This window comes from Leptonychotes weddellii, chromosome 1 (assembly GCF_054177405.1).
Source record: "Leptonychotes weddellii isolate Sample4059 chromosome 1, ASM5417740v2, whole genome shotgun sequence".
NCBI lineage: Eukaryota > Metazoa > Chordata > Mammalia > Carnivora > Phocidae > Leptonychotes > Leptonychotes weddellii.
In genome coordinates, this window is record NC_138369.1 from 183,920,192 (window position 1) to 184,031,448 (window position 111,257).

The 111,257-nt window shown below is 46.6% G+C and overlaps 1 protein-coding gene across 1 annotated transcript; it reads left to right on the forward strand.

Moving 5' to 3' along the window:
* Nucleotides 1-29,145: 29,145 nt before the first annotated feature.
* CLIC6 (chloride intracellular channel 6) lies at nucleotides 29,146-72,406 on the forward strand. Its single transcript, XM_006751367.3, has 6 exons — nucleotides 29,146-30,639; nucleotides 64,033-64,142; nucleotides 64,742-64,867; nucleotides 65,490-65,596; nucleotides 66,150-66,331; nucleotides 70,082-72,406. Exons 1-6 carry the CDS (start codon nucleotides 29,515-29,517, stop codon nucleotides 70,241-70,243), a joined length of 1,812 nt encoding a protein of 603 aa, XP_006751430.2. The 5' UTR covers nucleotides 29,146-29,514; the 3' UTR covers nucleotides 70,244-72,406.
* The last annotated feature ends 38,851 nt before the right edge of the window (nucleotides 72,407-111,257 follow it).

The following is a 111,257-nucleotide window of genomic DNA, read 5'->3' on the forward strand; positions in this document are numbered from 1 at the left end:
CCCGGGTTTTTCTTCCTTCTGGAACTTTCCATGTATTGTTCCCTCAGATTCCCCACTGCCTTTGTTGACCCCGCAAGGCTTATCAAGATGCCCCCTCCTCTGTGCTCTCAGAGTCCTTGGCGCTTGCCCCCTGGTACCCACCGTGCTGTGTTATACTTGCCTGTTCTCTTGACCAAACCCCTGCTGGACTGTCTTAGCTTGCTTGGGGCATCTGTAAGGAAATACAATAGACTGAGCTGCTTAAACAGCAGAAATGTATCTTCTCACGGCTCTGGAGGCTGAAAGTCTGAGCTCAAGGTGTCAGCATGGGTTCGGTTCCCAGTGAGGGCTCTTTCCCTGGCTTGAAGATGGCTACCTTCTTGCTGTGTCCCCACATGCCCTTTCCTCTGTGTGTCTCCATGGAGAGAGAGAGAGAGATCTACCTCTTCCTTTTTATAGAAGATCACCAGTCCTATCAGGTTAGGACTCTACTCTTATGATTGCTTTTTTCTTTAAGTATCTTCTAGAAGCTCTGTCTGCAAACACAGTCACCTTAAGGGGAAAGGCTTCAACATGTGAATTTGGGTGGGGGTGGGGGCACAATTTAGTCTGGAGAATAGACTGCAAGCTCTTTGGGGGCAGGGACTGTGTTTCATTCCCCACTGAGCTCCTGGTACAATAAGTGGCAATAAATCTTTCCTGAGTAAACAAATGCATGAACGAATGATAAGGATAGCAGAGGCCTTAGCTGTATTCCCCCCAACACCTCTGTGAGGGTGCATGCCAGTTATGATCCAGCTCATTCGTTCATTCCAACCTCCTTCTACTGGGTTTTCCTTTTCTGCAGAAGCTGGAGAAGTGGAAACTGCATTTCCCAGCCTGCGTTGCCAACAGGGCTCCACACAGGATTTGGGAGCTGCAGATTGGATGTGGCCAAGAAAGCGTAGAATTTGCAGGATTAAGTGCACAGAGAGGCAGCAGTTGGGGGCATTTTTTTTTCCCCCTCTCATGCAGATTTAGCAGGTTTGAGGAGCCACTGAAGGTGTCCTGTCACCGGAAGCAAAGGCAAAGCTTCTGTCACTGAGACTCCAGGGCTGTGCAGCTTCCTGGTTCCAGAACATTCCATGGAGTTAGTTAGAAGTGGCAGCTCCCCTGGCAGGTTCATTCTGAGGTATTGGCCTGTGAGTCATTTCTGAAAGCCTCCTCTGCAGCCTGCCTTTTCAGCCCTTCTGAAGATTTTAGAAGCACATAAATGTTATTAAATGCATTTCTGCTTAAAATAGCTAGACTGGTTTCTGGAACCACAGGCGGACCCCGCCTGGTTATACAGATGGCAATTCTCACACCCAGTGAGACCTTAGAAGACAAACAGCTACCCAAGTTTGGAGAGGTCCTAAGTGCTTCCACTGGTGCAGGGCCCAGTGAAGACGAGGCAGGATGGCGTCGGGGAGTGTGTTTGCAAAGTGGTGTGGCTCCCGCAGACACGGTCGACCGAGGGCAAGAGTAGCAAGACCACTCAGTGAAGGGACAACAAGAGTACAGGATGAGAAGACTTCCAGGGAATACATAACTACAGGTGCCCCTTAGCAAGCTGGCCTAGGAGGGGTGGAATGAGAGGCATGGCAGTGTCCCAGGCATGAGGGCTCAGAAGGAAGCTTGGGGTGTAGGTACATCCCACTGGCCAGGCAGGCGCCTCAGGTTTCAGTGGGAAGCCTGGTGCCATTGGCTCTGGGACTCAGGTGGAATGTTGATGCATTCCAGAACCAACCAAAAATTGGTTGTTCTTCTGTTTCTGAAGTCCCCAGAAGCTGGTGGATAGGGATGTGGAGACTCCTCTGGAATCTGGTCTTTCAGACACACAGCTTAGAAATGTCCAGAGTCCTGCCTTTGTGCTGGAGAGCACCAAACCCTCCCCAGATTTTGGAAGAATTCACAGAGCTCACTGCACAGGTTCAAGGACACGGAGAATGGAGTCTGAAGCAGAACATTCAAATCCACCAGCATCAACTAGGAGCTGATGTAGTAAGTCACAACACCTGAGAACAGTTGGATTTGACTGTTTCCCTGACGGTGAAGCTCAGGAGTTTTGTCACCCTCCGATGGTTCCAGGCCAGGTATCTCACTTGCATCTGCAGCAAGACTAAAATGGCCCTGAGTGTAAGACAGAAGAGAATTCCATGGTGTATTGATAATTGGAGAAAGTAACCTCCTACAACACTGTATTTTGTTATGTGGCCATTTGCCACAGTGGTTGAGGCCACCAGGAGATTTCCAAGACTATAGTAATCATAGTGTTGATGTTGATAAAACCGATGTTGTGATACAAACTTGAAAAAATGAACTAATAGCTTTTGACAAAGCAAAATTTCTTTCCATCAGGAAATTGGTGTCTCACGCAGGATTTATTGTGATGGACCCAATGACCACATACTTCTGATTTCCTGGGCTCCTGGGCTAAACATTCTGATATCTGGGCCCAGTCTATACTTGCTGAATTGGAATTTCTGGGAATGGTGCATTTATAAAAGTCTCCGATTTATAAAAGTCTCAGATGATTAAAATCTGGAAGTCACTGGTCTTAGGCACTCTTGTCGTCAGAATAATCTGACGACCAGATCTTTTAATACCTGTCCCAAGATATTTTCCAAGGAATCTGAGGAGCGAAAGAATGAGCTTCTGAGCAGAGAAGCTTTGAGCTGTTGTTCTGCATGCTTGGCTCAGTGTTGGAGGAGAAGGGGGACAGGCTCAACTGGCTCTTTCCTCCAGGGCGTCTGATGGCTCAGCTGCCTGGGGTAGAGGCCACCCCAGGTCTCACACCACACACCTGTCCACAAGCTTGAAAGAATATTCATCCATCTTATGCCATCCCGGATCTCGGAGTAAGTACATATGCATGTATTTATCATCCACCTTATTCTAAAGCAACTTAAGATGTTTGGTTGATCAGAGTAGATTGTGCAAACTTCACTAAAAAATCTAAACTCCGGTCCTCTTTTCTTTTTCCCCCAAAACCTTGATTTTGGACTTTAGGCCTTCAGAATTCTGAGAGAATAAATTTCTATTTTTTTTTACTTGTGGTATAATAATACGTAATGGAATATTTATCATTTTAACCGTTTGTAAGTATACAATTCAGTGGCATTAAATACTTTCACAGTGTTATATAACCATCACCACTGTCTTCACCTAAAACATTATCAGCCCCCAAATAAATCCTGTGTCCGTTACACAACAGATCTCTCTCTGCCCCTGTCCCCAGCCCCTGATAACCTCTATTTTGCCTCGTCTCTATGACTGGACTGTTCTAGGTGCCCCCTATAAGTGGAATCATACAGTGTTTGTCCTTCCCTGTCTGGCTTGTTTCACTGAACGCAAAGTTTCCCAAGACCCATCCACGTTGTATCATGTGGCAGAACGTCATCCCTCATTATGGCTGAACAAGGGTCCATTGTAGGTATAGACCCCATCTGGGTTTTCTTTTCATCTGTTGATGGGCACTGGGGTTGTTTTGCCTTTTGACTATTGTGAACAGCGTGGCAATGAACACATGCACAAATACGCGTTCAAGTCCCTGCTTTCGATTCTTCAGGGTTTTACACCGAGAAGTGGAATTGCTGGGTCATGTGATAACTCTGTGTTTAATTTTTTGAGGTTTTCCACAGTGGCTGCGCCATTTTGCATTTTCTCTCTCTTTGTTTAATCAATAAAAAGGATTTGTTTGGCTTTGTAACAGAAAAGTTTGAGGTGGAGCCCACATGGGGGCTCACTCGATTCTCTGTTGGTCTCGCTCCATCTGTCCTGCCTGCCCACCTCCACCTGCACGTCTTCCTCAGGCTCTACGTGATGGTAAGACGCCTGCAGCAGCCCCCACAGCCAGCCATGTTTGAGTTCGTCTCATGGACTCTGAGTTTGTTGGAGACACTTTAGGGTTCTGACTTACTAGACGGTGACCGGCTTCTGGAAGGCAAAGACAGCAGCCTTTCCCATTTGGTAAATGTCTCCCCACCTTGGGGCAAAATCAGCCTCTCCTCCCCCAGCACTAGGTTTGTGAGTGGAGTTCACCGATCATCTGGTGTGCAGGGACTGTATCCCTCAGGGCTCTTCAGAGAAACAGAACCAGTAGGACATAGAGAAAGGGGGATTTGTTATGGTAAATTAGCTCACAGGATTATGGAGGCTGAGGAGTCCTCTTGCTGTCTGTGGGCTGGAGGCTCAGGAAAGCTGGTGGTGAAATTCAGTCTGAGTAGAGCCCAGGGCGGGAGAAGATTGATGTCTCCACTGAAGCAATTGGCTGGATCGCCCCTCCCTCTGCCTTTTGTTCTATTTAGGCACTCAGTGGATTAGATGAGCCTCATTGGGGAGCGGATTCTACTTTACTGAGTCCCCTGATTCAAATGCTAATCTCTAGAAACCCCCCCCCAGACACACCCAGAAAGAACTTGGGTACCCCATGGCAAATCAACCTGACATAAAATGAACGGTCACAGGCACTCAAGTTCTCCATCACTTTTGATCCTTCTTTCTTCCTTGACCTGCACATCCAGTTCCTTGCTCTGCCTACCTAACTCCACCCAGCAGAGAGTTTTCCTTCTGTCTGATTCACCCCCACTGAGAGCACTCGTTATTTCAGCCTGTGTAAGGTGGTTACCTCAGGCAGCCCAGACGTGGAAGGTGCTAATGTGCTCTTGGAGGTCTACTTGGTAAACTCACCACAGAACGGAGAAGACGGGGCTGTCTGTAGGACCTCGAAGGGAACAGGATCACTTCCCCCTTGTGACCAAGGTAACCTTGGCGCTCAGAAGGCAGTCTTGGGAGACCCATTGAATGTAATAGAAAGGTACGGTTGGCCAGGAATATTTAAACAATGTGACCAGCGAGGAGTCTAGAGACAAAAAAAGGGGGGGGGGAGAAGGTCAGAAAGTCGCAGTTACAAGCATCCTGGTACACACAGGGGTGCAGTCAATGCTGTGTCGTCAGATGTTTCTCACAACCCATGATAAATGCTTCTCTGTCCTGAGTCCATGTTCAACAAGCAACCTACTGATTACCAGTTGATGTCCCAAATACTTGCACGGCAGAAAAGCAGTGCCTTGGATGGTAGCCCGGAGTGCCCCAGGACGTTGTGACAAAAGTCCATTGCTGGGTCACTGTTAGAGATAAAAGGCACTCCGAGGGGCCAGAGGGCAGATATAGGGCTCACAAGACAGCACAGTCTGCCCACAATGGGCAGAGCTCTTGATGGGAACCCAAAGTCATCAGCTACCTGTCTGCTCAGCCAGTATCACCTGCAATGGTGATGCCATTCAGGGAAGGCTTCCTTCCCTCGATACACAGACTTGAGTCCCACTTGCCCTGTTTTGGGTCATCTTTTGATTCCTCCCAATGTCCACGGGTCTCAAAACCTTGGCCTGAATCCAGACTGAATCCAAAGACTCACAAAACTGAGCTTCCCATTAGAGCCACAGAGTCAAAAATGTGTCTCCGCTGTAAGTCCTAGGGGCCCAGGGTGGTCACTAGAGCCACAGCGTGGGCAGGACACTGGCTTTGGATCTTGCCCTGTTCTCACTCCCTCACTGCCCAGCCATGGCTGCCTGCTTGCTGTGCATGGGAGTGTAGGGTCCTTGGCAAACCAGAAAGGCTTCTCAAACATACTGCCTCCCAGGTTGATCCCCAGCTGGGGGACAGGGAGAGCTCCAGGGGAGAGACCTGCCTGGTGCTCGGTGCTGGCACCCAGTGGGACATGAGGATGGTTGTGGCCTCTGGGAACGCACATCGTGCAATGACATCCCAACCAAAGTTCAGAGGATAGGAAGGCAGATAGAGAGCACAGGCCTCTCACAACCATTCTGGGCTGGGACTTGCAGTGTTGGGGGGCTAAAGGAGTTTCAGGAAAAGCACCAGCAACAGAAGAAGTCCTGGAAGGGTCAGTGGGTTGGACAACAAGAGGCTGAAGCTGAGGACTTTGGGATTTGTTCTGTGGGCTGAGGAGCTGTACACCATCCCTGAGGGGGCAGGACGGAGTGCGATTCATCCATCTGTGAACCACAGCATTCTGCTGTGGTTGTTTTAAGAAGGGCGAGCTACCACTTTCTCCCCACCTTATCCCCCAGCTGCTTCTTAAATTCTTTTTGTTGTGAAATACATATTAGATCTAAGAGAGTATAAAATATATCCCTATAAGTTCATGAGCAATAAAATAAATATCAATGTATTCACTACCCAAATTAAGAAACAGATCGTTCCAGTAACTTCGAAGCTCCAGTGTGCCTTCCCTGCTCACACCCACTTCCCCATCCCAGAGTGAATCACTGTTCGGATGGCATAGAGAAGGGGAAGGGGGTCAGACAACATGGTGGAAGTTGGCAGCAAATATAGATGAAGAACTTCCCAGGAAAAAAAAATAAATAGAGCCTTCCTTTTGGGCTTTTTTCACTGCAATATAGCTGCATGGACCAAACCTGCAGTCCATGGACACACTCACTTATTCGGGGTGAAGGGTATTAGAGGGGTGCTCCATGCCTGCTGCATGCGGGTTAGCGGAGAAGAGCCACCAATGGTGAGATATGAATGAGTTCAAGACCTCAGGGGGAAAAGGAATATGAAGCAGAGGTCTCTGTATCAGGACACAGTTGGCCATAAATAAGAGAACCTAACTCAGACTGGCTCAAACAAGTGGCTTATTTACTGACTCACCTAACTGTAAGTCTTGGGGCAGGTCAGACTTCAGCTCCACGTCCCATGGTTCTCTTCTTTCTGCCCTTTAATGAGATGGGTGCAGTGTTCTAGGTCTCACCTCAAGGCAGGACAAAATCCTAAGGAAGAGAAGAATGTTTCCTTCTGCGATTTTCTCTAAAAAGCAAAGTTTTTTTTTTTTTTTTTCCCAGAACTACCCCTCCTCCCCAACCTCCTTTCACACCCATCACCCAATGGGTCCACTGTTGAACTAATCTCTGGTGGGAAAATGCCATCTGTTGATTGACTCAGGTTTGAGTTCTGGAATCCAGCCTGACTGGGTGTGGGGAGATGGGACTAAACCAGTTTGGATGAATGAGACTCAGACTGGGGGTGGGAGTCACAATAACCATAGGAATGACTGTTACCCCTGGAAATTTACTGAAATATCAGTGAGCACACTGCATTTCTTTCCAGATGCAAGGTAAGGGGTTCAGATTGATTTTAGGTTGCAAATGTTATAACCAAAGAATTGTACATATATTCATTTATTTCATCCTCCTAGCCCATTACCATTTAGGGTCTTATAAAATGCCTCAAGTGAACAAGCCTGGATAATAAGACACCATGAATCTCTATATAACCTTTCCTCTGAAGAGTGCCTTTGGATAGTTCAATAATACTCAAAAGAAAGCGTCACATCACCACAATAATAATTAGATGGTTGCCCTAGGGGCCAGAACCTGGAGATGGTGGTCAGAGTAGACTACCACTGAGGGACTCAGGGGTTTAGGAATAGCCTAGAAAAAGAGGAACCTTTCAGGGAATCCTAGAACTCCTCACCTGCAAGTCCTACCCCAATGTGGGGAACAGGTATCGTGAAAATTAATGAAGGGAAACCTCACTACAATGGAGTTGTGGGCCAGCAGAGGGAGCTCTCACGCTCTACCACTTGCATTTAACTGACTCCACCAGGAAGAGAGGTGCCTTGCTTAGGGATACTACTTTACGACCCCAGCAGGAGGAAGGAAGGTTTTCTCCTCCCCCGGCAACAGCCCAGCCAATGAGAGACAGTCACAGCTCAGCCAATGAGAAGCCACTACAAACTCCCAGTTTGCTCCTATGGACTTTCTGCTGATAACAGCCCCTCCCCCCAGTCTCTTTTCGTTTATAAAAGAGCGTATTTTCTCCCTTGTTCTGTAGAATTGCCAATGGTTTTGCCGTAGGCTTCCTGTCCTGAATTGTCTTTGTATTCCAGAATAAACACATTTTTTTTTTCTTGCTGGTAAAATAACTAACAGTTTTAAGCTTAACGTTATTAATATGTATGTGTTTTACTGTTTTCTGTATCTTGCTTTTTTTTGGTTAATGCTATTTCCTGGAAATCACTACTCTGGAGTGGAACTATTCCTCATTCACGTCTACATTCTACTGTGTACCTATGCCTGAGTTTATTCAATCAGTTTCTAATTTATTAAGCCCTTCCCTGCTGATGGACATATGGATGGTTTCCTGCCTTTTGCTATTAAAAACAGAGTTTCTGTGACTAGCCCTGTGTGTATAGCTCCATCGCATTTTGCCTGTATATCTTTGGGAGAGATTTCTCGAAGTGGGATTGCTGGGTCAGAGGGCAAATACATAGATAAATTTGCTAGATAATGTCAAATCCTCCTCTATAGTATTATACCATTCGCATCACAAGTTTGTTTTTTTTTTTTTAAAGATTTTATTTTTTTGACAGAGAGAGACATAGCGAGAGCAGGAACACAAGCAGGGGGAGTGGGAGAGGGAGAAGCAGGCTTCCTGCAGAGCGGGGAGCCCGATTTGGGACTCGATCCCAGAACCCTGGGATCATGACCTGAGCCGAAGGCAGCCGCTTAACCGACTGAGCCACCCAGGCGCCCTCGCATCACAAGTTTTTACGTCTATCTGTCTTATGCTGTTAAACCAAAGCTTATGTTTAACTTATTTAAAGTGTCCCATTAAGTCAGAAAACAGAAACAGACCATTTCCCCCCACTGTGTGTTTACTTTACTTTCACTCAGAAAACTTCAATTCTGACACTTCTAGTCACCAAATCTCTGGGGGTTTTCCCCATACCAAGCAATTCTGCAACACCAGCTGGGGGTCCTACAATTTAACCCAATTCTGACCCCGGCTACCCTACCTGGAAATAGCATCTAAGGGCTCAGTCCCATGAGATTGCTCCTCACTCCAGATGCCAATTTCAAGTCTGGGTGGTCACCTGGGCTTCTGATCCATAAGCTATAAATCAGAGGTTCCCATAACCTCCTCTTTAGGTTTGATTAATTTACTAGAGTGGCTCACAGAAAAGAAAACAGTTTACTTATGCATACCAGTTTATCATAAAGGGGTATGCTAAAAGACACAGATGAACATCCAGACAGAAGTGATGCACAGGGCAAGGTATGTTGGAAAGGGGCCGAGTTTCCACGCTCTCTTCGGGTACATTACACGGTCACCAACCCAGAAGCTCTCTGAACCCCATACAATTGGGATTTTTCTGGAGGCTTCCTCACGTAAGTATGGCCAATCATTAATTCCATTTTCAGCCCTTCTCCTTTCTCAAGAGAGTGAGGGGTGGGCTGGAAATTCCAAGCTTCTAATCATGACTTGTTCTTTCTGGTGACCAGCCCCCATGCAGGAGCCCAGGCAGGAGCCCACCCAGAGTCACCTCATTAGAACAAAAGATACTCTGATCATCCAGGAAATTACAAGTTTCAGGAGCCCTGTGTCAGGAATTGGAGTCAAAGACCAAATCTCAGAACAAAAGATGCTCCTAGTGCCCTTATCACTTAGGGAGTTACAAGGAGATTTCATCTCCGTACCGGGAACCGTGGGTAGGGGCCAACCTATATTTTTCTTTTATCATATTTTAAAAGATTTTATTTATTCATTTGAGAGAGAGAAAGACAGAGAGCACAAGCAGGGGGAGAGGCAGAGGGAGAGGGAGAAGCAGGCTCCCGGCAGAGCAGGGAGCCCGATGCGGGGCTCGATCCCAGGACCCTGGGATCATGACCTGAGCTGAAGGCAGACGCTTGACAGACGGAGCCACCCAGGCACCGCCAACATATTTTTTTCTATAATCTCACACCCACTCAAGAGAAAAGCATGTTGATAGACTAAAATTTTGGTTCCCATCACAAGTTTATTCAATGTGTCCATAAGACAATCTTTATTCGTGCATGAATAAAAGCCAATTTGGCTTCTTCATTATAGGCACTTACAAAGGTGCCCTCATGCCGTTATTTCCAGTGCTAATGGCTGGCTGCTTCAACATCGGTAAAACTATTGCATTTTGAAATTATTTCAATGAAAAAATTACATGCTGTCCCCAGGGGGAAGACTTCTGGTGCTAGCGTGTCCCTTGATGACATTACATGTCACTCAAGTCCTATAGAGAAGGGAAGCTCCCTCCTGCACAGGACGTTGAATTTCCTTCTGCACTGAGTCCCCTCTTCACTCACTCCCATGGATCCAGCCAAGACTCTGGATCTTCTTTGCCTCACATTACCTCCCAAGCGAGCCGGCTGAGGGCCAGCCCCTGGAATTACAGGGAGGGTTTTGATTCCATTTATCTGGGCCCAGTAGAAGCATGCCAGGCTTCCTGATACAGCTAGGTGCATCATAAATTCCATGGGCTGACCCCAAGACTGGGGAGTTTGGGCCCCATGATCGAGGTAGCAAATTCCTGGAAGTTGGTGACCTGCCAAAAACCCCTTTACAGGTGGACATGTCCTGAAAGGAGGGCTTACACACCTTGGATATATGATCCTCTCTCCTAATGAGCCAGCCAGCCTTCAAAAAGACTTCTGAAGGGAGAGTGGCCACAGTGGAAGAAAACAGGATTCTGACCTTCTCAGAGCCTATGGATACCAGGGAGGGATCAGGTGGTGGGTCCATTCAAAAGCTTCCCTGTAGAATAAATGCATCGCACAGGTGAGTCTTGGAACAAAACAAGGTTCACTGAAACCAGATCACTCCTGGCTTCAGGAAAGATTAAAGGGGTAAGTTGAGCCTTTTTAAAGAAATAAGGTGCACATCAACTGTGTAAATTTCACAGGAAGGGAATACCAGCCAGTATGGTGTTGTGATAAAGATGCCACTGATTTATTAAGAAGAAAGGTCATCAGAAAAATCCAGAGTTTACAAATAAAGTTCAGAAGGGACAGAGATTTGAAAATCTGAATTGCTAACCTCTTTAAAAAAATTAATTATTATTTTTGTATTGGCAAAATAATTTTTAAATTTTAATATTTAAAAAATTTTAATGTAATGAATGTATAGGATCCAAAAGTCAAAGCTATACTAAAAAGGCATTCACGGGGATGACTCACTCCCACCCTCACCCACTCCCCTGTAACTGTGTATTGTTATTATTTCTGTGTGGAACCATCCAGAGACCCTGGTGAGCAGTATCTGCCACCTCTTTGGGAATATGGGAACGGGGAGAGAAGGGGTTGATGAACACAACATTCCTTTCCAGCTCTGGCCAGGAGGCAGCACCTTTAATCTGGGGCCCCTTTCCACCTGATCGGAAGGGTCACCCACCTTGCAGTGAAGGGCGGAGCCTCTCTTCTAAGAAACGGGAGTGAGGCCCTAGGATTGTGCTAGAAATGGACCAGGCCTAGTGTTGAAAATCCAAATCATCTGCATGATTATTTCAAGTTTCATTTGCCAGAAGCTGAAAAAGTTCCTTAAGAGGAGTTGAATTTTGGAAGGGTAGAAACCTTTGGTCTCAAAACACTTTTTAAGACATTGGGATAAATAGAACAATCCCCCAGACCCATCCCTCCCCGAATCACCCTAATCTAGAGCCCGTGTTAATGGTCTACCGTCAATGCCAACAGTTTTTGACTGAGCACCCCATGAGCAAAAAAATTTTTTGAATGTATATTTCCAATATCCCAATATATGTAAATATATTAATTAATAAATGTTAACCCCATATTTATTTATATAAGTATTTTATTCAGGGGTGCCCAGCTGGCTCAGTGGGTGGAGCACCTGACTTTTGATCTTGGGGTTGTAAGTTTGAGCCCCACGTTGGGTGTAGAGATTACTTAAAAATAAATCTTTAAAACAGTATATATAGGGCGCCTGGGTGGCTCAGTTGTTAAGCGTCTGCCTTCGGCTCAGGTCATGGTCCCAGGGTCCTGGGATCGAGTCCCACGTCGGGCTTCCTGCTCGGCGGGAAGCCTGCTTCTCCCTCTCCCACTCCCCCTGCTTGTGTTCCTGCTCTCGCTCTCTCTCTCTCTGTCAAATAAATAAATAAAATCTTTAAAAAAAAAAACAGTGTATATAAATATTTTATTCATAGATTTCATATATTAGTAAGAGAATGTTATGCTATATAACATATGCAAAAATATGTATTAAAGAGTGTTGATGATAAAAAATGTCTCAATATGTGCTTATTTTTACTTCCTTCACCCCTCGGGTGTGGACACCTTACTCTTTTGGGGACCACTGTCCCACTCTCCCCAGATCCCAGAAGTGAGTTCTAGATTGGCTGAAAGTTCACCTTCCTAGACACTCCTTCATCTCGTGTTCCAGACCTACAGGGAGGAGATGGAGTGGAAAGGAGACGGATGTTTCTTGAGTGTCTGTGATAGACCAGCATGCCACCAACTCACTTTGTCCCTGTTGCATGTGTCAGGTGAGGCGGCTGAGGCTCGCAGCGGGGAGCAGGAGGGAACCTCCATGGTTGGCCTGCTGCAGGAAGTCAGGAAGCTGAAGACTGGACTTGGGGTCCAGCACAGGGGTAGGCTCATTTATTTTGCGGTGTTTATTTCTCTGCTTGGAATATTTTTAGAGAATTGTATTACTTGTTTTGACTTTTTGAATTTAGCCTCTTGGGAGGGTGCTGTTCCTCCCTCATTGTCCCATGGGAAGCTTGTTCTGAATTGTTTACAAGTTGCTTTGTTTCGGTCATCTGTGCAGTAGTGCAGACTTTCTCAACGTGGGCACTACTGGCATTTTGGGCTGGGTCATTCTTTGTGCGGGGGCTGTGTTGGGCCCGTAGCACGCAACCCGGGTCTCTATCTGGTATACTCCCCCAAGCTCTGACAACCAAAAATGCCTCCAGATTTTGCCAAATGTCCCCTGTGGGACACAATTGCCCCCATTGGGAACTAGTGGTGGAAAATCACAGCCCTACAGTTGGGTGAGCCCTTTACAAATATCGCCAATTCGGTCACCCTTTGATGTTGAGCCCAGAACCACACTCAGGGCCCAGACTTCCAGGTTGGAGCTCTCCACGTACCAGGAAGCAGTTACATTAGACCTGCGGAGAGTGGACCCTATCCTGGACCATGGCCACCTCCTTCCAACCCGTTCCTGCAAGTGCTCTCTCTAGATGCATGTCAGTTCATATTGCCCCCAGCGAACAACACTTTGGGATGCTGCAATGCTCTTTGGATAAAGCCCAGACTTTCTGATGGGGCTCACAGGGCCCTTCAATGCCTGATCCTTGCCTACCTCTGCACAGCTCTCTGCCCTTCACTTGACTGGCCCATCCATGCTTAGCTCCATCCTCACTGTACTTCCTGCTCTGGGTTTTCCATGCTCACTCCTTTGCCTGGAATGTTGTCTCCTACCTTTTTTTTTGACCAGCTAAATTTCTATTCCTCTTTCAGGTGTACCCTAGACTGACCAAGCTTCACTCCACACCTTCCCAGTCTCAGGTCAGGGTTGGGCACCCCTCCTGCATGGTCCTAACAGAACATTTATTTCCTCTGTGTTGTAATGGCTTGGCTAATTGTCTGAGGCCGTCCAGGAGTGTGGCTCCACTTGGGCATGGGCCATGTGGCCTGTCTACCCCTGTGTCCCCAGCACTAGCACAGTGACTGGTACAGCCCAGGTCTCAGGGCATATCTCAGGGCTAAACACACGCCCACACTGTACAGTGCCTGGCACTAGGCACATGCTTCCCAAATTTTAGGAAGGGTTAAGTTCACAGACTCTGGAGCCAGGCTGTCTGGGTATGTTTCTGGGCTCTGCTGGTTTGTAACTGGGTGCCCTTGGGCAAATCACTTACCCTCTCTGTTCCAGTCTCTCCATCTTTAGCATGGAAGGGTCATAACAGCATTTCCCTGGAAGATTATTGTAAGAATCACATGAGTTAATATATGTTACGTACTTAAAACAGTGCTCGGCATTCCAGCACTATATGAGTTTGCTGTTGGTGCTTCCTAATGCTTTTTTTTTTTTTTTTAAGATTTTATTTATTTATTTGACAGAGAGAGAGACAGCGAGAGAGGGAACACAAGCAGGGGGAGTGGGAGAGGGAGAAGCAGGCTTCCCGCTGAGCGGGGAGCTTGATGCTGGGCTCCATCCCAGGACCCTGGAATCATGACCTGAGCCGAAGGCAGACGCTTAACGACTGAGCCAGCCAGGCGTCCTGGTGCTTCCTAATGCTTGATAGAACTTACCTACACTAAGAGGTAAGAGTTGAGGTTTGAGGGCGATGGTAGGTGGTTGGGATCAAGAGGGAAAGGGAGACAGGGTGGGCTGGGAGTCCTCATGGTGTAGGAGAAAACCAAGAGCCTGGACTTCCCAAGGATAATGTTGGGACCTTGGAGAAGAGAGCAGGAGACGTGGGAAGATTCTAGAAACTCATTCGTTTTATCAGAATTTGTGGTAGGTTAATTCTGATCTGGGAAAGGAGAATGGAACTTCCTTTCTTCCTTCCCCCCTTCTTTGGCTCTCTCCCCAGGACTCATGTGAGGAAGCTTCTCTGGACACTGACTCTCAATTTATCACATCATTTCCGTGGAAACATACATTTCACATTCTTACCTACTGGCGGTCAACACAATCACTAGAAAAGAGGGGACTGCCTGTTACATAAAACCATGATGGTTTCTTCCTATTCTCAAGCATCTGGAAAAAATAGAAAAATTTAAAACCTGCCTTGGAGGCATTTCTAACTCTCCAACCTATGCCCACTGGATAGAAAATGAAAACCTAAATTTTTCCATCCACCGTTTTCAGTTTGCATTCACAGGTCTGGAGTTACAGAGAAATAACCTGGTGTGGTGTCAAGACTGAATTTTAAAATCTAGAAGGGAAATGACTTTGGACTTCAGAGCAAGGTCATCACGACTCGAGAACCAAGAACAAGAACGTTTTCTTGATTCCTGAGCCTGGGTTCATGAGCTCAGACCGACCTTTACTGATTATTTAAGCTCCTGAGGTTTGAATGCAATGGAAATCATCAGGTTATTTGTCAGCTGCTGAGTTAGTTTGGTTGTTTAAACAATTAAATCAAGCAAGAAGGTAGGCAGACACACGCAAACACGTGCCTGACATTGGCACTAGGTGCCCTTGGGTGAGGCAAGCTTAACTATGGCCGGATGTAGGAGTTTGCACATTACCCGTGCTGCCCGAGAGACCTGGTTTGGACTCCTGGCTCTGCCACTTACCAAGGTTATTTGACACCTCTGAATCTCAACCTGCTCATCTTTCAAATGGGGCTAGTCATTTCAGGTACCTCATGGAGGTCTCAAAGGTTGAAACGAGATGGTCCACTCTCATGGTGTGTTAGTTAGTAGTGTGACTGCCTCTGTTTTGGAGCTCAGGAGCAGAGAGACGGCTCCTATCAGGAGAAAGAGCTGATTTGCAGAAGCCTGTTGCTGGGCATTTTTGGGACGAGTGTGAGCAAGCTAAGGGGGAGCATTCAGGGCGAGGTGGAGAGAGAGAGTGTTAGTTCTGTTATAAACAGCAGATGTACCCAGTGACACCTTCTGGGGCCAGGAATGACCTAACGCCCTTAAGAATCCACATGTCAATTTTTTGACATTTTTTTGGACCTGTTTGTCTCTGATGTCACCTACCTACTCACCCAGTGCCCATCGTTAGCCCTGATTCTGAAGTAAACGTCTGCTGTGCTGTGAAGCTCTGGGTCCTCGTTTGCTGGGTCAGTCTTGTGGTTTACACCCGTAGCCCAAGCATAATCACCTTCACTTTTAAAAGTGCACAAGTTTGGGCTATAAATTACGTCCTAACTACTCCATTTACCTTCTGTGCAGTGGTGTGTTTGGAAAATGAAGGAAAAGAGGTGGAGATGAGGAGGAGAGGAGATGCAGCGGTGGAGACGGGCTGGGGGTGGGGCAGACATAGGAGCTGGGGGCCAGAGGGGACCAGGGGAGCCAGCCACAGAGGGAGAAACGGGAGAGATGCAGGGGTGCCCTCCATGCTCAGGATGGGGCTGCCAGCCACTTGCATCTTTAGGGAGAGCTGAAAGATAGGGGATATTAGGCAACTAGCAAATGGGTCGTATTTATAGCATTTTAAGGTAAATCTACATACACCAAAATACAAAAATTCCATCTCCAGAAATCCCCTTGCTCCTGTGCCAGGAACACCCCCACTCCCTGCCCCCAGCCAACACTGATTTGTTTTCTGTCTGTATGGTTTGGGCTTGGAAAGAGTGTCAGATAAGTGGAATGATATGTTATGGAGCTTTTTGAGTCTAGCTTCCTCCATTTTTCGTAATGCATTTGAGATTGATCTATGTGGTTGCATGTATTAATAGCTGGACCTTTTCATTACTGAGGTGTATTCCTTCGTACGGATATAACACAGTTTGTCTATCCATGTCTTGGTGCGAGGACATTTAGATGGTTTTCATTAACAATTTTGACAAATCAATATACCTGTGTAACTGGTACCCCTCTTCAGTTACACGTATAGGTTTCATTTAAAATACCGCTGAGAAACAAATTCTACTTCAAGGCTTCTTGAGCTTTTCTGAGCTATGGATCCCTTTGCTAGCTTGGTGAGCCCTCTCTGAACGCTTTCAATGCCTAAGATAAAATGCGTAGGATCTCAAAGGAAGCCAATTATACCGAAATGCAATTAGCAGACAATAAGAAGAAATGTGTGATTAAGAAGAAATACAAGAAGAAATGAAGGAACAATATATGTATTTCTTTATGAACCCATTACATAAACTCCAGAGGCAGGTCTGATAACTACTGAAATTTCCAAGTAGTGATGAACGGAAATGACACTTGAAGATAACTCGCTTCTGGAAGTGGATAAAAAATGTCTCTGATTTTTGTTGGGGATAAAGCCCCAGCTACAATTACTGGAATAGTTTGTTCCTTACATTCATCCCTGGAAGAATTGCCAAATTTGAGTTTCATGAATATAAAATACGATTTTTCCCCAGGAACCTCCAGAATTCTATCCAAGCGCCTTTTGGGGACTTGGATTATGGTGCCTTGTTGTAATTAGAACATCCAGCTAGCTCATTTTGTTGCTACAACCCTAAAAGGGAGATGGCGGGTCAACTTTTTTTTTTTTTTTTTTGCAGACTTCCATATTCCCAGAGACAGAGCCTGGGTCTTTCTCTCTGCTGACTCCCAGCTGTTGACTGGTGCATAAACGCCTATTTCAGGCAGGTGCCTGGTCGCGACTTGCTTCTGTGACTTTAGAAACTGCTCAGCTTACAGCAGCGTAACCATTATGCCTTTAAATCCCATGAAAGAAAACTGGAACAAAGCCCTCAAAGTCCTCGGGGAGGTGAAACATCTTTTTATCTCGACCTAGGAGACCTGCCACCTGAATTTATAGCAGAGTATACACACAGTTAAAGCAGAAGCAAAAAACAAAGGAACAAACAAAAAGGCAAGAATCGGTTAGCCAGGAGTAGAAAAATACAACCCGTAACCCACATTTTGTGAGCTCTGAGTTTTTATTGAAACATGAGCCAGTATGATTCTGGGAGAATTCAACTTCCTGGTGTAAAGACAGGCTTCGAAAACAGCTTTCAAGTTTGGTGTATATCGAATGCTCCGGGACTCACCCAGCTGGATTTTTTCAGATGTAATGCACATAAGTGCACCAGAGACATGGAGACCGGTAATGTCTTATAAACCACCGAGATTTACAAGGAAGAATAATTATATCCAAAAAATACAAAATCTTCTCCAAATAAGGTTGCTTTGAAATCTAGCTGTTTACCCTTTTTCTCACTCCTTCAAACAATCTAGAATTCCCTCCCCCTTTGACTGCCGTATGTCTACATTGCTTTCACACCCACCAAGTCCCTTATTCACTCCTTCACTATAAACATCCATATGACCAACATATACCTTCCTTTTATTCTTTCATCGAAGGTCCCAGGTGGGTTAACTTCAGGGAACTGTCAAAGGCTCTCTACCTGAAAAATAGTTTCTCACTTGCTCTTAACATGTTCATGGGTGCAAAGCTTTTATTTCCCAAATAGAGGTAGGGACTTAAAGTGTAGATGCTCTTTGGTGTGGTAGCTCATTGACCCAAGTTCACACGAAGGAGTAGATGTGTGATCCTCAAGGCGGTCTTCCCAAACCTGGAAGAACGTGAGACATTCCTGCAGAAGGAATGGAACAGACACCAGGGCCTCCAGTCCGACCAGTTGGATAAATCATTTCTGGAGACAGGGCCAGGGGACCTTTCATTCTGACGCACGCCCCGGGCACCCCTCCTATTGTGATGCACAGCTGGGGTTGGGCACCACTGCCTTTGAGCCCTGACGGTCTGCTGTCAATGCTTTACCTTGGTTATGTCCACAGTTTCTGGGTTTTGTTCACACAAACTTCTTGTTTGGTCCCAAATAACCTTGTAAGGGCAGGGCAGGGACCACTTCCCAATAGTAAGGTTGGGAAACTTGTCCAAAGACACCCAGAAACCAAGCACAAGTAAAAGAGGAAGAAAGTAGAGCTGGTCTGCCCTTGGCTTATTCTGAAATTTTGTTTAAAGACAATCTTGTATGTTAATAAATGCCATGAGTGTCATCTGTGAAACCAGGGACTTAAATATGAAATGGGCTTTTAAGAAAAGCCTGCTTCCATTTGCAAATGGAGTCGGGAGCCCTCCAGAGGGAATCTTTCAGCTGGATGGTAAGGATGTATTTCTTTTTCTTTCTTTCTTTCTTTTTTTTTTCTTGGCGAGAAAGTTGCCATCCTTGTCTCAGTAGAGAAAGGGCCGGTCAATTATCTTGGACTCTCTTGATTTTTGGGTTACAAATATTGACAAGTATAAATGGGGTTGCGAATATATGCAAATAAAGAAAAAAGTTTCACGAAGTATTTGAATCCTCAGATAATGAGGATCGGCTATACTTTGTACAGATTGACTCATAACACCCCTAGGAGAAGGACCCATTCTCTTGCCCCAAGTCAGACAGCTAGGAAGAAGGAAGCCAGGGCTCCCCAGAGCCCCACCTGCTGCTTTCGGATATATGAAAAGTGCCAGGTGCCACGGAGACCCTCCACTCCGCCAAGAACACCTTGGGCACTGGGATCTTTCCAGAATATTTTATGGGTTTGGGGGCTACGGTACAGAGTCTGAGGAAGGCACTTGTGCCTCTCATCACTGCTTCTAGTGGGGCAATTGTTTACAAGCTAAAGAACAGGAAGGACCTCACATTTCCGGGCGCTAATTGGCCCTATTTTCAAGAAGAAATAAACAAGAGAACAGAGAACAAGATTTAGCAGCAGTGTTGGGAAGGCTGGTAGGAATAGGGGTGGGATTTGGGCAGCAACCTTCATGGCGAGCCTACAAGAAGGAGGCTGTGGCCTGAAGCCAGCCACCTGCATGGAGAGGGAAGCAGGTTCCCAAAATAGAGTTCCACATTAAGGAGGAGCACAACCTGACTGATACATAGAATCTACAAAAGCTGAACTCATAGAGACAGAGAAGACATTGGTGCTTCCCAGGGGCTGGGGGTGGGGAAATGGGGAGATACTGATCATAGGGTATAAACTTACAGTGATGAGATCAGTAAGTTCTGCCGAGCTAACGTATAGCTGGGCGATTACAGTTAACAAGACTGAAATATACTTGAAAGTTGCTAAGAGAGTAGATCCTAAATGTTGCTCACCACACCAAAAAATGTTAATTAAGTGAAGTGGTGGAGGTATTAAGTATCCTTGTTGTGGTCATCATCTTGCCATATATATGTATGTGCATCAAATCATCCTGTTGTACATCTTAAATCTTACACAATGCGATATGTCACTTAGATCTCAATAAAGCTGGCAAAAAAAGTGGAACACAATGTCTTATTTCACGACTGCCAAGGATGATTATTATGATTATATTTTTTATACAAGGGCCTGAAAGTGATCAAGCTATCCTCAGGGGAAATATTTCAGAAAAAAAAATCATTTTAAAGAGTCAAATTCACAACTCATAATTTAATCCAGTTCAATCCCATGTCATTTCACTCTGTGGCATCCCCTATTTATACTCCGGGACAGTGACCACTTCTCAGGGTTGATGAGATTATTAAGTGATTTAAAATAATGTATCGTGTATAAAGAATGCTCTGTATAGCGGCAGAATGCATAACAATCTATTTAGAAGAGGGAACTAGACAGAACAATCTTTAAGGTCTTTGATCTTGCTCTCAGTAACCATACTTGCAATAGAATTATGGAAGAATTTTAAACCTAATTTAGACAGTCATAAAGGAAGTATAAAGGGCAGAAATTACCGTGCCATGTAAATTTCTAGTTAAATTTCTAATTGGTACTATAATGCTTTATTTGCAAGATGGATAATTATATAATAAGTAGTTATATATAATGTATGTATATTAAATCACTGTACCTAAAATATTTAAATATGGGGCTTTTTTCCAATAATACTGTGCCATTTCATAAATAAATATAATAAAATAGAACCAAATATCTATATTGTTTTTCCCCAACACACGCAACCACCCAGTCTGCTTTTGAGATTTTGGTTCATTATTCTGTACTATGTGCTAGGCATATAGGGCTCTTCCTTCCTTTCTTTCCTTCCTTTTCTCCCTCCCTCTCTCTTCCCTCCCCGTCCCCTTCCTTGGGTTCTTCCTTTCTTTCTTTCAATCAATAAGTCATTTTCTTGGTTCATTTGAAATAAGGAAGTAAACCTCATTGCTAACTAAGACTTAAAACTGTAAGCACTTTTTTGCTTTTAATTTAAGCATTTTGTTTTCATGAAGATGACTGCTTCAGCCTTCCTATTTTGCTGTTTGTGATGTGTTCTGGATCAAGACACCAGAAAATAGGTTAGATTGAATTTAGGATAGAATCATGGGCTTGGAATGAGAGCTCAGTTGCTCATCCTTGGGGAAACACTCACACTTTAAGAGGCAAACTCAGTTATATTGTTTTTGGCTCGGGGAGACCTTTTCTGCTCACTTCTTGATTCTCAGCTTTGTTCTGCTCTGATTAGTGATTTCCAAGTATGTGAGATGTTAGATCATAGATTACAGATTACAGAATTGGAGTACTGAAGTAACCCCACAATCATCTGATTCAAGGTTCTCATTCAGGATGATGTCCCATCAAGTGAAAGGGGCTTCCCAAGGTCACTGAATTCACCACTCTCCTGATCACACCCATACACCTCTAGGGAGAGTGTGCCCACAGAGCTGAGGCTCAAGTAGACCCTCCTTCACAGGCTTTATCTCTTTCTGGTCCAATCAGATTAAACTCAACCAAATTAAAAAGGAAAGCTCAAATCTTGGTAAGATTTGGGGGGTGTAACAGTCATGAGCTAAATGATCTCATTCTAAGTGTGCTGAATAAATGAACAAAAATACATTTCAAACATTTGACTCCAAGTTTTTAAGAAATGTGTTTCAAAATATGAGCAGCAAAAATATTTTTACAAAGCATGGCCTTGGCATATTTGAGTTTATAGAGTGTGGTTAAAGATCTTCAAAATAAACAAATGCGTAATCAAAGTTATTGAGGAAGCATGGCATGAAACACCAGCAATGAGCCAGCATGAACATCAGCAGGTTTATACTGTAGTAAGGTTTTTCCACAGCGGGGTGGGACACTTGTTCCATTTGTGTTTATTTCTCCAACACTAGCTGAGTCTGTGCCACAGAAAGGTCCTCAGAAAAAAACTGTGGTGTGGTGGATGATGGATGGATGGATTGATGGATGGGTGGATTGGGTGGATTGGATGATGGATGGATGGGTAGGGCTTCTCAAAGCTCCCTGTGAGTAGAATGGAAATGGTTTTTCTAAAGGACAATTTCATGACTATATTATACAGAGATGATAACTTAATTTTGTGATGTGGTGCTCACTTTTTTTTTTAAAGATTTATTTATTTATTTGAGAGAGCGAGAATGAGAGAGATAGAGAGAGTACATGAGAGGGGGGAGGGTTAGAGGGAGAAGCAGTCTCCTCGCTGAGCAGGGAGCCCGATGCGGGACTTGATCCAGGGACTCCAGGATCATGACCTGAGCTGAAGGCAGTCGCTTAACCAACTGAGCCACCCAGGCGCCCCCCCCTTTTTTTGTTTAAAGATTTATTTATTTATTCGAGAGAGCGAGAATGAGAGAGAGAGAGAGAGTACATGAGGGGGGAAGGTTAGAGGGAGAAGATGTGGTGCTCACTTTTTCATGAACCTGTAGTTAGGTAAAATGGTAAAAACAAAAGATTTGAAAGTCTCACAATGGCCAGCTTGTGCTTTACCTGGCCACTCAGAGCTTACCTGGTTCCTGGCAGATGAGAGGTATTTTTTGGATATGTGGGAACAAGGCTTGCTTTAGTATTATCTTTTCTCTATACCTCCATCTTTTTTCACTCTGACAGATAACTTTTCCCCCCAATGTTTCCTGTAAGGAATGGAAATTTAAGAAACTGAATTTTCTAAGCCCTTATGTGTCAATGGATGCCCAGGGCCATGAAAGCTGGCTTTTTGACAAGTGTCAAGGGATTAATATTTTAGATAAATGTCCTGTGTTATAGAAGAAGTCCATTCCAATATCTGGACAGTGAAAAACAATCGGACCAGCCATTGGACCACCACCTGAAGGCAAATCAGTATCACTTGGCGATTGTGCAGAAACATCCAGGTTTACAAAACACTTTACACATTATCACTTTCAATGCTCAGAGGAACCCAGGGTGGTAAGTTTATCACCAAGAAGTGGCTCGCACAATACAACACAGCCAGTTTGCAGCAGAATTAAGAGTTGAGCCTAGACTTCTAGATGCAAATCTCATAATCTCTCTATCCTTTCAAAGAGCTTCTCATCAGGATTCATTAGTAATCATCTGTGAGGAGATGTTTTGAGGAGTGAACACCCCCCCTGACACAACACAGCACCCCCTCATCTACTGCCCCCAAGCTCCTGGTAGAGTCAATATAAGAGATGAAGTAATTTTCTATGGAAAATCCTGTAATTAGGGGGCCGGAGGGAGGCTGGTCTGCCTCTCACCCAACAATTGAGGTTATGAACTGGTTAATTCCTGGTGGTTGGGGGGCCGTCCTGTGCGTGGGATGAGGTTTAGCAGCATCCCTGGCCTCTGTTCCCTAGATGCCAGGAGCAGCCTCCAATCAGGACAACCCAAAAGTGTGTCCAGACATTACCAGATGTCCCACGAGGGGCATGATTGCTGCTATTTGAACCCAGTGTCCACACACACCTCCATCCATTGCCGTAGATTCCAGGGTTCTGGAGGACTGGAGGGAGGAGAGAGAAAACTTGGGAGTTTAGAGTTAAAAGAAAAGTGAGTTTCTACAACATGTAGAGAGCAATACAGAAGATTGGACAGTTCGAGGAAAATGCGAAAATGCTTAGGAAAAAAAAACTTCAGAGATAGAAGTGGCAGGTTTAAAACTGGCTGTCAGTCTTGAGTTTTAGTGTTGTTTTTATCTGCAGTGGGATTGTTACTGCTACTCCTGGGCTCAGAAGGGAAGGTGCTGTGAGAATAAGAGGTTCTGCTCCCAGGAGCCAGGTTGGCACAGGGGTCTGCACCCCTCCACCCCTATCCTTCTCCCCAGACTTACCATGAGGCCTGCAACACGGCTTTGTCTTTTCCCTCCCAGACTGTAGGCTGCCTTTCCAGAAGGGCTTTCAGAAAGTGGTTTGTAATACAATTTTGGAGGCTTCTCCCCTACTTTCCCTCCCCCTCCTTCTACCCTTCCTTCCCCCCCCTCTTTTTTGTCAAAAATCTCTTCTCTCATCCAACAGGTATTTGTTCCAAATCTCGTTTGTTTTGAGAACAGTGCAAGATCATGTGGAAAGAAAACAGAAAAAATCCTCCCTAGCTAGGTGAGTTCATGGTAGGGTGACCATATGATTCATTGTCCAAACTGAGATGCGTTTGTGAGTGACAGGAGGTGCTTTTGTGATTATGCTCCTCAGTCAACAGGATAACCCAGGACTGTCATGGGCTAAGTGGGATGAAGTGTCGTGGTTTTTCCAACACTTTAATACACTGTTCTATCACGATGTGTCCTCTGAGACGATACTAACAGCGAGGTCACAGTGTCAACAACAATGCTGTGCTCAGTACGATACGAACATTGTCTGACTTATAATGGCCATGGTCCTATTACAACGTCTTCTGTTCTAGATAATATCTGTGCTCCAATCCTTGCCTTCTAGTTTAGGCTGATTTTCAGCAATAGCTGTCTTCTTTCTCTTCTTCTTTCTCTTCTTCTTCTCCTTCTCCTCCTCCTCCTCCTTCTCCTTCTTCCTTGTCTTCTAGATTTTATTCCTTTAAGTAACCCCTCACCCAACATGGGGCTTGAACTCACAACCCCGAGATCAAGGGTCGCATGCTCCACCGACTGAGCCAGCCAGGCACCCCAGTGATAGCCTTCTTTTAACTGAAATATACCTTTACAATTAACTGGGTAAATCCAGGGAAATTAAGGCAGGTTTGGGGCCACTCTAAGGTGAGGAGGAACAGTTGTTTGAAGAGAAATCAGCGCAAGGGGGACTTTCGCTCAGTCATAATGCATCCTGTGATCTGAATGTTATGCATACATTGAAATCCCAAGGATCCTTCTGAATGGAACAGACACCTGCTAGAGAAAGAGGAGATCTCTTGGACGTGAGCCCATTCGTTCTGGAAAAACAGCAAAAGGACAAATCTTCACATTGTTTAGTTATAAGCCCTTGAGTTTTCCCTCGTTAATCCCTGAGTTATCCTACTTCGTGATTCCTAGTAATATATGGTAGGCAAGCTCTGTAATTACTAAGAACTACTTAATTACCTGTACATTTGTCTCTTGCATCCCAGCCTCGAATCTGTCACCTCTGTCTAACCCTCCTTGGTATTTAAATAGCTAATCTGGTGCAGACTGCTGAGTTAACGATGTGCAAACCTCTAAGCACCTTCACCTTGACCTTCACAATTGTGTTTCTTTAGTATTTCCTTTTGTGTTTCTGTGCATGAACTGACTTGGCCTTTGCTAATAATTAAAAGTATTCGCTGAAGTATTCACCAAAGTCAGTAGATAAGAATTTCTGTGGACAGTGTGTCTGTGACATTAGCTTGTCCCCCAAAGTATAAAACCAACTGAGGTGAGTATTTTTGAAAACTGGTTGGAGTCGATACATATGTATTTGAAAGCATCCATGTATTCATTACTCAGTAGGTATTAGGCTTCTGCTATGACGTGCTCAGTCCTGTCCTAGGCACTGACGACAAAAACCCCTGGCTTCATGCACCAGCATCCTAGTGGGGTGGGACGGGGGAGACAGATAATAAAGAAGCAAAATACATTATAAGTCACGGGGAGATAACAACTATGGGAAAAATAAGGCCGAAAAGGCTGACAGGGAGAAGGAATTGAGCTTTAAAATAGGATGCTTATCCATTACTCACAATAGTCAGGATATGGAAACAATGTGTATATCTTTTGATGGATGAACCGAGAAAGAAAACATGCTATATACACATGATGGAATATTATTCAGTTTTTAAAAAGAAGGGGAACCTGCCTTTTGTGACACCTATGGGACATTCTGTTAAGTGAAATAAGCCAGATACAGAAAGACAATACTGCATGACCTCACTTATATGTGGAATCTAAAGGGTCAAACTCATATAAACAGAGAGTAGAATGGTGGTTAGCAAAGGCTGGGGAGGGGAGGGTGAAGTAGGTAGATGTTGGTCAATGGCACAAAGTTTCAGTGATGCAAGATGAATACGTTCTGGAGATCTAAGGTACCACAATGTCACCATGGTTAATATCGTATTGTATATTGCTAAAAGGGTAGATCCTAAATGTTATCACCACAAAAATAAGATAATAAAGTGAAATAGGGTGCTTAGAGGAAATAGCTTATGAAAATCTCAACAAGGTAAGGCGTGAGCTACACAGATGTAGGGAGCAACCAGGCAGACAAATGCCCAGCAAATTCTGGCAACAGCAGAAAGGCTGATGTGTAAGAAGCCAGTGAGACCAGAAAGAGATTGGGGTGCCTGATTTTATAGGATACATACTTGATGGATAAGGACTTGACTTTTTCTTGGTGTGAGACAGGAAACCTTTGAAAGGTTTCAAGCATAGGGATGCCCAGCTGGCTCAGTCGGTAGATCATGTGACTCTTGATCTCAGGGTTGTGGGTTCAAGCCCCATGTTGGGTGTAGAGATTACTTAAAAACAAAATCTTTAAAAAAAGAAATAAAAAAAGAAAGGATTCCAGCATAAAAGTGGCCTGGTGGACTCGTGATTTCGAGGGGGGTCATCTGATTGTGAGGTGGAGAACAGACAAGAAAAGCAAGGGGAAACCAGGACCAGATGGGAGGTAATGGTGGCTTGGTCCAGTGGGGAGCAGTGGGCGTAGAGAGAAGAGGTTAGAGTCTGGATATGTTTTAAAAAGCAGAGATAATAGGATTTATTGGCAGGTTGGATGAAGGGTGTGAGTGAAAGGAGTTAAGGTGTTCAGAATATGCATGTGTGAGTATAAGAGTGTAAGTCTATATAAAGCTGAACATTATCCAAAGGTGTCTGGCTTAATTGCTTGCTTATTTACTTTTGCTCCATCCCAAAGCCCTGCAAGGCTTTGTTCGTTGCTGTATGCCCAGTGTCTAGAATAGTCTCTCTCTCTCAAAAATGAAGAAAGTATTTATTATGAGTAATGGAATTACAGAAAAATTGTAAAGAGCTCTGTTATTCTCTGTCTTTCCAATTTTTAGCTTGGAATATTTAATGTATTTAAAAATAATACATTTTTTTAATTATAGAAAATAAATTTGCAGAATTATGTGATGTAAACATTTAACAATTGTTTATTAAGATTATGATTAAAATGTGAAAGAGTCTACATTCTACAGATGGCCTGGTGTTATTTTGAAAGCCAATGTCAATGTGAGTAAATGAATCTAAACAGTATACAGGAATAAATCCTAATCCTATAGAATAAAACAGCTTTGTTGGATGTGCAGGATCAGTTGCTAGGACAGAATAGACTTTTTTATTGCTGTTTTTTGACAAGGACACTACCTGGGGCTAGCCTTCAGCCAGCCAGTCAACTGTACTGAGTTTGCATCCATGAGTTAATCGTCTCTTGATTATCACTTGATTCAAAAGGAGGTTTTTTGTTTTTTTTTTTTAATTTTTATTTATTTATTTGACAGAGAGAAAGACAGCGAGGGAGGGAACACAAGCAGGGGGAGCGGGAGAGGGAGAAGCAGGCTCCCGGCCGAGCAGGGAGCCCGATGTGGGGCCCGATCCCAGTACCCTAGGACCACGACCTGAGCCGAAGGCAGACATTTAATGACTGAGCCACCCAGGCGCCCCAAAAGGAGGTTTTTTAGAGATGCCAACCTTCCCATAACCAGGACATTTCTATAAACCTTGCTTGAGTTAAGGCTCATGGAGTATTGTTACTCACATACGTAAGTGCCTTTAATTTGGTTCTTTGTGAAAACAGAGCACTGGAGACAGTTGGTTTCTTATTAAGAAGCAATGTATAGATGTAACTAATCTTGGATGTTTCCAAGTAGAACAAATACACCTAGAGCCCTGCAGTGGGTCACAGGACCACACTGCATGTTTACATTCTGAAATCCAAAAAACTCTTGAAAACTGCCAGCTTTTGGGGGGACCTCATCTGGAAGCAAAGCCAGACTGACCAGAACTCATTTGGTGGTGAACTTGAACTGCGGTCCCTGAAGCTATGTATGGTTTTTACATATTGCATCTAATGTGAATTGTGCCACTGCAGAAATAATAACGTGTCTGATCACAGGGTTGTGTACCGCGTTACATAATATACACTGGAAAGTATAATATACACTCTGCCATCCTTCTATTTCGAAGAATTCTGTTTTCTGAAACACATCTGGCCTCACAGGCTTTGCATCGTCCTGGACTGTGTTTGCTGTCTGGGGCTGATGGCGCTGACTTTGTCCTTCCTTAAGAAATAAGGCTGTCTCGCTTTGCAAATGCTGCAGGATTTTCCCGGCGACTGGAGCATTTGCAAAGCAGGGTCTGTTTCTGACAGTTCTGTCTAGTTTCTATGTGTGCGTGCCGTGCTTTGTGGTGACGAAGCTGCCGGCCCCTTCCTTTCCCGATAGGGCACAACCTTGGAGAAAGGTAGCACAAATCTAGGTGACACTGGGCTCCTGTCTTGTCACCTGTCAGTGATGGAAAATGAGTATTAGAAGGAGGCATCCTGGTGGTTGGCTAAATGGGTGACTCCAAACCATATCAAAAGATACCATCTGATCTTTTAGTGATGACAGAGCCCTCTGTGGACGTGATAGACTAACGTGTCTCAGGGCAGTGTCAAAGCCATTAAAAGCCTGACAACTCAAATCAGTCTTGAGTTGGGCTCCCTGCTCCATCACATTTAGACTGGGTTTTCCCGGGGCAGTGGGGTCCTCTCTGTAACCCATGTGATTCAGCCTAACTCATAATAAACTTACTACATAATTTTCATCATAACTTCCTTTTCTTGGGGAAAAGGTGTCCAGTCTGGGATTCCGGGAGGTTCCTAACCCAGTAAATTCCACAGCTCCCCTCTTTAAATCTTGTATTTTCACCTCCCTATCCCCACCTCCCCAAGCCCTTAACACACAACTCAGGCTAAAACACTAGCCATGGGTTTAGAATACCTAGAATCTGAAAGATAGACTCTTAGAGTAAAGGATCTAACCTTTCCCCAGTATAAGGACCCCATACTTGTCATACCTTGAGGAGAGGGCCCCTCATGCACAACAGAGCCCATCTTTAGTCAGAGCAGCTCAACCGAAACCGACTCCTCTTGCTTCTATATGGGGGCCTCAGGAACTTGCAGGAAGGGCCTGCAAAAATTGGAAGGTGGTTTCCCTTTCTCCTTTCTTCCAGGATTTACCCCACTTGCTCTTGGACATTGAGGGAGCACATGGGCATCTGCATTGGGTACCAGCTGAGAAGCTTAACGCTTGGGTCCCTGGGGGAGAGTGGTGATTAGGTCTTTGGGTGTCCAGTGTGGGGTGTTGGGGGGGGTGATTTAAATGGCTCTGGAACTTGATGCTGTTACAGAAAACACCCAAGCTGCCAGTAGAACCAGGATCTTTTCACTGAAATCCAAAGGGCCATGAGAAAGGCTGTCATTGGCCAGGCTCCCAGGCCACTCGAACAGGGAGAGAGGAGGGGGTGCAAACCCCGCCCAAGCCCCAGGGGGATGGCATTGGCACGGATGACTTCTGGTCAGCCCCAGGACGGCAGGCCAGGCATTTCAAAGGGTGCGGGAGCTAAGAGGCCTTCCCCAGCCACACTCTGCTCCTCCGTGGCCCGCGCCACCAGGGAACCCGGGTCAGAATTAGAGTCCGGGTGGGAAGCAGACGTGTAACCGGGGAGACGCAGTTACGGTGGAGGAAGATACCAGAAAGCTTAAACCGGGCGAACGGGCGCAGTGTCTTGGGGTCGAGCCCATTTTGCCCCCAGGTCCAGCGCTCCGCCCCGCCGGGCGGCCCCCTTCCCCCGAGCCCAGAGCGGGGCGTCCTCCTGGAGCGGGCGCAGGGGGCCCCTGGCACCGAGCTCCTCGCCCAGGGCCACTGGCTCTATCAGCAGTGTCAAGGAAGGGTCTCCAGTGGAGGACAGGGATCTGCGGCCATGGCCGAGGCCGCGGAGCTGGAGGGGGCCTCCCCAGATCCCCAGGGGCCGCCTGAGGGCCCCGCGCCTCGGGCGGAGAAACCTGGCGAGCTGGGGGCCGCGGGCCAGGAGGCGGAGCGGGAGGAGGCCAGCGAGGGCGCCGCGGAGGCGCCGAGGAGCGAGGGGGCGGGCGCAGCCGCGACGGCCGCGGTGAACCAGGCGGAAGGCACCGATCCCGACGGAGGGTGCGCGGGCGAGCCGGAGCCGGGCGCGGACAGTGGCCCGGGGGCCGAGACGCAAGGCGCGAGGGCAGCGCAGGGCGAGGCGGAGGCCGAGGAGGGCGCCCCAGGGTGCGCCGAGGTCCCCCAGGGAGAGGAGGCGAGCGGCGCCGAACAGGTGGAGGAGGCGAGCCCCGGCTGCGGCACGCAGGGCGAAGCCTCGAGGGAGGTTCAGGGGGAGCCCGGGGAGCCCGAGGCCCCCGGGGAGAAGGAGAAAGCGGAGCAAGGGCCGGAGGAACCCGGAGGCGGCACGCCGGGGGCCAGCATGGAAGCCGCGGGGCAGGCGGGAGGGGCGCACGGTGCCGAGGGTGAACCCCGGGACGGAGGGGACCCCAGCCCCCAGCTCCAGGCCGAGGCCACGGAGGCCGCAGCGGCGGAGATTGGGGGGTGCGGCCCCGGGGAGCTTGCAGGGGAGCCTCGGGGTGCAGCGGCGGGCGCCGCCGCCGACGAGACGGGGGCCCCGGGGACAGAAGAGTCGGAGGAAGTGGCCCCGGGGGACGCGAGGGCGGAAGCTGTCGAGGACGGGGACCAGGGTGGACCCCAGGAGGAGATGGAGGAGGCAGAGGAGGAGAGGCAAGAGCGCGGCCCGGAGGGGCCAGGCGAGCAGGCCGCAGCCGGGGGCGAGGAGGAGCCCCCAGACAGCAGCAGCGCGCCGGCGGAGGCGGCCGCGCCAAGCGGGGCCGCGGAGCCGGAGGCCGAGCAGCCGGAGGCCGAGCAGCCGGAGGCCGAAATCAGCAACCACCTGGCGGAGGAGGGCAGCGTCGAGGGCGGGGACGAGACCGCGCGGGTGAACGGCCGCCGGGAGGACGGCGAGGCGTCGGAGGAGGGGGCCCCGCGGCAGGAGCACGACATCACCCTCTTCGTGAAGGTAAATTGAGCCGTCCCGGCAACTCGTAGCGCTTTTTGAGCCTTGGTCTTCCAGGTGTCCTGATTGTCGCTTCTATTCACAGCCTGGGGGTCATGGGGGAGTTTCAGGAGCGTTTTGGGAGACAGGATGGTTTGGAAACAAAGAGGTCGGGTAAGGGTCGTAGGGGAAGTGGGGTGCGGGTCCAGCATCCCACTGTCCTTTGTTCTGAAAATCCTAACTGGCCCTTCTAGTCCGGAGATTACTGAAGAATCAATGAAAAAAAAAAAAAAAAAGAAAAGAAAAAGTGACACGCCCTCTTGATGTTCAAAGCAATTCATGCCAAAGGAAGCTCTAATACTTGAAGTGGGGAAAAAAAAATGCGAACAGGTTGTAATGTGAGAAGTCTCCCCAGGACTCAAATTTCAGAGGCCCACAGTTGGCCAATGTTTTCAGCTCCAAAAAAGTATCCCTCCTTAGTATTTGGAAGGAAAGTGGAAATTTATTTAAATATTATAATATTTGTTGAGCATTTTAACATTGGTTTTGGAAGAACACGAGATGCTGGGTGACTTGAACATCATCTGCCTTTATGTCATATTTCAACCTCGCTTCAAATGGGAAGAAAGCAATGATTTTGTTAAAGAATCTGTAGGACACGACTGAGGAAGTTTGGAGTTTAAAGAGGCCTTTCTACAAGGCATCAAAAATAAGGGGCAAGGTCCAGCTGTAGCTCACACACACGGGGATCTTTGTTTAAAAAAAAAAAAAGCTCTTTCTGAGGACCTTTGGCCAGACCAGGAGAGCAGCAGATAATAAGGTCAAGAATGTGCATTGCATGTTCAATCATAATCCTTTCAAAATACTTTCAGGCTTATAGAAGCCAGTTAGGACCTAAAGCTCCTTGACGGGAATGTAAGCAAATTCTAATAAGCAAAAAGAGAAAAGTTTCCAAAGTGATTAACACCAGAATTTCAAGAATCCTTTGGGGGGCAAGGGAGTTAGGGAAGAGAGGGCATGCATTTGTTTCTTCACTAGTGGGAAGGCGTTGTTCTGAGCATTTTTGAAGCCCCTGGAGCATATTAAGGTTAAGTGTTGGGATATAATCTAAGGGCACAGCCTCTAGGAAGGCCCCTGGGAGTTGGACGTCTGCAGGAAAGGCCAAGGGGAGTGGGAGGGGAGGAGGAAGGGGAGAGCTGAACACAGTGCTGCCTGTATGTACCCCAGATCTGCTCTTGATTTAAGCAATTCCCCGTTGCTTCGTCTCATGGCCACTTGCTTCCAGCACATCTTTGCAGTTTCTTGTTACGGTTTTTGAAATACAGTAACATTTTCCTACCCTGTCTTCTTGCTTCCATTTCCCAGCTCTCCTGGCTAGGCCCTCGGTGATAGCCAGTGAGCTAGGAAATGAGATCCGATCACTTTGTTTCTGAAAGTAAAATTGCACCAGTTGCTTATTGTAGACTTTCAAATGAGTCCACCCTCCTTAGCCAGGCCACAGGCCACTCATGATGGCATTTGTGCCTCTGCGGTATTGCCTGGGTGTCCCCCCCGACTTTGTCACCCATGGTACCACCAGGCCAGCCATGTTGAAGTAGTTATCATTCCTTGAGAGAACCATATTCTTGCATGCCTGGAAATTGTGCAGGTGCTGTGCCCTCTGCCCGACTCGAGTTTCTTCCCCCCTCGCCCCCCTCCCGGCCTCCTGCCTGGTTATCTCCTGTGTGTCTAGACTCAGCACAGGCCTCATCTCCTCTGGGGGGCCTTTGCCAACCCCAGGCCGGGTTGGGTGTCCCTCTGTTGAAGGTCCACTCACACATTGCGTGTTTTATCTCTTCCCTTGACTGTGTGAAGTTCGTCTTCCATCCTCCATGTGGAGCCCAGGCTTGGAACATGATGGAGGTTTGAATGGGTGGCTGCTGGAACGAGGTGTATATACCGCGGTAATCAATAGTAGGGACCTTAGAACCAGCGGGATCAAATCCTGGCTCTGCTACTTTCTTGCAGTGTGACCTTGGGCAAGCTACGTGACCTTTCTGTGCCTTTGTTGCTTATGGATAAAATGGGGATAATCATAGTACCTACCCCCCGAGGTTGTTGTGGGGATTCAAAAATTAGATTCCATAAAGCACTTAGAATAGTACCTGGCTTGAAATTAAGCATAGTGTAAATGCGCATTCTTGTCATTTTATCTGCTCAGCTCCCACAAACGTCCATTGATTTTGCACAGAAACACTCCCCTGCCCATTCCATCCCTGCCTCTTTTTTTTTTTTTTTAAAGATTTTATTTATTTATTTGTGAGAGAGGAGAGAGAGAGAGAGGGCACAAGCAGGCGGAGTGGGAGAGGGAGAAGCAGGCTTCCCACTGAGCAGGGAGCCCGATGCGGGGCTCGATCCCAGGACCCTGGGATCTTGACCTGAGCTGAAGGCAGACGCTTAACCGACTGAGCCACCCAGGTGCCCACCCCCCTTTTTTCTTAAGAGAAAATCTCTCTAGGTAGCTAATTGCCTCCATTCTCTGGGGATAGGAATGTTATGAAACGTAAAAATAAATTTTTTTCCTCAGATCCTGCTCAGGAGAAGTTTGTGTGGGCAGAGGCAAGGGGCTTGTCATGGACAGCTTATCCAGATTGTTCTTTTCTGACGTGATCCGCTTGGTGCTCAGTTGCCTGCTTCCACCCCGCCTTTTTTTTTTTTTTTTTTTCCTTTAAGAAAACAGATCTCCAAACAGGGAGACTGGTCTTTAAGCAACTGCTACTTGATATAAGGTCTGAGGGTCACTTAAGATGTGCCTCGTCGGCTTGTTAAGGCACCTCACTTTCACTTTCTTTTTCTCCTACAAATCATTCCCCTTAAAATCAAAAAGACCCCAATGCCAAAATCAGGCAAAAACCCTTTAGACCCTTCTATCTTTTGCGTTTGTCATACTTGATTTAAAATCCTTAAATTAGTTTAAAATAGGATTTCTTTGCCAAATTTAGCTTTCTTGAGATTCCTTCTTTGGGCTCCACTTTATTTGGACCACACTCCAGAGTAGACATCTGACCTCCTGGGTTTTGTAAACATGTTGAATTTTTCTGTGCCATCTCTGGAGTGCAGAATTCACAGATTTGTTCTGTAAGGAGAAGTACTGCAAACATTCCAAACGTTCCCTTCGCCTTCATCTGACAGCCTAGTAAACACAGTTGTAACTAATTAGCCCCTATTTTATTTGTCAATTTTTAACTTTTACATTTCCCCCCTATTTTTTTTAAATAAATACATCGGCTACAAATATACCACACAGTGATAACCTATGACCCAGCAACAGGTGCAAATCAAATCTGCTTCTACTTTTAGCCACCTGGTGGTTTATAGTCTCCATCTTTGTGGAAATTGTCATTTTACTAATTTGTCATTTTGTTTTATTCTGTAAGTATGCAAGAATGTATTCTTGTAAAAAAGCCAAGAACATACAGAATGCGCCGAGGAGAGCTTCCCTGGATTATTGTATGGGGAAATTAATTGCTAATCATGCTAATTCTTACTTTTGTTTTTTTACAAAGATGTATTAATTATTTGTCATCAAATTATAGGGTAACCCTGCAGTATGTTTAGTAAGAAAGATTCTTTTCTTCTTTACTCATAATAGGGGGTAACAACATAATAACATACCAACATAACAATAACAAACGACAAAATACTGACAACAAAGAATAAGGTAGGGACTTCACCAGCTGTGGGGATTCAGTCACTAAGGAAGTCTTGCTTACAGATTTGGTGCTTCTAGTCCAAGAGTACCTGGTGATTGTGTATACTCTGAGGCAAGGTCTAGGGGTGGGACAGTCTAAGATACGGATTTCCTGGCAAGTTTCACATGACCTAAAAAACTTCAGTGTGACCAATGAATAATCCTGGGCCAGAGTCTAAGAGTTTCTTAAACTAGGTTTTGGACACATTTAACTGTTAACATGCAGCTACTGTGGAGCTCAAAAACTTGCATTTACCATCACATTTGGGTCTCTAGACAGGTGGAATTGGTGATGAAATGAAGTCCAACTCAGGAAAGACGTGACCTCTGAATAGGCATTGTCACTGAGAACTGCCCCCCAACGTAAATGAGTACATAAATGGAGCCAGCCAAGTAGTGCCACACCACGTGGCCACGGGAGGATGGGAGGGGTAGGTGTGTGTCCAGGAGCGGCAGCTGAGTGAATCCTGGTAGACCAGTTGGCTGCAGCAGTCCATGCACCATTCTCCAGGAGAGAGCATGCTGAGACCATTCTGTGGGGGCTTGGTGTCCGAGGAGCTTGTAAGGGAGGTGGTATTTTCATAACTATGTGTGGACTATGACCATGTGCTCTGAAGGGAAATGAGCAAAGATGCATTTCTATGACTTTTCCTCTCCCTGCAAAATAACATTTTTTGTTATTTGTTTTCTGAGTGTCTTATACAACTTGCTTACAAACACATTTTTTAAATTTAAATTCGATTAGCCAACATATACTACATCATTAGTTTCAGATGTAGTGTTCAATAATTCATCAGTTGCGAATAACACCCAGTGCTCATCACATTACATGCCCTCCTTAATGCCCATCACCCAATTACTCCATCCCCCACCCACCTCCCTCCACCAACCCTCAGTTTATTTCCTAGAGTTAAGAGTCTCTCATGGTTTTCTCCCTCTCTGATGACTTCCCATTCAGTTTTCTCTCCCTTCCTCTATGATCCTCCGCACAGTTTCTTATATTCCACATATGAATGAAACCATATGATAGTTGTCTTTCTCTGCTTGACTGATTTCGCTTAGCATAATCCCCTCCAGTTCCATCTAGGTCGATGTAAATCGTAAGTATTCATCCTTTCTGATGGCTGATCTTACAAACACATTTATGAAATCAGTAGAGTTAGTCGGGGTGGAAACTGAGGTCGAACACCATGTTCTGCTAACCTCTGACACACATGCCTACGCACATGCACACTGAGGGTCATGGTCCCTCTCTCCACAATGAGAGAGATCCACGTCGTAATTGCTTCTCCACATCGTGTCCTCCTTCTTTAGCATGGCGGTGGGTTTGTTCTAAGCTCTCAGTCAGTGCTTTTTGGTAATGATAGGTAAATAGCCAAATGGATGCATAGTCCAAGGTGACTCAGCTAGTGAGAAGCTGGACACAAACCTGTTTCCCACTGTCCCAGTCCAGCATCCCTTCTGAAAGGGCCTGAGCCATTCTCCATGAAGATGTCTTGGCAGCAGGGCTGCAAGATGCTGGAATTCCCTCTGGGCTGTGGGAATTTTTGGCTCTGCTTTGCTGGGTACAGATATGCCACAGCTTCTGCCCCTCACTGGGCTGATGGGCCGTGTGCTCTGGACTCCTGGAAGTAAGTGAGCGATCATGCTTCACCCCCAGCATGAGCTCCTCCTCCTCATGGGCGGTCTCCTTTATAGCCTTGGTTTCTCAAGGTCAGCTGTTCTCCAGGAGGCCGCCTCTCAGATATCCTACCTCCCTGACTAGCTGGAGATCTGTAAGATACCTTCAGAAACACCACACTGGATTCTTTAAGCAGGTAAATTTACCCTTTAGTTTCATATATATAGAAAAATAAAACCTAGACTTTGAAGGAACGTATAAAGTACAAAGCTCTGAGCCATGGTTTAGGTTCAAGTGGTTCACAGGGCTGTAGATGAGTCTGTTAACTTAGCCCATGTGGATTTATCACCTCCTATGTGTTAGGCGCTGTGCTAGAGTTTGGGGACCCAATGTGAAGCAAGACAGACAGGGTCCCGGCCCTTACAGAGTTTACCATCTAGCGCAGAGGACGGAGACCGAGCACTGAAAGCGTGTGGTAGCAGGGACTGCAAAGATTTGCCCACCATTGTCCTCCCAACCCCCAGCCAGGGTCTGGCACATAGTAGGCACCTGCTTAATGCTGGCAGGAAGGGGAGGAGGGAGCGAAGGTGAGTAGGAGGCTGTAGGAGTATATAGCAGAAGGACCCGCAGATACAGTGGTGGTCACTAAATTGTTATCAATTTGATTGTATTTGGGGAGACACAGAGAGTGGGACCCTCTGAGAGTCCCTAGTACATATTCTTCAAGATTTTTGAAAATAGGTTTCCTTTGCTCTAGCCACTCTCTGAGATCCTGTGAGGTTCAGCAAAGAAAAGTTTTCTCTGAGAGTTGGGGAGGTGGATGTTTAAATCTCCTAAACTCCTTTTCCATCATTAACGTCTGCTTTTTTTTTTTCCTGACAGAATGCTGATTCATAAACTAGGTTTTGTATTTGGGCATAGTTGGGGGTGGGGGAAGATTCTTTCTTCACAATATAGACAACTTCTAAAGACGTCAACATGTCTTCTGGCAACCCATTCTCCTCCCCATAGGGAGACAATACCCAATTCCATTTTCAGCTGGAGTCTGCAAACCTAAAATATTTATTGTTGGGCCCTTTAAGACAAGGTTTGCTGACCCATGGCTTAAACCTCCTTTGATTCATGACCTGGGACTAGATACATTGCCGCTGGCACAAAATTGGAGTTTTATTTAGCAAGGAAGAAGGGGAATGACTATTGAGGAAAGAATCAGCAGTGTCTATCACAGTGAAAAATATTTAAGACACTACACATCTTATACATGTTGTTGGAAATGTTATTTTTCTGTGCAGTCCCTGATCTTGATTTAGGTGAGATTGAAGTAAAATAGAGATTATAAATATAAAAAGATACAATGCAGTGCAATGTAATGCAATGCAATGCAATGAAAAGGAAGTCTTTTTCTGCCCCTGAGGTCCATCCAGCCTCTCAGTTTTTCTTCGTGGAGACAGCCACTGCATATCTTTCCAGAGATATTCTGTGCATATGCAAGCTTACATGTAAATATTGTCACTGTATTAGTTATCTAACACTGTGTAATAAATTACTCTAAGACTTAGCACTCTAAAACAACAAACATTTGTTATTCACAGTTTCTCTGTGTTAGGAATTTGGGATCAGCTTGGTTGGGTAGTTCTGTCTCAAGAGGTTGCAATCGAGATGTTGGCAGGGCTGTGGTCTCATCTGAAGGACTGGTTAGGGTGGTGGTGGGGGTCCACTTTTAACGTGGCTGACTCACACGTCTGTTGGCAAGAGGTTCAGTTCTTTACCACTTGGGGCTCTCTCCCTGGGCTGCTTTGGTGTGCTCACAACATGACATCTGGCTTTCCCCAGAGCACAGATCCAAGAGAGAAGAAACCACACACTGTCACTTCTGTCTTATTCACTAAGTCCAATACTCAAGGAGATCGAAATTAAACTCCACCTTTTAAAGGGAAAGTCAAAGGATTTGTGGACATATTTTTTTAAAATACCACACCCACCTTTTTTTTTTTTTTTCATATAAAGTAGTACACTGGAAATACACTGGGTTACATCTTGCTTTCTTTATTTAATAGTATATCTTAGAAATCATTCCCTATTGGTACCTGTAGCTCTATCAAATTCTTGTTAAAAATTTCACAGTTTTCTAGTGATGGGTATACTCTATAGTCAGTCTCCTACAGGTGGATGTTTAGGTGGTTTCCTCTTTTGGGTGTTAAACCATGCTGTAGTGAATATCCCTCAAACAGATGTGTAATCACATATGGAAGCTCAGTTCTTAGAAATGACATTGCTATGGGAAAGGATATGCCTGTTTAGGATTTTGATAACCTTTACCAAATTTCCTCTTCAGAGGTTCCACCACATAATGTCCCCCTGACACAGTATGGAGGCCATGTTGATTTCCCCAACCTTCCCCACTCAGAGTTTTCTCAGACTTTTTGAAGCTGAGAGGTGAAAAATGATGCCCCTTGTCATTTAATTCACATCTCTTTTGGTGTGTGTGAGACTGAGTTTACTTTTATAGATCTAACAACTTTTGGTATCTTTTTTCCATGAGCAACTTGCTTATGTCCTTTGCCCATTTTTCAAATCTACGTTTGGCCTTATTCTCCCTGATTTTTATATTAAGGAAATTAGGCCAGTGTCTGTCATGTGGGTTGCATATATTTTTAATGGACTATTTTGACTATTTGTACTGGAGTAATTTATCCTTTTAGTCTTAGTAACTTCTTGGAATTGATGCACGGGAAAACAAAACATAGGCTGTGACAGAGCTCTTAGAATCTCAAGCTTCGTTTACTAGAATCTTAAATGCTCTGTTTTACTTTATATTCTATAACTTCTTGAGTCCTGAGGGATTAGGTATTTCAAGTCTTGCCTTTCTCCTTTCCTTTTTAATTAGCAGGTAACATTTTTATCAAGCGCGTGCCCTTGGAGAGTTACATTCTTTCTTACATCGTAAGAATTCCTACTCAAAACAAGGTTTAAAATATATAGATAGCAGGATCATTTCATGCCACTCTGCTCCATCTGAACAGGTAAGATATATCACTTTGATCTTGGTGTGCCATCTATTGGGATGAACTTGAGTCCCACAAATTAAAACTATGGTGAAAAGTAACCATAAGTGGTGCAGTGATATCAAAATATTGCTTCTGAGGTTGTCTCTTAGCCAGATGTTCTACTTGTGCCCTCATCTGGTGAAAGAATCGACCAAAATTTATAGAGAATGATGACAAATCCTATTGTAGACATCCAGTGAATTGTGGAAGACTACCCAGAGTTTATATTTAATTAGTAGGAGGGTAACTGAAATACTCAAATACCAAAGATCATTTGGAGAGATACTTCGGCAGCTTCTCAGGGGATAGTTCTATGGGCAACAGTTGATATATACTTATTCAGTCTGCAAGGGTGAGTCTAATATGATATGTGTGTGTAAGAAATCATCAGATTAGAAATAGTCTCTAATTCCAGATTTTTACTAGGTTTATGGACTCTACCCTCAACTCACTGTTTCTTCTCCCTTTTGGGCTTGGTTGGCCACATGAACGTTGAGTCTTTTGCTGTGGGGAGAAGTAAAAGCTGCATTTCAGTCTTCCAAACTCCTGAGCGATGTTTTGAACCCAAGTGGCTGCCAAGTATCAGACATTGTGCTTGGGGCTGGGGTACAACAGTGACAAACAGTGATGAACACAGCCCCTGCTTTCCTAGAGCTTTCAGCCTACAGAGTGATCCAGAAGGAAATGGCTAGAGTGCATGGGGAGCACGGGGGTGGGGGTGCTAGAATAGATGGGGGGTGCACGATGGCAGGCTGTGCAGTGAGCCTTAAAGGGGGGAGGGGATTTGGCCTCTAGATCTCTGATAGCCTGGGCTCTGGCCTTCTGCTGCAGTCCCTTCCCTTTGGAAGATTGTGCCATATACGATGGATGGGAAAGTGAATGAGCAATGTACAAGCATGCCTACCGCATCAGGTAAAAAGAATTGGGTGGTCAGTTTTTAATGATGTATTTTGCAGAATGTAAATTTTATAATCTCATAAATTCTTTCCATCTAAGTTAGCAATGCCTCACGCGTCATCACATTGCATTCACAGACCTTGGCTTGTGTCTGAGCACAGTAACTGAACAGCTGTTAAAGGTCTGAGCATGTTGCAAATCGTCTTTGGTTTTCTGTTTCTATGGCAGAGACTGTAGCAAGGAATATAGTAGAAGAATAAAAAATGGGGGAGAGAGACAGAGGTCACTGAGTGGTGTTCAGCTGATGGATGGGCCCATCTGAGGGGTCCAAGGCAACTTCACGCACTTGTCTAGGGTCTCGGCAGCATGGCTGCAAGGCTGGGCTTGTCAGATGGAGCACCTACACGTGGCCCCTCCAGCTGGTGGCCTCAAGAGGGTCAGTGAACAAGGCAGAGCTGCATAGCTTTTTTTTTTTTTTTTTAGATTTTATTTATTTGCGAGACAGAGAATGAGAGACAGAGAGCATGAGAGGGAGGAGGGTCAGAGGGAGAAGCAGACTCCCTGCTGAGCAGGGAGCCCGATGCGGGACTCGATCCCGGGACTCCAGGACCATGACCTGAGCCGAAGGCAGTCGCTTAACCAGCTGAGCCACCCAGGCGCCCCTGCATAGCTTTTTATAGTGAAAACCACACAGCATCACTCCCACCATATTCTACTGGTGACCAGGCAGTCATGCGGGGTCTGGCCAGATTCGGAGGGAAGAGGGAGACTCAGACCCCATTTCTCAATGGGAGGAGGGTCAAAGAACTTGCAGCCACCTTTAACCCACCACATGATGATGGGATGTCAGGGTGTGCCGAAATGCTCCAATCGTCTGTTTATAGATCCAGTTCTTTACTAACTTGAGCTGGTTTAAGAAAATTTTAGCAGTGCCTCAAAGCAGTGGAGTTATGTTTTTTATCCAGTGATGGGCAGAGCGGCATCTCTGCTGCATTTACCACAGCAAATGTCAATACCATATAATTACCGTAATTACAACACACGGGCAAGGAGGACCTCGAGCTGAGATCTGGGCCACTCCATGTACCCTTTCTAGAGTCATTTCTCTGTCATCTCTACGAAGCAGCCATTTCTTCTTCTTCTTCTTCTTCTTTTTTAAAGATATTATTTATTTATTTGAGAGAGAGAGTGAGAGAGAGAGCACAAGAGGGGGTAGGGCCAGAGAGAGAAGCAGACTCCCCGCCGATCAGCGAGCCCAATGCGGGACGCGATGCGGGACTCGATCCCGGGACTCCGGGATCATGACCTGAGCCGAAGGCAGTCTCTTAACCAGCTGAGCCACCCAGGCACCCAGCAGCCATTTTTTCTTATGAAGGAGAAGAGACACTGTGCCAATTAAGTAGAGACTCGCCCCGGCGCCCCCTTTTGTTTCCGAGTGTGGGGGTCCAGAGCGGTCCCAGAGTCACAAGAGACTTGGGTCCCCTTTCACAAAGCTGTGTGATTCTGCTTTCTGGCCAGGAGGGCTCTCCCCTGGAGAGGTGGCCAGCCACTGTGCGAGGAGAAAACCCGGACCCATTCTGCCCAAGGCTTTATCTTTGTGTTTTTCTAACCTTCCTGGGGGGCTTAGGATGCTGCGGTCCAGTAGGAAGAGCCTCCTTATGCACCCCCAGCAGTGCTCCCTGAGTGCCCCCAGCCCGGCCCCAGTGGGTGGGGGGAAGAGGACTCAGGGCAGGAGCTCATTGTGGGGGTTCTGATGGGGCCCTTCGGACAACAGCCACAGGCATGTCTGACGCACTCCGCACATCACAGACCTCACGTGCTTTAAAGGCCATGCAGAATAAAAGTGTTATTGGTTTGGAGATCCAGGGACACGGGGCTTTCTTCCTAAATGAGGGAAATTAACACTTTTTTTGGGTGCCTTGGGGTCAAGGAGGCAATGAGTTCGAAGACTCTTGGACCGACTTATTCTCCACCCCAACTTTGTTCCCTTTGTTTGAGCTCCAGGCGGGGATGCCTTTGACTCTGTTCCCATACATGGTCAGACTGGATGAAGTTTTGGGTTGCAACTCAATGGCTTCTTTGTGTCATTTAACTCTGCAGAGAATTCGATGCTTAAGAAAACTCAGAAGTATTAACACATCAGATATGAGCGGCACATTTTTTTGTTAACTGCCACTTTAAGCAATATATTATGACTCTGCGTCCTAAACATCAGCAATAAAGTAAGATTGCTCTGTCACTCTCCAGATATTGATATTTGCTGTAGAAAATGCTGCGGAGATATCGCTCTGCCCATCACTGGATATAAAAAACATAACTCCACTGCTTTGAGGCACTGCTAAAATTTTCTTAAACCAGCTCAAGTTAGTAAAGAACTGGATCTATAAACAGACGATTGGAGCATTTCGGCATACCCTGACATCCCATCATCATGTGGTGGGTTAAAGGTGGCTGCAAGTTCTTTGACTCTCCTCCCATTGAGAAATGGGGTCTGAGTCTCTCTCTTCCCTCCGAATCTGGCCAGACCCCCCGTGACTGCCTGGTCACCAGTAGAATATGGTAAGAGTGAGTGATGCTGTGTGGTTTTCACTATAAAAAGCTATGCAGCTCTGCCTTGTTCACTGACCCTCTTGAGGCCACCAGCTGGAGGGGCTACGTGTAGGTGCTCCATCTGATGAGTCTAGCTGAGCCCAGCCTTCTAGCCATGCTGCCGAGACCCTAGACAAGTGCGTGAAGTTGCCTTGGACCCCTCAGATGGGCCCATTCACCAGCTGAACACCACTGAGGGACCTTTGTCAATGCCACGTGGAACAGAAGGGTCACCTAGTGGAAGGCCTTGTCCTGATTCCTGACTGATGAAATCACGAGACATAAAAAAGCAGCACCCCCTACTACATTTGGGGTAATTTGTTACTTGGCAGTAGGTAACTGGGAGGTATGGCTTATGTCTCTTCTAATCTGGGTGGGTCAAAAGACAGGGCATGGTGAGAGGGACGGAAGGGTTTAAGGCCAGTCCAGGAGTGGGCAATACAAATGAAAGGAAGGCTCCCTGTGGCTGGTTCGTCTGTTTGCTGCATACATTTTTCCCCTTTGCGGTCACTATAGGGACTGGAATATTCTCAGCCTTTCAAGAACGCAAACCACCAGGGTATATAAAAACAGGCTGCATTATTAAGCAGGCTTTCCAGAACAAGATGTTCCTTTGTTGTAATAATTCCTTTTGAGAATTTTACAAGGAAATAAGCTTTTCATGTCCGTGTAAAAGCTTCAGTTGGTATCAGGCCATATTATTAAATAAGGATTAAAATAGCCCTGGAGTTTTTAAAGCATAATTCATATATGAGGATAAGTAGTAAGTTCCATTTTGTTCGTCTGTGTACTTCTTATGACTTGATTTCACCTACTGTGACGATGAATACTAACACAACTAAGCCTTTGGCCAGAATTTAAAGCTAAGAGCAGTTTGATTCGGTGATTAAGCTATGTGGGTCGGGGGGTGGTCAACCACCTAATCCATCTAATAATACATTGATTGTCATGACGGTTGGAAAGAATAAATACTATACATACTTGGGAATGTATTCAGGATGAATATTTTTTTGAAAAGTTCAGATCTATGTTTCAAAGTTTTAAGATCTAAAGTATATTTCTTAGGATGTAGTAGGTATAACGATGACTTAAATTGTTCTTAAGTTCAAATTATATGGAAGAGTGAGAAGCATGTTTCAAAATAGAGCATATATATATATATATATATATAGTGTGTGTGTGTGTGTGTGTGTGTGTGTGGCCTGGAGTGAGGGACTTCATAAACACAATATATTAATAAAGTACAGACAACAGGCCCATTTCTCCACTCCACTGGGGACGGACAGCCTAAACCATTGGATGGGCAAAGTCAATCTTGAAAGCGTTATCAATAGTGCAGGTTTGTATTTATTTAAGAAAAAAAAACACTCAATTTTTCTTTTCTAAACTAGGCTTTGCTGCACTTATGATACCTTTTTCCTTGAAAGGCTTACAAGAAGCGGGACACATAATCTTTGTGTCATATGCTAGTATAAAAATAAACTACCAACAAAGATCTGAAAACGGGGGGCATAACGGTCTTTCTCTTCAGTCCTCAGAGGTGTGGGGAAAGAGAGTATCTCTCCGTTTGACTCCTGTTCTCCAAGGAACCTTACTTCTGTCCTAGGGTTTGTGGATTGTCGCTGTCCTCGCTGATCATCTTGCTGCTCCGCTAGATGGCAGAAGAGGGAAGGCACGAGACAAGACAATGGGCTGGAGGGCTGGTTTCCCGTCCAGTTAGCGTTCCCTCGGCCTTGGGAAAAGTTAAAGACCAGAAGCCTTGCAGATGGTCTCTACTACGCAGCAGTCATGGCAATGATACAGCTGGGATCATCGCAGTCATTGGCCTCTTGCCTGAAAGCTGCCGATACAGCCCTTTCTATTGACCTTGGCAGTTACCTTGGCACTGTAATCAGTGGTGATAACAGGATTCCAGCAAGGCACGGTCCGGCTTTCTGCTCCACTCCCCGTGGGCCCTCCTCCCTCCCATCTGCAGGTGGCCTGCTCCCCCGCCCCACGCTGCATGGCTCCATCCTGCACCAAGAGGTGGGGGAAGGACCAGTGCGGATTCTCCTTTGCTGGCACACGCCGTACAGGAAGACGGGAGGTGGTGATGCTGAGCTGAGAAAAGCTTGCACGGAATGTGCAGGCAACAAAATCATCGGGCCTCCATAAAGGGCTTGTCTTGTGACTGAGATGCAGTAAGACTGGTTTCCCTTAGTTGAAGGGAGGCTCGAAAATAGGAATTCCAGCATTGGAGTTGGGGTATCAGATTTCTGATGGCTGCAGGGTCAGAATCTCCCCCAACGAAAGCAGCGTTCCTACTTCCCTTGCACCTTACAGAAATGGGGAAATGAGGCAAGAGCTTAGTGCATTAGGGACTGGTACTCTCTCTGTCGCATTTCTGTTGGTTTTCCCTCATGTCATCTCCGTCGACCACTGAAGGGGTTTATATATCTTTTAGAATACTTTACCTTTCCTAGGATACTCCTTCCCCAATTTTGTGGTTGGTTGGGCATTTCTGTAGAAGTTGTTCCATTAGTTCTTGGCAAAGAAAATAATCTGTTGTATCATTGTTTCCATGGGAAAATCAGTCAATATATCAATTCAACTCACATCATCTTTCCCAGGAATGAAGTTTCCTTTTTAAGAATGTCCTTCCCCCTAAAAGGAATTGGTGACTCCTATTTCAGTAATGAATTTTTTTTTTTAAACGTGTAATCCAGATTTTCAGAACTACAAGCCTGTGGCATTCCTTATTCTGACAAATTAGGTTGATGAGCTATTCAAGGTTTGTTGAGTATTATTAAGTTGTGACTTCCTGCGCCATAGCATCTGAATAAAAATGGAAAGAGTTAAAAATCCCCCTGAAATTATTCAACTCATTCCTCGAGAATAATGTGTGAAATGAGGTTAGAGCTCTGAATTTCTCACACACTAGCCATTGTAGGTGGAATTCCAGAATGTTCTCTCCACAATGGGTATCCAGAACTAGGTCAGGAGTAGGAGTCAAGCAAGCAACACTCCAGAAGCTGACCCTACCCTGTTGGGCCTCTCTTCTCGCCCCATTGTCACTGTCCCCTAGACCTTGAGGATGTGTTGACAAGTTAAAGACACCGAATGCTTCTGTTCGCACTGTGGTGGGGTGCTAACTGTCAGTGTGTTTGGGAGATCACTGATCTATGGATCGACTCCTGTGTTCATTCATTGGCTCAGCAAGCATTAAGCATCCCAAATTCCATAAAAGAAAATCTTCCTCTATTTTTTTTTTCCGCAACTTTACCTTTTGGAAGGGGGTTTTGTGTTTTCTAGCTGAGGGCACACAGTGTTTGGTGCCATTTTTACCATTGAGCCTTACTTTGTCGAGTAGATCTTTCCTTTACTGAACAGACTGACAGGCAAGCCAGTGTGACATCAATCCCCTTGCGGGTCCCTCTTCTTCTGGCAAGAGTTGGAGGGTTGCTATGCCCGGGGTCCTGGGCAGTTAGTGTGGACTGGGAGAGAAATGGAGTCCAGGGAACCAGAGCAGGTCCAGTTTAGATGGTGCTCAAGGGTGAGCTGGGCAAGCTGGGGCATGTAGCCCACTTTGGGTCCCAGACCTAAGACCCAGCAAATCCTTCCCCACCTTTAATCCCCCGAATGCTCTTCTGTTTCTGTGTAGATTATTTCAGCAACAAGTGAGAGCCTACCCAGGGGCCTGAAAATAAGGCATCGGCTTTTATTGCCATAGGACCTTTCTTTCTGATAACTTGGGGCACTTTTATGTATTTATGTATTTATTTTAATTTTTGTTTTTTAATTTAAATTCAATTAACATATAGTGTATTATTAGTTTCAGAGGTAGAGTTCAGTAATTCATCAGTTGTATATAACACCCAATGCTCATTCCATCATGTGCCCCCCTTAATGCGCATCGCCCAGTTACCCCAGCCCCCCACCCCTGCCCCTCCAGCAACCCTCAGTTTGTTTACTAGAGTTAAAGAGTCTTTTATGGTTTGTCTCCCTCTCTGATTTCATCTTGTTTTATTTTTCCCTCCCTTCTCCTATGCTCCTCTGTTTTGTTTCCTAAATTCCACATGAGTGAAATCATATGATAATTGTCTTTCTCTGATTGACTTACTTTGCTCAGCATAATACCCTCAAGTTCTATCCATGTCATTGCAAATGGCAGGATTTCATTCTTTTGATGGCTGCGTAATATTTCATTTATATATATATGACATCTTCTTTATCTATTCATCTGTCGATGGACATCTCGGCTCTTTCCATAGTTTGGCTATTGTGGACATTGCTGCTATAAACATTGGGGTGCAGGTGCCCCTTCGGATCACTACATTTGTATCTTTGGGGTAAATACCTAGTAGTACAATTGCTGGGTCATAGGGTAGCTCTATTTTTAACTTTTTTGAGGAACCTTCATACTGTTTTCCAGAGAGGCCGCCCAGCTTGCATTCCCACCAACAGTGTAGGAGGGTTCCCCTTTCCCCGCATCCTCAACCAACATCTGTCACTTCCTGACTTGTTAATTTTAGCCATTCTGACTGGTGTGAGGTGGTATCTCATTGTGGTCTTGATTTGTATTTCCCTGATGCTGAGTGATGTGGAGCATTTTTTCATGTGTCTGTTGGCCATTTGTATGTCTTCTTTGATGAAATGTCTGTTCACGTGTTCTGCCCATTTCTTGATTGGATTATTTGTTCTTTGGGTGTGGAGTTTGATAAGTGCTTTATAGATTTTGGATACTAGCCTTTTATCTGATAAGACATTTGCAAATATCTTTTCCCATTCTGTCGGTTGTCTTTTGGTTTTGTTGACTCTTCCCTTTGCTGTGCAGAAGCGTTTTATCTTGATGAAGTCCCAATAGTTCATTTTTGCCTTTGTTTCGCTTGCCTTTGGAGATGTGTCCATTTCTGGATTCTCCACCTCCACTTTGGTTTCCCGCCCCTCTAGTGGTCACGGTCAGACACACTCTTGGGAAGAAGTTGTCAGTACTCAGCACACAACCCAACACAGGTGTGTTGCAAGGAAGGCGGCTATCTGCAGGGAAGGCCAAATTAATTGGTGTTAGCAAGGATTTCACTGAAGAGGAATGGTTTTCCTTTGGGGATTGGGAGGTGGATGCAAAATAAAACCAGAGAGCGATTCCGAGGTCTTTATGTTTCAAAGCCCATGCCTTGCATTGCACCATCCATTCTGAGTGTCGTTTTGTATGATCTTTTTCTGCCAATCCTCATTTCTGGCTCATTTTCTTCTATGGAAGGTGCACTTGCAAGCTTCTCATTTGGTGCATTGAGGGGTCTGAAGTTCTGCTACCTTTTTCTGAGAACTGTCTGGGGAGGGGATTGATGTTGGTGTCCCCTAGAGTTGGTTGGCACCACTCCAGGGGCACTAAATCCCCAGCATAGAGTATGGAGTGTGAATGTGTCCATAACTGCTGTGCTATGTGGCCGTCCACGGCCTTCTCTGGGGGTTGTGGCTACTAGAGATTTTTCTTTTGGGTTCACTTCCCTGGGTTTGGCAAAAGCTTTTAGACCAGTCCATTTGTTGGCTGCGGTGTTTCCCTGGTGCTTTTTGATTTTTGATTCACCTGCAGTGCAGCGTAAAATGATGCTCCTTGGTCTCCCCCCACCCTCTGAACAGATGCCCATATCCTCTTTGAGCAGCCACCCTGATTCTGGCTCTGTGGTCATGGGGTGAGAAAAGCTTCTGCGTCCTTCTTCCTACAGAAGACTGTCCCCTTCTTTCCTATAAATGGATCATGGGCGCTTGTTTGGGGTTCCAGCGGGGGCATCTGGACCCTTGTTTGCTCCCAAAGGACAGACCTGGGGGCTGGAGCAGGGCGAGGGGCTACTCTGATCCTGCTCAAGCTTATGATGGGTGAGGGTGGAACATGCCTGGATATCCAGGGGCCCAGGATCGACTTCTGGTTGATGGGTGGCATCCGCCATATCACAGCCAGATCATCTTCCCACTCCGTATTCTTCCTGAAAGGGAGGGCACCTGTCTTCTTCTGTGTAGTTAATGAGCTACAGACACCCTAGAGTGCAATATTTGCAAGTTATTCTATGCAAATAGGAGTATTTTGTTGCCTCCCTTTCTGAAGTCCAGTTTCCCAAGCCTTACTTTGGCCCTCAACATAAAACCGAAATACAGCAATTCTTTTTTTTGTTTTTTTAAGATTTTATTTGTTTATTTGAGAGAGAGAGATTGAGAGGGCGTGAACTGGTGGAGAGGGGAGAAGGAGAAGCAGACTCCCCGCCGAGCAGGGAGCCCGATGAGGGGCTCGATCCCAGGACCCTGGGATCATGACCTGAGCCAAAGGCAGACGCTTAACCGACTGAGTTACCCAGGTGCCCCGAAATACAGCAATTCTTAAGGAACTGGACTTGTCTAGTTTGGATTTAGGACAATAAGCGAACATCTTTAGAAAACCCCAGCCTCTCCTCTTGTGTCTGTCTCCATTGGGCCGATGAAGTGACTCATCACCCCGACACTGGGTTTCGGAGGCCACAGTATGATTTGCAACAAATTAGGGACATCGGTTTCCTGGCCGCTTACTGTAACTGCCCCTTTTAAAACAGGAGCCTTGGAAGGGTTTGCTCCTTGACTGGTTTGTGGACAGCTCTGGGAAGCTGATCTCTGGCTCACTGTCTTTTTTGAGCTGAAGAGTCAGGGTTAGGGAATCCTGAAATAGAATAGGCCCCTCCTTCTCTTTTCCCAGGGGTGAGGGTGGGGAGGGAGTTACAATATTTGCCAAAAAAAGCATGTGGCACAGAAAAGACTTCCTTACAATAAAGCCAGGGCGTTAGCCTCAGCCGTGGCCAGCCCGTTGGTATTTCTCCTTGTCTGGAGAGCAGCTGATCCCCCTGGCCTTAGGCCACCTGCCTTCCCTGTTGTGTGGGTCAGGCCAGGGCATAGAATATAGTCCTAGGGACTAATAAAGCCTCCAGATAATTCTGTAATGTCTGGAGCCCCCAAGTCTCCCCATTTAAATTATGAACATCTGTAGATCGGTACTGTGTGTCTCTGCTCACTGACAAAGAACTTCAAAGTTCAACACATTTATTATCCATGACCTAGGAACCCCTGGACTTGTATGGAGCTCATCAGAGCCTGCCAGGAAATGCAAAATAAAATCTAATTGTTACAACTGGAGCTGTTACCTTCCCAAGCATAGTTCCTGTAGCATTTTGTCATTTTACTAAATGCACTTTTTTTTTTTTTATTCTGACTCTGATTTTCTTGCTTTTGAAGCTTAATGCCAACCCTTCCTAACTTATACCTGATAGGATTTTGTGACCTCCTGGTTGATTCTTCTGTCTCCTTTAACCGGTGCAAAATGATAGGCTGGTTTGAGTCCAAAGCTTGTGAAGCCTGGGATTTCTGTTCAGTAATGCAGGCTTACCTTCAGATCTCAGTGGGAAAACAGGGTGAGTCAGGGAAAATTAGCAAGTTGATGTGGCTCAGGTTTCTTATTAACCAGGAAGATACAGGACAAAGTTTACTAAATTTGCATTTAAGTAAAAATACCATCCCATTATACCATTGATCTGGTCTGGGGTCCCATAGTGAGTTATGTAATCACCTCTCTCCTTCACCGAGAAGTTGTGTTTTGTGCTGGGAGCTGTTCATTTGTTTGCTATTCTTGTTGAAGTGCAAAAGCCATTCAGGGATAATCCATTATTCCATTAGGCAAGACAACTGCAGGAGACACTGATTAACTAATGCCTAGAAATGGCTCTGGTCTGTTTGTCCTACTTGGTACCCTCGGTTGCTGTTTTTCAGTATACCAGATTTTTTTTTTTTAATTATTTAAGTATAATTGATGTCCAATGTTATATTAGTGTCAGGTGCACAACACAGTGATTCGACAAGTCTATACATTATGCAGTGCTCACCACGCTGTGTAGTCACCACCTGTCCCCATACCTTATTACAATATTATCGACTATATTCCCCACGCTGGGCTTTTCATCTCTGTGACTTATTTATTTCATAACTGGAAGTTTGTACCTCTTCATCCCTTTCACCTGTTTCGCCCACTAGTTCCCTATATTTAAAAGTCAGTTTCGTTTGTTCATTCGTTTTGTTTTTTAGATTCTACCCATAAGTGCAATCAAATGGTATTTGTCTTTCTCTAACTTATTTCGCTTAGCATCATACCCTCTGGGTCCATCCACGTTGTCGCAAATGGCAAGATTACACTCTTTTATGGCTGAGCGATATTCCATGATAGTAGACCAAATGACTTAATTTGAAATTTTGAATATCCTTCAGAACTATAGCTGTGGTAATGAATATGGCTTCTCAAAAGTGCCTCGAAACTTTTGGAAGGCGATCTGACAAGCATAACTTTACAAAATGACATTTAATAAGACGAGACAAGAGTGTTGATCTGGTTTTGCCACTGGAGCAAACACCTGTAGGAAAGTGCAGAAAGGATCATCAAAGTGGACATTTTTGTGTTGTGTACGAGGAAATGGACAGTGTCAATTTGTGGGAAGGTTGGCGGTTGCTGGGGCCCGTGTCCTCCCGGGGAAGAGAAGAGTAACCGCGACCACTTATCTTAACAGACTGTGGCTTTTTTTCTAGATGATTCTCTGAGATGTAGGCTTTCGTGGAAGGCTGGTATGGGCATATTTAGCTAGGTGGGCTCTTCCAGATCTCACAAATCATACAGCCCAGGTGATCTTTGCCTTCCACCTGAAAAGGTAACCACAAAGCTTCTGGTTTCTGCCAAATATTAAAAGGAAAGCATCCTAAAATCCACATTCATCCTAAACTGTCTTTCAAGAATTCCCTCGGTAACCCTTAAGATATTTCTGATTAATTGTCTAGTTTAATCTGAACAAAAAGTACTATGTAATTCCTAGTCCCCTTCCCTGTCCCAATCAATACAACTTTGATTTGTTGGTCATTGAAACCAACCTGAGTGTCTTTGAGGCAGTAAACTTTCTTCTTTGTAAATAGATGGTAAAAAACTTATAAACATTACAAAGAAAAATAAAGAGAAAACAAGTACCTCTTTTGTTTTTCAGGAAGCTACAGATTTCTAATGACTTTTGCAAAAGAGCTACAGAATTCTGAGCAAGTTGAGAAAGCTGAATCTGGACGCTTCTGGAGATAATTAGATTTTTTTCCATGTTCTGTTCTGCCCAGCAAATGTGACCCTGCTCTCCCACCCACTGTGCTTCCTCCCTCCTCTTTCCATTGTTCTTCAGTGAGAATTGAGAAATAATTTACGAGTCATAAATTGCTATTTTCCTAACATGAGCAAAGTACGCACAATTCAGCTGCTGATCTCAAATCAAGAGGCCTTTTTAAAGCCATACTGTTCAGGTCCCAGTTGTGTTTGCCCAGTGCCTAGGACAGAGAGACAATGCCCTCTTTGTTGGTTTTAACGTGGGGTCTAAGAGGAGTCCAAGGGCAGGGAGACCAGTGCATTGTAGTTTATCCAGGACTTTACTGGTTTTAAAAATCGAAAATCTAGGTAGCAGGAAACCTCTGAGTCCCTGGCAAATCAGAAAGGTAAAGCCCCCTACAGGGGCTAAAAAACGAACTTGTGACATTGTCCCCCAGAACTTAGGGATGGATGTGGTAAAAGTGAAGGTGGGAAGTCTGAAGGTGCATCTCAGAACCACTAGAGAGCGCCATCAGCCTCTTGAAGTTGTTCTACAGCTTGATGCTCCAAAGGCCTTTTGAAAAGGCAGGTTCTATAAACTACAGTAAGGAACCAAGATTATAAGAGGCAAAATGTCCTTGGGGGACCCCTCATCCTCTAGATATGATGATTTGTGACTGTGACCAGTTAGATTTTTGGCCGGATGATCCTCAGTTTGGGTCTTACCAAATAAAAAATTGGGCAAAGAATATAGCCGGGTGAGTCCCAGTGGAAAACTACCTTGGGGCTGGTTCATCATAAGCTGTGACCCCAGAGGTGACATGGAGGAACAAGCAAGATTCCCCACCATTCAGGTCAAAGCACTATTGTCTCACAAGTCCATAGAGAGGAGCTGTGGTCTTGGCTTGGCTGTTAGTGGGTTCAACATGGGCCTTCTTCAGATGGTAGCCGTACTTATCCTCCTTGTGCCCGTGGCCATCACACAAATCCCTGGCAGATGAGAGGGGTGGCTCCATGCAGGAAGTTTCTAGGAATAGGCCGAGTGCCAATGCTTCAGGATTTGTCCCTCTCCATGACTGATTAGTTGTCTGATCCACTGAACTGTCTTGAAAAGAGGTTTAGCATTCTCATAAGGAACAGTTAACTGTATTCGTTCCTATTGGTGTTGTAACCAATCACCCCAAACTTGGTGATTTCAAACAACTCAAATTTATTATCTTGAGTTTCACTGGTCAGAAGCTTGACCTGAGTCTCCCTGGGCCAAAACTAAGGCACGAGCCGGCCTCTGTCTCTTTCTGGAGACTCTGGGGAGAATCTAGGTCTCTGCCTTTCCTGGCTGCTAGAGACCACCTGCATCCTTGGCTCATGGCCCCTTTCCTCCATCTTCAAAGCCAGCAGCGTTCATCTCTCTGACCATTGTTCCCTTGTTAAATCTTTGCAGACCAGTCACATACCATATCTTGCAAGGACCCATGTAATCAGATTGGGCCCACCTGGTAATCCAGGATCACTTGTCCATCTTGAAGCCACAGCCTTGATCACACTGGCAGAGCTCTTTCCGCCCCGGAAGGTAACATAGCATGTGGGCGTCCCCGAGGGGCCGTTATTCTGTCCATGTGCACCAGTAAGTCATCTTAGAGTTTATGCTTCACCCTCTGTCATCATTGCCCTGGGCCATGGCCAGAGCAAGTTGTGGTCAAGAGTAGACCTACTTGGAAAGTTGGTTGGTGGGTACTTTCCTGTCTGCTTCTGAGGTTGTCCTCCTGGTCCTTAACCCACGCCTTCTCAGATTCCCCAGTGAGAAGAGCAAGTCTGAACGTCCTTGGGCTGCAGCAGGAAATGGTCTTGCTTCATGCTTAGGGCTCTCTGCAGGTTTTTAATGAAGGCTGCTCATGGCCAAGATCAGGCATTTGGTTGTTATCTGCCTTAAGAAAATTCCAGATCCAAACTCTTTTGGCCATATGGCATGGGGCATGCTACATGGTCTGTGATGGAGTGGATTCCAGTGGAATCGACAGGATCTTTTCAAGGAGCACTTTGGCCTTGCCTGCCCTGCTGGAAGATGAGGCGGGATCATCTGCTAAGGTGCATGGCTTTGCAGCACTCCCTAGTTTCTGCCGACAGATGGCAGCCCTGGATGCGGTAGGGGGGTTCTGGTGTTGATTGGGCAGAAGGACTGTTTGTGTTCCAGCTGTGGGGATGGGGGCGCAATGTCAAACTCATTGTCACCTCGAGTTCTAGCAAAAGTTTCTTAGGGAACAGAATATGTAGCACATGGCCAGAGGGCACCCCCCCCCCCCCCACCGGCCTGCAGCCCACTTGGCCGCCAAGATGTTCCCAGGATTGTCAAATGTCTTCTCCCCTCTGCCTCTATCCCTGCCCCAGCACACAGGGCATGCATTTTTGGTAGCCTTAACCCAGCTCCATTTTCTGTCCCAACCACTGTTTGTCCTTTGCATCTGCTTGTAATATGCATTTTATTATAATTACGGATTCCCCAAGCCACTTCCAATCCTTACTGAAAAGAGATGGTGGTAAAACCAAGAGGCAGACCTTTAGTCTGAGGAAGGACCTTGCTGGAGTTCCATTTAAACATAAGCCGGTGTCCCTCTGTAGGATGAAGAGGATGGACTCTGGCTGATTCCTGGGTTCAAGTCCCGCTGGGTGACCTTGGGCAAGTTACTCTCCCTCTCTGTGTCTTAGTTTTCTCACCTATAAATGGAGCTGGTAATAGTACCTACATCTAATAGGGTTGCTGTCAGAACTGAGTTGATATAAGTGAAGTGTTTAGAACAATGAGTGGTGGAGTGTAAATGCTAATTCTTAGTTGTCCTCATCATCACTGTTTTACAACATAGTCCTTCTATTCTCAATGACACTTGTAAAAGAACTGAGATCTATGATCCTCTTAAGGACTCAGGTGAATTATTTTGAGAAGATGCATCTAATTATGTGTCTTCTTGTTGGATTGACAGATGGGAGATAAATTCTAAGGTAACACTTCCTAATCAGTACTGATCTATCAACTCCAAATTCCCGTGAGGCAGGTTTTCTCCCCAGCGGCTTCTGATGTAGGGTATATCCGGAAAGTTTTCCTACTTGACTGAGATGGATGTTCTTGCTGTTCCTTTTATTTTTTTTATTTTTATTATTTTTTTTTAATTTTATTTATTTATTTGACAGAGACAGAGATAGCGAGAGCGGGAACACAAGCAGCGGGAGTGGGAGAGGGAGAAGCAGGCTTCCCCCCGAGGAGGGAGCCCGACACGGGGCTCGATCCCAGGACCCTGGGATCATGACCTGAGCCGAAGGCAGACGCTTAACGACTGAGCCACCCAGGCGCCCCATCTTGCTGTTCCTTTTAATCCCAGGGGTAATAGGGAGGATTCGAGAGAAATTGTGGCCTTGGAGATCCTGGTTCCTGGCCCATGGTTCTGGGTTCCAGGGTCTGTGGTTCCCTTTGGTCTAGAGCATCCATCACACCCAGAGTTGGGTGATTCCGGGGTAAGTTTGCCACCCGAACCCCACCACTGATTTTTAACTGCTTTTCTTTCCCAAGGGCTCCCCTAGCCGCTAGGAAGGGAAAGGCTGTTCTTTTATTAGCTGGTGTTGTATAACTTGGGGCATTTGCCAGGCTGGTCGTAATTCCTACCTCCCTCCTGGACCCCTGCAGACCTCACCCTCTGTTTATTGTCCGCTCTTCCAGGGCGCCGGATAGTTCTGAGCACTCAAGGTATCAGCTACCTAATCTGATCGGTCGTTACACTAATCTATGCCGATGTTCTGGTTAGGGAGGAGCAAAGCCCTGCTTCTAGGTCATCTAGGAGGACATTTATTATGTTTTTCCTCCCCTAAAAAAATAAGGCTCTCATCTGGGCAGATGGTATGGTGACCAGCTGTTCCAGTTTGCCTAGGGCCTGGGGGAGGGCGATGCAAAATTTCCAGCTTTAAAATCAGACCAGGATGAGTTTGTTACCCAGAGATAGTCATTTTGGGCGGGTGGGGAAAGGTGCCCCAGGACAGGCAGGCAGGCTGGGGAGATGCTTGAGGGCTGAGGAGGCTGGCCACACTGCTGGGTGTGGCGGATGTTCTCCTGAGGGAGAAGGCGGGGTTTCACTGGCTTTAAAGGAACTATAGGTGATGAGGAATTGCTAGAACTTTGCAGGACTGTGGCCATTTGATCCACCATAGGAGTTTTTGTAAAGTGACTTGCGCAGGCCTGGCTCAGTGCTGTGGACGCTGTCAGGGGGTTAGGCAGGAGATGAGCGTGTTATAGACACTGCAAGGGAGCAGACAACCCCCTGTCCGGCTCAGAAGGCTGACACGGTCTGCCATGAAGGGATGCAACTAACAGGAAACAATTAGTCAACAATTCGGTGCTAAGCCAGGCGGAGCCGTCTGTATTGCGAGCAGAATGCAGCAAAGGGCAAAAGCAATGCCCTGTGGACAGTCACAGAAAGGGATCTAGAATGGGAGTGCTGACCTACTGGTCTGGAGGCAGCAGTTAGATGGTAGTGAGGTGGACAGAAGGTCTTGTAGGAGGGTGACATGGGATAATTAAGGACACAGCAGTTGGCCAGAGAGAGAACAGCATTTGAGGAGAATAACTGGGTTAACTGGCCTATAAAGTGTCAACCTCGAAAACAAAACAGCCAATTATTTCACCAGGAAACCTGGGTATATTCGGGAATGGCAGAGGGATCGAAATTTGGGACGTGCAAGCTGTGGCAAAACAGTCGGTAAGTCCAGAGCACAAAGGAGAGGAATGCTACTTTAGAGAGAAAGGAGGAACTTGGAGGGGCTGCTTTGAATGAAAGTCTGTCGGAGAAAAGTGAGAGTTTGAGGAGGTGACGGTTTCTCATTGGCTGAGCTGTGACTGTCTCTCATTGGCCGGGCCATTGCCGGGTGAAGAGAAAATCTTCCTTCCTGCTGCTGGGATAGCAAAGCTGGCTTCTTCCTGTTGGAAGATGCAGGGGATGCTTCTTTCTGTTGGGTCCGCAGTGGAGTTGGTTGGGCAGGAGAACTTTAAATGAGGTTTCCTTCATTCAGTTTCACAAAAGGAGAGGAAAGAAGGAGGGAAGGTGCAACAGATGATCAAATGTTTCTGGGTGTCAGGCGTTGTTCTTTGTAACATCTAATGAATTCTCGTCCAACGCGGAAAGGTAGGTACTGTTATCCCTCCATTGTAAATGAGGACATTGGGGCCCTGAAGGGGAGGTACTTTGCCTTGGTCACACTGTACGGAGAGCAGCCTCATTTGAATTTGCATTTGAACAACATTCCAGCTGAATGATCTAAGATATAAGGAAAATGGCATCTTATCTAGATGGTCCAGGATTTAGAAAAGATCAGAGGGGCTAGCAACCCTAGGCTGGGAGACCCAGCAGGAGGCTGCTGTAGGAATTTGGATGGGAGGCTCTGAGACCTTTGTTGTGCTGGGGACAGACCGATGTTCAGGTAAAGACTCTGGTTTCCATCTTGAGGACCTGGAAAGAAGCTGGGACCATTAACTGGATTCCATTTGGGAGAATAAGAGAAATCTTTATTCACCCAGTCCTGTCGGTGTCTTTGGGCAAGTTGCTTAGCTTCTCTGAGCCTCAGTTTTCCCCATCTGTAAAATGGGAGTAGTTCTAAGGCATCTTACAAGAGTTTGAGAGGATTAAATCTGATTAATGGCTGTCAGTGGTTTAGAAACATATTTAAAATCAGAGCAACTATTCAATGACTCTTTGCTTTGAAAAATCACTGGTTTTGGAGGCATTTCCTTCAAAAACATTCTCATTCGACAAGAAAGGGATCGGTTAATTTCTCTCCTCCTTGGTTATAATAACCTTTCTTCATGTGGATCTGCAGGTCTGGCGTGTAGACCTTCAAATCCTGATGGGGTCTCTTCCACAACGTGCAATTCACTCTCCCCCAGTGACAGTGGACACAAGACAGCCCACAACCAGTCAGGGTCCCTTAGCGCCAATGGCAAAAGTCAGAGAGGAGATCCCCTTCACTTTTATAAGCAGGGGCCTTTGGTGCCATTTCCTGGGAAGAAAGCAGTCCCCTGGGGCTTGTCAGCCTTGCCATCGGTCAAGATGCGCACAAGCTGTCCAGATGTTCTTTCCTCTGGACCTTTCCCCAAGAGGCTGGTGTAGCTCCCAGACATGAATGCCAGCCCAGGCCCTGCCCTTTTTTGCCTCCTGGTGAAGATGTGTTTGCTTTTGCAATTAAGAAAACGACCTCGGTTGTTAATTTTCACTTGGAATAGATATAGGAGGCGTTACTTTTGGGCGGGGGGGGATCTGTGGCTTTTTAAGGGTTTGGCACGAAAATCACACTAATTGAGCCTTGTTAAAAAGTTCCCTCAATTCCATAATTGTCCGTTCTGGTGCCCTCCCGTTTGGTGGAGTAATGATGTTGATGCTGCTGATGGGGGATAATGACAATAATAACCTGCCTTTATTGAGTGCCCGGGAGACCCAGGTGTATCAAACCAAGATCCTGCAAGGTGTGGCTCTCCTTATCCCTGTTTTTAAAATGGAGAAACTGAGGCTCAGGGAGAACACGTGAATTGCCCAAGGTCACACACTGGTTGGTAGTGGGGCCGGAGTTCACACCGGCTCTCCCGGGCTCCACGGCCTGTGCTCATTCCCCTTGACCGTGCTGCCTCAGAATAGAAACTTCCATTTATCAGGCAGATGGAAAGAATTATACATTTTTTAAAAAATTTACAGAATTATTCAAAATCAGGAAGTCTCAGATCTACTTAAATATTGCATTTTAGGTCAAACCATTAGATTCAAGAGGCTTGGGGAAGACGTTATAGCCTGTAACTCAGGTCTCCCCCCCAACTCCCTCTCCCCCCCACCTCCCTCCCTCCAGCCCCTTCTATTTTCTTCCCCACTGTTAACCATCACTCTCCATGGGTGATATCTTAGTAGGAAGAATTTGGAGCTTCTGAAAGGGAAAAGTTCATGGAAGCTGGCCCAGAAAAGAAAGAGCAGGGAGGGGCTGGAAGGCACTTTCTGAGGCCAGCCAGGCTCCAGGTGTATGGAAGCCACTGGACTCAGGCCCCTGGTCATTTTCCTGTGTGCCAGGAACTCTGCCAGGGCTGGTGGGAGTGGCCCCGATGAATGAAGATGGGTCCCTCCCTCCAGACACCCCCGTTTTGAGGGTTAGAGCGACCTGCTTCCAAATGGGAGCCGGAAGAGACCCAGGAGGAGTGCCCCCACCTTTCTACTGCTCCCCACAGGCCTTCTCCTTGGGGTGGGACGGTCTCCCAGTCCTGACCTGCTCCAAATGGCAGGTGCAGAGACAGGGTGGGTGCAGGCTGGGCGGCACGGGGAGCAGTCAGTGCTCCCACATTTCTCTGTTGCGAGCCCCGGGGATTCCAGGCACCCCACGTCATGGTCGATAGCTGTTGAGTCCTCAGGTACCGTGAGAGGTGTTCATCAGACCCCAGAGTCAGGTGTCAGGAAGGGAGCCCCGGCCTTGTGGAGATGTCCAGTCAGTATAGACACACTGAACCTGCGAGGGGGCTGCCCGCGGCCTCCCACGTCACACTCGGCCTTCTGCCTCCTGCCCACCCTGGTCAGCTACTGTTTGTGTTCAGCCTGAGTGCCTCCAGCACGCTGGAAACAGGACAGCCCGTCATGACTCACTGATTTTCTCTCAATCCCTGTGACGAGCCAAATGAGCTGTTCGCCCCCACGTCCCTCCTGGTTTCCTGCGGGGTCGGTCTGGAATACTTCCCTGCACTCGGGATGCTGTCCTACTCCCTTGGGTGAAAGCCAGCTATCAGCTAAGGGACAATGAGAATATTAGTGATTTATTGCCTCTTCCTTTATCTTCCCTCTGCCCGCCCCAGTTGTCTTTCATTTTACGTCTGGGTAGGGGAGGGGAAAAGGGCTTACTTTACAGAATGTGTTTAACCTTTAGGCCCCCATAGAATTTTCTAGAAAGAAGATAGAGCCAAGTAGTTGGAGAATCAAGGTGGTGGGTGTGTGGCCTGCTCTGACGGAAAGGAGAGGGAGCGGTGCTGAGGGGCTGCCAAAAATACCTTGAGGGGGGTTGTCACCCCAGTGTCAGGTCTGGGCCGGGATGCCAGGGGTCCATTTGGTCCCTCAAAGGCAGAGGCGGCACAGGAGACATTTTAGTGGAAGCTGGGGGTGGGGGTCGTGCCCCTTCCCTGTAACCCCAGTACAGCGCTGGAGAGGTCATCTGCCTGAAGCAAAAGGCAGTGAAAGGAAATTTGAAAAAAAAAACAAACATATTTCCCCCACAAATTCTGAATGGCTTGAGTGTGCAGAGGGTAAGTGGGAGAGGCTCTAGTTTGAAGAAGCCTGAGGTGAGGAGGGACGCCAGGCTCTGCGGTGACGTGGGGACCCTTCGGCCTTGGGCCCCGGGGGGCTCTGTGCGGGGCAGGTGGGTGCAGGCCGGGACCCACAGAATTACAGCCCTCGAGGCCACAGCTGCCCTCCGTGGCGAAAGGAATGCCTCGGACCCTGTCGGAGGCATTTGTGTTTTCCTTTCGAGAATTACCATCACAGGCCCTCAGAACAGTTGCATTTGAAAGGCAGACACGCAATTCTGGGTGACCCAAGCGTCTGGGTCTTCACTGGAAACAAGACACTCTGATCGCTCACCCTGCTTCATCTGATTTTTATCAGGAATGTATACATACAGAAATTTCCCCCCGTGGGCTGAGAAACTCTGCTGAGAAATTTTAGCCCAGAGTGTAATTAGCCTGGGAGGATTATCAGCAACGGAAAATAAAACTTGGTACCATAAAACATCTCAATTATGGCGACGGAGTCAGTTATTCACTCCTACCGTATGAGTAGGAGTGGGTAATGAACATGACCAACACCATCCCCTCCCAGTGTTGCTCAATACCGGGCTGTGGAGACTGCCTAGCTCCGCCTTTATTTTTGCTGGCGTGTCCTAGCACTGAAAGCACATTAAAGTAATCAAACCCTGCAGCGAGGCATCCTCGGCGCTCCACCCCCTCCATGTGTTCCCCCGAACCCCTCATTTACAACAGACCGCGAGACGGGAAAGTGTTTTCAGAGCCATTTAAGATGAGGCAACACCGAGTATGTAAATCCTGCTTATTGGCGGCCAGGGTGGCTGGCTCATTCTCGAAAACGGACTCATTCTCGAAAAGGCCGGACAGCCTCCAGCCTGCTAGCCCCGCTGGGTTGCAATGGTCCTGTTTTGGGGCCACATGGGGGGGACGTGCAGAAGGCAGCTGTGACTTTCATCCCTGCCTTGGGAGCTCCTGGTGCCCTGGCCTGCAGGCCGCTGCGCCATCCTCCGGCCACCTGTTTCCGTCCCTGTTCCAGAAAGGAGCCTGTTGCCAAGTGTCTGTGTCCGCAGAGCTGGGTGGCAAAGGCAGGTTTTACTTTGAAAGGACGGATTGCTCCTAACCCCTTTATTCTTCCTGGAGAAGTAGTTTCTCCAGCATTCAGGAGGTGGCCTGAAGAACAATTTGGGGGTGGGGGGGACAGGCCCCTTCCCAGACCTGGAGTTCTTTGTCAAGATGAGCTTTCGTCGATGCCTGTCAATGCAGACACACACGGGCTCTGCGGGGATTTGGCCACATTCGGAATGAGTTATGACAGGATTCCCAAGGCTGCAGAGACAAGGGAGAAAGAGAAACACTTACCCCACTCTGCAGAAATTATCTTAGACTTGACTGTGCTTAGTGTAACCACTCTAAAAATAAGAGGTTTAGAAGCTGCCAGCAAGTCAGGACTGGCCAAAATATGTGGCTTTCTGTCCCTGTGCTTTCGGGGCCCCGCCCCCTCTTCTTGGCTTGATTCTGCCCCAACCTGCAGCAGTTAAGAAAGCACCGGGACTTAGGAGGGGTCCTTGCAGCCAGCCGCCTGAAGTTTTATGTAACTCAGCTCTGCTCTTCTTGCTCCAGAATGGAGTGAGGAGGAGCCCCGGTGGCCTTCAGAATGGCTGGGAGGGGGTGGACCCTGGGGCAGGGGATGGCCTCAGCCGGCCAAGCAGGGTGCTGTTTCAGGGCCCATCTGCAGGGGAGTTGTAATGCCCACTCAGTGTGGGGGGAGGGGGGGGTCCTGCCTGCCCACCTCCCCAACCCTCCAGCGCCGCCGGGAAGCTTCAGACTCCAGCTGGGGGAATCCTCAGCCCCTTCCCCCTGCTGGGTTGACAGGCCAGCACCTGCCTGGGGGGTGGGGTGGGGGTTGGAGAGTTGGAGGGGGTGGACGGGTGTGCAGCAAGGGCCTGGAGCTTCCAGGACTCTGAATCCAGTTCTCGAAGTGTGTTGGTGCCTCTTGATGTGCATTAAACCACCTTCATGGGTCTCTGGCCACCAGTGTGACATCACCTCGGAAGAGCTTGTTAAAGATTCATATTCCTGGGCCCCAGGCAAGACTTACTGAATCCAACTCTCTGCAGTGTTTTAATTCAGATTTTTACCTTTTTTCCCCTTAAGTCATGCAGTAACAGAACCCAAACCTAAGACTCTGCCGCTTGAATATACCTGTGTAGCCACCATGGAGATCAAGATCTAGAACATTTCTGCTACCAAGAAGCCTTCCTCCCATCCTTCCCGGATAATACTTGACTTTCCAGGGAACAACTGTTCTTCGGACTCCAGTCACCCAGAGAAGTTTGCCTGTGTCTGAACTCCTATGAGTTTGGTTTCTTTCTCTCAACAACTGTGTCTCTCGTGCCCCTCAGCGCTCCCTCCCATCGGGCGTGGAAGTGGCGTGCTGTAGGGTTTATGCTTAACTTTGGTAGATGACAGCCAAACACGTCTCCAGGGTATTTGTGTCATTTGCCCTCCGACTGCAGCGAAAGGCAGTGCGGTTGCTCTGCATTCTTGTCCACACTTGGTATCGTCAGAGCTTTTCGTTTTAGCCGTTTTGGGAGGTATGCTATGGGATCTCTTTGTGGCTTTAATTTGCACTGCCCTGCTGCCGAACGATGTTAGGAACATTTTCCTGTGCTTATTGGCCATTTGGATGTGTCTTTTGTGAAAAGGCCGATCAAATCTTTTAAAAACTGAGGCTCTCTTACCCTCTTAATTTCTAGGACATCTTATTATTAACAACCCCTCCAGGGGCACCTGGGTGGCTCAGTCGTTAAGCGTCTGCCTTCGGCTCAGGTCATGATCCCAGGGTCCTGGGATCGAGTCCTGCATCGGGCTCCTTGCTCTGCAGGAAGCCTGCTTCTCCCTCCCCCACTCCCCCTGCTTGTGTTCCTGCTCTCGCTCTTTCTCTCTGTCAAATAAATAAAATCTTTAAAAAGAAAAAAACAAGAAAAAACAACTCCTTCAGGTGACTTAAGGACACTATCTCTCTGAAGGTCCAGTTTTCTTGGGATCTTTTCTCGCCTTTCTTCAGTTCCCAAGCCAGCAGCTCGCTTCCTGCCTCATGTCCTCTGAGGCCGGTTATAGACACGGTGCTTTCCCCTCCGGCTTCTCCTAACTATGTGCGACTGGATTAATTGTGGCTGTTTCTGTCACTGAGGTCTGGCTGGGTGTGGTGCTTGCAGTCTGGAGATGTGAAGAGCATTTCCAAGCCACCTTCTTGCCTTTCCAGCAGCATCTTATTTGTGCCACAAGCTTGTCAGAGACATGAGGCTTGGGGGCAAGATGGCAGGAGAAAGAAACATTTGGGAGCTTCCTTTGTTGGCCTTGATTCTACTGCTCCATTTCCTAGGGGGTGTGTAGCCCCCCCTCTCCTCTCTTCCCCATCCATCACCTGCCTTTCCCCTCTGCCAGGAGCCCACGAGAAGGACGTGTGTTTAGTATGGGTGTGTCTGTGTTTGGGGGAGCTGTGTGTGGATGTGACCTGCTTTGGGTCACCAGGGAGGAGTCACCCCCCCCAACACCAACTGTGTAATAATCCCCCTTCTCGGTACAAATGCCCCCCAGCTCTCTGCCACCCCATGAATCAGATGAGGGGACATCCAAGTTTTATGGCGTCCAGGGATCTAGGATGCAGATAAGGCAACCTTCTCATTCTGCAGACAGGCACCGCAGAGACCATGAGGGCTGGTGTCTCAGGGGGAGAGTCTGCTGGGGTGTTTCTAAGCCTGCTCATCCTGGAAAGAGGTGTGTTGTTTCTGTAGAGGATCTCGAGACAGAGGGAGGGAAAGAGCATGTCTTGGGTAACAAAGGGAGTTCCCACTTGCCGATCTTTCCCTGTGCGGAAGCCGTGCAGAGGCCCAGCGTGGCAGGAAGTGGTGAGTGGTGGGAAGGAAGAAGGAAATGCTCGGTGCAGCCCGTCCCTGTGTTTCCCCCACCCTCACCCCAGTGGAGCTCAGCGGCTCAGTGAAATGGCCCCAGAAGGGTATTTACAGCGTCATGACGATTAACACAAATCTGTAACGGTTTTGTGCCGGCGTGGTGTGGAATCTGGCACTTACAATTGTGAGGCTGGCTCTGATAAGGATTCCTTTTTCCACTTAGGCTGGTTATGATGGTGAGAGTATTGGGAATTGCCCGTTTTCCCAGCGCCTCTTTATGATTCTCTGGCTAAAGGGCGTTATATTTAATGTGACAACAGTGGACCTGAAGAGGTAAGATGTACTATTGAAATAACTCTACTTGATTCCAGGCACACCCATTCATACCCACACCCAACTCACAGCCACACTCACACCCCACACTCATACCCCCCCACTCATGTAACACACCCACACGTTCAAAACTCAGGCACACTCACATGTGCACACACTCTCATGCACACACTCCTAGGACCCACGGGCGATATCATGGCACATCCATCCTCGGTCAGGACTCTGAACTGAAGCCCAAGTCTGGGCTCATCAGTAATGACGGGATCGGATCAGACATGATCAGGGAGGAGTTGGGGGCACCATAAGGAACCTGCTCCCCCCCACCCTGTTCCTGGTCAGCGGAGAACCTCTCAAAAGCCTGTGTGTGCAGATCTCCTGTGAGGACACTGGGGAGAGTTCACTTTCTCTCACCTCTGCATCCAGAGAAGAGCCACACTTTCGTTGTCAGTAGGACATTTTGTAAACCCACGATCACTTTTGACATTCTCAAGGGTTGCTCCTTGTAAACTGGGGAGGACCCGGCTAAGCTTTGGAAATGAGTCTACACCTTGCCAACTATTTACAAAAGCTGCTGTTCACTACCCCCCCCCTCCCCCCAGGAAACCCGCAGACCTGCAAAATCTGGCTCCTGGAACAAACCCTCCCTTTATGACTTTTGATGGTGAAGTCAAGACGGATGTGAATAAGATCGAGGAGTTCTTGGAGGAGAAACTGGCTCCCCCGAGGTAGGCCTTATAAAACCAGCACTCACAACCTGATTGTCACTTTTCCCCCTTCACAGACAATTTGAAAGCTCCTGGCTTCGTGTATTTGGTTTTCCGTGGCCACGGCACTTAACTTCCTTTGGTGTACTGCGGTGTGCCACAGAAAACACAGAGCAAGATCAGAAGCCTTGAGTGATGATAGGCCTGGGTCTCTCTGCTTTGCACCTGCAGGTTGGCAATTACGGTTTGATGGCAGGAAGTGGGGAGGAGGTGGGTCGATGTCTAATGGGTCGGCCATTTCTTAGGTCCACTGCTGAAAGGTAAGGTGTGCATGTTACCATGGGATGTTGCAGAGTGCCGGACCTGGAAGAGAACCTTCTAGTGCACCACCTTCGTCTTACTTGAAACTAAGACCAGCCGGGTCCAAGGTGTGCCAGGATGAGAACAGCAAGTGCTTTCTCCCTAGACTGTTGCTTCCAAAGCTTGGAGATAAAAAGATTAGGAAAACATTCAAGGGGGAAGTTTTTTTCTTTTATATCCTCTCAGAGAAAGGCCTGTCTCCCCCCCGCCCACCTCGCCCCACTTGTATGAGCCCAACTCAAACATTGCTTATCTGTGATACTCCAATCCTAAATTTTTCAAGGTACCCTAAGCTGGGGACCCAACACCCTGACTCTAACTTTGCCGGAAATGATGTGTTTGCCAAATTCTCCGCATTTATAAAAAACACCAAGAAGGATGCAAACGAGAGTGAGTACCTGCCATCTTCCTGTTCAGTGTTCTCCACTTGGACTGCCCCTTGCTCAGCCTCTGGTGTGGCTTCTAAGATCCTGGGAGTTCTGACTGATGTCCCTGGGAGAAGGGACCTGTATCTAGAAATAAGGAAAAAGTACCTCTAGTGTTGAATCTGCATGTGGGTTTCAGGAGATCGAGATTGGGAGCCCAGAAAAGAACATTTTGAGGGGAAAAGAATCCCCACCAGGAATCGCCTGCTGCACCATGGGAATCAGTTTCAATGACGCTCTTGCCAGTGCTTACTTCCTTATGGGCTTCCCATAAATATTTTTGAATACGTGGATGAGTTCAAGAAGGAGCAGTGTTGTGTAGACAGCAGAATTATTTTCCAGGGAGGAGTGAGTCCTTTATGCAGATCTTAGAAATCCACATCCTTCCCTCCAGTTCCCCGGTGCTGCCCAGCCATGTGCCATGAGGGAAAGGTGATTGACTCCTTCCTTGATATCTAGAGAAAGGTGACATTAACTCGTATGGCTTATCTTAGTCATTTTCTGCCTTTGTGTTCTAGTTTATGAAAAGAACCTGTTGAAGGCCCTGAAGAAGCTGGATAATTACTTAAATAGCCCTTTGCCTGATGAAATCGATGCTTACAGCACTGAGGACGTCGCTGTTTCTGGAAGGAAGTTCCTGGATGGGGATGAGCTCACGTTAGCCGACTGTAACCTCTTACCCAAGCTTCACATTATAAAGGTTTGATGTTCCTCCTGCTGCAGGTGCTGAATACACGAATGGGCCTTTGTCTTATTTTGGCCAGACATCAAAACAATCTAAAATGCAGACTCCTGAATTAAAAAGTCAGTTTCTTTTTTTTTTCCTCTTTGAGGCAGTCGAATCCCCAGTCTCAGATACATGGATATTCCCAGGTATTCTTCAGGTGGTCTCAAGAAACATTTGGGAGCTTGGCTCTCACCCCTCCATCCTCACTGCTTCTTGTTCCAAGTCTTACCCCCACAGCCTAAAGAAAAGTTATGGCAAGACAACTCGAGGGCGACAGTGACTATACCCGGCATTTAATGCTTGAGGCTTGGAGACGATGCGCCGACTCTGGGAGTATGGCAGTGTGAATTCAGTCAGTTGTTGGTGATTGGCGGGGGAAATGGCTCTGCATAGGGATGACAGAGGTGTGTCTCCTCAGCTCTTAGTACTGACCCCCTATAGCTAGGGAGGAGCTCCTTGGCTGGGCCTCTGCCAGGTTTGGCATCATGTCTTCCCAGATAGTTGAATGGGAAGTCAGCATCATGCGTCATATATTTTAGGGTTTAAAGGCTCTCTAGACCACTGGTTCTCCAGCATTAGTAGGCATAAGAATTATTTGGGGAGCTTTTTAGAATTGTAAATCCCCCATCCAGCCTCTGGTCTCCTAAATCAGAACTTCCGGGGGTCACCCTGGGGGATTCCAAAGTAGATGGCCCTACACTTGGCCTCCGGAGTTATGGCTTGCTCTCAATGGTGCCCCCAGCCTTCACGTCACTTATAGGTGTTAATTGTTATCATTATTACAATTGCAATGTTCTTGGCCCTCAGTAGCCTTGAAGGCCCCAAGAAGAAGGCCAAGCCTTGTTCTGGGGCACTTTTATGATTAAAATTCCACCAAGTCCAAACCTAGGTCCTTGGTAGAAGGATAGGGGAGATGGGCAAGAAGGCACAGGGAAGTCCAAATCAAGGACCCCGTGGTCTAATAAAGCATGTCATTGGCATTTAGAAATTTACAAATTAGACTCACCTAATCTGTGTTGCTGATACTCCTACAGGCTACCAGCTACCCCTGGTTGCTCCTCATCATTGCCTTGCCTTTCGTTTCTGCATTTCATCTTCCTTCCCGATTCCTTTCCCAATCCTTGCCCCATTTCTCCTCTTCTCTCTTCCCCAGTGTGCTTGAAGGATACTAACTTGAAATCCAAACCTTGAAGATGTATCTGAGCCCTCAAGTGAATGTTGTTTTCAATAACTTTGCCAGTTTCCCAACATCTAAAATGTAATGAAAGCATTTCAACTCATCAAAACCTCCTATGTTTGGGAGCCATTTTTCAACAAGATATTTACGTAGCTGTGGGTGGTTTAGTCCCTTCAGTGGATGTGTTGTAGTCATTGCCATGACCATTATATGGTCATGGAGGTTGGGGAAGGGGTACATGGAGGTTGGGGAAGAGCAAGAGAAATGCCCCAGCCATACACCATCGATTGCCACTTGTTTAGCTCCTATAAGAAAAGAGTTTTTTAAATTTCAGTAGATGGGGTAAACTTCAGAGTAAAATAACGCAGTCCCTGGCTCCAATATAAGACCGGAGAGCAAATTCTTCAAAGCCATTGAGCACTCAAAATGCCAAACAACTTAATAATCTTTCAGAATGGAGCACCTTCGGCAGGGAAATGAGACTCGGTCTAAAGGAATTTATGATAAAAGATGAGAGAGTAAAGGAATTTATAAACCCACCATATGAATGATATAATAATTTGAATGATATATAATTTATGATATTTATGATATGAATTTATGATAAAAGATAAAAGATGAGAGAGTAAAGGAATTTATAAACCCACCGAAAACAATATGAAAAAATAGAGTAAAGCTTCATCTCTCATAAAACCGGAAAAGGACAGAATACCAATTCGAAGACTAAGAAACTTTGTCTGGTGTGTGGTGTCACAGAGCCAACGCATGCTTCCCTGTATGTTCAGCAAAGTTCAGATTTCTATAAAAGTAGATAGTACAGTCCTGAAATGCCCAACACCAAACTTCTTTGAGGACTGGGGCCATGAGAGGAGAATCAGGGAACAGCCCCACACAGATCACTTCTGGGCTGAGATCTCTGGGGAGGGAGAGTTGAAGGAGGAACCATACAGAGGCGCCATCTTTGTATTCTGGCACCTGTCCCTTAATCTGAAGGAACAGGGAGGGGAAGTGGAGGGAAGTGATGTGGCATTCTGCTTTGTGGCTGCTGAGTAGAGAAAAGAAGCAGTCCTTGAACCAGTTAAGAGAGAGACTGTAAATTGCTTGGGCTTCATTTTTAGCCATGGTGACCTCTTGCCTAATCTGTGAGCCTCAGAGTGGAGGATGCTCTAACCTTAACCTTGACTTTTTGCAAACAAAAGGAAAGCAGAATTCTTAACATTAATAGCAGTAAGGTTGAATTAAGGTAAAAGAGGTCAAACAATTTAGGAGGGTTTCTGACAGTGGTATTGTCTTGTTTTGCTGCATCAGTGGCTTCTGGCCTGCAAGATCTGAGTGATAGGTCCCAAAGATCTTCTAATTTGTGTTGTCCCATGTTCACTTCATCCAGACAACCCAGAAACCAATGCAATAGGAGGCAACAAAGCAGAACTGACCTTTGTAGTCCTGGGTCCCTGTTAGGGGATGAATTGCATCCCCCCAAATTCGTATGTTGAAGTCCAAATCCCCAGTACCTCAGAACATGACCTTATTTGGAAATAGGATCTTTGCAAATGTAATTAGTTAAGATGGGTTGTATTGGCGTAGGGTGGGCCCCCACTCCAATAGGACTGGTGTCCTTATAAAAAAAGGAAATTTGGACACAGACACACACATAGGGAGAATGCCATGTGAGGATTGCTGTTATGCTGCTGCAAGTCAAGAAACTCCCAGAAACTGGGGAGAGAACAGATCTTTCCCTAGAGCTCCCAGAGGGAATGTGTCCTGCTGACACCTTGATCTTGGAATTCTAGCTTCCAGGACTGCGAGAAAATAAATTTCGGTTCTAAGCCACCCAGGTTATAGTACTTTGTTACAGCAGCCCCAGGAACCTGATAAAGTGCCCAGCAGAATATATTGTCCTTTCTGACAAATTCCTCACCGACGCCCCTCCAGCCAAAGGAAACATCTCACACTGTTGTGTTTCCCATGAAGTTCACTCTCAATTGCCCTGTCCTCACATCCACCATTTCCATGAGGATAAGGATTTGTGTTCCTTTGTTGACAATGAGGTGAGCTCTTCAGTGACAGAATGATGGAAATCTGTAGGAATAATATACACAGATATCTGGGATTTTAGGAGGTGAAGCTCAGCAAGTAGGAAAAAGAGAGCACTTCACAGTGAATCAGGCACAGTCTAAACTAAAGATCCTCATGAATCTTTAGGCACCAAATAACACAGCAGCAGAACACACAAAGCCCGAACTGCTGGCAAGACAAGGAGAAGTCCACCAAAGTAGAGACCAAATTCATGCCAGTGGATCCCAAGATCTATCTAGGATAAATTGGTGGGCAGGATTGTGTGGAGCCACTCTTGAGCCCAGTACTTTCATGAACTTTCCTGTTGCAAAGTTGAAGTGAAATCTGGGGTCGCCTGGCTGGCTGTAAGAAGAATACTTCAGGACTTGAGAAAGAGAATATATTACACACCTTAAAAGAGTGGATTGTCTGATCTAATTGTCTACATTAGTGGGCTTTTCCTTTGCTGATTATTTCCTCTTGATTTTCAGATCGTGGCCAAGAGATACAGAGATTTTGAATTTCCTTCTGAAATGACTGGCATCTGGAGATACTTGAACAATGCTTATGCTAGGGATGAGTTCACGAATACATGTCCAGCTGACCAGGAGATTGAACATGCATATTCAGATGTTGCAAAAAGAATGAAGTGAAGCCAGAGTGTTTTCAGTCTTATTTCTTGGCTGTATGAACTAGGCTATGATGAGAGTGTGTTCTTTGTGAGTGTGTACTTTGTATTCCTTCCAAAAACCATAATGCCCATATTTTAATAATACTGTATCATAGTGAGAGCCACTCAGCACCAAATGGTACATGGCCTTGTGATTTGTCAACTCACTTGTGTGACTGAATAATACCGATATCTATTGTGACACCCACCACTTGTCCAATTGACTTCTTAATTTACTTCTTCGGCATTCGCGGACCCTGTAAACCATGATATTAGGACATGTGCTTTGCAGTTTAAGTTTCAAGACAAATTAGATTTGAGTTCAATTCCTCCTTCAATTAAAAAAAATTCATCTGTCTCTGATAGTTTTCATAATCATCATATACAGCTTATTTTTCTCCTCTAAAATAGTTTTTTTTTACAGAACTAAAATACTGTTTTTACAGTCACAAGATGATTACATGCCTATTTTAATATTTTAAAACAATGTGAGAGAATATAAGGAAGAAAAAAAAACCACTACCTAAAATTTCACTCCACCTAGATAATTCCCGGTAACTTATTGGTGAACATCTTCTCCTTCCTTAGTCTCTCACAGACGTTCACACTGCACACAACTCCATTCCTATGAAATCAGTGAGGGGGCCTGTGGGTGAAGCCCTGATGATCATCCATAGAGGATCCAAAAAGATCCGGCACTGCAGAGCTAGAGGCTGCTTGAGATCAGGTTTCACAGGTGGAGAACTGGAGTCCACAGATCCGCAGGGACCTGCAGGGACCACAGGGGCTGGGAGCTATGGGAGGTCCCCTCTCTGCCTCGTTACCACCTTGGTGATGGCAGCTGTCTCTGGATCCCAGGGCAGGCAGCGGAGGAGAGTGCACATGGCCTTTTGTTCCAGCTTCCTTTTGGATGCCTTCTCTCACTCCCTCCTCTCTCATGAGACCATGCCTTCCTGTGGATGCTCAACGTCAGCTGCATGTTGGAGGATCCTCCTGTCTTGTGGTGAAATGTGAACCAAGCACACTTTGATTCCTTCTAAGGGCTGCCCTCTCTAAGACCCAGCACTGCGCTTCTTCAACGATGATGGGGTGTGGGACTAGCCTGGTTCTTGTTGCTTCTCTGGTCAGGCAGGGAAATTCCAGGGGGATTGAATTCATGGTGACTACTCTTGGGTAGTTCTGGTAACCAGTCAAGTTGGGGAGGAAGTGGAAACTCAGGCTCGAGAGTTTTCTGGTTTGTCTGTGGCTTCCCTGCCACCTCGCCCTACAGCCAGCCTCTCGTCTGTAGTGCGTCTGGGCTGGGCAGCCGGGCTCCAGCTGAAGGCACAGGAGACGGTGTAGAAGGCTGTGTAGATACGCATCACGACCCTTCTGGGTTTGAGCATTCTCGAGCATTCTCGGGGCTGCGTTCCTTTGACGTTTACATACATCTTATAGAAACCCTCTTGTCCATTTGGTGGTAGCCTGTGGTTGATGCTAAATGCTCATTTAAAAAAAAATATGCATTTGCTCCATGGGCATTTATTTGGAAAAGAATTTATTGCATTTTTTGGAAAAGAATAAGATGTGGGGCGCCTGGGTGGCTCAATCGGTTGAACATCTGACTCTTGGTTTCCGCTCCAGTCCTGATCTCAAGGTCGTGAGATGGACCCCCGCATCAGGCTCTGCGCTCAGCAAGGAGTCTGCTTGAGATTCTCTCTCCTTCTCCCTCTGCCCCTCATGCTTGTGCTCTCTCTCTGTGTCTAAAATAAATAAGTAAATCTTAAAAAAATGAAATAAAAAGCATTAACAGCAACTCTTCTGGGATTTAGTGAGAAATGTCCAGTAAGAGAAACAAAGTCCACTATATAGTGGCTACTTTGTATTCCCTCTTACTGGAGGCTCCAGTTTCATGCAGGGGCTGCCCACCCAGCAGTCTGCTCTCTTTGTTAACTCTTTACATTTTTGGAGGTTATGTCTAGCATTCCCCATCATGCATGTTTCACATCTGTTTTGGAGTCAGATTTTCAAGTCTCTTGTTATAATGGTACATCTACACGTGGTCAATGAATAGACTACCACTTGTTACTAGTGCGAACTTTGTATTTTTAGATGTTGACATGATCTACATAAACTCTGTGTGCCATAAAAATTAAACGCATAAAGATGTTTACACGAAACCAAGATCTTTAATTTTTTTCCACATTCCCTTCCTCACTTAGATTTAAAGGAATAAAATGAACAGAAATGGCTTCCTTTAAAACAACAAGAGCAATGTCGAAGCAGGGATTATTGGTAATTGAGTTAGAAATAACCCGTATTTGAATTGTGAGCCACAGAGACATTTTAATGGAGACTTAAAAGAGGTCAGAAAAGACCTGTCCTTGTGTGAACTGTCCTTGTCCAGGTGGCTACAGTAGAGGTCATCAGACTGTTTTTTTCAGTTTTCAGTGTGGTTGTAGGCAAGTGGGTGGTCCCTGGCCAGCCTCACCCTGGGGTCCCACCCTTACATCCTGTTCATGGGCCCCTAAAAGGCTATTCCTTTGGCGAAGGCAAGAAATATTCCAGGGCTGTTCACTGGCTTGAAGTCTTTATTACAGCACAGGTCTTGAAACAAAATGTGTTTGTTCTTCAAAACATACTGTATAGGATGCAAATACGGACACTCAGTGAATGAATCCCCACTTTGAGGCTGGCTGAGTTTTCTCCAGGTGGAGAGGATCCCATTCTCACTTCTGGTTGCCCAAAAGGCCCTAAAATTAGAAAAAAAAAAATCAGCTTTTCTTCTGAACACAGAAGGCTGTGTTCCAACCTGTAGGCTGGAATGGATACAGGAGTGTCGCAAAATTATACTTTCTGGGTACTGCCCAGGGATTGGGGAAGGAATGAGGACATTCAGTCCAGGAAAGGGATTCTAGAGACCAGAGGTCTCAAGAGGTAATTTTTGATCTACAAAGTCCATCTCCAGGCATTGAATGTATGCCCAAGCCCTCTAGACAGACACACACACACACTCACGGACGTACACACAGAGACTCACACAATCACACACACACAGAAACATGTTCACATATAACGCTGTTCCAAGCACAAACACACAGACACACATATAACGCAATATGCTCACACATAGGCACACACTCACATACATACACACACTGTGGGTGAGGTCAACATTGTTCCCTTTCATGTGTCCTTCAGTCAGTGACCATAACATCTCTTATTACCCATGCCTCACTCCCCACTCCAGTGGTTCATAATTAGGCTTTCGAAGAGTTTTAAAAGAATATCTTTTTTTTTAAGTAAGAAAAATCCACCATTTATTTTACAGTTAAGAAAACCCAGGCGTGCATCATCCCGAGAATATATAATTCACAGAACACTGGATACATACAATGGATACATTGGGATACATTTGTTTGCATTCCAAAATAATTTCTCTTTCCACACAGAGCTTTAATTCTGAGTTTTTCGATATGGTCGGTTTCCCTCCAGACATTTACATTTTGGTCTAATGTGTTACCACATTTCAGGGCACGGCCACTTGGTAAGAGCAGATGCACGCGTGTGGCCCCTGCTCCCAGAGGGACTGTCGATCACTGCGACTCGAGGTGGCGTTTGCAGGTCAGGGGGACCCTGCTGCTGCCTGCCTGTGTGCTCAGGGACCCGGTGGGGCAGCTGTTTGCTGCTGTAGCCTGTGCCCTGACAATGTCATTTTCCCCATCACGGAGGGTTTGTGCCGAGTCTCTGATGACCTTTGCCCTGGAGAAGGCCGTTGAGTCAGGGAGCGACCCCAGAGCTGCGGTTTTGGGGTCCCTGTCACCGTCCAGGGGAAATTGTGTTCAAGAGCGGGGAGTTGCAGATTTGGGGGTGAAAGGCATCTATTTAGGAAGTCAGGCCTGGCAATGGGCCACCCGTGGCCCAGTGATTGGGGATGGGGATCTTATTCCACCTGCTGTTCATTTCTTCCCTTTCAGGGACACTGTCCACATTGTCCTGTCTCAGTGCCTCTCCTGCGGCGCCTGAGCATTTAGGGGTCCTAACAACCCTCTGGAAGAGAGGCCAGTTTCTGGATGACACTCCACTCCCATCTCTTTCTCCCCCCACTTCTGTAATGGGTTCCCTGCTGTCCTCCTGGGGGGGTGGACAAGGACAGTGGCCATCAGTGACTGGCCTGGCGTTACCCACGAGTCCGCTGACCTGCTGCTGGACTCCCTCCCCTGCAAAGCTGCCTTTCCAGGGCCTAATGCTTGGGAACCTGAGTCAGGCCCCTTTCTGAGCCCCAGCCTTCGGCTACCAAATACCTCACCAACACCACAGGGAGTCCTGGGAAGCCGGTAAAGCGTACACATCCCTTCAGGGTCCAGGATAATCGTACCCGTAAGAGGGTAATGGCCATTGCTCAGAACATTCCTTGGTTTTGTAAAAGGGAGTTCAAATAGCATTAGGGTTTTTGTTTGCTTGCCTGCTTTTCCCTTATCTGGCATTAAGTGCTAACAAGTTAAACCTGTTACTAGCCTCTTCCCTATGAGGACCTTTGAAACAGCGGGGATGTGAAAACAAACTGGGGGTTCTAGAGGGGAGGGGCGTGGGAGGATGGGTTAGCCTGGTGATGGGTATTAAAGAGGGCACATACTGCATGGAGCACTGGGTGTTATACGCAAATAATGAATCATGGAACAGTACATCAAAAACTAATGATGTAATGTATGGTGATTAACATAACATAATAAAATAAAATAAATAAATAAATATACAGAAAAAAAAAAATAAAAAAAAATAAACCAAAAACCAAACAACAGCAGACGCTGGGTCCTAAGTCGGCCCTCGATGCCTCTGACACGTCTGAGTAATCATTTAATCTCTCCGAGCCTTGCTCTTCTCATCTGGAAAATGGGAACACTATCTCATGGTCAGGTAGCAATCGGTGTACTTAGCAGTTCTCTGTGGCTGGGTGCACACATGTGGTTTTTGCCTGTATTTGCACTTCTTATATGGGTCGTGTCAAAATGGACAGGTTTACAGGACCATGAACTTCTCTCCGGAAGTGGAAGGCAGTTAAACCCTGACCTCCTGTTTCCCCGCCATGAAGCACCTCCTGGGGGATGGTGGCCGCTAAGTGCTCCGCTGTCCCCTCTGGTGGGGTCACTGTGGGCGGGACCAGTCATCTGTCACGCATCCTGTGAACGGACAGGCTCCACAGTGGACCGATGCCTCCATCGAGACCCCTCCCATCTGGCTTGGAGACACAGTTTTCAGTTGTGTGACACGTACCTGAGGCTCGGAGACGTGGGAAAGCGGATGCGTCAAAGTGAGTGGTGTTCGAGCCAGAGCCCGAGGCCCCCCGGGGCCCAGCTGTCCTTCTCCCCACTACGTGGCCCTTCCTTCCATTCCCTGAGGTGCGGGGGCGTCACCCCACCTTCCGCAGGTAGCAGTTGGCTTGGCAACAACACCCCCCACCGCCGCCCCACCAGGCCTGATGCCGATTCAGCTCCAGGGCTTCATACACACCCAATCCAGCCTCCTTGGTGTCGTTCAAGGTCAGCCCACTTGTCAGAGGGTGGCTTTTCAGGGCCAGAGAAGCAAAGCCTAAAATGCTCCCGCTGGTCTCAGCCCACTTCCAGAAGGCCCCCACCCAAGCCGGGCTGTACTTTCTGATGGACTGCCGGCTGTCCCTGGTGGGGCTCCCACTCTCTCCTGTGGCTTTCTGTCTGGCCGCGGGAAGTGCCTTCAAGGACTGGAAGCTCCTGGTCAAGACTACCCCTAACCCAACTCAGCCACTTCCTGCTTGTGAACCCCGACGGGGGTGGGGCGGGCACTGCCTGTGGACTTCAGGAGCTAAGAGCCCTTGGGCCACTCCTTGGCCCCTTCCTTTCGGAACCATGAGCCTGGCGCACCCTCCTGGAGCCCAACACACTGATGGCTCGGAGACGCATGAGGGCTTCCTGGACAGGGCAAGTTCCTGGATCCTGAGAAACCTGGAGCATCTGGAGATTTCTGCCTCCTCTTCCCAGGAGCCTTGGCTCCTGGGCCCAGCACAGCTCCCTGAGCTGCTCTGGGCTCTGCTCGAAGCCCCGGGCCTGGAGGAAGGTGGTCGTGGCTGGTGGGGAGGCACTGTCTCTCTTCCATCCTGTGTCTGTGTCCCCACAAACTTTTTGACCCCTTGCCTGGCCCAGAGGGTGGAGGGGCTGCTCACTGTGGGGTCAGAGGAAGGGAGAAGAGGGTCCTGCTCCTGTGAGGTCGCTGCTGGATGTCCTCAGGGCTGGGATGGAGTCTGACAACCTATTTAATTCTTCCCCAATCAGTGGCCAAGCACTCGATAAATCCATCCATTGATTTCACCATAGAGCTAGATCAAAAAGCAGCCCCGTGGTGCTCACCTTCGACCCTCACCTTCGACCCTGACCGAAGCCCACCTCTTTGCTGGTTCTTTTTTTGCATCCTGGAGTGCTGACTTTTCCAGTGTGTTCCTTAGTAAAGGAAGGACAGCCTTTCATCGGCCCAGAAGGCAGCTTCCTCAGGACCCCACAGGAAGTGGACCTGGAAGATTCTATCCACATCTTTCTGCTCAGAAAAAAAATTAAAAAGCCAAAATAGAGATAGACCTTGGATTTTCCTGGAAGAGGCCTCAAAGAAAGGGAGAAGGGGAGGGGAGGAGGCAGGTGGAGGAGGAGGGGCAGGGGCAGGAGGAAGAGGAAGAAGGGGAGGGAGGAGGAGGAGGGAGGAGGGGCAGAGGAGGGGGGGAGGGGCGGGACTCCCCACCTGGGTGGAGGTGACTGTGGCTTACACCACAGGTATGTAAGCACTTTCTGGTGCCTGAAGGACCTTTCAGGAAGGCCATGGAGTAGACACAAAAATCGAGTGTAGCCGCACTTACAAATTGCCTGGAGTTGAGGTTGGCGGGTGGCACTGTGTGGCCTGGGGATTTGGGGCAGTGACAGCCAGCCGGCCACCAGGCCCTCTCCAGTCACATCATGTATCAGAGTTTTTGAAATGTACATGCACATCGTGGTCTTCTTAAACATGTACACACACTTTCCCCACAGTGTGGACTGAGCTAAAGGAGTAAAAGAAAAATGTAGGTTATTTTGACAGGGATCTTTGCCTCTTGGTTCTTAAGTCTGTGCCAGGCTGAGGTGTTGAGGCCTGGTCACATCATGTCATGGGGTTCCCTTTCCTCGTGGTCTGGGGTTCTCCCAAGTTTGGAGCCAAGAGGAAGGAGAAAATGGGTTAGGGAGGGATCTAGGATTCTAAAGGAGACTGAGCAGCAAGACTGGTCTTGCCTCCATCTGAATCTTTCCATTTCTATTTTATTTTATGTATGCATGCATGTATGTATGTATTTAGTGCAGCTCACAAATGATTCACTGTTGCCTGGAGGTCCTGGAGGAGCCTTACTTGCTTCTCTCTATGAGTGGAGGGTGTGGACCACCACAGAGACCTTGTTCTGTCAACTTCAGGGCCTTGGACCATCTAGAGGGGGCGGGACATTCCAGTCAGAGAATTGGCAGGTTTGGAGATAGCAATAAATGGAGGGGAGGGCCATAGGTAAATGTTTGTCTGCTCTAACTCTTCACCCGAAAACTAAGCAGTTGGGCTAAATTGGTGGGTTTTCAATCTTGACTGCATATTAGCATCATCTGGGTAGCTTTAAAAATTATCAATGCACAAGCCATACCTCAGACCAACTGAATTGGAATCTTTAGGGTTAGGCTTGGACATTGGTGTTTTAAAAATATTCCCAGGCAATGGGGCACCTGGCTGGCTCAGTCAGTTGAGCGTCTGACTCTTGATTTTGGCACAGGTCATGATCTCAGAGTTGTGAGATGGAGCCCTGCTTTGGGTTCCATGCTGAGTATGGAGCCTGATTGGGAGTCTCTCTCTTCCTCTGCCCCTCCCCACTCTCTCTCTCTCTCTCTCCAAACAAACAAACAAACAAACAAACAAACAAACAAACAAATTTCCCAGGCAATTCTCTTGTACAGTCAGGATTAACAGCCAGTGGCTAGATGCTCCTTGAGCTATTTCCAGCATAAACTCTCTCTAATTTCTGGGTCTGGGTTATGAGTCCTGGTGGTGGTGGGTGAGGGAGAGGAGTGATGGAAAAGGTTGCACATACAATCTATCTCTACTTTTAGGGCAGTTGGTTGAGCCAGCCATGGGCATACATATAACACCATGTACCGGGTTGAATAGCGTCTCCCACAGATCCATGCCCACTCAGTCTCAGAGTGTGACGGTATTTGGAAACGCAGTCTTTGTAGATATAATTAGTTTAAGATGGGGTCTTATTGGATCAAGGTGGACCCCAAATCCAACATGACTAGGGCCTTTATAAGAACAGAAGACACTGAGACATACATAACCCGAGGGAAGGGGCCCACATGAAGATGAAGGCAGAGACAGGAGCGGTGCAGCCACAAGCCAAAGGATTGCCAAGGCTTGTCCACAGCCAGCAGAAGCTGGAAGGGGCAAAGAAGGGTCCTCTCCTAGAGCCTTCAGAGGGAGCACGTTTCTGCTGACACCTCGATGTCAGACATCTGGCCTCCAGAACAGTAAGAATAAATTTCTGTTGTTTTAAGCCCCCTACTCTGTGGGTCCTGTGTTGCTGCAGCCCCAGGAAACTTTACCTGGTGAAGTTTGGGTCTTGGAGTGGCTGAGCCATTTCATCCTCACTTAGGAGCAGATGATTCCAGAGCTGATTGTGCAGCTAGGGTGAGGCGAGTCAGCCTCGGCAGAGCTGGCTTCATGCTTCCCCAGAGCAAGGACAGCTAGGTGCAGACTGAGCCAGGATCTATTTGAGGGAGTTGGTGGTTTAGCCAACAGGCAACACTTGGGTCATTTTGTGCTGGAGGACGGGGGACCAGACGGGATATAGTTGAGAGCCCTGCGTGTTGCTCTTGCGCTGCTGCTTCTGGCTGGGGTCTCAGGAAAGACAGCTAACCTTCCCGGCCTCGGTTTCCTTATCTGTCCAATGTGGGGATGAGATGATAGGTAGTTCCATGTAGTTTCCCACTACTGAGTTGTAAACCTGGAGACAGGAAGGCAGTTAAGCACTGGTAACAGTGCTTGGGAAGAGCCCCCCTCCCCCCACCCCGCACGGATGAGCATCACACTTCCTGCAGCCCTCGCCCCAGGGCTGGTTCTAAGCTCAAACCCTTTTAGCTGCCTGCTTTGGGGATTTTTGTTAGATGTTTGCTTTCTGGCAGAGCCACTCGCCCCATATAGGAATATCTCTGCAATCTGAGACTAAACCAACAGTATCTAATCATCTGATCATGTAAGATGAAGGAACGATTAATCACCCACAATGGGTCTAATGAGCTACCTTTTCTCAGAATACATTCTACACCATCAACCAGACTTTCTATAATCCAAACCAAAGCCCTGACTTTGGACATTTACCTTGACAGGGAGAAGGGGGCACAGAAAACACAGGGATGGAGAAACGATGGAGAAAATGTGGTCCCATTTCCTCTCTGCAATTCTAGGGTAATGTGCTTGTTTTCTCTGCTGCCAGCAAATTACCCCAAATTCAGCAGCTTAATGCAGCACATGGTTACCATGTCACAGACTCTGGGGGTCAGGAGACCAGGCACACCATAGCAGGGTCCTTAGCTCAGGGTCTCACAGGCTGAAATCAAGGTGTCAGGAAGGGCTGTGATGCTTATTTGAGGCCAGGGTCCACTTCTAAACTCACCGGTTGTTGGCAGAATTCAGTTCTATGCAATTGTAAGACCAAGGCCATCCGCCTTGAGGGACCACCCACCATGGCCCACTACATGGCCCTCTCCTTAATGTGGCTGTTTGCTTCTGCAAGGCCAACAGAAGAATGTTACTGCTACTTGAGATCCCTCTGACTTCTTCCAACTCTGACCTCTAGTCCTTCTCTAAAGGGGCTCATCTGGTTAGGTCAGGCCCACCCAGGATACTCTCCTTTTGGATTCAAGGTAACTGATGAAGTCAGGCCCACACAGGATAATGTTCTTAAGTAAAGTCAACTGATCGAGGCCTCTAATGATGTATGCAAATCCCCTTCATCTTTGCCATATAATGTAGCCTAATCAGAGGAGTGATAGTCCACTGTATTCACAGGTCCTGCCCCCCTTGAGGGTGGGGGAATTATGCAGGGCACATGGGGTCTGGGGATATTGGGGACTATTTTAGGATTCTTCTGTCACTGATGAGTTGGAGAATCTATAATGGCCATTCCAAAGGAAGTCTGCCTCAAGGTACAAAACACACGGGTTGGAGTCAGCTGAGATGATATTGGAAAACATCTTAGGTGGCCCCAAGCCACACCATAGCATTAAACGTCTGCTGCATATGTTCTTGGCAGGATTCCCTGAGATACTTCTAATCCTTAAGCCCAAACACCCATGGAGCAAGAAAGTACAGCATTTCAGTGAAGTCCGTGGACTTGATTTCCAGGTTCCTCTGACAAAACAGGAATTTTGTTGACCTTCAAGTTTGGGCACCAAATGTACCTATTTACTCAGGCTTTTGCCAAAGGGTGGGGAGAGAGGGCGAAGGAAGGATTCTTTGCAATTGGTCAATACCGTGCTTTGTTATGATTTTGCTCTGTGTTGCACGGGTGGCCAAGTGTCCCACATACAAAGCAGACAGATTTGTCCTCCTTGGCTTTCCCTGCATGCAGCTCCAAAGCCAGTTGTAAAGATTAAAAATAAGAAAGAAAGAAAGAAAGAAAGACCATGGTTCCTCCTATGTTAGAGTTATCTTTAGAAAGAAACAAATAGGAGTTCCTGGGTGGCTCAGTCGGTTAAGGGTCTGACTCTTGAACTCAGCTCAGATCCTGATCTCAGGGTCATGAGTTTGAGCCCCATGTTGGGTTCCATGCTCTGTGTGTAGCCTACTTAAAAAGAAAAGAAACACTCTAAGAGCAGTTGCAGGGAGTTTGGAAAAACAAAACAGAAAACAGCTGATTCTCTTCTATTCTCTTTTTGAGTTTCAACCTCGGCTGTTTGTCAGTGTCTGATGGTTACAAGTCACAATCCAGGTATATTGTCTGTTTCGCTCAGGGGTGCTCCTGGCTTATCTGTCCAAATCAGGCAGCCTTTCAAGGGCCAGGGGTTTCAGGGGAATGGATTTGCTTTCTCTTGCTTGTGTTGCAGGGTCCTCAGGAGTCCTAGGCCTGTGGACTCGAATGGGAAGGGGAGCTTTCTGCCAAAACAAGAATGCTGAGTTGGGGAGAGGAGGAAAAAATGGCGCTCTAAGCTTGTGTACACATGAGGTTCCAGGGAAGCCTGGCTCAACGGAAGATCACCAGAGCAAATGTTAAGTGGCTGGAATGCTGGTCCTCAGGCCCCGGGGTTCTTATTGCCAAGAGAGGAATTCAGTCTATGTAATCTCCAACGTTGTTTTTAGCAGTAAAATTTCTGATTCTGTTCAGCATACAGTCCTTCACGTAGCCTGGTAACTACGGCCTGACTTCCCAGCTTTTACAAGAGACCACCTCCAAATAAATCCCGGATATCTCACCCCTTGGAAGAGCTGCAATTCAACCGGCTTTCAAGTTGGGGTTGGTTGGTTTGTTTCTCCTCATGAGAGATGCTAAACGACATAAGGTTGTTATGTTTTTAAATTTAAATTAAAATTTAAAAAGTATTTTTCACTTTTCTTAGTCTCATGTTTTTCTGTTCTAAGAACAAATATTTTTCTTTCTTTCTTTTTTTTTTTAGAATGACAAATACGAGCAGGGCATGCTGATTTTGTTTTCAGCAGCTATCTTCTTCACTCATGTTAAGTGAGATAAAAGCAGTTTCCCTGGTAAGAAATGAATATACAGTTTCAACCACAATGCATCTTCATAGATGAAATGATTTCTATCTCTATTAAGAAGCACATTTTTGGAGGGCTCTGGGCTTCCCTGAGGATGTGATCTTCAGGGAGGAGCATGTTCCCTACTTGTCCTCAGGACCAGACCCTGTGAATACTATCCATGAGCACAGGAGGGATTTGATTTTGCTCTGTAAAACTTTCCGGAGAGTGATGATCACTAGAAATGCAAGTGGCTACAGGAGACAGGACGTCTCCTCCCCAGGAGATCTTGACAAAGGAAACTTCTTTTCTCTGGGAGATATCTTTGGGTGGCCCCGTCTGGCACCTGGGAAACCGGCTAGATCATCTATCAAAGTACCCCAGATTTCAGCAATGTTACTTTTCTTTTCTATTTAAAAAAATTTTTTTATTATGTTCAGTTAGCCAACATATAGTACATTATTAGTTTTTGATGTAGTGTTCAACGATTCATTAGTTGCGTATAACACCCAGTGCTCATCCCAACACCTGCCCTCCTTAATACCCATCACCCGGTTACCCCACCCCCACCCCCCTCCCTTCTGTAACCCTTAGTTTGTTCCCCGGAGTCCAGAGTCTCTCCTGGTTCGTCTCCCTCTCTGATTTCTTCCCCTTCAGTTTTCCCTCCCTTTCCTTGTGGTCCTCCGTGCTATTTTTCTTACATTTCTTACATATGAGTGAAATCATATAATTGTCTTTCTCTGCTTGACTTATTTCACTTAGCATAATCCCTTCCAGTTCCATCCATGTCGATGCAAATGGTAGGTATTCATCTTTTCTGATGGCTGAGTAATATTCAACAATGTTACTTTTCCATGAGAGAGGTTCTACTTGGTATTCCTGAGAAGTCTGAAGATCCATTTCCATTTCTAAGGAGGAGACATTTTTGAAATGCAACGACATTCATAGGTGAAATTTGTGTGCTATTCTGTGGTGACCCCCCCTTCAACAACACTTTGTGGGGAATTTTAGCCCCTGGAAGACTGCCCCAGAGGCCCTGTGATGTTTGCCTGGTGGTTCTGGGCCAGGTGGCGCAGCAGTGATTTGCCACCCCAGAAAATTCTGTCCTTCCCCGCCACTGCCGGAGTCAAAAGAGGCCTTCCCCTGTTTGCCCCATGAAGGCTGGCCAGGCCCAGCCCTCTGGCATGCTATGCAACAAATAATAAAGGAAGTTCGCAGCTAGAACCCAGAAGGATTAACCCCGAGGCTCCTTTCTGTGGAATATTCCAAGTAATATCAGGAGAAAGGCAATTCCCGGCTCCCCAGCACTCCTCCCTCAGCCCCCATGCCGAGGCCTCCTGGGCTACTGTTTGGACGGATTCATGTGTGTACGGCCAGATCACGCAAATGCAGATTTCAACTCCTCATCTTCCAAGGAGGCATAGAGAAGGTTGAAGTTGAAGTGGATGGAATCAAGGAACAGGGCGAGGGTTTAGAATGGGTGGGAGCAGCATGATTACTCAACACTTGAGTTTTTAATCAAGGGATCTTAGTAGAGAACAGTATATCCTTTGTTGGACAGAAAATAAAAATGCGAAACAGAAGCCAGTGGAGATTTAATAAACAGAGCAATCAATAGGGTGCTTTAAGGAGGATTTTGTCCCAGGGACTGTTTGAACCCTGTGGAGATGCGCCTCCGTGCCGGCTCTGTGTGGGTCTCCCTTGGCACTGTCTTAGACTGGCCCGGGAGCCGGTGCTAAAAACTTTGGGTTAATTTGGACAATTAATTATTGCAAGCAGGAGACCCCAAGATTCATGTTTTCAATGAACTTTTTTTTTAATGTTTTATTTATTTATTCATGAAAGTCAGAAAGAGAGAGAGAGGCAGAGGCAGAGGGAGAAGCAGGCTCCCCGCCCAGCAGGGAGCCCGATGCGGGATTCGATCCCAGGACCCTGGGATCATGACCTGAGCTGAAGGCAGACACCCAACCATCTGAGCCACCCAGGCGCCCCTCAGTGAACTTTTAAGAAGATAGAAAATGTTTTTCAGGGACAAAGTGTTCCCCCTTTTTAAAATGCTTTCAGAAATGACTCCATGTACTTGGGTGAGGAGCATAGATGTGACCCGGTGGGGGGGCGGGGTGGTGGTGGTGGGCTACTGAGATGACCAAGCAGTTGTAGATGTTTCGGTGAGACCAATCTCACACCATTCCCTGTCGGCCTATCCTCGGTCTGCGGTTTCTTCCTACACCAGCCCCTCTTCCTTGTTTAACTAGGACTTCAGATAACTGAGTAAAAGGATTTGCCTTGGGCAAGTCCTCTAACTTTGCTGAGTCTCATGTCGCTCATCTGTGAAAGGCTTTTTTTTTTTTTTTTCTCCCAGCTCTTAGAACAGTTATAGAAAGTATAGGACAGTGCCTGAAACTATGAGAAGCTAGGTGACGTCAAAGATTCTTATTCTTTCTTCCTGGCTATTGGGCTGGGCCTCAGAAGGTAGAGCACCCTGGTGACCAGGTAGCTGGGCCAGGTGTCAAGTCTCTTGTTGGTCAGGAGGCCTTGATTAAGTGCCTTTTCTCCCCCAAGGCCAATGAAAGTCACACCTGCCTTTTTGAGGCTACAAGAGGAAATGGCAGTGAAATCAGTCTGACTTTGTCTTAAAAAAATGGCGTTAAGGGGAGCTGTATCACTCCAAAATACGTTTCTTGTTAACTGCCTAGCTTGGTCCCAGGTGCCCTTTGTCCCTGAAACCTCCTCAAGAAGACTCTGACATGCAGTCCTGGGAGGAGGTCACCTCTGGGTCCAGGTCGTTTCTGAAGCCATAATTGAGCAGAGGGCACCCACATCCAGTCTGATTCACTTCCTCTGGTGGAGAAAGCACGCAAAGCACCTTGTAAGGCATAAACCGTGTTTCAGGCTTCCTGCTTTTAGCTGGTCCCATTTTGTCATCTAGATTGTGAGCCGCCATTAGGCATGACCACAAAGCTTTAGAGAAACCCAGTCATTACAGAGCAGCCGGGATTACACGAGAGAACTCCTAGGAAAGCACTTTGAAAACGGCAAGTTGCAACACAAATGCTCATTATATCGATAGTTATTTGGTCAGCCACTTTCTAAATTACTTTCAGAAATTTTTAAAGCACCAGAGGCGAGATGAGTGGTGTCTAAGAGAGAATGTTGACAACAAATGAACAATTCTACTTTAACTTGCTCACTGATTTGCTTATTTATTTGTTTTGAGAGAGAGAGAGAGAGAGCCTGTGCAAGGTGGAGGGTAGGCAGGGGGAGGGGCAGAAAGAGAGGGAGAGAGAATCGCAGGCAGGCTCTATGCTTAGCGTGGAGCCCAATAAGGAGCCTGATGTGGGGCTCGACCTCATGAGATCACGACCTGAGCCAAAACCAAGATTCAGACACCCAACTGACTGAGCCACCCAGGTACCCCTAACTTGCTCACTTATAGTTGAGAACTAAACCACACTCACCTCCCAGGGGTGTTTATTTGAAAATAAGAGCTGTTCCACAGTGTGTTAGGAGCTCCAGTCCTGAAGGCTGCTACCTTTACTTACGAAGCAAAAGCGGCAGGTTACTCAGCGGCCAATGTCCAGGGGATGGCTGTATCAGAATCTCTGCCATCTGAATGTTGATGAGTCCTCTAGGGAATTCTGATGCTTGCTGCAGTTTGAGAAGCACTTTCCGTGGCATGCAAAAGCAAACCTTTTGGGGGGGTTATCAATTCAAAATTTTTCATCATGGGTAGAAGAGTTGAGTGCTGAACAGTGATTTTTATCACACTTTCTTTTATTCATCCATACATTCATTTTCTTTCTTTTTTTAATTTAAATTCAATTAGCCAAGGTATGGTACATCATTAGTTTTTGATACAATGTTCAATGATTCATTAGTTGCATATAACACCCAGTGCTCATCGCACCACATGCCCTCCTTAATGCCCATCACCCAGTTACCCCCTCCCCACCCACCTCCCTTTCCGCAACCCTCAGTTTGTTTCCTGGAGTCATGAGTCTCATATGGTTTGTCTCCCTCTCTGATTTCTTCCCATTCAGTTTCCCCGCCCCCCCACCCCTATTGTCCTCCGCACTATTCCTTATGTTCCACAAAGAGTGAAAGCATATGATCACTGTGTTTCTTTGATTGACTTATTTCACTTAGCATAATACCCTCCAGTTCCATCTACCTTACACCAGTGAGAATGGCTAAAATTAACAAGACAGGGAACAACAAATGTTGGCGAGGATGTGGAGAAAGGGGAACCCTCTTACACTGTTGGTGGGAATGCAAGCTGGTACAGCCACTTTGGAAAACACTATGGAGGTTCCTCAGGATGTTAAAAATAGAGCTACCGTATGATCCAGCAATTGCACTATTGGCTATTTACCCCAAAGATACAGATGTAGTGAAAAGAAGGGGCACATATACCCTAATGTTCATAGCAGCAATGTCCACAATAGCCAAACTGTGGAAGGAGCCAAGATGTCCTTCAACAGATGAATGGATAAAGAAGATGTGGTTCATACATACATTCATTTTTGAGTGCCCATTCCCACATCAGGCACCATATAGATCAGAGGGACATATTGGGCATACATCCTTCCTTCAGGTAGCTGATGGGGAGTCATGGCATAGACAAGGGGAGCTTTTCTATTGAAATGTAAGGCAGAATATGATTGAATCCTTGAATGCTACAGACATCAAGGCAGTACTATGAGTTTGGGAACTCCTTGAGCTGCACAGATGAGGTTGGAAATGTCAGTGGGGAGAGAGAATTAGCAGTCATGTGGTGGAAATGGGCCTAATGAGTTCTGGAAATAGTAACAGTAACCTGAGACTGGTCAGGTTAGAGGAAAGAGCTTGTGCTGGAAGTTATATGATTGAATTTCTCCATTCAGTTGAGGACCCCAAAAGTGCTGACCTTAATGACTGAGGGGGCTGGGTGGTTGGCCTTAGGTGCATTGCTCAGTGATTGACTCTGAAACCTTCTATCTGGGAGGTAGGGAGGTATTTTCAGGCTTCTCTACAGTACAAGCCTCAAGCAATTTGACATGACTTCGGTGGTTGGGAAACAACTGTGCTCCCAGGACAGCCTGACATGTCACTTGAGCAGCCTCCTTCATCTGAGCTGTTCTTTTTAAGAAAGAGCTTTGGGCTGATTCTGAACTTGGAAGAGACTCCAGCAAACAGCAAGTGGACACAGAAGGTTGAATCACGAGTGCGTACCTCATCAAGGCCAGTCTTGCCTTGCAAGCATGAAGCAGACTACAGAGTTGGACTGGGTTCTTCATTCATCTGCGTTTTCAAATTGCAGCAATAAATTCTCTGTGGTCCACTTCCATTCCCTGGATCAGTCTATACACCTGTATGGCTGCACATTTGCATGAAAATTAAATTGGTATTTATAGTGAGGTGCTATTAAGTTCCTGAAGGCTTTCTGGATTGTCCAAGAAAATGTCTAGTTGAGTATCCAGCTTCAGGGTATTTTATTGTGTTTTGGAAACATAGTAATCCATTGGTGTGAGATATATATAAATTTAGTTATCTAGTTATCAGATTTTTTTCATTAATCAGAAAACTTGGTTACCAACCATGCTAGATAATAGAGAATTACGACTACTCTTATTTTTGAAGATAACATTAGCTAACATCGATTTAGTATCGGCTCAGTCATGGTACTGCTGTTTTAAATTCATTATTTTTTCTGTCATACTCACACTTATGCTAGGAAGTAAGCATTATTACTGTCTCCAGCTCACGAGTGAGCAAACTGAGTCACAGAGAGGATGGGGTATCCTCAAGATTCTGCAGTAAACAACATCACAAGTGCACACACACCATACACACCCCGCACTCATAATCCTGGTGGGAGATAATATCACATCTTAGAGAGAGATAGGGATTCACACGAATATGTGGTAGTTGAGTTCTGACAGGCTGAGCAGCTTGGGGAAGCCACTTTTAACTCTCAGAGTACTGGTTACCTGTTTGCTGACATGGAATCCCTACCTCACAGCTTTGTTGTGAGGGAAAAAAATGAGATAATATGTTGAAAAGTTCTGCTCTATAAACTAGTCCCCCTCTACATCCCTTTTTTCTGCCACCAGATCCAGAAGTTAGGTTTCTCTGGAAGGTCATGGATGTAGATGCAGCCTCAGGATCTCCTGATCCCAACTCAAATGGGCCAAGCCCGTTTCTAACCTGGCATCGTCATCTGTTTGGCCAGGTGACTTTTGTAAGCAGTCAACTAACTGTGGGTTTCACATGGACCTTTTGGGAGAGCCAGGAATGCTGACATAGACTTGGACCTGCTCTGTGGTCTGACGGATGGATGCCAGCATCCCTAAAAATAAAGATGTCTTGTCTTTGGGTCTGTGTGTTCAGTTGCCTGGGCACTCTTCCACCCTGGGGAAGTCATCTTTTCCTCTGCTTCCCCCGGCAGCCCCTGTAGCTTTTGGTTTATGCATAAAGGGATTCACATCCATACTTTCTCCAGCACGCAGTATTTCAGGTACCCTCTGACTAAACCCCTGACCTCCCATCCCACTCACTGCTACCCTCACTTGCTGAATTTTAGCTTCTTTTTTTTTTAAAATAAGCTCCACACCCAGCATGGAGGCTAACATGGGGCTTGAACTCACAACCCTGAGGTCCAGACCTGAGCTGAGATCAAGAGTCAGACGCTTAACCAACTGCGCTACCCAGGTGCCCCCACTGAATTTTAGCTCTGGATAAATTCATGAAATAGGGCTTCCCATGAGCTTGTGTCTCTCAGGGGTTCAAGAAAAAGCTTTATGCCTGCAGCAAAAACAAATATTTGCACTCCAGTTTTCTAGAATGAGAGGGATGTTTGGAAATATATATAGAAATGTCTAAAGGGGCTTCCTTTCTTCCATCCCAGCCCCCATCAGTCCACGCCCCCTCTCCTCTCTTCTGTGCCTTTGTCGATTTGTATATATTCTGGAAGAATCCGTGTATCCCAATATAAGCCAACATGATATACATTATCACCTGCCCCCTTCATCCCACAAAAGGTAACATTCCATACACAATATTCTGGACCTTGTTTTTTAGTTACTTAATAAAATGTCCTAGGACTTTGCCCATATCGGTACACAGAGAGCTTCTTATTCTTTGTGTTGCTGCACAGTAGCTTGGAGTTTCCATGCTTTATTTAACGAAGCCTTTCTTGATGGACATCTGGGTTTGTTTCCAGTTGTTTGCCATCGCCAATGAAGCTGCAATGAATCATCTTGTACACATGTCATCTCAAAAGTGTCCCCTCAGCACAAATTCTCAGAAGCCCTGTGGCTGGGTCAGAGGACATGTGGATTGCAGTTTTGTTAACTCTTGCCCAATAGCCCTCCATAGGTGTTGTGTGGATTCACACTTTCCCTGGCAACATGCCTCCCAGCTTCCACCGTAATTTTTCCAGCCCCAGTGTAGTTTTCATTTGAATATCTATTCATATGCTTAAGAAATAGGATTTATTTCTTTTCTTTTTTTTTTTTTTAAAGATTGTATTTATTTATTTGAGAGAGAGTGAGCAAGAGAGAGAACACAATCAGGGGCAGAGTGAGAGGGAGAAGCAGATTCCCCTGCTGAGCAGGGAGCCTGATGCAGGGTTCGATCCCAGGACCCCGAGATCATGACCTGAGCTGAAGGAAGACACTTAACCAATGAGCCACCCAGGTGCCCCAAGAAATAGGATATAAGGAACAATTATTCTCTTTTTGTCTCCTTAAAGGAAAAGAATGTGGCCTGTTTGTCATCTCCAGTGAATCCATGGAAGCCTGCACACCCCTCCCCTGTGGGTGGCTCTGTGGGCTTCCCTGGCCCAAAGGTCATCTGAGACCCTCTTTGTTACAAAGCAATTTGTTATTTTCAGAATAGATTTCTACCAGTTCCAACCTGAGCATGCTTCCCACATTCCCAGGCAGAGGCTGTGAAGTCCAACCCATCAACACTCCCTCACTATTGGCTCCTCTCTCTGCCAGTCAGCTGCTCCCAGAGCTCCAAGCCTGAGCTCCAGTCCTTTGTTGGAAAGCATGGAGAGAACTCTAATTATGGAGATAAGAGCTGTGTAGGGGTGCAGAGGAGGGCTTGGTTTGAAGGGGCCCCTTCTTGGCTCTTCCCCATCTCAGATTGTATGTGTGTGTGTGAGTGAGTGTGTGTAGGGGGGTGGCTGGCCGCCTCCAGGTTTAGTCCTTGGGGCCCACGTGACAGCAAATGGCAGGAATAATGGCCCTCATGCCCTTTGACTGTTCCTATAAAAAAATTTTTTAAAGGTAACTGGAAAAAGTGACTTTCAAGTTGCTTTAGTCTTTGAGGAATCTTATCTCTCTCCTTAATGAGGAGTCACAGAATCCATTGAAAACTCATACTTTAAGTTTGCTGTCATGGCCTCTGTGTGGATCTCTCTCTCTCTCTCTCTCCACTTGGTGGGGACACAGCAGCCAGCTCTGCTCCCTGCTCCATGTCCCATCTCCTCCCCAAGGCACGGAATTCTTTCTCTGCCTTCGCAGGCACTGGCCGCCAGAGCCGGAAGCGTGTCCCTTGGTCAGCTGCCATGTTCGCCATCTCATCATCCTGGAGGGACAGCTGAATGGGCAGTTAACTTCCATCCATCATTTCAAACCCAGGGAAATAAATTCAGCCCTCAGGCAGGCCAAAGGCCAAGCAGAAGGGGAGTCCTGCGGGGGCCGAGGTCTCGGCAAACAGTGCAGGGGAGAACCTGTGTTCCCTCCCACCACGTGCCACGTTTCCCACTGTGCCTCAGTGACCCTTATTTCAGTGTTAAATCAGGAGTGGGATGGAGGTTTTACACCAGATGGCTGTGAGGCGGGGATGCCCCTGTTCCCTGCATCTTGGGCTAAGTGTGTCACCTACATCCCCTCATCTGGAGAGCATTTCCTGCCCTTCCTCTGCTTCTTCTTCTCCCTTAAATTTAGTCCCCTGACCTCACTCTGCCATCTTCCCAAAGCGAACCCTAGTCTCCGGTTCTTGGCACAGGGCTCTGGTGACCAGGGAGGCCTTGGGAGACAATTATAGGGGGTCAAGTCCCAGCTTGGTCCTTTATAGTCCTGGAGTACTTTAACCTTTCCAAAATTCAGTTTCTTTATCTGTAAAATGGGCTAGTAATAGCAATATCCAACAGTAAAGGTTAAGGACTGAAGGAGACATTTAGAAAGTGACTGGCCCCATGGAAAGCGCTTGTGGGGGCCTTGAGATATTCCACTCATGGTTGGTGATGACCCCATTTGCTGCTTCTTTCAACCCACCATGAGTTTGTGTAGAGCCACTCTTGCCCTGGGCTGCTTCCAGTCAGTGACTGGGTGTGAGAGAGGTATTATGACAGATGCATTCCTGGAGGGATGTGGGGTTCCTCTGTCAGAGGACTCTCTATGGGCTTGACTGGAACTTTCTTAGAACTGTGCTACAGAGAGACTTTGCCTATCTGCTCCCCTCTCCCTCCTTTACAGGGTCAGACCTGCCTCTAGTCTGATGGCTCTCCCGCTCCTGGCTCCTTCCCTTTTTCCACCACAGTGGTGTCTATATCCATCTTGGTCTCTGCTCCTTAGAGACTCCAAACTAGCATGACACCTGACACATTTTAGTTCCCACTCCTCTTTTCCAAATACATAGCTCTAAGGCCATGTTTAACCATTTCTTATCTAGAAATCATTTAAAGGGACAATGATAGATGTTAATTATTCATTTTTAAATTATTTTCTCTCAACCTGGTGGAAATTCCTGTAAGTACCTCTGAGATTGTGAATCCTGGGACTTCTTTGAGCATCAGCCTTTGGGGGAGCTGATTCTCATGCAGACAGACAAAAATCTCAGGGTCTTTTTCTCTTGTTGACCAGGGACTAGGTATTTTAAAATGTGTCTTTTTCCTACACAAAGATAAGAGGGCAGAGTTCCTACCTCTGCCAGAGCTGTGCTCCCCAAAGCCAGTGTCTCTCTCCACCCAAGGGCTATAGTGGGTGGGAGGATCACCTCAGGCCTGGGAACCTCTCTGTGTGTGCACAGAATCACCTCCAGTCTCTTTCTGGTCCCAGCAGGTACTACTCCTTCCCTCTGAATTTGCTTTATCTGATTTTTCTAGGAATCTTAGCTCCTTGGTGCAGATAGTGGTTAGAAACCCTGGACCCCTTACAAATCACCCCTTTCACCCCACAGATTAGCCTGGGGGTCCTGGGAAGTTCAGAATAATGACACCATAAAAACATGGGGTGACAGAGTGTGGAGGGGTTTTAGAGATTATTAAATTGACCCACCTCATTTGCTAGGTGAGGAAGGAGGCCTAGGGTATAGAAGGAATTTTATTTCTTTTGTATTTCCCTTGACTTCCAACCACCCATCCATCCACACACACATTCATCTACCAATCCATCCGTTCATCCATCCACCCATCCACCCACCCATCCATCCGTCTGTCCATCCATCCATCTATCCGTCCATCCATCCATCCATCCATCCATCCACATACCAGGGCCAGGCTCTGAGAATACAAAGAAGAATAAAATGTGATGTCTGTCCACTGAGGCTCTCCCAGTCCAGCACTGTCTAGATTCCATTCCTTAAAAAGGCTCAATTCAACCTTGTCCCTGAAATAGCCTCTTGCAGTGGAAGCCTTTCAAATTCCATCAGCAACACTTTGGTTGTGGGTATGCAGGTCACGAAGAGCAAGATCAGCAACACATGCCTGTCCATTGCTTCCCAGAGGAAGGCACTCTTATATTCAGAGTCTAGGCAGTGGGGAACAGGTGGCTCCAGGCTCGGCTGGCTCTCCCAGAAGAGACAACCCACTTTTAAAGCTCTGCCTCTCTCCACTCTTCTCCCTTCTCTTACCCCCATGCCCTGGTAACTCACCTTTCTCCATCTTGTTCCCTGCATGCACATTAGCTTTGGGGCCATCCAGAGATGAGTTCCTTTTATGGTCCTCCTTGTCCCATTGCCCTTCACATCAGAGACCCTTTCTCTCTTTGAGCAAACTCATTATGTTCTGATATCACTGCTTATATAGAAGAGGCTCTAATGTGTGGTGTGGGGGCTCAAGAATGGAAGGGAGGATGGCAGGTACTTGAGCCATTACCAAGCTTGTACTCTTTGCCTTCTAGAAGGCCAGGGGTCCAGAATGTCCATTAAAAAAAAGGAACTTTTAAATAGGTCACTGATACCAGTATCTGGCCTAAGAGAAAGGCAAGAGAATAAAGAGTGAAGCATCTGGAAGACACTAGAAGCTCCCCCAGCCATGGTGGTGGAAGTCGAGGCTGGAGAATCTTGTCAAGGACTCCCTTCTGCCTCTCCCAGCAGCTGAGTGAGTCACAGAGCAGTCCCCTCACCATGCTCATGGGTCCCAGTGTCATCTGAAGGCAGAGGCAGGTTATGAGTCACTGGTCACCAGGCCACCAGAACAATCCTAGAGAGGCCACAAAAGCTCCTGAACATCGGGACTTTACAAGCAAAATAAGGATTAATAAAAATACCTTCACCACCCTGGTGTTGGGTACTCTAATGCGCAGGAAGGCCTGTAGCATGTTATGCACATCACCAATGAAGGTTGCATTTAGCCCTCCTTGGTGTGTTTGAATACCGCCACAAACACCACCACCTCAGGTACTGGAATGTAGTCAATATCCCCAGGTTGTGGTGGTCTTCAGGATGAGCTGTTTTCAGAACAGTGGCTCTTAACCCCTCTTCAGGTTTCAACCCCACTGAGAAGCTCTCCTAAAACACACACACACACACACACGCACGAATGCACTCGGAACCCTGAAAGTGTTGTCAAGTACCCAGGTAAGAAGCTCTGTCTTAGCAGGAAAGCCACAGCCTCAGAAACTTCCCAAGGTAGCTCATATGGGATTTGGTCCCTAAGTCAAGCTGGTGCCTCAGGGTCTTGGCTGTCCTAAGCTGTGGGACCCAGACTTTTCAAGATTTGGGGGCTACCTCTGATTTCAAGTCTGTAGACGTCCCAATCTATGGTGGAAAGGTGAAAAAAAGGCTTGGGATCATGAGCTGGTGGCAGCACCATATTTTGCTTGCTTTTGTTTTCAAACAGAAGAGAGATTGGATGAGGCCTTGCACGCCTGTTGATCCTGGCCCAGCTCTGGCTGTGTGTGGAGGATAAACAGAAAACATGGAGATGTGGCTTGAGTTTGTCATCTTCTTTTCCCCATCTCGTTCTTTTTTCCTCATGCACGCATACGGCTTTCCCAATCCTCAACTGTGAGACATCAAGTTCTTTTCTTTTTCCTTTATTTTCTTTTATTTTTTTAATTTAAATTCAATTAAATTAATTAACATATAATGTATTATTGGTTTCAGAGCTAGAGGTCAGTATTCATTAGTCTTATATAACACCCAGTGCTCATTACATCACGTGCCCTCCTTAATGTCCATCACCCAGTTATCCCTTCCCCAACCCCCATTAATGAGAATGGCTATATCTGTGCTGTTCCTGCTGATAAAGAAGGCAAGGGTCCCTTGGGCCCACACTGCAGCTTTGCCATAGGCCTGCTTTGAGATCTCAGGAAACTGCTTCCTCTTTCAGGTGGGAGCAAACCTGCTGATCATCAGATAATATTCATCACGTGCTTTGAAGACAACTCCTACAGTGCCTGAGCACCCAGGGTTTCCACTGTGTCCGTAAAGCATGGTGACCAAGATAGGCAGATGCCATGATGAACCCCCACACCTTGCAACTCCTCTGAGTGAAGAGATGCTGTGTGCTCTGGTGTGTTTGTAGTAGACTTGTGCCAAGCAAGGTCTTGGGTCTCGCCAGTGTCCCTGTGCCTGTGGTCTCTTTCCAGTGGTGGGTGTGTCCCGGCATGCCACGGACCTCAGGGAGATTCTGGACTTTGCACTTACTTGGAGTTTGGGTTGGGAGCCATACAGAGTAGCAGGCTGGAGCCCTGAGCCCTACCAGCAGGAGCCAGAGACATCTAGACGCTCCCTGCTCCCACTATCCATTCTCCCTCAATCCTTTCTCACACCTTCTAAAAACACAGTAATTACGGCTGACATTCATCTTGTGATCTTGGCAAGTCACTTATCTCCAGGAGTCTCAGTTTTCAAATTTGAGAAGTGGAGTCATAATCACATGGACTTCACAGGGTAGGTATGATGACAACACGAGGCCATTTTATTTTTACAAAGATGGGCTATTGTGAGGGCGACTTGAGAAGGACAGGAACAAAGAATGAGGGTGGATTCTAGGGCTCTACTCTTGGAAAGGAAGCCCCAGCGCCTCCCTGTGGGTCCACATAGAAGACAGTCACAGCCCCGAAAGAGCTCTTGGCACTGACACACAGTAGGTGTGTTGTGGACCCTTCCACGTGCCCAGTGTCATTTTAAGCCAGTCCAGTGCCTGCTCTCATCTGGTCCTCTTCACACCCACGGAAGTGACATCATGTGAATCCTTGGCATACTGAGCAAGAAACCAGAAAGGATCTTCTCCCAGTGGTACAGCTAGGAGGTGGCATGGTCAGAATTTGAACCCAGGCTGCGTGGTTCTTGCCCAGCTCTGAGCCATGGCTCCGCTGGATCGATTGGATGCAGGATGGAGCTCTGGGAAAAGGCCACAGAGCTTGCCCTGCTGGCTTGTTCCCCAGAGAGAGCAGTCTGTGGCAGGTGTATCCCCATGGTCGCCCTGCCACCCACTGCATCCCTGAGGCTCACATAAGGGACACGTGAGGGCTCTGCACGCTGAGCATAAGAAGCACGCACACCCCACCCTTGGGATTGCCCTGAGTGCCCCAAGTCCAAGTGTGCGACCTGGGAGGCCTTGGGCGCCCCTCCAAGTCTGGTGTCTGTGGCAAATCAGTCACCAGCTCTCTTTTTGCTAAGACTGTAGTAACAGAGTACTATAAACTGGGTGTCTTAAAACAACAGAAATGTATTGTCTCCCAGTTCTGATGGCCAGAGGTCATAAATCAAGGTGTCAGCAGGGTTGACTCCTTCTGAGGAAGGATCTGTCCTGGAAGAATCTGTCCCAGGTCTCCGTCCTAACTTCTGCTGACAGCCAGTAATCCTTGGCATTTCTTGACTGGTGGCAGCAGCACTCCAATCTCTGTCTCTGTCTCCACGTGGGCTCCCTGTGTCTCTGTCTCATCATGTGAATGTCTCACATGACATTCTTTTTATAAGGACATCTGTCATATTGGCTTAGGGGCCCTCCCTACTCTAGCATTACCTCATCTTCACTAATTACATCAGCAGCAAGCCTACTTCCAAATAGGGTCACATTGGAGGTACTGGGGGTTAGGATGTTAACATATCTTTTTGGGGGGCACACAATGCAACCCATAATATCAGCTTTGCATACATACAACTGGCCTAATGGGTGGTATCTTCCGTCTTGTTTAAGTTTCCTTGGATTGGGTCAGTTTGCAGAGTTGTTACAAGATTCTGCTTGCCTCAAATTCCCAGAATGTGTCTCCTCTGGGGCTGTGCTGCGTGGGGGAATGGAGAGATGTGACCTGTGTCCCCTGGGCAGCTCCACCTGCCAAGTGAGGCTTCCTCCGGGTTGTCTCTGGGCTTCTCAGAACTTACCAGAACCACTTTTGGGGTGGGATGGGGCACAGTTGAAGACACAGATTCTAGGGGTGAGAACCAGGAATCTGTTTTTCTTGGTAGGTGTTACGGGTTGAATTGGGTCCCTCGAAAAGATATGTTGAAGTCCTAACCCCCAGGACTTCAGGACGTGAGCCTATTGGCAGATGTAGTTCGCGAAGCTGAGGTCTTGCTGGAGCAGAGTGGGTCCCCTAAAGCAATAGGACTGGTGTTCTCATAAGAAGAGAAGAGACACCCACAGGCACGATGGCCATGTGACTAAACAGAGACACCAGGGAGGGAGTGCAGGAGACACCCAGGGAGAGAGTGTAGAGGTGTAGCTGCCGAGGGAGGCCCAGCCAGTCACTCCCAGAAGCTAGCGAGAGGCCACGAAGGATTCTACACGGTCTCAGAAGGAACCCACAGCATCTTGCACCCTTCCGGCGTAGGCGTCGTGGGACACCGTGAGGCCTCTTCCTCCTGGGTTCTTGACCCAGGCGCTCTCTGTGAGGTGGTTCAGTGAACACCATGAGTACCAGCTCCCGAGGGGGCTCCCCGAGAGGCAGAAGCCGCCCCCACCTTTGCCTGCTTCGTGCTGTGGTGCAGACTTCGGGGGACCCCTCCCTACCCTTCAGGGCAGCTGGGCTCTGCTATGCCCTACAAGCAACACATTCTCCAAACTTCAGTCTCTCCCAGCAAACCTGGAGCCAACCTGAAGAGCAGCCCCAACCCAGGGCCACGGACACGGCGTCCTGTCTGTCCATCAGCACTCAGTACCCGGTGACATGCCCAGGGCTCCAGTGCGGGGTGGGGAGGGAGCCAGAGGGTCCCAAGGTGCCTGAGTCCTCAAGAAGGTCTATGACTTCTGCATGTTTTTTCCAGACATGCTCCAAATTTGGGCCTCATTGTCCTGCATGGGTCAGGGACCATGAGTCACATGGAGGGGTTCCTCATAGTGACCTGGGGCCTAGCAAGACTCCTCCTCAGGATATGTGTCAGGTCTTACACACACACACACACACACACACACACACACACACACACACACAGAGCTGACCAGCCTTGAAGTCATCTTCATGACTGGTTCTCTGGAGGGCCTTGGCGTCCTCTCCGTGCCCCATTTATGGGCCTTTGTTGTTGTGCTGAGCTTCCTATTGACCTCCGTGGTGTTGGCCCCTTTGAATTTCTCTTGTCTGGTAGCCAAAGCCGATTTTTCTCCAGGCCTTATCTCCAGGAAAACTGTAAAAATGAGCTCAGGTCAGCTGGCCCAGGTCGGGGCTCTTCCTAAAAGCACAACTCTGAAAGCTTTCAGGATCACTTTGCTCTCTCTTTCTGGGCACAGTACTCCAGCCCGGAGTAGTTTCCCTTCCATTTATCAAAAGTTCACAAGTTCCAGACTGTCAAACTAACCTTTTACCCAGATTTCCTCATTTAGTTCTTGCAACCATCCAATTAGATAAGCACTCTGACACTTCCCATTTTACAGATAAAAAAAAAAAAAACCCAAAAGGAGGTACAGAGGTGTTACGTAACTTATCCAAGGTCACCTAGCTAATGGTTTTCAGAACTTGGACTCTAACCCAGGTGTGTTGAGAGTGTGTAATCAAAATTCCACACAGCAGCCTGAATGTCTGAGACGTGTACATATAGGTAGGTACGCACATGACAGGTAATGCTGGATAGATAGATAGATAGATAGATAGATAGATAGATAGATAATAGGTAGATAGATACTCTGTAGACGTCAAAGGCTAGGAACTCCCACAGGAGATAGATATTATTTGTTGTTATTATATTTTTTCTAAATCCGTCAGGATTTAGAATTATACCCAACACCGGCAACCGGCCTCATGGTGGCTATCTTCTAGAGGAGGAAATAAACGTCCAGATGTTCTGTGGCTGAGGGGCCTCCACATGCCCATGCTGTGTGCCGACCTGCCCCTGGGAACCCCCTGTGGTGTGGGGCTTCATGGGGCCCATGTTGGGGGTAGCTGGCATGGGCAGTGGGGGTCCGAGCCTCCCCTTCAGGATGTCACCTCATGTCCTCAGGACACTGGACTTAGGGCATGAGACCTTGTTCCCAGGAGCACGTAGGCTACTAGAATTATAATCAGATCTTGACTTCTTCCCAGGGTCGTGGGAACCTGGAGCTCACTGTGGCGCCGAATCCCCACCTGACCACCCTGGGGTCTGCAGCTGCAGAGCGTGAGGGGCTGGAGCATGGAGGCCCACCCCGGGAGGCCCGTCTGGAGCTAGACTCGTGGATTCAGGCCTGCCTCCCATGCACCGTAAGGGCTGAGGCTGGTCAGCCAACCTCTTCTGTTTCCCCACCTACAACATGAAGCCTTTAACCGTGATTATGTCACACAGTGGTTATGTGGTAAATGACTTTCTTTTTTTTTTTTTTTTTAAGATTTTATTTATTTATTTGAGAGAGAGAGAATGAGAGACAGAGAGCATGAGAGGGAGGAGGGTCAGAGGGAGAAGCAGACTCCCTGCCGAGCAGAGAGCCCGATGCGGGACTCGATCCCGGGACTCCAGGATCATGACCTGAGCCGAAGGCAGTCGCTTAACCAACTGAGCCACCCAGGCACCCAGTAAATGACTTTCTGTGTGAAAGATGCCTCAGCGGGGTCTGGATGCCATTGTCGGGGATGTCCCCGGGGCGGTGGAGGCCGATCTTTGGCCCCCAGATGACAACGTCTGCCATGGGCATTGCTGCTGCTAAGTCAGGTCCTGGGTTTGTCTTGGCTTGACTTGTTTCCATTTTCAATTGAAAATTAAATTTGGATAGACTTCAGCCTGACTAGGTCTGCTCCCTGGGCTTTGGCCAGTGAGCTCTGAGTAACTGCAGACAGGGTGGGGTCACTGGGATTTGGTTATTGGATTTTTTCCCCCTGCGGTTTTGGGACGCTGCTCCCCATGACAGGCAGCTGCGTCGTCTTAAGACTGGACTTTCCGGGAGAGCGTTCGGGTCACTCCAGGCGTCAGTTGGAAAGGGCTGCTCTTGGACGAGGTCACTGGCCCGTACTGGGAGCTGCCTCTTTCTGACCTGTAGCTCCTGAGCCCATCAAAGTCTGGGCGACACCCAGCTCCAAAGGCTGTCACTCCATTGCTAGGCTATTGGAATTGCTGTTTCCAGGGCAGGCCTGGGCTGCTCCTTTGTGATCATCTCTGTGCTCTCCCTGGCCGTAGCCCCTTCTCTGCCCCTCTGACATCTCCCCCACTTGAGCTTTGGGGGAGGCAGAGGTGGGTCACTCCAGCTGGACAAGTCCCCGTCTAGCCACGCGTCCTGCTGACCCCAACCACGACGTCTCCTTCCCGGGCTGGGATTCAGTTAGCTGGGCTGGTGCGCCCGTCCTCAGCTGCTTTCCTGCTCTCCTCAAGCATGCTGCCTGTGACCCATCTCTCCATGCCCCCCAGAACCACTGAAGGCCAGTTCCCGGGACACCAGCCCAGTCCAGATAGAAAACTCTGTAAATCTAAAGCTTGAATGGAGGCAGCTTAGCTTGGGGCACACACTGCATGCTTGTGTGTGGGGGGGGGGTGGGTGTGTGGGTGGGTGAAAGAGGGGCTTTTTATTTGTTTATTTATTTAAAAAATTTTGTCTAGGGCAAGAAGTCACTAGATACGCCAACCCAGAGCACTAAATCATGAGAACATGGAAGCCAGACAGCCGTTAAGGTGTGCAGAGATGGAAGGGTCCTCCTGGGAGAATCCAGTTTACTGGTCTTCTGGTGGACTGAGGCGCCACAGCCTCCCGGAGTGACTGGGTTATGATCAGTGGGGGGCAGTCCTGAAGCCCCAGCACTCTGCATTTTGCCAGGGATGTAGGAACGACACCCTCTTCTGAGTGCTTTATGAGGCTTTGTACCATGCTGGGCCACTGGCGTCAGATGCGAACAGCGTCGATAACTCTACAAAAAGTTGCCAGACGATTTATCCCGTTGGCACCAAGCCTAGAATTATAATCAGATCTTGACTTCTTCAAAGCTTTCTTGCTTTGGACTTTCCAAATCGAAAATAAATATTGAGGGCAATTACCTTCCTTTAGTCCTCTGATGTGAGAAGGGGAGTTTTCATCCATTAATTCAAGAAACCTCTCATTTCATTCGGAAGGTATTAGCCCATGGAATATCAACACAGTCCCGTCTAGGTTTTGACTAAAAGGAGGGAAGATTTATTATGCCCCGCGTTAATATTTTCCTCTCTTTAAGAAGTCTTGGGCATGCCAGACACTCCTTTTCAGACAAAACCGGCTGTTTTCTTCCCATTACTGGATGCATTGTTTGTGCGCCCCATTTGCTTGCTATGGTCAGAATTTCCTCAAGGGGGCAGCAAACCACAATGCCGGCCGCGTTTCTGGGGCCGCCCCAGGGGTGGCAGAGCCCTTCGGAACTTGCTTCTGGAAGGTGAATGATTATTGGATTACTGCATGCCTTCTCAGGAGTTTCTCTGGGCTTGACACGAAAGCACTTCTCCTGCAGTGAAAGCCAGAGCTCCCCCAGTCTCATTTTTAGAGAACTGCAAACATGACCAGACCTATTAATTACTTAATTGAGGTTCTGGGCTTTGAAGATGAAAAGTGTGTGTGAGTGGTGAGTTCTGTTGTTTCCAGACTGGGAACGCTCTTCCCTGGGGCTCTTCTGAGCACCTCTCCAAGTCATCAGGTCCACTCTGGTGACCTTCTCTGGTGACACGGACCACGCAGCCCACCCCTGTGGGTCAAGAAGTGTCTCCTAGGTGAACCCACTTGCCAATACTCCCTCTATCTCAAGCCCCACAGGGTTGCCCACGGAGTCCCAGCAAAGGGGCTGGTCACACTCAGCTTTCGTCCCTCTCACCCTGATCTAGTCACAGCCCCCCTCCCCGCCCCCGATAGCTACTGAGAATCTGCAGGGGGTGCTGGTCCTTTAAGGACTCTGCTGGGCTGAGATAGACTGACGTGGGTGCTCTGGTGGCTTTGTGGCCTTTCCCCGGGGCAGAGGGTGCCATTCTCATCACTGAGCAACACCTCCAAGTGCCAGGCCAGCTCTGGGGTGAGCAGTGCCTGCAGCTTCATCCCGGGGATGGAGGAGCAGGAGGGAAGATGAGGGGGTCTCCCTGCACCAATGGAACAAAGTCACAGAGAATAATGGAAGCCTTGGAATGTGGCATTGATGCTCTAGTTGATAAAGAACTTTCACATCAACATTACCTCACAGGAGCCTCTAGGAGGCTCCTGTGAAGAAGCTGAGGGGGTGGGAGGGGTGGCAGGACGAGCCCAGAGCAGGAGGAGGAAGAGGGGTGATGGGGCTGGAAGTGGACCTGGAGAGCAGAGCTTCCCTAAGAGCTGCTGAGTCCCTCCCTCCCGTCCTCCCCGTTACATGTGAGTGCTGAAGTGGCTAGCAGGCAAAATCCTAAAGGCAAGCTTCCTACAACTGGGACCTAAGATATTAGCCTTCGTCTTAAGAGAATTTAAAATTAATCCCTATAAAGCGGGGTGTTGGACACCCCCTGCTGCTCTCAGTGATGTAATTCTCGTAGACGGAAAACTTGGTTTCCTTTGCATCTGAACCGAAGGCAAGAGAAATCATTTAAGAAACTGGAAAGTCTAGATGCACCATAAAAGGCTGGGAGGGAAGACCAGAAGCCCCCGAATCCAGTGCGACCTTTCCTTTCTTGTGCTGGGCACGTGTTTCCTTCCTTCCTTCTCACCTGGAGCCCAGGGCCTGACGTGGCTGGGGAAGCAGTTTTGTTTAATGTCTTGACAGCCTGTACAAAACTCTGAGCTGGATTATTACGACCTTGAGTGCAAGTCCTTGACTCACACCCCCTGGAAGTCCAAAAAGCACAGAGCACCATGGTCTGCCTGTGGCCTGCCTTCCGCATGCACTGGCCCCGGAGCATGGATGTGCTGGTGAACGGAGGGGAGGAAGGAGGAAAGGGGCTCCTGTTCACCCAAACCGCTGGAGTCGTTGCTGAGTTCCTTCTGGTTACAAACCACAGAGATAGATTCTGGCTTATCAGTTGAATCAAAATGTAATTGAAGCTGAGAAGGTACTAGAAAGAGATGGGAGTTTTACTGGCTCAGGGGCGCCAGGGCATGCTAAGCTGGCCCCTCCATGCTGAGCTGCCCACAGGACAGCTGCCTTTCACGTGGCCTGGCCTCAACTCCTGGTGTTTAGGTCTTGCAGGTCCAGCCTCATATCCCCAGGAGCCCAGATATGATGAGGTCAATGGGATGTGGCCAGGGGGTCAGAGCGCAAGCATGTGCATGTGTGTGTATATGTGTGTGTGTGCATGTGTGTGAGTGTGTGTGATGTTAGAGAACCGACAACTTCTCCAAGTTGTCTAGTTGGCCATTTCGTGTCATGTATTTGCATACATCATCTGTCCAACCCCACCATAGCCCTGCCAGGGGCCACCATTTGTCTCATATGAATGCTAAATGCAGCAGGAAAGAACACTGCTCTTGGGGATTTCTTTGGCTAACTACCTATTTCCTACCAGAGCAGTATCCTTTCTTTAAGGGTTACCAGGTCTTCTGTTAATAGAAAGTTTAAAAGTAGAGAAAAGTACCAAGAACAAAATTAACATTGTCCCTAATCCCACCATTCAGAGAGAACAATCATCATATTAGGGTCATATCCATCAGATAGATAGATAGATAGATAGATAGATAGATACTATATATAACATATATATTACTTTTAATAAAAATATGATTATAATGAGCATGTTGTTTTGTGATCTTTCTCTTCATTTGCGGCAAAATATATTTACTCAGTCCTCCACTATTGGGCAGTTGGGTGCTTCAAATTGTTTTTTGCTGTCATAAGCAATGAAGTGATAAACATCCTTGAATAAGTATTTTTGTACATCTGTGTGGCTATTTCCTTGGGATAAATTTGTACAAGTGAGAATATTAGGTTAAAGGTGGGGATGTCTAAGGTTTTTGGGTAAGTAGGATCAAATACCCTTCTGAAATGTTGTCACAAGTGTCCTCCCCACTGCACTAAGTAAGATGCCAACACTGAGTATTATTCATTTTCAAAAATGTTTTCCTATTTTACAGCGACATCTCATTGCTGTCTCAACTTTTTTTTAGTTTTTTAAAATACTTTTTAATTGATATAACATATAAAACACACAGATCTTGAGTGTACAACTCAATGAATTTGTATGTATAGAGATGCCCATGTGACCACCGCCCTGATCAAGGTCTAGAACATTTCCACCACTCCAGAAGGCTGTCTGTGCCCAGATAAGGTCATGTTCACAGGTGTGGGGCATTAGGGCTTGGACATAAATTTTGGGGGGCCAGCACTCATCCCAGTATACTCATCTTCACTGGATTTACTTCCCAGGAATAGCTTACCTGCTGAGGTAAGCCGGCTCATTTGACCTTCTCTCAAAGTACAAAGGGTATCTTTGTGATTTATACTTCTTGACATCAGGAAGTGGGAAGCAGGAAGCACTCCATCTTCTCATCTCCTGTGACGTCTTGCATGTGTTGTTGGTACATAAACTTAATAAACCATGATCAGCTCCTCCTGCCAGGGACATCTTACAAAGAGAGAGCATCTATTTGAGCACATGTGTGTCTTTAATTTTGGGACAGCATTTAGCAAAATGACATGATGATAACAAGAAATAGGGGTATGGATGTGAGTTTTAAGCTATTAAACATAAGAACCAGATCTCTAGGTGGTTGTCAATAGTTACCCTGTGTTTGAAAAGAAAATAATCTGTGTTTTCTTTCTGCCTCCCTTGAATGAATAAAGAAGTTAGAACAGGTGACAGATGTGGCATTGTTTATCCAACCTTAGTTTGGGTTTGCATCTATTCTTTGCCATTCTTCAAAACTCAGATTAAAATAGCTTCTAGGGGCTCAGGTACCTTCCATATGTAGTAGACATACTGTGGATGTCATACTTACCTATGCACAGTGATAGAAAGTCATAAAGTTAGGGGCGCCTGGGTGGCTCAGTCGTTAAGCATCTGCCTTCTGCTCAGGTCATGATCCCAGGGTTCTGGGATTGAGCCCCGCATCGGGCTCCCTGCTCCGCGGGAAGCCTGCTTCTCCCTCTCCCACTCCCCCTGCTTGTGTTCCCTCTCTCGCTGTGTCTCTCTCTGTCAAATAAATAAAATCTTAAAAAAAAAAAACAAAAAAAAAACTAATGATGTATTGTATGGTGACTAACATAATAAAATTTAAAAAATTAAAAAAAGATTTCACTTTATAAGGTTTGATAGACAAATAAAGAATGTCACTTTTTTATTTAACTGATTAAAAAAAGATTTTTATTTATTTATTTGAGAGACAGAGAGTGAGCGCAAGTGGGGGTAGGGGCAGAGGGAGAAGGAGAAGCTGACTGCCTGTTAAGCAGCAAGGCTGAGGTGGGGCTGATTCCAGGACCCTGGATCATGACCCTGAGCCAAAGGCAGACGCTTAACCGACTGAGCCACCCAGGCGCTCCACAGCATTAATTATTGAAGTATGGTATTTAAAATTGAAGGATTTTTGAACTAAAAGTTCAAATATCAGAAAAAAGAAATTAAGATGAACACAGAACAGTGGGAGTTTGGGAAAAATAGTCTTTTGGCAAAACACGCACACGCACACTCACACGCACACTCACATGCACACACTTACACACACGCATGTGCACACACTCACACGCTCGCATGAGCACCCATCCTAGGAACTACAGCAGTCTGGGGGTGGCGCCTGACGCGGGCAGTTGGGGACCCACCAAGCCCATGCACTGTCACTGAATCCATGGCAATTATAGAGCCCTTGTCTTCCTTGCCACCCCCTGCCACTTGCCCCCACCGTCTCTTCAGCCTTTATTCAGGACTCCGTGTAGGAACTCTTGGTTTTATTTCCCCAAAGTGCCCCATTGTCAGTGGTTCCTGAGGTTCAGTGCTCATTGCTGCCTGTCCCGCTTTGTGCCTCTCTCTACCTCATCCTGCTTGTCCTGTGGGCCCCGTTCAATCCCTGCCTCTTCTCTGATGCATCCCTGACCAGGAGTCCCCTGTCTTGTTTCCTACCCACCCATCTGGCATCTAGAACAAGATGGTGAGTTCTGCTTTCATAACGTTTAATTTATGAACAACCCACAACGTCCCGGTTGGTTTCCCAGTTCCAACCATCAGGAGATGCTTGGCCAGGAGAAGGACACTTAGCACTTAAGCAAGTTACTGGTGCCTTGAATACCCGACCCCCCTGCCCCCCAAGTCCCTGCCCTCGGGCTGCCCGTGGTGGTGGTGAGGAAATGGGAATGTTTTGGTAGCAAGTTGGAACCAGAAGCCATTTTCCTGCTGAGGTTTCAATGCTAGATAGGCAGGTGCACCTGAAAAGGTGTTTGGAGTGCCATGCTTACATGCTTTCTGGTTACATTGGCTTTTAAGAGCTAGCCAAGCAACCTACCTTCTTCTCAGAATATCGTTTTTACAGAAAATGCATTACATTGTGTACAAGTTCTAAAACACTGACCTACCAACAACTTTGGAACTCTGCCGGTCCTGTGATTGAGCACCTCCTGCGCTGCCTGGTCTCACTGCCTTTTCATGTGGGCATCTCTTTTCTTCCCAACTCAATGCCAAGCCTTGGAGCACAAGCATTGTGTCCCCAGCCTCCCTCTATTTACTGCAGAGCTGAGCACGGTGCTTTGTGCTGGGCGAGCTCTCTCCATGACCACCAGAATAAATCTGTGTTGTTTTAAGCCACTTAGTTTGTGATAATTTGTTACAGCAACCACAGGAAACAAATACAGACATAAATCATTGAAAATTTACTCGAAAGGCTTAAAACTCTTCAGTACATTCGCAATGAGTACCTCACTTTCAGGCAGCCTCTCAATTACATGTGCGTGTCAAAAAACAAAACCCTGATAATTGTCTACAAGCCAACAAGCTAACCATTATGCTTTTAAAATATTTGTTCATTAAATTTGGTTGAAAAGTTTTAATTATTTTTCAATTACTTGGGTGTGTTTGTGTGTGTGTATGTGTCACCTCAAAACCACATTACACAGGAAACTTGAGGCGTGGTCTAAACTATGGAGAGCCCTGGAAAGTCAGACATCGTCTGGAGAACTGGAAGTATAGAGACTCACTCATTTACCTTACTTGCTGCCTCCCTGCATCAATTAAAGCCTTAACCTTTCCCTTTGGGTAGAGCTGGAACCCCCAGAATTACAAATCTTTGGCTCAGAGAAGTTTAGCACCAAGTTTCTGACCCTGGTTGCCTGTAAGTATGACCCAGCAACTTCTAGAAATCCTGATGGCCAGCCCAGACCATGTAAACTGGAATCTTTGAGAATGTCACCAGGTATCAGTATTCTGTGAAGCACCCCAAGTTATTCTGGTATGGAACTGATGCTTTAGTAGGAAGTAAGGAGCAGATCCCAGGATCCTATGGGGACATTGAGGAAGGCTTGCCTTCTGTGGACTGGTTGCATGGGTAGAGGTAGAGACGGGGGAAGTGAATGGTATGGGGGTGATTGGAAGCCTACATGACAAAAGAATGCAGGTTCAGGTCTCATGTGGTGTACCTAGTATTAATTAAGACTGTGATATTGTTTGTGATAAAACCTAGATGCCTTGGAAATGTTTCCAACAATTGCCTCATCCACATGAGCATCAGACCATGATGGTCTTCAGTTCTCAATACTGAAGTCAGACATCGTCTGGAGAACTGGTTACATTGGCTTTTAAGAGCTAGCTCTTAAAATTCTATACACGGATTGGGTGTTGATGAATGCCTGTCGACAGGCAGAACTCACAGAGGTAGAAGTCCCCGAGAAGCTCACAGTGGGGATTGACAACTGCCAGGTGGGTCAACCTCATCTTGTCATGGTTGTCACCGAATCCTCCTTGGTTATAGGACTCACACCAGTCTTCTGGCCTCTCTGCTTTGTATGGTTATGGGAGACAAGATGATGAAAGTCCTCTGTCAGAGAATGATGCTTTGAATCCTCAGATGTCTGCTGAATTAACAAACAGATGTGAATGTGGAATTGTGTTGTTATCCCACATCATGTTCTCTGTCCTCAGGCGATAAAGGGAAAGTAATTCAGTCCAGGGGCTATTCTTCCTTTTACTGTATTTGTCAAAAGAAATCTAGCTATAAAATTCTCTTTTCCTTGTATAAATAAGCAGGAACTTCATAACCCTGAGCAAGTGGAAAGTTGGAAAGTTTTCTCAGTAAAACATTGGTAGGGACAGGAAACTTTTAAAAAAACTATAATCTTCCATGGGCCAGTCACTGATATAACTATAATGTCATTAATTTGAATTCTACTAATTTGGAATTTGCAGTAATTAACACTTGTCCAACTAATTCTTCTTGAAAAAATTTCAAAATAATTCTTTCCCTGATGGAAAAAACACTGAGTCTAAAGTTTGGAAGCCTAGGGTCAAATCCTGGATAGGCAATTTATTAGTTCTGTGATGTTGGAAAAGTGTCCGCCTCTCTAAAACCGGAATAATAATCTGCAGTTTGTTGTGGGCAGAGGGGTAATGACAATATATGGCGAACTGTAGAGTGCTTTGTAATTGTTTAGAGTCTTTCTTATAGTCTCTAGTTGTTCAGTAGTGCTCTCTTAAACTCAGGAGACATGAAATTCTTTTATGAGGCCCTGAATTCTGGGCTTAGCAATTGTTTATAAATATGTTTATCATTAGATTAGATTGTATGAAATATAGAATTTATAGGCACAATCTTTCTTTATCACATATATATTTAAAATCTGGGGTTAGTGTGTCTAAATGTATTTAATAAAATAAAATAAAATGTATTTATTTATTTTTTATTTTTATATAAATTCAATTGGCCAACATAGAGCACATCATTAGTTTCAGATGTAGAGTTCAATAATTCATCAGTTGCATATAACACCCAGTGCTCATCATATCACGTGCCCTCCTTAATGCCCATCACCCAATTACCCCATCCCCCTACCCACCTCCCCTCCAGCAACACTGTTTGTTACCTATAATTAAGAGTGTCTCCTGGTTCATCTCTGTCTCTGATGACTTCCCATTCAGTTTTCTCTCCCTTCCCCTATGAATCTCTGTGCTGCTTCTTATACTCCACATATGAGTGAAACCACATGATAATTGTCTTTCTCTGACTGACTGATTTTGCTTAGCATAATACCCTCTAGTTCCATCCATGTCGATGAAAATGGTGGATATTCATCCTTTCTGATGGTTGAGTAATATTCCACTGTATATATATATACACCACATCTTTTTTATCCATTCATCTGTCGATGGACATCTTGGCCCTTTCCATAATTTGGATATTGTGGACATTGCTGTTATGAACATTGGGGTGCAGGTGCCCCTTTGGATCACTACTTTTGTATCTTTGGGGTAAATACCTAGTAGTGCAATTGCTGGGCCGTAGGGTAGCTCTATTTTTAACGTCCTGAGGAACCTCCGTACTGTTTTCCAGAATGGCTGCATCAGTTTGCATTCCCACCAACAGTGCAAGAGGGTTCCTCTTCCGCTATATTCTCACCAACATCTGTTGTTTCCTGACTTGTTCATTTTAGCCATTCTGACTGGTGTGAGGTGGTTTCTCAATGTGGTTTTGATTTGTATTCCTCCGATGCCAAGTGACATGGTGTCTGTTGGCCATTTGTCTGTCTTTTTTGGAGAAATGTCTGTTCATGTCTTCTGCCCATTTCTTGACTGGATTATTGGTTTTTGGGTGTTGAGATTGATAACGTTTTATAGATCTTGGATACTAGCCCTTTATCTGATATGTCATTTGCAAACATCTTCTCCCATTCTGTAGGTTGCCTTTTAGTTTTCTTGACTGTTTCCTTTGCTGTGCAGAAGCTTATTATCTTGAGGAGGTCCCAATAGTTCATTTTTGCTTTTGTCTCCCTTGCCTTTGGAGACGTGTCTAACAAGAAGTTGCTGCAACCGAGGTCGAAGAGGTTGCCGCCTGTGTTCTCCTCTAGGATTTTGATAGATTCCTATCTCACATTTAGGTCTTTCATTCATTTTGAGTTTATCTTTGTATATGGTGTAAGAAAAGTTTCATTCTTCTACATGTGGCTGTCCAATTTTCCCAGCACAATTAATTGAAGAGACTGTCCTTTTTCCATTGGATATTTTTTCCCACTTTGTTGAAGATTAGTTGACGATAGAGTTGAGGGTCCATTTCTGGGTTCTCTATTTTGTTCCATTGATCTCTGGGATCTATGGTCTGTTTTGTGCCAGTACCATACTGTCTTGATGATGACAGCTTTGTAATAGAGCTTGAAGTCTGGCATTGTGATGGCACCAGCTTTGGTTTTCTTTTTCAACATTCCTCTGGCTATTTGGGGTCTTTTCTGGTTCCATAAAAATTCTAGGATTATTTGTTCCATTTCTTTGAAAAAAGTTGTTGGTACTTTGATAGGGATTGAACTGAAAGTGTAGATTGCTCTTGGTAACATACACATTTTAACAATATTTGTTCTTCCAACCCATGAGCATGGAATGTTTTTCCATTTCTTTGTGTCTTCTTCAATTTCTTTCATAAATGTTCTGTAGTTTTTAGATTACAGATCCTTTACCTCTTTGGCTAGGTTTATTCCTAGATATCTTACAGTTTTTGGTGCAATTGTAAATGGATTGATTCCTTAATTTCTCTTTCTTCTGTCTCATTGTTAGTGTGTAGAAATGCAACTGATTTCTGTGCATAGATTTTATATCCTACCACATTCCTGAACTTCTGTATGAGTTCTAGCAATTTTGGGGTGGAGTTTTTTGGGTTTTCCACATAAAGTGTCATGGCATCTGCAAAGAGTGAGAGTTTGACTTCTTCTTTGCTAGTTTGAATGCCTTTTATTTCTTTTTGTTGTCTGATTGCTGAGGCCAGGATTTCTAGTACAATGTTGAAAAACAGTGATTATAGTGGGCATCCCTATCATGTTCTTGACCTTAGGGAAGAGCTCTCAGTTTTCCCCATTGAGAGTGATATTTGCTGTGAGCTTTTTGTAGATGGCTTTTATGATACTGAGGTATGTTTCCTTTATCCCTACACTGTGGAGAGTTTTAATTAAGAAAGGATGATGTATTTTGTCAAATGCTTTTCCTGCATCAACTGAGAGGATCATATGGTTCTTGTCCTTTTTAAATTAATGTAGTGTATCACATTGATTGATTTGCAAATGTTGAACCACCCTTGCAGCCCAGGAATAAATCCCACTTGGTCATGGTGAATAATCCTTTTAATGTACTGCTGGATCCCACTGGCTGGTATCTTGGTGAGAATCTCAGTATCCATGTTCATCAGGGATATTGGTCTGTATTTCTCCTTTTTGGTGGGGTCTTTGGTTTTGGAATAAAGGTAATGCTGTCCTCATAGAATGAGTTTGGAAGTTTTTCTTCCATTTCTATTTTTTGAAACTGCTTCAGAAGAATAGGTATTAGTTCTTTAAATGTTTGGTAGAATTCCCCTGGGAAGCCATCTGTCCCTGGATTCTTGTTTGTTGGGAGATTTTTTTTTTTTTATTACTGCTTTAATTTCCTTGCTGGTTATGGGTCTGTTCAGGTTTTCTATTTCTTCTCATTTCAGTTTTGTTAGTTTATACATCTCTAGGAATGCATCCATTTCTTCCAGATTGCCTAATTTTTTGGCATAGAGTTGTTCATAATAAGTTCTTTTTTTAATGATGAAAATACTCTTTTTATTAACTATTTTTTCC

Bases quoted from the DNA above. Each gene is read 5' to 3' on its own strand.
- CLIC6 (XM_006751367.3), top strand. From the start codon at position 29,515: ATGGCCGAGGCCGCGGAGCTGGAGGGGGCCTCCCCAGATCCCCAGGGG. The intron at 30,640-64,032 runs GTAAATTGAGCC...TTTTCCACTTAG, and splicing joins ACATCACCCTCTTCGTGAAG to GCTGGTTATGATGGTGAGAG. The intron at 66,332-70,081 runs GTTTGATGTTCC...CTTGATTTTCAG, and splicing joins CCAAGCTTCACATTATAAAG to ATCGTGGCCAAGAGATACAG.